The sequence below is a fragment of the Tenrec ecaudatus genome, chromosome 16, assembly GCF_050624435.1.
Source record: "Tenrec ecaudatus isolate mTenEca1 chromosome 16, mTenEca1.hap1, whole genome shotgun sequence".
In the NCBI taxonomy this organism is placed as follows: domain Eukaryota; kingdom Metazoa; phylum Chordata; class Mammalia; order Afrosoricida; family Tenrecidae; genus Tenrec; species Tenrec ecaudatus.
Window position 1 is genome coordinate 72,339,290 of NC_134545.1, and position 144,179 is coordinate 72,483,468.

Below are 144,179 nucleotides of genomic sequence, written 5' to 3' on the forward strand. Positions count from 1 at the left end.
CATATCTTAACATTGTCCTCCGTTGCTCCTCACCCACTTTTCCGTTGTTCATCACCTTGAGAGGGGATTCTAGGTTGATCCTTGTGATTGATTCCCGTTTTCTCCCCACACCTTCCCCTAATCCTCCTGGTATTTTTACCATCCTTGTAGGCCCTGAGGGGTTTTACTATCCTGGATTCCCTGTTTTGGGCTCTTATCTGTAGCAGTGTGCATGCTCTGGTCTAATCTGATTTGTAAGGTAGAATTGAGGTCATGATAGTGGGGAGGGGGGGCCACCAAAGAGCTACAGGAAAAGTGTGTGTTTCATTGGTGCTATACTGCACCCTGATTGGCAAAATTTATATCTTAAGAGTATATACAAACATTAGGTTGTTTGTATATACTTTTTATTAGGTTGTGTGTGTATACATTTTTCTTGATACTCCTACAGATACAAAAAACCTGAATCACAATTTGGGTGCATTTTGAACTTATGCTACTAATTTTAATGTCTTAGGCACAGTTCTCTAGAGAACCAAATCAAGTGAAGCTTATCTATGTACATACACAGAGCGGTCTATATGAAGGAAATAGCACACACAGTTGTAGAGGTGGGCAAATTCCAAGACCATGGGTCGATACCAGGCTAGAGGCTTCTCCTGACTCGTGTAGCTGCAAGAACTGGTAGCCTGAGATGGCAAATCAGATGTCAGGGTTCCAACTGCACAGGTGAATGCATCTCAGGTTAACAAGTAGTATGGCAGGCTGCTGGTCACTCCTAGGGTGAGCAGGCAATAGAGCAGGCCACGGGATTAAATCCAAAGAACTAGGGGTTAGATGATGAGCTACATCAGAGATCCAGACCCAGCAAAAACAAGTCAAGCTTTTCACACTGTGTTCTTACATCAGAAGCAGGCCACACCCTTGAGATCTGCTCACGAGAATGACTAGGTGTTTATTGCAAAACCACTGGGAATGCTAGCCCGGTCTGGTTGACACAAACCTTAACTACCACACCAAAAGTCCTTGTTTTAATATAACTGCTTTATTTTATCATTAAGTGTTATCAAAGAATTTGACAGTATCCTATCATTGGGTCATATTTCAATAATATTAAATCTAAATGAAAGAGAATACATTCATGTGGCTGAAAAGTCAAAAGGCACAAAGTAACAGCACTGCACGGATATGGACTGTATACCCTGGGACGGTGTTACTCGGTGCTCTTGTAAATGTCAAATTCCCACCTGGTCTTTCGGCTTGATCAGTTTTTGCATGTTCATAAGGTGAGTCTTGACACACAGAGATAAATGGGGAGGAAGATGAGGATAGGGAGAGAGGGAAGGAGAAAGGAGCATGAAAAGTTGTATGTAAGAGGGCAAAGACTGAGGATACAGAGCAGCAACTTTACATCAGCCTTCTCTTGCAAAGAGTTCAAGGGAGTGAGGTGGGAAGGAGGCCTTCATCTATGAAGGTGGTGAAGCTCTGGGAGCATTTAATCATGCACATGCATTATGTGAACAAAAACACTTATGTCTATTGCCTTTTCGTCTCCAATATCACTGTCATCTTAATCCTTCCTAATCATGTATATCTTGTCACTCTGAGACTGATGTTATGGGAAAAACTCAGGACTCCTAATTATTCATGGAAGAAAAGGAACCAGGCAAACGGGCCTCAGCCACCTTCCTCCCAGAGACAGACTGACTTTTCTCCAGCACAAGCTGGTCTGCTGACACGCAGAAATAAACTTTCTTCCAGTAGCAATCTGCCCCAAACTTCAAAGCCTTCCACTACCTGCTTTTGAGCCCGGTTAACTCTGTTGTGGTGTGCCTTGGTTAAGGACGCAGGACCCAATTTTCATTGACTCCAGTCCTTCAGCAGGTGGCAGTATTCCCCACAGTTGATGGGTGGTTTGCTGTTTCCGGCACGTTCCACAGGCTTCCAGACCCACCTTTCCCCTCTGCTCTTCCCCAGGCCACATCTAACAATGGACTCCTTTTTGTTCTTGTTTGACAGTTTTTTTAATTGTTGTTTTCTCCCCAGCAATCTTAGGAACAGAGAAGCAAATTTGCATCATTTGGCAATTATTTCAAGGCAGTAAAAGGCAAGGAAAGAAAGAAAAAAAAAAAGGCAAGGAAAGCGCCTCAGCAGAACAGTGTTCACATATATGTCCCCATCTCTATTCCACACCCAATATATCCTATGTTTGCATTTCTCCCCGTTCCCTTCATTCAGCCCCGTTAAAGTCTTAAACATGCATTAAATGTCCTCTCTAGCCCAATTTCTTTCTAGAGAATTTGTTTAAAGCCAAAAACCAAACCCACTGCCTTGGAGCAGATTACGACTAATCAAGACCCAATGTAACGTTTCCAGGGCCATAAAATTAGGGGAGTAGACAGCTCCATCTTTCTCCTGCACCTTGAACCGCACACCGTGCAGTGTACCAGTCCCACATGGAGGGGTCTACGAAAGCCAGGATTTTCTTCCAATTTTTACTCGCTGACTGGATAATAGGAAATTTCCCAGGTTTCAGTCCAGCATTTCTCATTGAGTACAGACATGCTGTTTCACTGTGCTTCTAAAAAGACTTAAAAAAAACACAAATTGAAGGTTGGTAACAATTTTATCTCAAACAAGTCTATCAGTACCATTTTTCTAAAATGATGTGCTCATTTCAAGTCTTTGTAGCATTTTGGTAATTCTCACAATATCTCAAAGTTTTTTTTTTATCAAATTGCTATTGTACACTTTATAGACTGCAGTATACTGTGAACATCATTTATATGCACTGGAAAACAAAATAAACATGTGACCTGCTTCATTGTAACATTAGCTTTGTCTGGATCTGAACTTGAAATAGCTCCTAGGTATGCCTGTAGCTATACAGTGTGTGCTTTGGGCCACAGTTTCTTCTTTTGTAACAGGGGTTTAGTGAATCAGATGGGCTTAGAGAGGCTTCCTCCAGCTTTTACATGCCTGGATCACAAAATAGCCTGCCATTGCCTTGAAAGGAGGACTGGAATTGACTGTGAATCTCTATGTTGCTTGTTTCAGGAAGATTTCTTTTTCTTTCTTTTTGAGCATAGAGTCACTAAAGAGTACAGCGTTGGCTTACTTGAGATGGTTGATTTAGGGAGTGAGTGCAGGCTGGATAAATTCGTTGTTGTGGTGGTTGTGCAGAGGTAATTTTGACTCACAATGACTCTGTAGGACAGAGTAGAATTGTCCCATAGCATTACTAAGGCTGTTAGCTTTATGGAAACAGACTGCTATATCTTTCTGGTGGGTTCAAACTGCCAACATTTTTGTTAGCAGTCAAGTTTTTAACTACTGTCTTAAAATCCAACCCAACCCAACCCACTGCCATTGAGTCAATTCTGACTCATAGGGACCCTGTGAGTAGAACTGTTCCTGTGAGTATCTCAGTCGGTAAATCTTTACTGAAGCCTGCAGCTTCATTTTTCCTCCTAAGGTGGGGGTGAACCACGGACCTCGCTGTTAGCAGTTACCAGAGCTGCTTTTATAACAGACATTACCATCTGTTTCTGGGGTGTCGTCAGATAGCAAATAGATATTTTGAGTTTAAATGCGTAGTGTGCACATGGCTTTAAAAATGAAATTGAAGTTTATCTTGCTTTCTTGTTTATCTGATAGTCTTTGATAATGGGCATTTGTTTATAGTTAGACTAAATTCTTTTGGATGGAATTTAAAAAAAACCTGATAAACATAAGGAATGTCATTGCAAAGAATCTTCAAACCGTAGGAAAAAAATTGGAATTAAAAGAGAACTTCCTCTCCCTCTGAAATACATCCTTTTGCTCTGAGATAACCCATGCTGTTTTGTTATGTGCTTATTCTTCCATAGTCCCCATGTATTCTTGCAAACACATGTGTGTATTCATATATGTATTGTCACTTTGTTTCATTCACTGAATTTTAATGAGCCCTTCTGGGAAATATATTCATCCTAAAATAGAGTTATACATGTAAAATAGATGAGTTAGCAAATGAAAAAATTAAAGAATGTGGGAGCAAAATAGAAAATACACTTAGGGGACAAGAAAGAAAACAACAACAAAAACCCATTTGACTACTAATTGAGTTACCAACTGATAGTGAGGATTTTCTTCCAGGCAGAATTGATCTAAGAGAAAAGCCCTAGTAAAATGACTATTTTAGGGTCTCCTTTTTAGGGCAACAACTAGGATCACTGGGATAGAGGCCCTTCAAGAATTTCTCCAGCCCTCTAGAAGGGTTTCGAAAGTCCGTGGAAAGGGTCTGTTCTTTTTAAATTTTATTTTCCCACAAACTTTTCCAAGCCCCCTCAGACATGCATGCCAATCTTCCCATCAAGAGGTCGCATGTATTTTTTCTCCTTTAAATCTGGGCGAACCTTGTTTGTCCATTTCCAGACCACCATATAAAAGGAATATTGCATTGAAACCAATCAGACAAATGTGTTGGTTTCCCAGCGCACACAGATGCTATGTTTACATGACACCATAGTCGGTTAGAACAGAGCGCTGTTGGGCAAGTGCCCCAGTGCTAACCACTATGTCAGCGGCTCTCTTACCAGCCGCTTCTTGTGACAATGATGAAGCTATTCATTCCTGTAAAGGTTTTCCAGCCTCGTAAATCCTATATAGAGTTGCTATGAGTCAGAATCAACTTGATGGCAGGGTGCTTGGGAGTCTCTTAAGTGCACAAATAGCATTACAAAAGTTTGGGATGTAAGAATTACCAAAATGTGACAGAGACAAAAAGCGAGCACATGATATTGGAAAATGGTGCTGCTAGATTTGCTCCAAGCAGGGTTGTCACAAAGCATCTGAGATAGTTATTTTATTTAAGGTTTATTGTGCCAAGCTGGCTAATAAACACATTTGGGATTAATTGAAGGGTGGAGAGATAAATGGATCGGTGAGCCTCGCCTTTCTAGCTCTCGGGTCTCTTGCTTTCTGATGGTTGGAACAGGGTACAGCTGCCTTAGCCAGTTCCCTGCTTCAGCTGGCAAGGCTCACTTCCTGTAAGACATCCCTGAGGAGAAGCCACATGGACCTACCCTGATGCAGCCCTGGGTGCTGGAGCAGCCATGTGGAGACCCCTGCCAGCATTGAGATGCTTACACGCTCACTGATTCGGTTTTACTCCTGCAGTTGGCGTCATTGCATGTGTTTTGTGAGATTGAGGAGGACTTTGTAGATTGGTGTCGGAAAGAAGTCTGACTGTTCTGCTAAAGTGTAAGGCTCATCAAGGGAGCTTGTAGTGGGAGGTTAAGAGACTATGGAGGGAGTGAGAGGTCTCAGCCCCTCCAGCTGAGGTACGAGATGCCCAATGGTAGGCCCCTTGAAGCCTGCTGAAGTTGAGTCCCCTCAGTTGATACTCCATGAAGCAGACCACCAAGTTCTGCCCATATTGCAGAATGGGGAGCAAGACTCTGGGTGCTGTCACTTTAAGCTATTAAATCTTCAGGTAGTCTATTGTATAGTATGCTGCTGTTGTTGAGTTGGTTGACTTATAGCAGCAAGCCCATGTAAACGGAACGAGACACCGTCTGTTCGTCCCGCGTCATCCTCACTGCTGTTCTTGTGCTTCAGACCCGTGTGGCAGCCAGTGTCCACCCAGCCTGTGGAGGGGCTTCCTCTTCCTCTCAACTCCTCTACTTTACCGAGCATGATGTCCTCTTCTGGGGACTGGGCTCCTTATCACACGTCTAAAGTACGCGAGACAAAGGCTCACCCTCCTTTTAACTCTGTAGGATAGATAAGTTTATGCAGAAAAGAGAAATTGTTGTCTGATAGTTGGATAGTTACAATATAAAAATACAAAATATGTGGTGGCATTGGATTTTATACTAGGTAATGGGAGAAAGTTGGAAAGGTTATGAGGGAAATATATATATATATATATATACATATTTAATTTAAAAAATACATTTTGACCCACTACCACAACCCCAAAAATTATTTTAGACTTACAGAAAATTTCAAAAAGATGTTGTTCCTCATACATCCTTACCAACCTACAGCCCTAATATAAATAATTGACCCAGTCATAGAACGATTAAGGAGAAACCATTTGCCATCAATTTGAGACCAACTCCTGGTGTGTGTGCCAGATTGTGTGTTCTCAATATGGTTCTCATGGGCTGTGCTCTTTTGGTATTAGATTGCCAGGCCTTTTCTCTGAGGCACCTCTGGATGAGATGAATTTGAACTGCCAACTTTTGATTACTAGACAAGTGTTGACCCACCCAAGGATTCCACTGATCATTGGGAAATTAACACGACTCAGACCTTGTATGAAATTCACCAGTTTTCCCACTGGCTCTTTTCCTGTTCTTAGATGAAATGGCCTATCTCATTGGCTTGATGTTTCTCCTCAGTCTGATGAGGAGACTCTTCATGGAGTCAGAAAGAGCAATGAAAAAATTGTGACTGAAGGCTAGAGATGGAAACTGGATCTGATGAACTCCTGGCTTAGTGTCCAAAGTGTTGGCTGTCTTCTTTTAGTGATGGGTGACGGTGGCATCAAAGAAGAAAGAGTTAAAAAGCAGTGGTTTCACTTTCAAGCAGAATTTGGGGGAGAGGCAGTCTCCCAAAGAGGAACAAATCATTAAGTCCTCAGCTGTTGTCAGGCTGGTGGCTTGAACCTACTGGGGACTTGGGTCAACAGGATGGGGGAGGCCTGGTAACTTGCTTGTATCAATATCACAGCCAAGAGAAACCTATGGGGATATTCTCCGCTGTCACCTGGGAGTGCTATCAGTAGGAAATCACCAGACGTGAGCACAGGCGATGGCTAATGTTTTGGGTCCGTTTGGCTGGGCTAATGATTCCCAGTGGTTTGGCAGACACTGTGTAACTACCTCCGTTTTGTGAGCCAAGGTGAGCAGCCAATACATTGGAAAAGGAATTTTCTTGGGGCTGTAGTTTATACCACAGCCATGGTATCAACAGTGGTTCTGAAAACACTCTTTCTGCCTCCATCCTGCACTTGCCTTCTTGTCATCGTCTGACCTGCAGTTCTTGAGACAGGAGAAACTTAATCTTCTACCCGACCTGTAGATTTTGGGCTTGTCAGCCCTTCCCTGATCCATGGATTGGGAACTTGCCGGGCTCCATGACTGAAATAAAATCTCTACAGTTATCTCTGATGCTTCCCTGCTTTGGCTCCTCTGGATAACCCAGCCTAAGACAGCACTTCATAACAGGACCGTCTTTTCAGCTGTAAAAGATTCTCAAGGTAAGAAACGGCTCCAGAGGGCTGCCTGTAAATGTGGCCTCAAATTCAGGACCTTCTTATAAAATGGAGACCCCATGTTAAGACCTCTAAATGATTTATGATATTGCTTCTTAGACCCTCTCAACTAGACAAAGGGCGCCTAAGAATCCTACAAGTTGTCCCATAGCAGCCACTTGGGAGGCCCAACATAGAGATCTGGTATGTTTTTTGTTTTAATTACGAATATTACATTTTGGGTAAGGAATGAATGACAGTATTAGTAATAGGAAATAAAAACAAAACAAACGCACTGCCATTGAGTCAGTTCTGACGCGTAGCGACTCTATGACAGGATAGAACTGTCCCTGTGTTTTGAAACTCTAAATCTTTATGGGAGTAAAAAGCTTCATCTTTTTCCTATGTATCAGCTAGTCGCTTTGAACTGCTGACTTTGTGGTTAGCAGTCCAGTGAGTAACTAACTCATTATGCCACAGGGCTCCTCAGACAATATTTAGGAGAGGTGTACTGTAAACATCACTCATTGTCAGAGAGTTGATTCCAACTCAGAGTGACTTTATATAGGATTTCTGAGGCTGAAAATCTTTACACAAGGGACAGCCTCACCTTTTTTCTGTGGAGCTATTGGCAGGCTTGAACTGCCAACTCAGTTAGCAGCTGCGAGGATGGCTGAAGTGGTTAGCCATCCAACACTTACCCAGCAGTGCAACCAGGGCTGAAACATTACCAGTTTGGACTAAAGCAGAGAAAGTTAAAATGAACAAAGCCTCTGGCCCCTAGATTTCTATTGGCAGGAAGTAGGCCCAGAGTGCTATTCAACTGTAAATGGCAGGCAATTTCTTATGGAAAAGATTGACTCAAAGGACTTATCCAGGAGCCCAGAGGGTGGAACCAAGAGCCACTGAGAACAATGGATTAGGAAACTACTCCCAGGGAGCCAAACCAGGCCCTAACGGAGAAATAAACCCTTTGAGTTAGGGTGACAATGCCTGGATGGATTTCAGAATTGCTATGGTCTGGTGACTGCTATGTGCCTTCCACCCGCCCCACCCCCCCACCCCTCACATCTGGTCCCTGGAGACAACAGCAAACAGAATGGTAATTATGGGGAAGGGAGTGTATTCACAGGGGTTGGGGAGGGGGGTTTATGGTAAAACACTGGTTTATGGTAAAGCATTTCCAAACATGGCTGCCAGCAATTCCTCCCTTTCTAGTACAGGCAAGCCACTCCCTTTACTAAAATCTCTTTTCCCTTCCTTTGAGTGGGGCTGCCTTAGCAACTTGAAACGATCCATTGGAAGGGATATTATGGGCTTTCTGGACCCAGGCTTTAAGAGGTTTTGCAGCTTCAGCTTTCATTCTCTTGGGACTCAACAGCCACGGAAGGAAAACGTGGGCTGAACTACTTAGTGAGGTCCAACTATGTGAAGACAGGGAGGTCCCAGCTCTCTCTGCTGAGGTGCCAGATATGTAGGGGAGCTGGTAGAAAGCAATCGCAAAGCAAAACTATGTCCTGGGAGCACGAGAGCTGTCCAGCTGTGCCCTTGAAAAATCTTGACTGTGAGCAAGTAAATGGTGGTTGTTTTAATCTACTAAACATTAATTGGGGTTTGTTATACAGCAGTTGCTAACTGAATGGGTTATCAAATGTCACCAGGGCATTTTTTTAAACTTTCACTTGATCCCAAAAGCTGTGAAGAGGTTGCAAGTGTGAGCCAAGCCAGTGCTGTTTAAAGGCAGACAATTCTGTAAAGGCTGACCCACTATTTGCTTGAGTCATTACTCTGTCCACAGAGTTTACCACAGAACCTGCACCTAATAGACTCACAAATAAATATGTTGATTGAATCATTAAGTTATTGGAGATAAGATCCTATACCACCAAAGTACAACAGCAAAAGATACTTAGAGTCTATCCCATGCAGTGTTTTGGTTTAAAAAGGTGTCTTTTTAAATGCACCACTTACGAAGCAATGCCTCAGAGTCTAGAAGGAGGTTCCAAAGGAAAACATCCACAGGAGTGAGTCAGTGGTCAACTACATTTCCTTCTCAATAATGTCCTATACTAGGAAAAACACAGACTACTACATGAGGCATCTGGTAGATGATGCCCCAATACCCATTAGGTCAGTTAATCCCCAAATTTGCTTTGTTTGGGTCTTTTCTGTCATTCTCGGGCCCATTCCTTGGACAAAATTTCCGAATGCCCAGTCTGTTCAGTGATCCCTTTGGAAACGGCCAACCCAATGCTCATTTACCTGAGGTGGATAATCTCATGAGCATATAAAATTCCACGAGCTCTTATAACATTCCATACATCAATTGTATCAAGCATATTTGTACATAGGTTGCCATCATTTTCTAAACATTTACTTCCTCTTTGAGCAGCATACATCTTTGTCGAGATGTGGAAGGTAGCCCAGAGCCCCTCGAAATAACACCAGTGTGGTTTAGAACATGAAAAGCTGATAGACAACGATGGGGAAATTTCTTTTAGGATATAGGTGCTTGCAAGACTGGCAGCAGTATGTGCTAAGAGCAATGTCTCAGGCAAAATAATATCTGTACTTGAAAGAACAACAATATTAGGGTAAGTGAAATTAGGGGAAAAAGGCCGTGGGGTCCTTAGAAAACTTGGCTGTTTAAATTTAAACGTATATTTATATAATTTTTACTTGGTATTGCTTAAAAACAGTGGCTAAATAGATAACAAAGAGAGAGGATTGCTTAAAAATTAAAGCCATTGATTTAGATCTATATTTGAAAGGTCAGTGTGTGTGGGAGAGGAGAAAGGCGCAGTAGCCATCAGCGTTCACAAAGACGTTTTAGCTGCAGGACCTACAGAGAGCGCATCAACTATTTATATCATGCACACCAAGTTGCGGGTCATTTTCACTTCCCAAAGAAAGTAAGACAAGCATTTCTTTGGACATTCTTTGGGTGTCTTAACAATAGTTTTGGAACCAGCTGTTAGAAACTATAATTAAAGCTGGTTTATCATGTTCACTAATTACTCCGTATAGCTAGCCTCCCCGAAGTTTTAGATAATTCTCTCTTTGTTACAAGCTCCTGTTTCTCCCTTGGGCATTATTCTGAATCCAGACAGGTAAGGAACTGAAGGGTTTGGAAACCAGTGTATTGTAACATTTGCACAGTCGGGCAGATATTTGCAAATGAATGGAAAATAAATTATTTTTCTGAATTTTGACTTTCTGTACATTAAAGAGGGCCCAGCTTACCACCTGTGTAAGGAGATTCCTTTGATATAATGGAAAAGTGAAGAACAATGAAAAAAATTAAAAAGTGGGGGAAGGAAGGGAGAGGACCTGATGCAAGGGGCTTGGGTGGAGAGCAAATGCCTTGAGAATGATTGGGGCAGGGAATGTACGGATGTGCTTTGTACAATTGATGTATGTATGTGTATGGATGGTGATAAGAGTTGTATGAGTCCCTAGTGAAATGTAAAAAAAGAAAAGAGGAGAAAAAAATGATTGGGGCAGAGACTGTACAGATGTGCTTTATACAATTGATGTATGTATTAGTATGAACTGTGATAAGAATTGTATGAGCCCCAATAAATTGTTTAAAAAATTAAAAAGTGGAAAAAAATAAAAAAGAACGATGAGGGCAATGAATGTACAAATGTGCTTTACACAATGGATTTATGTATGGATTGTGATAAAGAGTTGTATGCGCTCCTAATAAAACGATTAAAAATAAAAAGATACATCAGTATTTCCTCTCCGCATTTCCTTGTCCTTAATTAGTGCTGGGAAGTGGGTGGGGGGTTTGTTCTGAAACTGCTAACCATCAGTCAGGGCTCTCTGCCTGGCGAAATAGCTAGCCGGAAAGAGTGCCTAGCAGAGCCGGTTCCCATTCTCTCCCAACAGCAGGATGGAAGCGCTAGGGCACTGGGCTCGTGTGTGTTCCAGCACTTTTGGGTTGGCACCCCTCTCTGCTCCCGAATAGTTCTGTGCCGTGGGAGTTGAGCACAATCTTCTCAAGCCTAAAATCAACAGGGTCAGGAATGAATCCGTTTTCCTCCAGTGAAGGGGATTTGGGGTGCTTCTCAGATACTCTGATACTAATTCTTACACCAGAGGGCTCCAGGGGAGTGGTGGAGCAGGGCAGTGGGGGAAAAGATCAGCAACTTGAGAAACAAATGTGGGACATTTTACCATTCCCATTCATTCTTCCTTCATTGTTTTCTCCCCCGCCCCCAGCCCCCACCCAGCAGCAGGAGGTAACTGGGCACAGCTCAGGTTACAATGAAATCTACTGGAAACTGAGAATCAGGTTGTTCTTATTCTTTTTGGTTATTTGCAAAATAGAGAAATCTTTAGCTCACAAAGCAGCCCTGATGTCACAAATGGGGAAGCATTCAGGCCATTCTGGGAAGAGGCTGCTGGGAACTAACCTAGAAGCTCTGAAGGAGAAAGACTTGGCGAAGTTTCTGGAAAGACCACAGCCAAGAAAAAAACCAGGAGTGAGTCTACAGTTTGTCACATGGGGTCCCTATGAGTTGAAATTGAGTCAAGCTGTGTGTACAGGTTGTTCATTTTGGAAAGTCAAATGAGGCCTTTCTTCCTACTCTATCCAGGGTGCTTTCCATTTCCTTTTGCACCCAAGTCCTTACCTTGGCTAGGCTGATCAGACCCACCACGCACACACGAGGAGCCTTCAGTATCAACACTAGTTCTAGCACATGGCCGACTCCTGAGTGCTTGCTATCTTAGCAGGATGGTGCATATAAACGCAAAGTTTCATGGAGCCTCCAAGATCTCCAAGGGCACCGTAAACATCTCTGGTTTAATTAGTAATCCTGAAGTTAGGTAATGGCCTGTGGCTTTTAAGCTAGGTCTCTTGGGCTTCTAGTCTTCAGAGGCTGTGTGTATGAGCACACACACAATCTTCTTTCTCACTGCATGAAGCCTTTTAAAGATTGTCTTAGGCACCTCCTCACAATTCTTGCAACATATGCAAAATAATTCTTCTTCTCCCCCAAATTCGAAAAACAACCCAATAACCTCAGCCTGGCCCACCACATTTGTAATTATCAAATGCTTTTTTGAACTTTGTTGCTTTGAGATCCACTTCCCAAAGAAAAGAATAAAAGATTGGTGGTACTCAGAGCCCATTCTCTCCAAGCAGAAGCTGGACCACTTGCTTTGGTGCGAGGATTTGGGTGGGGCAGTGGGGAAACGCACTAGTTCTCTACATTTCTGAACCAGTTCCCTCTCGCGGGGATAGGTCAACCAATCCTGGCTTTAAGCAGACTTGACAGGTTTCTACTGGGCTGTGGGCCACGGACGGACTAGGTTTCCCGACGAGATAAGTCACTTGGCTGAATCTACAGTAGGTGGGGCGCACTCACCTGCTCCGGGGTAGTGACTGGAAGTTTGTTGCAACATCGGCAGATTCAGCAGCATACTAGCCCGCTGCAGGAGATACCCTTTTATCTGCTTTACAGCCAGCCAGATGGGTTCGCCATAAAGGGCAGGGCACCGACGGGAGGGGGGGGGATTATTGGCTGGGGGTGGGGTGAAAGGAGAGGGGATGCGCCCGACCCCCAAGGCCCAGCCCCTTCTCCCTGGGTGGGGAACGCGCAGCATTTGCCCGTCCCGACCTGGATGGCTCAGGTGTCAGCTCTTCAGCTAGCTCTCTGGGTAGCAAGAGAAGGGTGGGACCACCTTGGGAGCTCTCTCTCGCCTCGTGGTTTGCAAAAATCGGCGGCGGCGACCAGCTGTACGGGGAGGCGGGGGCACGTGCTTAGATGCGAGTGCTTGTGTAACCAGCTCCCCAGGCGCAGTCCCGGCCGCGCTCCGGTAGGGCCTGTTTCCTACTTCGCGCTGAGAGGCCGAGGGTCCCGCGGCCAGCACGGGGCGGGAGGCGCTGCGGACGGAGGAGGTGAAGCACTTGCCACTGCCTCGGGAGCTAGCAACGGGGAGTGGGAATTTGGAAAGTTCCCCAACTAGGAACACACGTGACCTCCCCTGAAAGTAGTTCCGACGGCGGCTCCCGTATCCTTCCACCTCCTTTTGAACCCTCCTAGGTCTCCTCGGCTCCGCCCACTCGCAAGGCTGCAGCTTCCTACCGTTCCCGGCCCACCCCGGCCCACAACCCTGGCCTTCAGCGCGCGCCGCCTGGCTCCGGGAGTAGGAGCCAGACCCCAGGGTAGTCCATCCAGCCGGGTTTTCGCAGCGGCCGAAAAGGGGCGGGGCGAGTAGACTAAAAGGAGAGAGCCTGGGTTCCCGGCTTAGGGATTTGACCTGGAGCCCCGAGGGGTGGGTTGGTCGGTTCTCTCGTGGGGTAGTAAAGGGGGCTGCGGGATGCATCCCATCCTCTGGGGATCTGCCTTCGGCCCACCTAGGCGGTTGCTCTGGGTGATTTGAAATTTCTGGGGCGATGCGCTCACCCTCAGGGCACTCGGCTGAGCGCTTTCATTTTTAGGGCAAATAGCCGGGGAAGCGGGAGGTGAAAGAGCCGGCGAAGATAGACGCTGGAGACACAATAGGGGGTTGTTCTTTGTGCTAAGACTGACACCTTGAGGACACCGGGGGTGGAGGCGTGAAGGAGTGGGGACCTCTCGACACAGGCTGTCGCAGCCAAATCCATGCAAAGCTGTGTGATCCGACATCGGGGCCAAAGGAGGGAGACGGCTGGCGGTGCCCGGGAGACCAGTGGGCAGAGGAAGGGGGAGGGGTGTCCTCACTGCAGGGACTGACCTGGCCTGTCCCTAGATACTGTCCAGCGCGGTCACCTGGCCCTTCCACCTGTGCACAGGTAACCTCATATTTGAATCCGTGATACTGCTCAGTGCAGGCGCCTTAGCTTTCATCATGTTTCCCTTCCCTCGGTAGCGGCCCATCCGGGGTCCTGTCGGATTTCAGGGCCGGGCCGCAGCCTGTTCCAGACTCCCCCGCCCCGTTGCTGCAGAAGCAGCGGCGGCAAGTGCAGCTACAGGCGGGCGCCGCCGAACAAGCCCAAGCGAGCCCCGGCAGTCTCACTGGGCATGCTCAGAAGCGCCTGCAGGTTAAGGGTTCTGCGGTCGCACAGGGAGCCGCCGCTTTTACCTCCTCCCAACCGCCTCCGTCTTGCCCAGCCCCCCTTTACACCCCCATCCGCCCACCCCCCAGCCCCGCGCGATCCCGTCCTCCTCCCGTCTCCCTTCGGGCTTCCGAAGCGCCCGGGCTCCCCGCGAGGCGGCGGAGGGGGCGGGCAGACCCGCGGTGATGTGGCGGAACTCTTTGTGCACTGCGGCAGGATACGCGCTTCGGCGCCGCGATACGGCTGCGCTTAGTTCTCTCCTCTCGGAAGCTGCAGCCATGATGGAAGTTTGAGAGTTGAGCCGCTGTGAGGCGAGGCTGGGCTCAGGCGAGGGAGATGAGAGACGGCGGCGGCCGCGGCCCAGAGCCCCTCTCAGCGCCTGTGAGCAGCCGCGGGGGCAGCGCCCTCGGGGAGCCGGCGGGCCGGCCGAGGCGACCGCGGCGGCGTTTCTCGCCTCCTCTCCGTCGCCTCTTCTAACCGTGCAGCCTCTTGCTCGGCTTCTCCCGAAAGGGAAGGTGGAAGCCGTGGGTTCGGGAGGGAGCCGGCTGAGGCGCGGCGGCGGCGGCGGCGGCGGCACCTCCCGCTCCTGGAGCGGGGGGCAGAAGCGGCGGCGGCCGCGGCGGCTGCAGCTCCAGCTCCGGGGAGGGGGTCGGAGTCGCCTGTCACCATTTCCAGGGCTGGGAACGCCGGAGAGTTGGTCTCTCCCCTTCCACTGCCTCCAACACGGCGGCGGCGGCGGCGGCGGCACATCCAGGGACCCGGGCCGGTTTTAAATCTCCCCTCCGCCGCCGCCGCCGCACCCCCTCTGGCCCGGGCTCTGGAGGCCGTCGGGGGAGGCAGCCGATCCGAGGATTATTCGTCTTCTCCCCATTCCGCCGCCGCCGCCGCTGCCAGGCCTCTGGCGACTGAGGAGAAGCAGGCCCAGTCGTTGCAAGCATCCAGCAGCAGCAGCAGCAGCAGCAGCCGCCGCAGCAGCCATTACCCGGCTGCGGTCCAGAGCCAAGCGGCCAGCGAGCGAGGGGCATCCGCGACCGCCAAGTCCAGAGCCATTTCCATCCTGCAGAAGAAGCCCCGGCACCAGCAGCTTCTGCCATCTCTCTCCTCCTTTTTCTTCAGCCACAGGCTCCCAGACATGACAGCCATCATCAAAGAGATCGTTAGCAGAAACAAAAGGAGATACCAAGAGGATGGATTCGACTTAGACTTGACCTGTATCCATTTCTGCGGCTGCTCCTTCTCTGCCTTTCGGGCACTCGCGCTTAGAACGTGGGAGTAGACGGAGGCGAGCGGTTGTCATAGATGGGGCGACCCTCGCGTTGAAGCCCAGTCGGGCTGCTAGAGTGTGTCCCGTGTTTTGTGGCGCTCCTGAAGGTATTCGTCCCTGGGTGTGTGCGGCTAGACGGAACCCTTGCCTGATTGCGAGTGTCAGGACGCCGAGGGGGTTCTAGTCTGTCGGGGCTCTCGTCCTAGGGGGCTATTGTCCTCCCGTTTGCCCAGGAGCCCGTAACGCTGGTCGTGGATTCGTGAGCTCGCGAATCCGGTGCCCCAAATGCACAGAAAAGTCGACGCTTTGAGGTTGAGCACATTTCGATTACATCTTGGCCTAGGCCCCAGATCAAGGGTCTAGATCAGATTAAAATGAAAATTAGGGTTGCACGTACGCATATTGCATCAGAATCTTGCAGTGATTGTTTCTAGCTTCCTGGGTTGCTCGGGTAGATTTCTTTAAAATGTGAATTGTGGGGCTTATTTGCATAACTTAGGAGCGGAATCATGCTCTGGCGATGATCGGGGGCCAGAGTCGGTTTGGACGGGTAAACTAAGTTAATTGCGACTCCCAACCTCATTTAGAAGTTTGAAATCAATGGAGCTGTAATAGACCTTGCGAAGCGCCCTTATAAAATCTTTGTTAAATTTGCCTTCTTCCCTCCCTTCGGGGTGAGATCGGATAGGCCCTGGGATTTGCTGTTGAGTTGCATTTTGTGTTTCCTGTCCCTGTCATTGGTACTAGAATGGAGATGGAGTCGTTTATGATCCCAAATGATAATGCCCTTTGGATTCCAAAGGTATTGTGTGTAGCAAATGGTGATCGTAGAGATTAGACTTCAGTTCTCACATGAAATTTAAGTATCATTGTGGTGCCAGAATTGCTACTTAACCTTATTTAGGTTTCAAGTCCTCTGACACCTATAGGTATCCTTAATTTTGCGGACTTGTATAGAATGTCAAAGTATAATTTACCAGCTACTGTCCAGAACTGCTGTCGAGAGTGCGTTACTTGTTTCAGATTGTAACTAAAATGCTCATGTTTTTTCATCCACCACTACCCTAAATTTACTGAGTCAGCTTGTTGAATAAGACAGAAACCAAGAATTGTAACGGTGTGTAGTTTGCTCCTCTAAAAGTTAGGTCTTTGTACTTCAGAAGATAGTGGTTATCAAACGCCATTAATCTTTGCAGTTTCAGACAAGACAAACTAGTTTTGATTAAGGATGGGGGTAGTTTCCGGCCCCCTCCCAGATGATAAAGTATTCATTTTTCACAGAGATTGAAAGGTAAAGGTAGGCCTTGTGCATAGAGTATGTGAAAATAGATTATTGGCCTGAAATTACTAGTATTTTAGTTTTGTGAAGGCCTCTACTTGGACCAGAAGTTGGATGATGTAAATTGTAGCAGTGAGCAATAGATAAAATGATCTAATTGCATTAGTGTTAATAAGATATTCTTTAAAATTTCTTAGTAAATGTCAGTAATCATTTTGCCTAAAGGAGCAGGAACCTAAGGGGAATAGTTTATTTTTTTGTGAAGAATATGCTTTCTATTTGAAGAGTTTTCTTTCTTTGATTGTTAGCTCTGGACGTAAAGGTGCACAGCGACTTACACGTTTTGTTTTGAAATGAAGATAAATCTCACCCAAGAAGTAACTTTATAACATTAAAAAAGTTTTCTGTTGAGTTAAAAGTAACCTTTTAAAAGAATATTTGGACAGGTTAGAGTATGCATTACTTGAAAAACTTTACTAAGGCTGAATTTGACCACTTACACAAATGGTCATCAATATGGAAAAGTTCTTCTGATTTGTGTCAAAAGGAGTCTACAGTTGGCATGAATTAGTGACATTCATCTAGATTATATGGAACCAAGTTTGTTAAATGCTTTCTTAGTTTTGTGCAAGAAGTTCCCATTCTTAGTCATGAAAATGTATGATAATGACTTAGATTTCTTCCAGAATTGAAAGTGTATTTAGGATGTTTTTACTCTTCCCAGTAGATTTTAATTTGTTAGCAGGGATTTAAGACTTTAAAATGTGAACTTTAAATGTGAACAGTGAGGTGTGATTGGCAAGTTCTCCTTTGATATCAGAGTACGTGACCCTCTACACGTGGAATTTATGCTTAAAGCTTTCTTTAAAATTCTACTTTAGTTAAAGTATACATAGAAAGCAGTATCAAATACTGCATCGAATGACTAATAACACTTAATTTCTAGAGTTGTGGTTTTATTCAGCCAAATGTTAAAATGGAAAAAAAAAAGGCACTAAGGAAAAAGGCAGTGATAGATTTGCTTTTTTGGTAGTTGTAGTCTCAATACTTTAGATATACCAGAGCACTTTGGTTTACTGTAGTGGTGTTCTCGTGTGTGTGTGTGTGTGTGTGTGTGTGTGTGTGTGTGCGCGTGTGAGAGAGAGAATATCAGAATATATGTTTTATGGCCATTGAACATTTTTTCTCTGGTAAATTATAGTATCTAGTTCAACTATCATCCTATTAGCAGTTAAATTTGCTTTATAAAGATCATGATTGTTAGTTTTAGACAACAAAGGTTGGTAATTTTTCATAATCAGCAAGATTAAGGACCATAACTGTTAAATTTTTGTGTGTGCAAAATTGAGTTATTCTGAGGAAATAATTTGTTGGTAGGGCTTTATTCTTAATGTTAGTCTGCAAAGTCTCGCTGAATGCAAGACTGCAGACTATTTAGTGTCTGTAGACTGCCCAAATGTTAGGCTTTTGTTACTTGATAGATGTTTGGTTTTCAGAATGTTATGCTTTGGAGGAATGGTTTGTTACTTGTCAAGAATGCAGTGGTTATTAAAGTTAGCTCTATTGTAGTGTTCTTTTGGGATCAATGATTATTAAATTACCATATTATGAAGTTAAAAAATTTTGAATACTTATATTGTATATTAATTTGCATTTGTTGGGGTATATTTCTTTTCTGAAGAGTATGATTTGGCCACCTAATTGTTATATTGAAATTTACTAACTTTTATTTTCATAAGGCCTACTCAAGAGTAAAGTACATCTGAAAGGAGTAATTTGTAGTTTATATGACTCAATATAAGGAAAAAGGAATTTTATTGCTGTCCATTGTAAAAGTTTGCATAATATAGTCATCAGTGTAGAATTAAAGTATTTACAAAATACTAAATAAATTCTAAATGATTCAGGATCATAAAATATATCAAGAAGTAGCTACCTTAGTTTTAAACTTAATTTTAGAAAGACAGAAAAATGAATTCATGTGTATTAACTATTGAATTTTATCTTAACAACATTGGGAAAAGTAGCTGGAGACATTTATTTTTGTATGCACCAACCAATACATCTACTTTCTTCTAACCGTAATAAATACTCAAACCTCCTAGAGTTAGAAAATTTGGAAGTAGAATTTTCAATTCATATTTTCAGATGGTTTCATTTTGAAATTTATAACCACATGCTGTTTGTTCACTTGATAACTTTCTAATAATTTTAAGTCACTTTATGTGAAGGAATATTCATTATGAAAGATCGATTCTCAAAGTTCGGACATTCATGTTCAATAATCTGTATGTAAATGGTGTTAATCTCAATCTATTTAGGAAGAAAAATGGAGGAGGAAATGCATGTGAAGTCAGTATATAAAGAGAAATTTAGAAATGTGTATGCATATGATAGTTTTTCACTTGTTAGACCTTTTTTAATATTGAAAATATCTCATATTGTCAGAATTTAGCTTCTAGAAGATAATATTCGTAAGAAACTAATTTAATGCCATGTCTGTAGCCATCTTTCTGTTTTATTTCTATCTTTTCTGTAGAGACCATGGGGTTCAAAACTTCTTCTCAGTTGTTTTTTTTTTTTACTCTTACTGCCCCACCTCCCCCATTTTGTTAGATACACTTGATTTTTACAATGGTCATCATTGAAAATTTCATTTTGTAGCTTGAATTCATTAAGAAAAGATGAGCACAGTCAATCATCTGAGACCAAAAGGGCAACATTTGCCCCAAAACAAAAGTTCAGAAATGAGGAAGGACCAGGAAAGAAGCGCAAATGGAAACGGGGAAGTCAGGGAGGAAGTGGAAAGACTGCTGTTACATTGAGGGGATTACAATTAATATCACAAAACAAAATATAGATTTTGAATAGGAAACAAATGTGGACTGTAAACTTTCACCCCAACCACAACAAAATTTTAAAGATAGTGACTTGACATTTGTATCAGTTTGTGAGATTGGGGTCAGTAATAATTCAGTTCTGTTTTACAATTTTTTTCTGTCTGTTACCTTTGAAATGAATGTACTTGTCAGAGATACCAATAATGCTGAGGTTAGAGGAAATAACCTAAATTAATTGCCTTAGTTGAGAAAACTAGTATCCTTAATTCTTGTATGTAGGCCGTACGACTGCCGCAAGTATTCTTTGCTAGATGGTAATACTTTGTTCGATGTTAGATGTTTTGGCCCATGTCTCATTGTTCTCTTTGAGGGCTGAATATATGCATTTGCGAGTGTAAAACATTTTCATTGGTTTGAAAGGGTGACACTAGTATAATTGCTTTACCTTGTCACGTTTCCCCTGGTTTTTCATTTTCTCCCTCTCCCTCCCATTGGTTGCAGAAAGGTTTTAGCAGTGGGTTATTTTAAACTAATTTGCACTAGAATAAGAAATGCTGTTTGCAAGCGATTGTACAACAGGAATAAATAAAAACTAGGGGTAAATTGATTCTGGGTGGGACGTTTTGATTTAGGTCAATATAGGTAAGATAAACGGTCTCCATTTACAGTTTGCCTGAAGAGATGGGTGGTCATTTTCAGGTTTGAGATATATACTTCATTGGAAATGCTGAGACTAGTGACAGATGGGTACTGGTAGCTTTATCCGTGCATGTAGTGTGGAAAAGAAGGCTGTTTGTATTTTACATTGTAGGTGGTTATACATGTAATCTTCTTTAGTCATCACTTCACACATGGACTGTGGATTCTAACTTAGTGTGTGCGTGTACACATACATACATACACATATGCAAATAAATAAAAAGTTAGTCAGCCCTCTACCGTAATGTTTAAAAAAATTTTTTTTTTTACTTTAAGTAAGAGATTACCCTTTTATAACTTTTCAAGTGCGGTTAACTCTATTTAAATTACTTTAAAATGTCAAGTATTGATTTTAGAGCAGCCCTGATGGTATAGTGGTTACTTTGGGCTGCGATCCACAGGGTTGGCAGTTTGAAATCACCAGCAACTCTGGAGGAAGACAGGATTTTCTACTCCCATAAACAGCGACAGTCTCTTGGAAACCCACGGGTTGCTATGAGTCAGCGTTGACTGATAGCAGTGAGTTTAAATGTATATATTGTGTCATTTTGGATTTTAGGGAGGCAGTGTGGCCTCTGGAGCCTGGGTTGGAATCCTGCTTTGGAATTAGTAGTTGGGTGATTTTAAGGAAATTGGGTACCTGCCACATAAAACGGAACTTAAAGAGTAAATGCCATAATATCAGTAAAGCACTCAGCATAGTACCTGATACATGGTAAGCTCCTAATGCCTGCTAGTTGCTGCTTTTGTTAAAATTAAAGCTTGCCCATGAGCGAGAAATTTACTTATAGTTCATTTATGGGAAGAGCAGAGATTGTTGCTGAATTTCCTGTCTTAGGCATGTTAGGAGTTTAGTTGGTTTAAGCTATGAGGGTTTTTAAAAACAGATACACCTTCCAGGACTGCAGAGTGCAACGTGCCTGATTTTGCTGTTTAATTGTAAAGCTCTGCACACTTTCTGTTGCAAGGTTCATGCTCATCAAAAAGTGTTGCTTTGAAATAATGAGGTGAGATGAGAACTTCCTATTTATTAGGACATCATGGAGTGGATTTTTAAAACATCAAATTGTATCAAGGGTATGAAGATCGATCCACTCACATGCCATAGACTCATGTTTTTATTCCGAGTGACCTCACCTTCAGAGGCCATAAAAGCTTTAATGTAAGTTTTGAAAGTTATGTAAACTTTAGCCATGAAGCTATATTTCTGTAGTTAAAGCTCAACGTTTTAGAGGAGTCATACAACTTTGAATGTTAAGTTACATTATTTAATAAAATTCGCACTTAAAATAATCTGGCTGTACATTAATATCGGTGTTCCTCGTGGCACAGTAGTTAAGTGTTTCTGCTGACCAACAAACAGGCTTGCAGTTTGCACTGAGGAAGAAAGATGTGGCAGTCTGCCTTTGCCTCTGTAACGATTACAGTGTGGGAACCCCAGTGGGGCTGTTGCCTCTACTGTGCCCTGTAGGGCCACTGTGAGTTGAAATCGACTAAGGCGATGAGTTAAAATGTTAATATAATACATGTGCTTAATTTAATGTTAAACATCTGTAATACTGAGCCTGGCTTTCACATTTGACCAAGATTTACAATATAATTTTAAGCCATAGAAATGAGAAGATAGAGGTAAAGGATTTTTTCTTCATGTAATTTTTATCAAGTATGGAGAAAGGTAGAATAAGCTTGAGACATGCCCTGTAACAGCCATTAAATGTCCCTAGGGATAACCCTTCCACTGCTTTGGCTGTCCTGGTCTAGCCGAATCCTAGTAGCCTCAACAAGGAATCGTTTGATTTGCAGTGAGTTTGGTGCTTGTTTTTGTGTGTGGCAGAATGATTGACACCTTATCTAACTATATATGACTCCCTGTGATTTTTTAATATAATTTTGTATGCTTTATTAGGTGTAAACTAGTATTAATTCTGGTCCAGAATTAAGTTACAGACTTGAGCTCTGCATTTCCATATCTGGGCAAAGTTGAGTTGTCTAAAACTCATTTTTTTCTTTTCACTTTTAATGCTACACACGTTTTTCCCCCTTTCTTTATATCACAAGCCAAAACTTGCATTTGACTTTTATTTTGCTTGATTTTTGTACATTTTTAGGATAAGCACTATTAGGTTTTCTCCCCTTTTGTAGTAATTGCAAGGACTGTGTTCTGCTAATTTTATATGTGCAGTATTTTGGTATTGTTAGGAATGTGTTATTTGAGTCAGGTATTAAGTCGTATGTATTCTCAAAGTGATTTATAAACATAGCATCTATGCATCTTTAAAATGGCAAATTATTTTTCGAATACTCTAATCCGAATTGATTGGAGATGAAATGATAAAGAATTGAAAACTTTTTACAGTATATGAAAGGAAGTCTGGGAAGATAAAGTTAAGCCTGATTTTAAGTGTTTCTCTTTTTTACTGTTTTATGAATTACTTTATAGAATACCTAGCCTTCCTCTCCCACCAACAAATATGAAAATGATGATTTACCAGGGTTAATTTGGCCATGTTCTAAATATTTTGTTTAAATCATTTTATTGGGGGCTCATACAACTCCCATCACAATCCATACATACAAAGCACATTTGTACCTTCCTTGCCCTCATCATTCTCAAAACATTTGCTCTCCACTTAACCCCCTGGCATCAGCTCTTCATTTCCCCCCCTCCCTCCCTGTGCCCCCCTCCCTCATGAACCCTTGATAATTTATGAATTATTATTTTGTCATGTTCTAAAATTCATTCTACATTTTGTCTTAATTATGTAAGATGTGAGGGCTTGAGTCAAAAGTTATTTTTAAAAAACCTGTCTATTTTGATGAACACAGCCTGTTCTCATGAGATTTTGCAAAGATAAAAAGGGGCAACTATTACTTTGCTCATTTTTATTATTATTTTTTCAATTTCAGTATCAGTAACTTAAAGACTAAAACAAAATTAACTACAAAGTTAGATGCGTGTTTTTTGTTAACCTGATGCAGTATTCTTGTAGCCTTACATAGTGGTTCTCCACCTTTTGGAAGCCGTCAGAATAGCCTGGAAGGTTGGTTAAACCACAGGTCGAATGGCTCACTCCTAACGGTTCTGATTCAGTTTAGATCTGGGTTCGGGCTCTCGAGTTTGTGCTTTCTTTTGTTTTTGGAAGTTGAGAAAGACTGTATTGAGGCCAGGCAAGAACTCCCGGGAGGGAAGGGAGTGCAGAGAAGGATGGGGGTGCATCTTGAGCCCCCGGGTGGGTTTCCAAGACCCAGCGACTTAGGTCAGGGAAATCACTGAGTTTGTGCTTTTTAACAAGTTCTCAAGTGATGCTACCGCTGCTGATCTGGGGACCACACTTTGGGGAACTATTGTATTCTCTCCCATGTAAGCAGATCCTAAATGTTTTTCTGCTTTAGGTTAATCAATCTAAAAACAAAACAACATTCACTGTTAGCAAGTCAATACTGATGCCCTGTGGGTTTCCAAGGTGCTAACTGTTCCTGGGAGTAGAAAGCCCAGTGCTCCTCCCACAGAGCGGCTGGTGGTTTTGAACTGCTGACCATGTGTATCACAGCCCAAAGTGTAATCCCTACACCACCAGGGCTGCTTTAGGTGAATAGCATTCATACATTATCTTTCTTGATCTATAAACACTAAATAGGTCAGCATGGCAAATGTTATCGTAACTGTATAGGTAGGCAATAAGTTTACAAAAAGAATGGCTGTGTGGTGGAATGAATGGAAGGAATATAGGCTTGGGAGTTAGCTAGATCTAAAGTCTGTAGTTTACACCCTTGCATAGCCATTGATTAGCTACGTACTAAAGGATACACTAATTCTTAGTGATTCTCAATTTCCCATCTCTAACACGTGGGTGAAGACCCTTGTATGGTGGTGGCTTAGGTTTGCTAGAGGCATAGTTTGTGTTTTTTGCTTTTAAAGATCATTCTTTGTTAACTGGAGTGATTCTGCTGCACCTTATATCCTCTGGAGACATTTGTATTTGTCTGTACAAATAAAAGGCAAGACAATACTGGCCTCTAGCAGGTAGATTCCAGGGATATTGCTAACATTCAACAATGCACAGGACAGCCCTCCACTTCAAAGAATTACCTGGCCCAATATACCAGTACTTCCATCGTTGAGAAATCTTGGCTTAGAGCATTAAAATATCTAGTACATAATAAAGTAATATAGACTACGATGAAAGTCTTCCCTTTATGGGTTGTGGTGCATACAGATTACTAAAATATGGATGCTGACTTAGAATCCAATTTTACGGATTGCTGCTAGGCCAGTATTTATAAGAATTTTGTCCACAAAAAGTATCAATAGTCGCAAAAAAGTTTCATTTGAAAAGGACTCGGGTTATTTGGCTGATGGTGAAAGTTGCCTTGAACTTTGGTTAGAAAAGGCTGAAAATGTTTTCAGTGAATATTTGTAGGTATAATGCACTGTTAGGTGGTCTTCAGGAGGATGTTACATAGAACTGCACTACGCCTCTTAACAGGATGGACATATGGTTTGCTAAAAGCGCCTTTTTTATTCTTCCCATTTTAATTTTGCCAGTAGTGTTTAAAGTAACCCTTATTTCCTCTAATTATGTAGCTATCTGGCTATGGAGAGTTACTGTGCTCCTAGGGTTGTCTAGTGCATTCTTTAACCTGATACATTTTTATTCTAAATCTGTTTTAGATGTAGTCAGAAATGGTGACATTGAAAGTGGTGGCCTAAAATGGCAAATTTCTGACCAGTTTTAGAAACTTCTAAAATCTTCCCAGGTCAAGGAAGCTTATTCTAGGAATTACCTAATGCTTGTTATCACTGCCCTTTTCCAAACCCTAGATTTTGTGTCAGCCTGTTGAACTAAATGCTGTTTCTCTAAAATCTCATTTTAATGAGTTTTTAGGAAAAAAAATGATATGGAAGTTTAGATTATTAGTCTAGGGATAGGAAGATAGGTAGTTTTAGTGGATTATTGCCTTTTATTATTATTTTTTAAGAGCAAGCATAATTATGAAAGTGTTCTAGGAATAGATTGTTTTGATTTTTTTGTTTGCTTAATTCTACAGCTTACTTTACCTCTCATTTTGCATACAGAATAAAATGCCAAAATCTTATTTTTGAAATTCTTAAGATGCTTAAGCAGTGATTGAGCTTAATGGATTCTTTCTTTTTTTAATCATTTTATTGGGGCTCACACAATTCTTATCACTATCCATACATACATCCATTGTGTCAAACGCATATGTACATTTGTTGCCATTGTCATTCTCAAAATATTTGCCTTGCGCTTAATGGATTCTTTCTGAGATTTATATGGAGGTATTTGGAGATACTGATAAATGTTTTAAAACCAAGAGTAATCAGGTGATAGCTTTAGTTTGTATAAGAAGAACCATTAGTCATTCATTGCTGTAATTTAGTTGAATTAAGACTTATGGTGCCTATTTTAGTATATTAATAGAAAGTTCCATATGCTCACTAGAAGATTTTTATAACAATGTGGCTTATTAAAGAAAGAATTAAAAAAAAATACCCAATTTTCCTATTTCTCAACACCTTTATACTTCCATATTACTAGCTCTCAAATTTGCTCAAAAAGTGTACTTTCAAATCTAGTTGATTGTAGTAAATTCAAACGTGTTCATTTTCCATAGCAGTTAATAGTTGCATTAATTATATCAAATGATGATATCATCAGTAATATTTAATCATTGCCTGTAATTATACGTTAAGCTTGTTTTCTACTTTCTGATTAATATTTTTTCTATTTTCTGATTTTATAAAGAGTATGTAAGATGGCCTATATACTAGAAAAGATTTTGATTCACAAAACCATAATCTGAAATATTGAAGGCTTATATCTCCTCCCATTCACTTGTTAGAAAACTTGTATTTTTTGAAATTATTTATTTAAGTTAGACAAAATAGTTGTAGAAGTTCTTTTGATAATGCCAATGTTACTGTTGTAGGAATGCTATGTTGAAATTGAAGTTGATACAGAGATTACTTGAGTAGGGCGTCACATTTTATAGCAAAGCGGCTATAGTCCTTTCCTTTCTTTAAAAGGAAAGGGCATTGCTGTTCCCTTGAGCATATTTTGAATGACAGATTTGTGTTTGTCTTATTGTCTAGGCAGCTGGCGATATTAACTGATGGTTTGTTGTGTAATTGCATTTATGGCCAATACTAGTTTTTATTAGCAAAATTGCCTTTGCTAGTTTATTTCAGATATTTTTAAGTGTCAGATAGTAAAAGAGGGAAATAGCCTTATTAGCTAAATGATAACTCATTATCAATAAAATGTGTTAATTTTTACTCTTTAGAACAAAATGTATTGCGATAGAAACATTAAACAAAATTGTTTTTCAGAGTAGCATTTTCCCAAATAAAATAAATTTGCTCGAACTCTTAAATTGAAGGAGATTTTAATTTAGGTGTACCTTCTATATTTTGGGTGCTGGTGAAAACTTGATGATGGCAAAAATAGTTTATGAGAGTATGCATGTGTGTTTTTTGAAAACCCAGGAACAATCTAGTATCCGAATAGTGTTCATACTCTAGTTATAGGAAATCTATATACAATAACGTAGTACATTGATAGTATGAAGAGGTTTTACACCCCGAATTCCTGTCAGATGTTTCAAGATTATATGTAGTAGTACTTTAAAGTATGCCACAGTGCAGGTCAGTAAGGTATTTGGATTCTTTTTAATGCTGAAAAGGTCACACAGATTGTGATTACTGTGTAGTGTCCAAGAACTAAGGCCTGCCATCTGTTACTCAAACATAGGAAGAAACTAAGATAAACTAGTCATACAGTGGTTTGACACCACTTCTTTTGGAATCCTCTATTAATTATGCTTTATTGAAATTAATATCCAATTTTATGTTTTATAAAAATGACACCTAATAGTTTATATTGTAATTAATATTTTGTTAAAATATAGACATACATGTTGATAACTAAAGATTATGCAATGAAAACCCTGTCTTGTAGTCATTCTGTTTTTAGTAGATTGTTTGGGTATTGTAATGGAAGCTTCATATTTTAACTTAGGATATTTATATATGATACTGATATTTTCAAATTGTAGTTTCCCTAAATGTTGATAAATCAGAGAATTAATTACTGGAGAATTTTAGGAAACTGATTTACTGTAAATTACTTAAAAATTTACTTTAAGCTTTGTTCAGACTGCCGGCTTTCTTCACTTATACCTTGATTATTTCTTGCCTATATTCTGGAAATTGAACTTCTCCATTTGAAATTCTGTTGGCATTTTGAGCCACTGTAGAATTTTTCTTTAACTTCCTTTTCTTTTCACCCCAAGGTGAATGGTTGGCTTATTGAAGTTCCATGTTGTTTTCCTTAGTTTCTATCTAGTTGATTTAGACTCAGTCGAAGTTTGTAAAAATTGTATGCTGCGCTTAGTAGGATCAGATAATTAAAAAAATTTTTTTATGTTGACATAGTTTTCTCTGTCTCCCCCGCCCCCCTACTTTGTTGCCAAATGATACTTTGCAGTATTAGAGCAAGTAATTATAAATGAATTCTGGTATGTATACTTCCATATTTTAAAATCCACATATATTTCTAGTTCATGTTACCTTTCTTTACAAAAATGCTGAGTTTAAGGAAAACTGGTTGCTAGCTGGAAAATAAAAGTCCTTTTTCAAATGATTCTGTGATTCACAGTATGAACTGGAGTTTTATTGTTTTATATTAGAGCTAAATATAAAAGGACGACTGACATACTCTTGATGTGAAGCTTTTCCTTATGAAAATGGTTTCAAGTCACAAGATTTTCTGTGAAAGTTACATTTTTATTATGTGAAGTAAATTTAAATATTTTTAGTTACAATTGAATTACTAAGGAAAACCCTACTTGATAGACATATTTGTATTAGAACTTTAGTCTTTGTGTACCTTTTGCATAATAGGCTTTGATTATTACTGTATTAGTGCATGGTTGAGTCTAAAAGATTAATAGAGTTGGAAATCTTAGAACCTCTTTTACAAAATAGAGTTTTGCTAATTGTGAGTGAATTGGCACCAAATTTTACGGTTCCTTTATTTTCAAACTCTGATATTTATAGCCCTGAGCTTCTTTGCACGTCACTGGTTTTGTCTTTTTGTGTTAAAAGTAACCTTAGGTTTTTTGCATGTTATAGTGTAGCCACAAATGTGTTTTATCTAATGACTTCTGTTAAAATAAATGATAAAGGTATAACTTTTATACTGGAATGATAATTTACAATTAACTTGCTCTACCATTGAATACAAAGATTAGAATTTTAATGACATTTTCTTACGCATTTAAGCAGTGCTGATTTGATTTAATCTCAATATTAAATTTAACATTCTTTATTGTCCCTTATAATTTTACTGTAGGAAACTGAGCATTCAGTTTAGTTCAGGTATATTTAATGCAGTTCAAGTATATTTAAGACTGAAGTCTTTGAAAGCTGTTATGTAATGATATCCATATTTTGTTTGATTTGTCATTAGTGGTCAATCCTAGATGTATTTTTAAGTGGGAGCAAAACTGTGTGTGTGCGTGTGTGTGTGTGTGTGTGTGTGTCCGTTCACAGCAGCAGAGTTCTGAAACAGGAAACCAGTCTTATCATGTTCATGCAGAAACCTCCGAAGAAGGTAATTGTTTGGTATCTCGTTAAAACCAGTTAGTTGGGTAACTTAAATTTTTAAATGTTCACAGATGTAAGATACCTTATTTCATAATAAACTACTTTGAAGAAAAGTTTATTAGATTATTTCAGGGAGCTAATATTTCCCTCAACTAAGTACACTAAGTAAATTACAATTTGGAGTTTAGATTTTGCTAGCATTACTAGAGACTTGTTAAGCTATTTTTTCCATGTTTTAATTTGCATAAATGAAACAATTAAAATATATATTTAGTTGAGTTTAATTAGTACTTAATATTAACTTCATTATCATGGACAGATATGTTTAAAAAATAAGTATGTTTGGCTTTAAATGCTTTTCCAATAATTCTTAAATTTAAATAGTTTTTTAAAGAAAATTTCTCTTTCACATGTTAGTGGAAGTTATCTTCTATCAGTATACACATATACATATGAGCACATGTCAGTGTACATGTGCATGTAGTTGTGATCAGTGTTTCATTTTGTTCTGTGGTCCAGTTTTTCATATTATTTTTCTGTGTCAATTGGTGCTTGTCCCTTTAAAAACTATCTAGGTAATAGGCTATCAGACTGAATACCATTGTTTGCTTATGGCATCATTGTTAGGGCTTCTATTTTTTTTCTTTTTAAGTAGCAGTATATGAATATCTTTGCATAGTCGTTGTTTATTGGAGTGTATTACTAGAGCAGTGTTACTAGATTCAAAGGTGCAGCAGTTTCACAGCTCCTTGATTAGAGACTAGATTTCTTGCCTAGGTGCTGCTAGGAAGATGAATTGTTAGCAGTTATTAATGTTATCTTTGAAGAGTGAGATGTTCCATTTTAGGAAGTGAGATGTATAATTACATTTTAAGCAGAATTGTGGGTATACTTTTTAGTCACGAAAAGTTCTTACAGCTTCAAAAAGCGATAAAGACGTGGATTTAGAAATATTTAGAGAAGTAAAAAAACAGCGTTCATAGATTATTGGGCAGTTAATTTTTCGTTTTGGTTTAGCACTTTAGTAGATGACTAAAAAATTAAAAGGAACCTTTTATACAAAAAATTACATTAAAGTAAATATGAGTTCATGACTATACTAGAGTTCCATGTATAACTTTTAAAATAAAAATACCACATTGAATTGTCTTATAGCTTAGACATTTAAGCGACATTTCTAATTCATACTGCCATTCACTGAGTTGATTCTGAGTAGTAGTGTCTGTACCTAGCTAAGGCTATAAATCTGGGTTGGTTTGAACTGCCACCCTTGTTAGCAGTCCAATACTTATAAGGCAGTGCCACCGGGGCTCCTGTCTTAGTTTCATACAATCTGTAAAATAATGATGCCTGTCTTATAATGTAGCATGTCCTGCAGTTTTGTAGATTACAAGATCTTTTAAGATACTTGATTCTTGAAACAACCCCTAGAATAGTGACAGCAAGTGGTATTGGCATGATTTTACAGAAAAGAAACTATTTGAGGCTCAGATCAGTTAACGTAGCAGAAGTTATAAGATTTTTAGTTTCAAAACTGGGTGTGGAATATTGGTTTCTGTATTCTATGAGGAAATGCATCAAGTGTTTATAGGGTTTAGTCCATAGTTAGTATTTTTAATTTCCTTTTAATTCTACGGTGCTAGCTTTTCCTTCTTCATCCTTACAGCCACTTGTGTGTGTGTGTGTGTGTGTGTGTGTGTGTATTCTTCCCCTTAATACAGGTGTCCTCAAACTACGGCCTGCGGGCCACATGCGCTCCACCGAGGACATTTATCCGGCCTGCCCGGTGTTTTTGCCCTGTTATGTGCAGTGTGCATAGGAATTTGTTCATAGTTTCTTTTTAAACTAGAGTCCGGCCCTCCAACGGGTCTGAGGGACAGTAAACTGGCCCTCTGTTTATAAAGTTTGATTACCCCTTGCCTTAATATTTCTGTAGTTCAAGATTTTCCACCTCTGTACCCACACCCATTTGCCTCCTTTTTTTTGGGCTGCATCGATTGTGTGTTAATGATTGTATATGTTTTTTATTTTAGGGTAAATTGTTTCTAAATAATGAAAATTAAAGCTTTATGAACTGGACAATTGAAGGAAATTTTGTTTTATATTTTCCTCCAGAGAAAATCAGATTTAGAAATCAGCCCATCATCACTATCCAGTATAATTAAGGAAAGATTAAAATCTAGTAAAAAATAGCAAATCTTTCATTAAATGAGAAACTATGGAAGGCCGTGTAAGTGGCTGGAACTTAAAAACATGCTTTTAGTAGAAAAGTTGACAATATGTATATAACTGTGACATACTTGGAAAGTATATTTTAAATATAAAATTAAATTTTGATGAAAGAAATATAAACTTGGTATAGTTATGAATCAATGGCTGAATTTATTTTTCCCTTCAAATGAGCCTTTGCTTTCCTTTTGGTTTAAAGCACTGCCAGGAAGGAAAAAAAGCTCCAGAAATTCTTGGGAAATAAAGTTAAGTGAAGTCCTGGTATTTGCTAACTTGCTTTCGATTCCTGTTGTCTCTGGGTTGTTAACCGTCTGACTGTAGTCATTCCTTTGTATACTTAACACTGCATTTTTGTGTATGAGTAGTTTAGGGATAAACATACCTGAATGTTTATTGTATTGAACCTTACAAAGATATGCATATTATATAAAGGAGGCTGATTGGCACAGTGGTTAAAATGGTTAAAGTGCTTGCCTACCAACTGAGAAGTTAGTGTTTTGAACTTACCAGCCAAATCCTCGGGAGAAAGATGTGGCATTTTGCTTTTGTAAAAATTTTAGAGCATTGGAAATTTTATTAGGGCAGCTCTGCTCTGCCCAATAGGGGTGCTATGAGTCAGAATAGACTTGCTGGCAATAAGTTTGGGGTTTTGTTGTTTTGTTTATACTGTATTTAAAAATCATGGTCAATAAGCTCCATTAATTTAGGCTAAAATAAAAATTTGAGGTGAGGAAGACATATTGTTTAGTTTTCCAGAAGATGTTTTGTTGAGACTTGGAACATGTTATTTAGTGTTTTAAGTTATGACTGGATGCTTTGATTAAGCAATAAAATTTATTTATCTCATAAAGTAGCCATGTTGTTTTAAAGATCTACCTTATCAGCTGTCTTCTACATTAAATTGGCTTTGCTAGATAGACTATAGAAATTAGTTAACATTGTTTTCTTTTGGATATGATAAGAGTAGTGCTAAGAAATGTGGAATAGGGAACCAGTGGAGAGGCATGAGGCGCCGGCCCCAGTTCCAAGTACTACGTGGATACCTGCCCTTCCCCCCAGGAGAATTTATTCAGAGGATAGCACTGAATCTGCAGCTCCTGGAGAGGGACTTATCTGATTGGAGCACACGGCATATGATGACGGGGGAGGAGGAGAGAGTGGAGCACATCCTGGCCCACCAGGTCTTGAGGACGATGCTCCCGCTCAGAGCAGCCAGCCAGTCCACAGAGAGGACCACATGGCCGGCCCTCTATGAGACACGACATCCCTCACTGACCGATAGCCCTACAGGGGACAACACCGGAGACACAGTGTGGGAATTACTCCCATTTTGATTCCACCACAACGAGGCAAAACAGTAAGGGGTGCAACAGAACAGCAAGGAAACTGAGCTGTGAGGTCCCTAGGGAATGCCAAAATGGACTTTGGGGCCAGGGCTTGGTGCCCCAACAGACTGGACTGGAAAACACTCCTAAAGGCCAACAAACAAACAGTCCTTGAACTAACTACAAAAAAAGAGAAAAGTTTCTTTTAACACCTGGATCAAGATTTGATTGTTTATATATAATGATGAAACTAGTCAGTATCTAATTGTATGTGTAAATTATATCTCAGTTGAAAAATAAAAATCTGAACTCAAATGTGACCCACTCCACCCCACTTTGCTTCCATCACTTTTGAATGGCAGTAACCCTTCAGTGCAGAGTAGAACTGCTCCCTAGAGTCTTGGCACTGTAAGTGTTTCAGGGAACAGAAAACCTGATCTTTTCTTCCTGGGACTAGTTTTTGAGTTCACACTGCTGACTCTGTGGTTGTCAGTCCAACTTGCTAAGAACAAACCACACCCCTGGGCTCCTTGCACAGATGGGCAGATCGTCCACGGGTCTTAGACCTCATGGAGTTGCTGTGACCACCTAGCCCAGGCAAGAAGGAAAAGTGCCTTGTATGCATTTCTTCCACCTCTTTCTCTCTTTTTAATTGTCTTTCCTTATTGCAGCTATAGTTGCCACTAATCTTGGAAAGAAGTGGTGTTTTTTGTTTTGGGGATATTTTACGCTAGGCTGTACGTTAAAATAAATTCTTAAAAGGACAAATTAATATTGTAAATAATGTATAGTTAGAGCTTCTTATACACTGGAGTTCTCTAGAAGGATTGGGTTTATTAGTTCTGGTGGGCTCTGACGGCAGAGGGCTGTACCATTTGTTCAATTATTGAAAAACAACTGTGTTCCAGGCATCAGTCGTACATTAACTAGTTTAATCTTTTTAATAACCCCATGTGAGCGGAGATTTTATTAACCCTAGGAAGCTAAAGCACAAGTAGAATTTGATAGCTTGTCCAAGGTCATCCAGTAAGGGATGCTGGGTAACTTCACTATAGATTGGTACCTAACCATTATGCAGCACTGCCTGTAAAACTCAATACGGGTAGTTGCCAAGTTGGCGCTTGATATCTTTAAATCATTAAATCTCACTTTATTATTAAATGCTTGTTTAGATTAATAGCCGGTTTGTGAAAGTTAAAATTTGTGTGTCTGTGAGAAATCTTTCATCTTTTTTCTTTTTCTTAAGTGCCTCACTTAATCTTACATGCTTTAAATTACCTAAAAATATTTATCAGAAAAAATTATCAGAATTGTAATATGGAAAAACAAATGGTGGATTTGAAAGATTTTGTCTCTTAATATAACTTAAGTTTCTAATAATTTATTTGCTTACATCTCTAACTTCAATAATTAAAGTATGTATTGGTATAATTCTTGGCATAAGAACTGTTTGATTTAAAATTCAGTACTGAGATCACTGACATAGCAGTTTTGGAAGTTCCAGTAGATTTTTGTGTTCATCTCTTGATATTTTAACGCTTGAGTTACTTTTACTTGAGCCTTTTTCTATGGAGAATTTATTATTAATATGGAAATAAATCAGTATTCTCTTGTGAGATAGCATGCTGTGAAAAACTTGGGCTTTGAAATCATACTCGGGAATGAATCATAGCAATGTTTATTGACTTTAGTAGCTTGGTCAAATTACTCAGTCATTTTGACCCTCAGTTTCTTTATAAAATGGCAATTGCCTCATGTGATTGTTAGAATTAAACGAGAAAGAATTTGTTCCAGAGACACTAGCTTTATATACCTTTTAAATATATGATGGTGCCAAGGTGCTGGGTAAAATCTCAAACTGATTGGGAAGGGGAGAATCTGAGGGAAGTGGAGCTTTAAAATGATTGTATTCCTTGGTAGGAACTGAGCCATTGATTGTTGCTATTTATCAGGATCCCATAGGTCCTAATTAAGTTGAAATCTAACATGGCTTTCCTAGAAATGAACCCAATCCCCCACCAGTCCCAGACTCCATATAGGTTTTTATATGAGTAGCATTGACTGCCTCCCCCACCCCCTTCCTTAATGCCTTATGTATGTCTGTAGTAGCCTGTGTCCTGCTTGGAATGTTCTGACTGCTCTTGCTTCTGCCTCTGCTGTTGATGTCTGCTTAACATCTCAAAGAATCATCTATAACATGCTACCACCTCTGAAGTTTTTTCTGTGCCCACATAGAATGTATTACATCTTGAATGTAATAGAGTATTTGGCAGAGTTACAGATCTGTGTTTCTTTCTAGGGAACTTGAAGATTTTTTTTTTTGAAGACAGTGTTCTATACTTTCTTAGCCTTTATGGCTCAGTGTCTCTTGCACAGAATGACCAATATTTAGAATAATTAAGTGAATGAAGGAGTGTGTGTGTAAAAAGCAACCGGTTGTATTGAGTCAAGTTGCAGTGACTCATGTGGGTCAGTAGAATTATGCCCTATATAAATTTTTCCCCCCAGTTCACTCTTATTTTACAAATAATTGTAGGCAGAGAACTTATGGGCCCATGCCCCTTTATAACGTCTATCTTTTATGACAATCACTTCCACAACTTGAAATTATTATTATTTTCTTTACATTCGAAAGTCTTAAAGAATCCACAGCAGTTGTTCCCCTTCTGTTTTCCAGAAAGCACTTTTTGGGAGGTATTTTTATCCTGGATTCTTTTTCCTTTCTTTTCAGAAGCAAACGGTGGTTTTGTATCTTGTGTGTTTTTCTTTTTCTTCAGACAGCTAAGAGGATTGGGACCACTGATTTTTCCCCCCATCCCCCCTTTTTTACGCTTTTTCCTCTTCTGCTCAGGCTCCTTTGGTAGCCCTGTTTGCTAGCCGTGTTTGGGTGCTTTGTCTCTCATGCTGGAGACCAGCTGACCTGCCTTAACTGCTTTAACAAAGGAAACTGTTTTAGGAGAAAGTTTGTCCAGGACCATCGAGTTCTAACAAACAGGAGAGGAATTCTAGGCCTTTTATTGAATTTTCACAAATTCTAATCCTGTGTTGTCACAAAATAATGATGAGGTTTTCCCTCCACCGACCATGGAAAAGTGGGCATTCAGGTCCACTCACTGCATTCTTGAAATGGGAACAATGTCGAACTTGGCATTTTTGTGCAATCAGTTTTGTCCCCTATAATTCCTTTCCCAGCATTTCTAACTCCTTTAACACACCAATTTACTACCTTCACAGTACCTTCTGTACTTTGACCTCTTCTCCAGGCATTTCACAACTCCATTCTTCTGGTTAAGAGTTCCCACCACAGGATTGCCATGTATTTGTCATTAAAAGCAGTCCTTTGTCTCAGGTCTGAATTATTATGACTGGGCGGAAGTGTTGTCTTTACCTTTATCCTTGCGGCTTCCTATTCTTACTAGGTTAGGTTCTTTCTTAATTGTTCCCACACTTAATGAAGTTGGAGTGCATCAAACCTGCCTTCTCTGGGGCAGGGAACTTTGCAACTATCCAATAGTTTTCAGTGGCTGAATTTTTAGAAGTAGATTGTCAGGGTTGTCTTCCAAGGTCTTCTGGTTGGACTGGAAACTCTAACCTTTTGATTAGTATGTTTAGCTGTTTGTTACACTCCATCTATCCATGCATAGTAAGATGTTGAATTTGTATTAATAAGCCCTTGAAATCTTTGCTGATTAGTATTCATATCCTGTAACGATACATATGAATCTTGTGCTGGTTAAAGTGACCACATTTAATGGGGCTCTTATACTTAGGGTATAAAGGTGGTAGGACTAAATGAGAAAGTATTTGGTCCACAGACACTAGCTTTCTATACCTTTTTAACTTACGCTGATGCCAAGGTGCTGGGTAAAATCTCAGACGGTGATCGAGAAGGGAAGAATCTGAGGGAAGTGGAGCCTTTCAGATTCCTAGAATGAAAAATCTGGCATTCTCCGCCATTAATAGTTTTGCTTAAGTTAGTTTGTTAGTAGTCATCACAAGTACTTTAATAAAATGTGATTCGCTGGTGTCCTGCTCAGAAAAACTTGGATGATTTTATTTTACATTTTTGACCAAAACTTGTAACTTCCTTGGCTAGGAATTCCACATCAGTGGTAGCTATTTTGGTTTCTCTGCCTAATGGCAGTGGGTTTGGTTTGGTTTTGGTTACTGCTGTTGGTTGGTGTGCATTAGGTTTTCCTGTTGGTTACTTCCTATTTTCCTTCATTTATGCTTTAAGGTAGGGTTAAAAAAGAATATATCCTCTCAGGAATTGCTCCAGTTATAGACTTGGCTTGAACCTCTACAGTCTCCTGCTCTCCCTCCCCTCTTGACTGGACATAACAACCCTAAATATTTTTAGGCGGAGCTGCTTCCTTAAGTGAAATTGTGTGAACATTAATATTTTTTATTTTTAAAATTATAAATCTAATCATTCCTTTGGTGTCATTTCCACATAAGAACCTTTTGAAGTTGGGAGTGATTTTGTGTGTTCTTAAAATGACAAAAATTGTTCTTGGTTCACCATAAATGCTATTCTAAACCTTAGGTGTTATTAATATTATTATACCTTTTGGGGGGCAGAAGTTAAATCATTTCTTTGAAACTACATACGGAGCTGGTTCTAAGTCATAGGACAAGGCAATATTTTGTCATGACCCTTTGTAAATAGACTTTGAGATAATTATAAAACATGTAATTTTAATAGAAACAGTGTCAAGTGCATTATAACAAAAATAGAAAATTCAAAATAAGCAAAAATGAGTAAAAAGAAGTATTCTTATTTAGGGGTTGTATTATTAGTCATGTAATATGCAGCCTTTTGATCTATATACTTTTAAAATCAAACAGTATAATACTGTACATAATTTTTTGAAACCAGCTTTTTCAGTTAGTAATATCTACTTTTCCATTTTGGTAATTTTTAATTTCTTTCATTATCCAGATCATATTAAGATTTTTGTAGTTACCTCAAAATTATCCTTTATAGCTGGTTTTCTGAAAATAACAAAAGCCAACATTGTATCCTATGCCAACAGGATATTTGGACCTTTTAAGTCTTTTTAAGCATTGGATTCCCTTTTTTCACTTGAGAATACTGTTGTTTTTAAGAGAGAGACGTGCATTGCCTATAGATTGCATAGCACCTTTTGAACTTAACCGGCTTATTGTATTTTTTGTATTGATTAAATTGGAAGTAATATAATGCCTTCTTGACTGACTTGGTGATGCTGACCTTGATCACAGAAATTGGGTGAGGACAGTCTTTTCTGCTCAACTGTATTTTATCCCCTTCACTAGAGAGTATTTTGTGCGGTGTTATTTTGGGCTCATTACGAAAGGATAGTTTCTCATCAACTACTCATCTAATGGCTTAGATACTTTGTTAATCTTTCCTAAAACTGTTACTACACTAGGGTTGATAAAAATGTGATTTTCCCAATTCTACCCTTCCTTTTGTGTTTACTTACTGGTGCTATTCTATAAAACGTTTTTCTGTTTGAAGTGAACCTGTTTGGTTACCCTGAAATAGTTGTAGTTCCTACATGAAAAGCAGGTTAAATCCTCACGCTTTCCTTTCACCATGTTCAAAGTCAAGAATTAGGGCCAGAGTTACAGTACTTAGAAGGTAATAAGTGAAAAGGATTTCTTGTTTTGATTTTGAGTCTTTTTCATTTGAGTATCATAGATTCAGGGAGTTTTTTTGGGGGGGGGGTCAGGGCTTTAAGATATACTTTTTTCTTTGTTTCCTTAGTGCTTGCACAGTCTTAACTTTAGTTATTGGGAGTTACAGAACTCATGGCCACTCCTTTGCCCTTTGGGCGTAGATCATTAATCTCTGGGAGACTCCTTGCTGTTTGGCACACAAAGATATCCCTGGTTCATTTTTACCTTCCCTGCCTAGGATTTCTCTAAGGAGTTTTAGTGTATTGTGTTATTAAGAGATGGAATTCTGGGTTCTAGGAGTGTTTATTTCTGCTACGGTGACATTGCTTGTAAGGTATTTCTGTAAAAGGACTTAGAAAATAGTAGATTTTTTATAGACACAAGTTCACATTTATGTTTTTAATTCATGTTAGAATGAGTGAAATGCTCCTTAATGCTAAAAATACTGAATCCTAAAATCATTAACTAGTAAAAACGACATTTGAGTAGATTCTGACCCATAGCAACCCCATTTGTGCTAGAGTGAAACTGTGCTTCATAGGATTGCCCTCCTTAAGCTAACGTTTTTGTTCTGTGGGTTTTTTGTTTGTAATTGTGGTGAAATTATATATAACAAAATATTCACAGATTCAATAAATTGTGCACATGTAATTCAATGACAGTGATTGTATTTTTAAAGTTGTGCTATCATTCTTGCTATCCTTTACCAAATCATTCCACCACCATTAACATGAATTCGATGTCCCTAATGTACAAGCTTTCCTTTACTCCTTCCTTCCCTCACCTAGTAACAAATCATCTTTGGTTTATTCCATATTTGTAATATCGTAGAGTATTTGCCCTTTTGTCACCGATTTGTTTTATTTAGCATGATGCTTTCGAGATAAATGTGCATCAAGATTCATTTCTGTATATTGTTGTATTCCATTGCATGTTTCTGTGAGTGCGTATCATTTTGTATATCCATTCATCTGTTGATGAGCAATTCTGTTGTGTCCATCTTCTGGCCATTAAGAAAAGTGCTGCAGTATACATTAGTGTACAGGTTTCCAAGGACTGATTTTGGGAAGAAACTATCTGAGATGCTTCTAAGCTAGTACTGAGTGTATTAATTGCAATAAGTACATAATAATCTTGTAGAGGCCCTAGGTGGTACATATGATTAACATATTTGAAAAATCCCACGCGGCATAGCTTTATTAAACTGATGCTGCCCATGGGATTACCATAAAAATCAATTTTATATCAACTAGTTAATTTACAGATTAATATTAACGTAGAGCACATCGTTTTTTGAAAATTGTATATAAAGTCTTTGTTATTAATTAGCTATTTTGGAATTGAAATGTTGAAATCAACTCAATATGAAGAAAGCAAAAAAGTAAAAGTTCTAAGGATAGGCAGGCACTGGATTAGGTGATTATGAATTATGTTGAGGATGAATAGGGAGAATTGTTGGAGCTTAAGGGGAGAAAAGAAATAACAGAAATGTGGATTTTTGGTGTCTTTTTAAATAGTTGGATATTTTGAGTATCAGAAGCTTTTTTTAAAAAAAATCATTTTATTGGGGGCTCATACAACTCTTAACACAATCCATACATACAGCAATTGTGTCAAGCACATTTGTACATTTGTTGCCGTCATCATCCTCAAAATATCTGCTCTCCACTTAAGCCCTTGGTATGAGCTCCTTATTTTCCCCCTCCCTTTTTGCTCCCCCTCATGAACCCTTGATAATTTATAAATTATTATTCTTTTGTCATGTCTTACACTGTCTGACATCTCCCTTCACCCACCTTTCTGTTGTCCATCCCCCAGGGAGGAGGTTATATGTAGATCCTTCTAATTGGTTCTTACTTTCTACCCCACCTTCTCTCCCTACTCCATTATTGTCACTCTCACCACTGGTCCTCAAGGGATCATCTGTCCTGGATTCCCTGTGTTTCTAGTTCCTATCTGTATCAGTGTACATCCTCTGGTCTAGCCGGATTTGTAAGGTAGAATTGGGATCGTGACAGTTGGGGGAGTAGGGGAAGCATTTAGGAACTAGAGGAAAGTTGTATGTTTCATTGTTGCTACACTGCACGCTGACTGGCTCATCTCCTCCCCGTGACCCTTCTGTAAGGGGCTGTCCTGTTACCTACAGATGGGCTTTTTAAAAAATTGTGGTGAAATATATATGCCAAAATATTTGCCATTTCATTCATTTTCACATGTGTAATGTAGTGACATTTACATTCACCCTGTGGAATAACACTGTCCATTCCTCATATTTTCCCCCATCTTGAACAAAAATGGTTACAGACTGTAAGCAACATACCCCTCTTTTGCCCCATTATCCTCGTCTCTCGATCTCAGGTAATCACTTATAGATGTTGTTCTCTCTGCATTTGCCATTTCTGGATATTTCATATAATTTGGATCAGACAGCAATTGTCGTTTTGTGTTTGATGTAAATTTTACTCAGTCTGACATATTTGGAGTTCATGCATGTCAAAGTGTATGCCCGAATTAGGCTGAGCAAAGTGCAGCGTTCCTGGTAGTTGATCATCTAGCAACTCACTCTGTGTTAGTGCACCAGTGGCATCTCTTGGGAAGCTTCTCTCTGGTGACGGAATTTTTTTCATAAAAGCAGTTTTGTTTGAACCTCTTTTTTTTTTTTTGTGATGGCCAAATTTAAGAGAACATGGTGTGGCTGTGAAATTTTGTTTCCTGCTTTAGGGAAAAATGGCAAAGAGACTGTTGTGATGTTGAACACAGTGGAAAAGGACAGTGCTATGGGAAAACCCAAGTGTATTAGTAGTTTTCTCATTAAAAAAAAGATGAAATGTTGGTGGATGACAAACCTCAGTCAGTTTCCCGAATGGATGAAAATGTTGACTCCTAGTACATATTGAAGTTCATTCTACCAGGTCAGACTGTTCATCAAGCTTTCTATTTAGAGGTTCTGAAAAGATTGCATAACAACGTGCAACAAAAAAGGCCTGATTTGTGTCAGATGGGGGACTGATTTTGCCACTACAAAAGTGTACCTGCTGCTTACGACGCAGCGATCTCAGGGCCAATTTTTTGGGGGAAAACCAGCATGCCTCTCTTGCCCCATGCACCTTACTCACCTGACCTTCGCTCCTTGCGACTTCTTTTTGTTTCCACCAATGAAGAGGGACATGAAAGGACAGCAATTTGAGGACGTAGAAGAGGTGAAGAGATAAACTAGGGAAGTGCTGTCAGCCATCCAGATGAGTTTGAAGAAAAAAATATTTCCAAGAATGGAATCGCAGATTTGACAAATGTATTAAGTGCAATGGAGAGTACGTTGAAAGTGATAAGGTTGTTTTGTAAAATCGCTTAAATACACAACTTTGGGGGGTGATGCATAGCTCTAGGACTGACCTTGGGGGTCATAAGGTAGTTCTGTGTTTAATTTACTGTGATGCTGACAAATGGCGCCACATCCTTGCCAGCACTTGCTTTTCTAATAGTCATCCTAGTAGCAATGAAGTGGTTTCCTCGAAGTGGTTTAGATTTGCATTTTCTAGATAACTATAATGTTGACCAGCATTTCATGTGCTTATTGGTCATTTGTTTACTTGTGTGTGTGTGATTTAAAGGCTTGTTATTATGCCATCTATAGTGTGTAATACAGGAACCCTGGTGGCATCGTGGTGATGTGTGTGTTGGGCTACTGCTATGAGGGAGAAAGACAAGGTGTTTACTCCTGTAAACCATTACAGTCTTGGAAACCCACATGGACAGTTCTACCTGTCCTATGGGGTCACTGTGAGCCAGAATTGACTAAATGGCAGTGAGCTTGGTTTTTATGTATTCTATAATGTCAGTGAATGTAATGTAATTTATTGCCTCAGTTTAGTGTCATCAAGTCATGCATGAGGACTGTCCTCATTGCCTTTTTCAAACTTATTTTCTGATGTTGCTAGTTGCCCTCCAGTTGATCTTGTTTGTTTGGTTTACTCGTACTTAACACTGTGGCACTGGCACTGCCCCCAAAGGGTTTTCTAGGCTGTAATCTTTATGGGAGCAGATCGCGATTGTTCCATAAGAGGGCTAGAACCACGAAGCGTTTGGTTAGCAAGCACTTTTCTCCTGGGCTCCTCACTTAGATGAAGACAGAGTTCCAGAAAGCTTAAGTGACTCGTCTTTAAGTTATCTCTTAAATCTGACCCCCTGACTCATTGTACCTGCTTTTTCTACTCAGTCATACCTTTTTTAACCATGACAAATTGAGGTTATAAAATTAAGGCTTTTAAGGCATAAGCGGATTTTTTTGCCCTAAAATATTTAATTCTCTGATTTACAAAGTCTGTGGCTAATTTTTTCTTATATATATTCCTAAATGTTATAACTAAGGCTACCTTTTTTTTTTAACCTTTTGTCCTACATAAATGTTTTAATGCACTAGGGAGAGGAACTTGAAGTATTTTTGATTTATTCATGAGTTTTTCTTAATTACACATGCTGGTCTATAAATAAGTACATTTGATGTTTATTAGGGTAGTGATTGTGTGGCAAACTTGCTTTTTATAACCAAATAATGTTTTAAGATATGTGTATTTCATTTGCATTTTTGCATATCTCAGCTCTTTCCTTAACTCAGCTACTCAGATATTTATCCAAACATTATTGCTATGGGGTTTCCTGCAGAAAGACTTGAAGGCGTATACAGGAACAACATTGATGATGTAGTAAGGTAAGAACTCTTGATTTTCTTTTTCAAATATTGATGTATTTAATACAACTATGCTGTATTTTCACTTATAAATGATTTTTAATGCACATAAGAAGATACATTTTTAGTGTGAATGTAATTTTATCGTGGTGTTCCAGAACTCCCAGTGTTTTGTTTTGATTTTGTACCAGTGGACATCAATGGGTTTCCCATTTGGTCAGAATTGACCTTAGATGCAATCAGAGACTTCCTTGGTATTTTAGAGAGTTCATAAAATGCCTCTCACCAGGGTAATGCCTGGATTTCAGTACAGTACAATTTTCTCCTTCTTTCAGATTGAGGATTAGCATTCAAATCCTTGAGTGGATTTACACATGTAAACAACGGTATAAATGATGTGCTTCTGGTTTCACATTGCATATGAAAGTTGTATTTATACTATACCACAGTCTGTAAAACTATGCAACAAATAGCATTGTGAAAAAAGTTTGGGAAAATTACTAAAATGTGACACAGAGACAAAATGAGCACATACTATTAGAAAAATGTTGCCAATAGACTTGCTCAGTGGAGTTGTACAATCTTCACCACAGTGAATTTCAGAAAATTTTCTTCTTTACTCATTGTTGTTAGCTCTCCATCCCCCGCCCCGCCCCGTCTCCCCTGCCATACCCTAGGTAATTATTAATCTAGTTACTGTCTATAGATTTACCTGCATGGATTTTGAAAGGGATATGAGTGTCCTAAATAGAGGAAAAATGTTCTGATTACTATAAAGGTATCCGAGTGGTAAATTCATTTGGTTTTACTTTGATGTCTTCTGAATGTAAATTACTCTGTGGTGTGAATGACTCACTTGGTTGACTGCTCATTTTTTAGGTTGCTAGTAAAAATCTAGTATGTATGCCTTTATAAATTTAGATGATCAGACCTCTGATAGTAATTTCACCTAGAAAATATGATGCTGGGAATAATTTTGTTAGCTCATCTTTGTATTGTAACCTGCTGCGTGCCTCACACATTCAGTTTGTAATCAGTCACAAGGATGAAATTTATCATGTGTAGTTGATCCTGTCAAGTTTTATTACCTTTCATAGTTACTGTTCTAAAAGATTTTTGTCTGGACTTTTATTCAACCCAATGGCGTTTTATTTTAGACAACTTATCTCAGCATCGCAGTAAGTTCAAAAAGCATATTTGCTAGTAAATGTGTTATTGTATTTGTGATTCATCAGTTGAATATAATGGTTATGATCTATTTATGGTTTTTTTTAATATTAAGTAAGTAGCCAATAAGGTTTTAGCAGCTTTTGTTGTCTTCCTCCTCTTTCATGAGAGGGAGGAAATGCACCTGATTAAAAAGGGGGAAGATAAGTAATTTTCCCCCCTAGGAAAATGAAAATGCTTAATTTCTAAGTAATTTTCCTGTGTAAGACAACTGCTATCACTAATACCTAAATGAGTACTTCCTGTTGATTTATCCACACTACACTGGGCATAGTAGTAATCTTCAGTAGTGATTTCTTATTTGGTTTAAAGGTAACAATATCTCAGTGAAAAATGTGTTTTTTTATATCTTCTCTAAACAAAGCTATTTTCAACTGGATTTTTATCCAGCCTCTCTACTGGTTTCTCCAAAGAGTATTAAAAGAATTATTTTCGCTTAATCCAATCCTATATCTTTTGTGCCTCATCCCCCCAAATGAACAAACACACAGGAAAAACAGGAATTTTTTTTGGCAAAGTTTAGACTTTATTGTTGCACTGCACCATCGATTTGAGTAAAATACACTCAAATTGCAGATAACCTTCATGATTAAATTATTCAGAGTTGGGTATGTGTTTTAGGGATATGGTTTGTTATGGTAACATATAATTTTATAATAGTGGTTCTTGAAGTACTTTGGTGAAAAATAATTAGTTTCTCTTGAGGTTACAGAAATCTGAGGGGTGCAGTGGGTTGAGCCAACGGACTGCTGGTCCACCAGCCAGAATCAGGGTGAAAGATGAGGCACTCTGCTTTTGTTTATATTTACAGCCCCGGAAACCCTACGGAGCAATTATTTTGCTCTGTAGGGTCACTATGCGTCAGAATCAACTCAACAGCCACTGTATTTTCAGTTCAAGAGCTTATCTTCTTTCTTCAAGTGCTATGCATCTTCTTTAAGAAGCTTCTGAAATATTCTTAAATCTTAGTTATATATATGTTGACTCTTTTTTTTCCAACCAACCATAATTGCATATTGGGTTTATCTTCCCAACATCATCATCGGCTAATGCCAAGAAAATAAATTTAAAATGGATCATTTTGAGGCAAGCTTAACATAATTTAGAGGAAAGAATATTAAATAAAATCTTCTCCCTTTTGAATGACTTGTGCCCCCATTCTCCCTTTTCCCTTCAATTCAGGTGAAATTCACCTAATGTAAAATTACCTACCGTATATACTCACATATAAGCCGAGGTGTTTCGGCACATTTTTAATGGAGTTTTTGTGGTAAAATTAGGTGCCTCGGCTGATATTTCGATCAGCTCATACTCGAGTATATATGGTATTTTCAAGTGTGAAACTTAGTGACATTTAGGGCATTGACAGTTTTGCACAGCTATCGTTTCTGTCAACGTCCAGAACATGTTCATCACCCTGGAAGGCCACTGTCTCCCCATTAAGCAAGTGCCTCTTCCATTTTGTTTGTTAGCATATATGATACCCATGATGAATTAGAGAGAGTTTTATTACCTACACTAAACTTTTAAAAATTATTAGTATTGTTGGGTGCCATCAGGTTGATTCTGACTCAGTAACATGTAACACTCTGTGACTGTGTAGCACCTGCCCCATAGGCTTTTCGAGGCAGTATTCTTTATGCGGACAAAATACTCCCTCTTTCTACCACAGAGCCACACAGGCGGGTTGGAAACACTAACCTTTTCATTCGCAGCTGATTTCTTAACCATTCTGCCACCAAGGGCTCCTTTCAATACTCGTGTACATCAGGACTCCTTTCAAAAATCTTGTAAGTCAGAAGACAAAACTGCAAACTCTTGAGCTAACCTAGACCACTGAGGTCTTTGTTTGGCTTAACACTGTGTTGTCTTTAAACAGTATTAAAATTGGGATTTATTGTTTGTGTGAAAATTAGGACCTCACAAAAAAAGCCATTGCTCCTTTTGAGAGGTTGGATTATTTGTCAGCACTGGTTCACAAGTCTGTGTCAGGTGTCTGGAGTTGTGCAGTGCCTAACCTTTGTATGTTGTGTTTTCTGGACTTCCTGACATTGAACAACAGATTATTAGTTGTCATTTCCCATCTTCTCCTACTGCTTTGTATAAGTTACTTGATTGACACTACACCTTACTGTGTACATTGCTGCTTTACTACGTCCCTTAGTTACTCGGCAGAGATCATAGAATGTTATATGTGACTTCTGTTATTTACAATATATTGTAGGATAATTGTGGGGCAAAGACGAGACTTTCTACTCTTGTAGGAGTTAATCTCAGAAACTCAGAGGTAGTCCTACTCTCTTCTGTAGTGCTGTTATGAGTCAGCATCGACTCAATGGAAGTGAGTTTTATAGGATAATTGTAGAGTTCAGTCTTCACCAAGAGTGATCCATGAAGGGAAAACATTTCTAAACTATCTGGTATAAATCTAAGCAGTCCACCAAAATTGGTACTTCTGGGTGAAGAAACCATCAAAAAGTATTGCCAGAAAATTTATTTGGAATTTAATGTCTAGATTGAAAAGACCTAACTAGTGCTAAGTACAATATATACAAACTCATATAAGGAATGCTGTTGTATTTCTCTCAGAGTATCATATACAAAGAAGATTTCATTTATGAAGGGTTAGGAATATGAGTGACATCTAACTTAGAATTGAAGGTAAAAGATGGTGGAACCATTAGAGAACACTTAAGGTAGGGTGCAATTTGAATTGAAATGGTGGTTCACGATGGCAAGTTATACCTCATGGGGTTGAAGGCTGTAGATTAATTTCTTTAGATAGAGCTCTGGTAAGGAATTGAGAGCAAAGAATTTATGCTTGCAAATATACTTATTTATTCTGCCAAATATACGTAGATAGATTTTCATACAGAATGACAATGACACATTTTAGCATGCTTGTATTTCTAAATAAAAATGACCCAGAAACAACCCCTAAAACAAAAAGATGGCTACATTCAACATAAATTTATTTGACTAACAAATAAAATCATCAAGTACAAGAATGGGGGTGGTGGTGTTTCTTTTGGATGCTCAAGAACTGAAAAATAAAAGATGTATTCTTTATACCATTACATAGAAGAAAGTAGAAAATGTTCCAAAGCCAAAGAAAGGAATAAACCAAGAAAACAAAGAAAAGGCCTTCAGTAACTAAAGGAAGTAGATCAAATGAGAGTGCCATGATGACAGCTCTATCATAGATTGAAAAGCAACTGGTTTAATTAGAGCAGGAGAGAGCCTGGGGGTGCGGATGGAGGTGACTGACACGTGGATGTTGAAGTATTGGGGGGTGAGGAGGAGATGCAATATATTTTTAGAGTAGTATACAAATTAAAAAAAATTGACATATTAATACTTAATTGATTTTAACCCATATTTTGACCGTGTTCCATCAGAGGGCTAAGAGAAGTGAAACATATGTCTAGGGGGAGTGGTAGTTTTGCAAGAAACAGGTAAGTAGCTGATAAAGATTCTAGAAACTATTATTTTAAAATTCCAGGGAAAATAGTCACAGAAATTGAGAGATGTTGTCTCTGAAAAGAAGAAGGAATAAGAGTTTAGATATGATTAGGGCTGAGGAATTTTTCATTATATTTGAAATATATAAAATCTTGAGAAAAACAATTTTGAAATCACTTGATGTCAGGTGCAGTTGTATTAGAAAGATTTGTATTCTAGTCTTTCCAAGTTTTTCCTGTTACCCCTGTGATCTTATCTGTATAATTTTTTAGGCTCCGCTTTTCCAAGTATTTCTGCAGGCAAGTTTTCTTTCCCATTTCCTTTTGGAAATGCTGTTCTCTTGCCTTTTCCCGCCTCTCCATTGTATCAGATTAATGAGGCAATGAGCCAACTGGGCACAAAATCTTTGGGAGGGGAGGAGGAAATGGGAGGAATAGCCATGGAGAATGTTTCTTTAAGTAATATCCACATCGAAGAACTTACCCTCCTTACCCACCAAAAAGTACTATAGTATTTTAAATAGATTTTTTTTATTCTCTAACCAGTCTCACTGCTACAGTGCCAGATAAGAAATGTGAAGTTTAAATATTGAAGTGCAGAGCCAGTCTAATTTTAACCCTTACCCCAATTAAAGATATATATGATATATTTATTTAAAGGTTATATCTACTGTGAATATAATTACTGTGAAAGAAAGGAACAAAAGTTGTTTGACTTTTTTGGATTTGACAACAAAAAGATATTCGTAAGCAGAAAGGAACTTCCTAGGCTTGGAAAATGGGCAGTAGCAATCAGCTAAAGGAGGCAACTTATAAGCGTCATCTGTGTTGAAGATTGAGGCTTTTACACTGTGCTGCTCCAGTTACTGCTCTCGGGACTCCCGCCCGGTATGCTGTTTCAGCTTTCACCTCTTTGTGGTCTCGGGCTGGCATGAATGAGGAGAAAAGGATGTCACCTCTTGAAAACCACCCCCAATGGAACATAACAGTAACCACAGCAAATGTTAACATCGCACCAGCCGGCGCGGTGACAGCCCCTTACAGTATAGCACTACACAAGGCAGTGTCCTTTTACCAAAGCACAATTCCACGCTTTGCTGCTACATTGCTGGGGGGGACAGACCACCACCAACCTTTAATAGTTGAGGGCAAACCATTTGTGACACTTACAAATTCTGAAGATGACAAATATCTCCTATAAGTAAATTCTCTGTACGTCAGTCTCTGTAGGCCTTCTTTCCATAGAAAGTTTCATGATAGTTTACCAAAAAAATGTTTTCCTCTTAAGCCTACTTAAAAACAAAATCCTAGAAACTCCAAATGGAACTTAATTCTCTGCATCTTGCTTTTCATCCTTTAATGTATCTGAGGGATCTTCCATGTTGGCATGAGATATACCAGGTTCTTCTACTGATTGCATTGACTTAATAATGAGTTGCATCGACTTGATTGCAGAGGGTATGGCTTGGTTTTGGTATAAAGAACATTTAGATGGCTTACAGGTTTTGTTTTTTCAGAGTGGGGGGTTGCAGGGTATGTACGCGAAACAGTCTTCTAATAAACAACTTCTTACATATATGATGGTTTTTATTTTAAGTATATATTGTTAAGGGAAAAATTTTCACCCCAGCAGTAGAATTGCAGGGTCTTACGGTAAACAATAACCATCATAAAAATTACTGTTTTATATTCTAAGTCTCATAACTTTGGCAAATTGATTATTATCATGTTTTGTCCAAAAATGTGCCATCATGTGATTTGATTGCATTTCTTGAATTGTGAAGCTAAGCACCTTTTTAAATGTTTATTGACCTTATATATTTTTGTCTTGAGCTTACTTGTTTGCTTTTCCTTAATGATTTTTGAAAAGAAAGACAACTAATTAGACTTGTTATTCAGAGGGTTTTTTAATGCTCTGCCTTTCTTGTCATGAATTTTAAAACTAAACTCAAATGAAACCATGTCAGAGGGAGAAAAAAGCTGGAGCGAGTCATCTGTTTTGAGTTATTGATCACGTTTGTATATGCTCTATGATTATATATGATCACTGAATATCAAAAATTATCCTGCTGATAATTTGTTTAATTTACCCTTTGCTAAGAAGTTAACTCTTATTTACATTAACAAAAAGGTTTTTATTCCAGGGAAGATATCAGAAGGACATTCTCTTAGATGGAGAATTTAGAAATGAAAAGAAAATTGGGGCATTCCTGTCTCTTTTGACCCCTCTCCCCTTTTACTCCCCCTGCCTTAGTATATTCAGCTGCCTTTTCTGTGGAGTTCTAACTTCCTATTGGTCTTTTTCCCAAACTCTGACCCCACCCCCGCTAACGGCGGCTACCTTTACCTTTATTGCATTCCTTTTTATACGTTACTCTTTTATATTAATCTGTCATTATTTTCCTGTATATCTGGCTTTTATGCATCTTAATTCTGAACTATATGGATTTACTCTGTACATCTATGTTGGTCTTCTTTTTTTTCCCGTGTTGGTATTCTAAGATAAATTTTGTTTTTCTTCCTTTGTCTTTTTAAAAATTATCATTTGTAATTGTTTATATAGCATTTTTGTTTTTAAAAGCCTTTTTAATAGTCTTTCTTTTTCAAATTTTGAGTTATGAATTCATAGCCTGTTATTTAAATGAAGCTTTTGAAATTCATTTTACTGATCTTTATCATATCTAACTGTGCCAGTATTTCCTTCCTTGTCTGACGTGAACTCTAAAATTATATGAACACTTTCTCCCTGTTTCCTGGCATTTCCAATCAAATTTGTTTCTCATTTTTTGGTTAGAAATATATCTAGCATTGTGCTTCCTGGTTTATTAGTCTGCTAATAAAGTAAAAATAACCTAGCATTTCAGGAATTGGTAAGAAAATGGCATGTAGTTGAAAAAATATATTTTTGTACATGTATTGAGAGTTTTGAAATCTCCAACTATTACTATATATTTCCTCTGTTGTGTTTCTGCATGATGAGTGGGAGGCATGTGTATTGTGTGTTCCCGTGGGCTTTTCTTAAGTACACATCTTCTAGACCTGTGCTATCCAGTATGGAATCTACTAGCTAGCCAAATGTAACTATTTGAGATTAAATTTAAATTAATATAGTAACTTTAAAATAAAATTATTGTTGTACTTCTGAATTTCAGATGCTCAGTAGCCACCACATGTGACTCACTAATGGCTACTGTAGTGGGCAGTAGAAACGAAACATTTTTACCATTGTAGGAAGTTTTAGTGTTTCAATGCTCTTCGAGACAGTTTTTTCAAACAAAAGTTCTAATTCCTGAAGGTGCTGTAATTTTCTTATTGCCGACTTCTGGTATTAATCAAAATTAACTTGAGATTTTTTTTGAGGGAGATTATATTTTGTAAGTTAATATTCATAAGTTAGCAGCAAGTCCTTAAAAATTAACTTTATGATATATTCTTTATGTACAGGACCATATATTCATATTAGGGGTATATTGGAATAATTTTGACAGATGTGCATGACTGTAATCAGGATTTAGGTTTTTTGCATTACCAAAGAATATTTGCTCATGTTTTTTTGTAATCTGCCCCTAATGCTGGTTGGCAAGGATGTAGAAGAGCGGAAACTCTTCTTGCATGTGGGTGAAAGCATAAATTTCTCCTTGGAGAAACAGACAGTTTTTAAAAATCATTTTATTGGGGGCTCATACAACTCTTATCACAATCCATCCATCCATTGTGTCAAGCACACCTGTACATATGTTGTCATCATCATTTTCAAAACATTTGCTTTCTACTTGAGCCCTTGGTATCATTTTTCTCCACTCTCCCCCTTTTCCCATGAACCCTTGATAATTTATAAATTATTATTTTGTCATATCTTACACTACCCTACGTCTCCCTTCACCCACTTCTCTGCTGTCCGCCCTCCAGGTAGGAGGTTATATGTAGATCTTTGTAATCTGTTCCCTCTTTCTCCCTCACCTTCACTCCACCTTCCCGGTATGCCACTCTCACCACTGGTCCTGAGGGGTTCATCTGTCCTGGATATCCTGTGTTTCCAGTTCCTATCTGTGCCAGTGCACATCCTCCGGTCTAGCCATATTTGTAAGGTAGAATTGGGATCATGACAGTGGGGGTAGGAAACATTCAAGAACTAGAGGAAAGTTCCATGTTTCATCATTACTACACTGCACCTTTACTGGCTCGTTTATTCCCTGTAGCCCTTCTGCAAGGGGATGTCCAATTTCCCACAGATGGGTCCTGGTTCCCATTCCGCACACCCCCCTCATTCACAATGCTATGATTCTTTTTTGGTCTTTGATTCCTGATACCCGATCCCTTCGACGCCTTGTGACCTCACAGGCTGGCGTGCTTCTTCCATGTTTGTTTGTTGTTTCTGAGCTAGATGACCACCTGTTTATCTTCAAGCCTTTAAGACCCCAGATGCTATATCTTTTGATAGCCCGGCATCATCAGCTTTCTTCACCACATTTGCTTGTGCAACTTTTTGTCTTCAGTGATCGTGCCAGGAAGGTGAGCATCTCAGGCTGCCGAATTGTTAGAACAAAGTGTTCTTGTTTTGAGGGAGTACTTGAACAGGGGCCCATTGTCCATCTGTTTCCTTAATACGAAAACCTCTGAATATATGTACATAAATCTATTTCCCCCTCATCGTATATAAATATTTTTACATCTATATATGCCTGTAATTTAGATCTCTATAAGTGCCCTTTGCCTCCTAGTCCTTTCCTCTATTTGTTTGTACTTTGCTCTTGTCCTACTATCATGTTCAGCCTTCATTTGGGTTTTAGGAATTCCTCTCAGTTACATTGCGCTTGATCCAGCCTTGCCAGACCTCTTATACCCTCCTGTCCACTGATTTTTGGATCACTTTTTGTTCCCTTGTCCTTGGGTTTGTTAACACCAACTTCCTTTCCCCTGAATCCCCCTCTCCCATGTCCTCCTGGAACTGTCATCCCGTTGTTCTCTCATCTGGCTTGTTTATCCTGCCTATTCCTTCCAGGTAGACATGCTATGTATGTACCATCACTAGACTGGGTACAATGAAGCAACAACAAAATAAAACAATAGCTACAACAACAACAAGACCAAAAAAACCCCCCTATAAATAGTTCAGGGTCTATTTGTTGTCCTTCATGAGTGCTTTCCAGTCGAGTCTGATGGTGCATCATGCCCTGGCCCCACATCTATCCCTGGGGACTTCATTGCTCTGCTTCCCCCACTGCTCTGCTGCGTTTCCCCAGAGGCTGGCGTCGGCATAGTGAGCTCAGGGCAGGCACAATTTCTGCCATGTGTCTCTAGTGTTGTTCCCAATGGTGCTATGGGTCAATGAGGAATGCTGTGTCCCGTGGTGAGGCTGGCCTTTTGGTCGTCTATATCACTGCTCTGAGCAGAAACATTGTCCTTGGGCTTGGTGAGCCAGGATGTGCTTCACTCCCCCCCCCCCTTCCCTCCCTCATTGGCTCCTGTGTGCTGTGATCAGAGAAGTCCCTTTTCTTGAGCTGTAGCTTCAGTGCTGTCATCTGAAGTGAATTTTTCTGGGGAGAGGCTGGTGCTGTCCACTTAGTTGATAATGGGGCCAGCCCCTCGGGCTTCTGTAGGTTCCCTACTTCTTGCGTTCTTGTTTTGGAATTCTGGGTTGAAGTCTGGCCCCTCTTTCCCTTTGGAGACACAATCAACACCGCCCCCATGTGGGTTAGTGCCCTGTTCCCCCAGCTACACATATCTCCCCCTCCCCCCTTTAGTGGGCTACCATATGTGTCCCATATGTATCCCTGAGTTTAGTCTGGCCCCTGTCATATTACCTGGACCTCACCCCATGGACATATGTATACAGTAGCTTCTTTCCTATGCCCCTTTTGGATTTTTTGAGCTTAACCTCAGTGGACTCAAGTAGTACTTCTCCTTTTGTGCTTGGCTTACTTCACTTAGCATAATTTCCTCAAGTTCTTCCCATGAGGCGATGTGCTTCATGCATACATCACTGCTTTTTAGGGATGTGTAATACTCCATCGTATGTTGTACCAGAGTGTTTTAATCCATTCGTCTGTTGATGGAAATTTGGGCAGACAGACAAATTTTATTCATCTTATTTTTTATAGTCTTATGTTTCAGTGAGTTATGTAAGCCACTTATTTTTTCTGTTTACTTTCTTTTTCTTCCAGTTTGATACCACTTTAGGGAAAATAAGTTTTCTTTAATATTGGCGATCACTGTCTTTGAGCAGGGTTATTGTATAAAACTGTAAGTTTTGTCTAACAAATGTGTTTGAAAGCAATATTGTGCAGGCAAGAAGTAAAATTTTTTTGTCAAGTCCATATTCAGTAAGGTAATTGATTTCTTTATATTGGATATATGACAGCGTGAAGGTGCCTAGAAAATAATAGTTAAGTACTAAAGTATTTGAGCATGAAATGTTGTTAATGAAATTAAGTTGACATGATTTGTAACCAAATTTCCCAAACCCATTGCCATCAGAGTCGATTCTGACTCATAGTGATCTTGTAGGACATAAGAACTATCCCTGTTGGTTTTACAGACAGTAAGACTATTTTTTGTGCTTTGGTTTAATATTCCAGTGGAATCTTTTTTTCTTTAAAAATTATTTTATTGGGGGCTTGTACAACTCTCTTATCACAATCCATACATACATCCACTGTGTCAAGTACATTTGTATATTTGTTGCCATCATCATTCTCAAAACATTTTCTTTCTACTTCAGCCATTGGTATCAGCTCCTCATTTTTTCTCCTCCTTCACCGCCCTCCCTCCATTACAAACCCTTGATAATTTATCAGTTATTATTATTTTGTCATGTCTTACACTGTCCGATGTCTCCCTTCACCCTCTTTTCTGTTGTCCGTCCCACAGGAGAGGGCATTATATGTAGATCCTTGTGAATGGTTCCCCCTTTCTATCCTGACAGTAAATCTCTACAGGAGTAGACAACCACATTTTTCTCCCACAGAGTGGCTGGTGGCTTTGAACTGCCGACCTTCTGATTAGCTCATTGTGTAACCTACTAAGCGACTAGAGCTGAAATAATTTATATGTATATTAAAAAAAAGAGACCCAATTCTATGTGGTAATAACAGCAATAGGAATAACTTTGCTGTAATAGGTTCTGAGAGAAAATAATGAATGAACCTGACCATTATTAAGTAATAGATTCACTACAGAAAATTGTAGCAAACCAATAATGATTTTCCTTTTATAGATGTTGATTCCCCCCCCCCCTCACCACCACCAATTTTAGGTCTAGTAGTAGCTGTCCAGTGTCCTCAAGCTGTTTTCTGAATGTGATACTTAAAGGAGGGTTTGTCATTCCAATTCCTCTCAAGCTACTATAGGAATATTCATCATCATAGTTGTCAGTAATCTGAGTTTAGTTACCTCTGTATCGTCAATGTTGTTTGTCACATCCCACTACCATTGAATTAATTCCAACTTGGTAAGATTATCTAGGGTTTGTGATTCTTTACAGGAACAGAATGCCTAATGTTTTTCCTTTGGAGTGGCTGCTGGGCTTAAACCTACTTAATCAATACGCCACCAGAGCACCATTGTTTGTCATATAGCAATTGCTTAATTATTTGATAAGTGAATGTTTATCAGTTTCTCAAGAACTTAATGAGATGACCTTGAAATAACAGACATTAGAATGGATATACACTACTGCCAAGCAGAGATATAGTTTATATGCCTCACAGGAACAGAGTGACATCCAGATCTTCCAATGGGATTGAATTTAACCTGGTAGAGTAAGTTGAGTTTCTTTCCATAGAGCTGCGGTTCTCTTTAATGCTGTGACCCTTTAATACAGTTCCTTATGTTGTGGTGACCCCCAACCATAAAATTATCCTTTTAGCTGTAATTTTGCTATTGTTATGAATTGGGCGACCCCTGTGAAAGAGTCCTTCAACCCCAAAGGGGTCGTGACCCACAGGTTGAGTACTGCTGCAATACTGTTTGAGTGGATAGGAGGATTGTTGAGCTGCTGAAACAGGAAAACACACGCTTCAAGGAAAAGAAGCCTTAGCCAGTGAGCTTCAGATGTTTTTGGAAAGAACATTCCAGCTGTGGAGACAGAAACTTCAGAATGTGTTGGTTAGTTAGGAAAAATGCTTCATTCGAATGACAGCTCTTGCTTGACACCACATTTATGCCCAACAGCATTCTGATGCCACGCCATAGCAGGGATGCCTGTGGTGTGACGTGACCTAGCCACGCAAACAAGGATATTTTAGTCCCTGTGACATTTAAAATTTTCAAATAATTTAATAAATTGCCATTATGGTGATTATAGTAGCGCTTCAATTTGAATCTGTTCTTGAGAAGTAGCACCACTGTGTGCTCATAGTCTGGTCTGACTTGGCAAGGTAGAGGATCAAACCCTGGACCACCAACTTAGAGTGACCCTTTGTACAACAGAATGGAACACTCCTCCCCGTGTGCCATCCTCACAGTTGTTGTGTTTGAGCCATTGCTATAGCCATTGTGTCAATTCGTCTGGTCAAGGGCCTTTCTTGTTTTTGCTGCCCCTCTACTTCTAAGCGTAATGTCCTTTTCTAGTGATGGGTTTTTGGACCCACCACATTAGCTTCACTAAAATAATATCTGAATTGCTGAAGCCTTGTAAGACTTAGTATAAGGTTCACCTCGTGTCCAGCTTTTCCTCCCATTTATTATCTCCCTTTTTCATCTTCCCACCTCCCACAAAAGCATTGCTTTAAGCCCAACTTAATGGTTCAGAGAATGAGTTCCAATGAGTTCAGTAGCATGGTTTCATATTACAGCAGCCAGTTCTACTATTGACATATGTAATCTTTATAATTAATAGTTGAACACTGCATACCAGATTGATTTGTGGGTTAAAGTATAGCTTTATATCTTGGGTTTTCAGTAGCTTGATTGTGATAATGCCTAGTGGTGATAACTTCAAGCTTTATTTTGCTTGGTGGTCTTTGAGTTGCTAGTAATTGCTGATTTATACCATGTTTGGGAAATTCTGCCTGTGATATCTTAAAAAATGTGAGGTTTTTTTCCTATTTTACTTTTCCTTCTGGAATTCCAATTATGTAAATTATAAACTGATTAGTACTGTCACAGTCATTGAAGAACTTCTCCCCCCCCCAATTTTTTACCACTCTTCTTTAGATAAATGAATTTGTTTATCTGTTCTCAAGTTCATAGTCTTTATCTTCCAGTCATGATTTCTGCTTAACAAATCACCTTTATGGAAATATGGCATAGAACAACTATTTTATTGTACTTTCATAGATTCAGTGGGTCAGTATTTAGTGGAGATAGCTTGGCTCTGCTCCCTGAATGAGACCTCACTTGGAGAGACTTGGTGGCATTAGCAGTTGGGAGATGAATCATCTGAAGGCATTTTCACTTATCTGTGTGGTAAATGCTGCCTTTTTCCAGTAACCAGTAGCTATTGAGTTGAGCTATTGGCTGGACTTTTTTGTGCCGCATACCTTTTTGGCAGTCTGGTGAAACTTTTTTAGGCACCTTTTTTAGAGTGTTTTGAGATGCATATGATCTTAATAATATGAGAAATACTAATTTTAATTAGAATAGCGATAAAATATTGAAATCACAAATTTCTGATATAATATTAATATAGTAAATAACAAATTCCAGCGACAGATCTATTGACTGCCTTAATTTTGTAAAGTGTTAGTTACTATTGAGTTGACCGCCGAACTTTTGGTGACCTCATATATAACACTATGGATTGTTGTGATATACAAGATTTTGGCTGATTTGGGGAGGTAGATTGCCAGCTTTTATCCTAGTTTTGTTAGGCTGCTTTGACAAATCCAGAGAAGAGACACTACGCTCTTAAGTGTATAAGATTCAGCTTTATATCAAAGAGTAATTGTATATTAAGATAACATTCTAGCCCAGTCCAGATCAAGTCCATATGTCTGATATTAGCTCCTAAGTCCAATACTACATGAATCTTTCTTCAGACTCATGTAATCACATGGCAATGATGCAAAATGTAGGAAGATCACAGGCCAGTGCAAAGTCTTGTGGATCCTGTGGCGGTGGGAACATCTCAGTGCTGGTTCTTGTCCCCTGTGGCACCTCCAGCTCTCTTGAGTGTGCTCTTCAACAGAAAGGTGAACAGAGAGAGGGAGGCTCTCGCAGGTCTCTATTTGCCTTGTCAAGAGGAAGACCAGGAAGCTGAAGGCAAAGAGAGGGGAAGTTTCCCAAATCCTCATGAGAAGGCCACGCCCACAAGGAGGCATCATCAGGCTGTCACCTGATTGACAGGCCAGACTCCACCTCTACACTTATTTATCAAGTGGACATGAAATTATGACATTACCACACTAGTTTATCCTAATCTGGAAGCTCTGTTGAAACCAATTGAGAATCATAGCAACAAGCAGATTTCCACTGGCAGGTAGTGGTGGTGACTGAGAATGAGATGCATAAACCAAACTCTAGTCTCCCTCAGGGGTAGTGAAAAATTCTATTACTGAACCATCATTACCCCAGTAACAACTGCAATGTGACAGAATAATAGTGACAAATGTCATAGGAACTGATTATGTTACTGTTTAACATAATTTTTCACATCCAATTTTATGGGCTCTTGTTTTTCATCTGTCACCACATACGTTTGCAAAGTTCCTCTCCTTTACGCTTAGTTATAATTTTGCATATTCACAGTTAAGTGATAGGTAATATATTATGATTGTTTTTCCTATATTTTATTCCTATATATATTGTTTTTCATGGGGTAAAACCATCTTCTCACTTCCTGGTTTTACATGTTTGTAAACCTTACTCACCCTCCAAATTCCCCTCAGTTAAATAAATCTCTTTCAAATGTTTATATTTGGTATTAATTCAGTTTTACATTCTCTTGGATCCTTCGGATTTTTCCTAATCTGCATTAGCTGTTCTCCTTGGCTTCATGGATAGTTGTGTGCTTGAGGCTCTCCTTCCATCATTTTGGGAATTCTTTTTCATTCGCTTGAGATGGATTTTCTCAGTTCCTGAGACCTATCATTTTTCTTCATGATTTTCACCTCCCATATTAGTTGACCATACTTTATTCTATTTCCCATAAGAGAGTATATAGGAGATAGGTGTGTCTAAAACTTTACTTATCTGGAAATTCTTTTTATTATACATTTTTACTTTACAGTATTGTTTGGTACATAATTCCTGGGTGGGAATAATTTTACCTCAAATTCAAGTCAGATTGTTTTGCTCTCATTATTTTCTAGTGCTAGTATTGCCAATTAAAAGAGATGATTTCTGCAGGGGGAAAACAGGGAACTGATCACAATGATTTACTTGTAAAACCTTTCTTCCTCTCCACCCCCCCCCCCGGGGGGGGGGGAGACGGACAACAGAAAAATGGGCAAAGGGAGACATCAGTCAGTGTAAGAGCGGTTCTCAACCTGGTGGGGGCATCAAAGGACCCTTTCACAAGGATTTCCCAATTCATAACAGTAGCAAAATTAAAGTTATAAAGTGGCAATGAAAATAATTTTATGATTGGGGAGTCACAGCATGAGGAACTGTATTAAAGGGTTGCGTCATTAGGAAGGTTGACAACCCTTGGTGTAAGACATGAAAAAATAGCAATTTATAAATTATCAAGTGTTTTGTGGGGAGGGAGCAAAAAAAGGAGCTGCCATGAAGGACTCAAGTAGAAAGAAATTGTTTTGAAAATGATGGTAGAAACAAATGTACAAATGTGCTTGACACATGGATGGATTGATTGATTTGTGGTAAGAGCTTTATGAGCGCCCAATCAAATGTTTTTTAAAAAAAGATGTCATTTTGATTCCAAGTGAAAAAATATATTAAAAAGCATTCTGCTGTTTCAACATTTTTTTATATTTAAAGTTCAGTGACATTATGTATCACAACAACTGTTATTACTACCCATTTCCAAATTTTCCATCAACTGTCACATTAACTTAGGGTCCCCTAAGCAAGAAGTCTTCCTTTCTTCCTCTTTTCTGGTTATTCCTAATGAACTTTTATTTGTGTATATTTGCCTACCCTAGATACTTCATAGAAATAGGATCATACAGTAGTGTCCATTGTAATTCACTTTACTTGGCATATTTGCAAGAAGGATTATGTTATATAAATACCAATATATGTTGTATTACGTATATCAGAACTTCATCTGTTTTAATTGTTTAATAGTATTCCATTTATTTACCAATGTTTGTTCGTCTATTGATGGGCCTTTTAGGTGGTGAATACTTTGGGACTATTGTGAATAAGGCTGTCATGAACACTACCATGAAATTCATTTCCACCATGGTTATACCCTAAGTTCTTTTTGTGAAAGTTATTTTCTGCCAGGCATGCGAGCATCTTCTGTTTGTCTTTTCAGTGATTAGAAATTTCACAGAGATTTTCAGTTTTGCTGTCCATGTGAAAGTATTTTTCAGTTTGGAAATACATGTTCACCAGTTTGGGGTGTGTTTTTCTTTTTTAATTATAACTTTGACTTTTTGTTCTTCAGTGTTCATTCCTTTCTCTGGATATTTTACTCATATTTGAAACATGATTTAGACGCTAATTTGTACAAACTCTTCCATTTTCTAACTTTCTCTTGATGTTTAGTTTGCTATTTCCTCAGTGTTTATAATCTTCTAACTCTATCATCTACTGACTGGGTGGAGAATTACACACACACACAAGTAAAAGGTTAAAAGGTATTGCTAGGAGGGTTCTCTACACACATACATATATTTCAAAGAAAATGTGTTATTTGCAATCCGTGTATTGTATGGCTGCAGACAAGTTCTACTAATACCTTGTCTTAGCCATGTTAGGGTGCCTTCAGCAAGTGGTTCAATCAAAACTGGCTTCCAAAGAGATTGCTGGGCTAGTTAAATTCAAGGCAAGAGAGATCAGCTCAGAAGTTTATAGGGACTTTTTTAAAATCTCAAATGTTGATGGGTTTTCTTGAAAGACACAGAATGATCACGAGAGTTTATAAGAAGACGAGTTTAGAGAACTGCTTTGATAGACGTAGCTTAGGCATGTTAGGCAAAGAAGTGTTTCGCATCGGACAGTGCGCTTGCTCATGCTTTGAGGAAAGCAGGGCTGTTGGACGCACACTGCAGTAGAATACCTGATCCTTTCCACCCTGATCTTGCCCTCCTGCAGGCTGATTTCTGTTCCCAAAACTCTAGAAAGAAAAGAAGGAATACTATTGGAGTTTCCCAAGATGCCGGGACTTTTTTGATGGAATGTAAATTGAGCACAGAATTCTCTGTGGGCGGGGGTGGGGGTGGGGCTAGAGAGATGCAAATACTTTTTGCAGCTGGAGGTTATTTTGAGAAACAATAGCTTGACGTTTTGATATTTTTCTTTAATAAAAGTTTCTATAATTTTGTAGCAATACTTTTTGATTTACCCTTTAATGAACTAAGAACTGGAAACTAGAATCAATACTTTATGACTTATCCATGTATACGTGGTACAAATGTAAAGTACTTAAAATATTAGGAGCTTTCGTGGTACAATTGTAAGTTAAGTGCTTGGCTGCTAACCAAAAGGTTGACAATTTGAACCCACCCAGTATCTACATGGGAGAACGATCTTGCTGTCTGCTCTCATGAAGATTAAACCTTGAAAATCTATGTTGCAGTTCTACTTCGTCACATTGGTTTTCTATGAGTCAAAATCGCCTCCATTGCACCCAATAACACAACATATATCTGTTACCCACCTCATGGGGGGGATTAAATAAAATTTATGTGAAGTCCTGAGAGGCATGCCTGGAGTAGCTTATGAAGCAAGTGGCAATTGTTGTTTAGTGTATCAAATAATTATTTTGAGGGGGACGTTTTTGATTTCTTTTTCTTTTTTTTCTTTACTAGCTGTATGACTTTGGGAAAGTTGCCTAATAATCTCTTTGTAATCCATTTCTGTCTGTAAGAAGTAAATAAGCTCTATCAGATATTTGTGAGTGTCAAACGAGAATATAAATGTAAATTTTGTACAGAGTTGACGGTTTATCTTTCAAATATCGATATTTTTAGTTTGAGAGATCTGATGGCTGAATTCCAGGATTACTTTTAAGAGCACTTGATTACATGAGACTGTTTCTTGTTAATCTGTAGGAACCAGGTAAACTTGAGCTAAATTGTAATGCTGCCTCTTTTAAAGACATGATTACTGAAGATTCAGCCTGATTCTGTTAGGTGGAAGACAGAAGATTATGAACATATTTGTTCTACAAAAAGCCCTTGCTTTATTTCAGATTGTATAAATCTGTGTAATGTAATTAGTATTTCAGAATAATGTAATTGCTAGTTTAAACCCAGAGAGAGACTGTTTATTGGGATTTATTTAATGCTATCTGAAATTAGGAGAAATAGAATCTGTCTCTTTTTTCTCAGTAATGTAAATTTCAAATGTTAGCTTAATTTGTTAATGGTGGCTTTTGTTTGTTTGTTTTTATTTTAAGGTTTTTGGATTCAAAGCATAAAAACCATTACAAGATATACAATCTGTAAGTATGTTTTTTATTTGTGTGCTTGCAAATATCTAATAAAATAACTATTAAGTAAAAGCCACCTTCTTATTAAAATGAGGTAGAGATAGAGATGCATTGTCACAGCAAAGTCGTCCAAGAAGTCTGAGGATATTGTTAGAAAGTGCAGCGATGAAGTAACACAATGTTGGCATAGATTGATTCATGTAACTTGATCTGCTTTAAACGACTTGGCACACAGGCGATCTGAGCCTATAGCCACGTATAATTGGAAGTGTAATTCACAGCAGGATTTCTATTAAATCATTAATAGCATCTTCCTTGGAGGTAGGCTGCAGGGTGGATCTAATTTTGTTTATTTTGTGTCTCTTAACGTCGATTGATTGAGCTCTTAGGATGTTCTCTAATGCTGTATAAATTAAGTAAGCTACCTAACAGTGTTGAGTTGGTTGTTTCTCTTGCATGTGACCGGGTTGTAGATTACTCCCTTGATTCAGCTAAGTGACTTACCTTTAATTTCTTCTTTTGACTTTGAGAGTAGACATATGAAAAGGAAAGAAAGAAAAATGCCATTTTTGCCCTCAAAGACTATTTTTCCTACATCAAACATGGACCCTTTTCCTAACCTCTTGCTGTTGTTAAAGAATGTCACTTTTTTTTAACTTGGCTTTTATTTTAATGTAGTTATATATACTAATTTACTGCTATAATTTCTGTAGCGTTCATTTAACAAATGTAAGAATAAGATTCTTTTCTGCCTTCCATGGGCATTTAAATCTTAAAGAAAAAGGAGTAAAGATTAGCTTTTTTATCTTTAGTTGCCTTTCTGTTGTAAGACTTCAGAAGTCCTGAGAGTGGATAGATAGCAATATTGTTATGGCTGAGCTTTCAAGAGCTCTGGTGGTACGATAGCTGAGCATCTAGCTGCTAACTGAAGGTCTGCAGTTTGAAAAGGCTTGGTTGGCATCAACTCCCGTAGATTTCTGTCTACAGGAAGAACCTACCGCTTTAAGGTCAAATGTTAATCTGAATAAATTCTATGGCCTCCAACAACATCTGTGTTTACAGGAGTCTATGGTTGGTGCAAATGGTCAGTCACTGGGCTACTAACCAAAAAATTAACCAATTATTTGCACCTACTCAGAGGACTTTGTTCTCTGGATCATAAGGGATCCTGGTTGGGTAGAGGTTATGTGTTGGGCTCCTAAGTGCAAGGTCAGCAGTTGAGAACATCTAGCCACTCCATGAGGAAAGAGGGGTCTTTATATTTCTGTCAAGCGTTACAGTCTCAGAAACTCACAGGGATAATTCTACTCTGTCCTCTAGGGTCACTATGAATCAGCATCGACTCAGTGACAGGAAGCTTTTGGTTTAGAAGACCCTCATAAAAAAATGCCTACTGGAGTATAGTTCTATACTGCACACATGGGGTTGCTATGAGTCAAAATTGACTTGACGGCAATTGATTTCAGTGTTTTGCTTTAACAAAATGATTTTTCACCAGTTTACTCTGATGCATAAAGGAGCAAACCTGCCTGCTATACATTGTAAAGCATCCTGGGGTGCAGAAGTGACTTTAGACATCGTTTTTGTCCTCAAGGAGCTTGTAGTCTAAGGAATGACAAAGTATTAAAGAGCTATAACTCTTATATTGAAGAACATAATGAAATATTAATTGTACCCAGGGGACTAGAGAAGTTTTGGTAAAGGAATGAGATATTTGACAGGGTCAAAAAGAACCTGTAGGGTTGACCCCAAGACCAACGATGTCGAGAAAAGGAGAGGATGCAAGAAGCTTGTGACTCGGTGGACTCCCGTTTGTAAAAACGGATGAGACAAGAGCTGTTACAAGCTCTGTAAAGGAGTCTGTTAGCCTAGACATTTCAGGATTGGAGTTTTTTATAGTCTCAAGTAGGAAAAGAAAAATATTAAACACAAACTTTGCCTTTTAAAGATTTTTATTTAAGTTCAGCATTATAGCCAAAGATATGGAAGGACATTATTTTCATTTTTGTAGGTTGCGGTTTCTTGCTTACATATGTAGTACTTAGACTCAGTATTGTAATCTCAGGTCAGTGTTGTAGTTCACTTTGATCATGATTTTGACTCTTAAGTTAGCACTGTGTGGCTAGCCTGGTAACTTGACTACCCCTTTATTTTTGTATTTCCAAACATTGAATGTCCAAGTTAATGAGTTTTCTCATTACTAGTTGAGAGTAGCTTTTAGTGTGGTTTTTCAGAACTAGAAGAAAGTACCCGAAAGAGATCATTTAGTTCAACCTTCTCATTTTTCAGATGGGGGAATCTGAGGCCTAGAGAAGTTGAGTTGAACAAGGTCACACAGGTACACGTAGGAGCAGACCATACACTGTTTATTCCCTTCTGTTGTCTGTTTTTTTAGCCTTCCAAATTTACTCCCCTCGGGAGTTTCTAGAACTACCAGGTTGCAGCATGTTTCTGACACGAGTAAGTTTGTTAGGCTGCAGGTATTTCTGTTTTGTGTGTATTTTTTTGGCGGGGGGGTTGGGGGGGTGGGTGGGTTAATTTCATGCTGCTTATATGTCGTAGCTATAAATGGAAAGACTTGAAAGTTTAACCAGCCTTATTCATATTTAATTGTATGTTACATATTTTATGGTAGTTAATATAAGCATGGGTGAAGAATTCTTAATGTGGAACTTCTGATAATTGCCAGAATTTGTTGTTTTTAGTCATATTTTCCTTAAGCATTTAAGAAATTATTTTAAGGAAGGGGAAAATTAGCCTCAGATCATTCAAAATCAGGTATACTTAAACTTAGTTAAGTTAACCAGTTGTTTGTTTGCCCTTTTTTTTTGTGAGTGTCTGTATTTTATTTTTGTATGTTCCTCTGTATAATCTATACTCTGAGGGTTGGGAGGAGAGAGAAGAAATAGAGAATAAAGTTATATAGAGAGAATAAAGGCATATGTGTTTTGAAGAAACATAAGTCGTCTTGAGTACTAATTTTTAAACTTTCAAGTATTTTGTCATATATTTGGTTTGACTTTAACTCCATAATTCTGTGATAAACCTTTCACTCAACTCACTCACTCACTCACTCACTGCCATATTCCCTGTGGGTTTCTGACCCTGTAAACTTCTATGGGAGTAGAAAGCCTCAACTTTTTCCCTTTCTGTGGTTGTGGTTTCAAACTGGTGACCTTGTAGTTAGCAGCCCAATGTGTAACCTGCTAGGCCACCAGGATTCCTATCATACACCTTTAGCCTCTTTTTTAGTAATTGGTTTATATTTTTTGTTTTTATCTTTTTAATAAGATAGGAATTACTTCAAGCAGAAAGTAAAGAAGTAAGCTGCCTGCCTAGCTGAGTCTACGGAAGGCTCTCTTTTCTGGAAACCTTTCCACAATTGTTCTTGACTTTTAAAATTTTAAAAGCATAGTTTTATGTGAACATATAAGGCAGTAGTGGGAGAACGTGAACTGCAGTCAAACACTGGGCTTCAGCCTCAGCACTACCACTTGTTTAAAAAATGGTGGTTTGGGCAACTTGGTTAATGACTTTCAAAACCCTAGCTTTCTCAACTATAAAATGAAGGTGATAGTAACTGTTGCCAGATGCCTGTACGATGAAAGAAAACACATAAGATCTCGTTAATAAGCTGTGTGACATGTCTAGTAGACATTTCAAACAAAAAACCAAACTTAATTGCCATCAAATTGATTTCAACTCATAGCAGCCCTATAGGACAGGATAGAACTGCCTCTGGGTTTCTGAGAGTTTACATTTTAATTTATCTTCATGTTCTGTTATTCTGTCTTTTACCAGTAATCTAGAAATAAGTTCATGAAGGAGCTTTTAAGGAGTTCTTGCCAAATTGACCACTTGGACTTCCTGAGAACGCTTGGGAACTTTAGAGAACTGAAACTCAGAATGCTTATTTTCTGTTGCTTGTTTTAGTCCCATGCTCCCCTTACATCTTGTGCTTTATCTTTGTTTGATTTCTTCTAAAATACTTCATTGTGGACTCATTGCTAATAACCACATCTCCTCTGTGACATACACCAGTGAAAGTGTAGGATGTGACTGTCTTCTTGGTCAGTCCTAGCTTTCTTAGCAGTAAACACGAAGTCTTTAACAAGCCTATAGAAATGTCTATGTCATTCATTATTAAGTACATTTTCTCTCTAGTAAAACTCAATAAGCTATAAAGGCAAAGCTTTGTTTGGAGTGCTTACCTGAGTTTATTTCAGTGGCTGGCAACTTGTAATAAATAGTTTAACTTTCATGTGAATTTGGTTTGAAACTCTTTAAAGTAGAGAAACTACCTAGGTGTTTTCAGGATTTCTGCATTGTATTTCAGGCCATAGTCTCTTATTCGAAACTCTTCAGGTCTGTTGTGTTTCAACATTGAGAATATTTTAGTTTACAGAAAGAGAATGTGGAAGTGTACACCATGTAAGACATTTACCACCATAGAGAGAGTTGAGACAATACCTAGAAAGAAGTATAACTTTTCATGCTTGTGTCTTATGTACAGGTTGCATACAGTCTCATCAGCTTCAATTCAATTGCAGTTGAATTTGCCATAATCTAGGGGAAATGGTTAGACATTTGGAACCATTTGGGTCTTTAGAGTTGTGGCTAAGGGGCTATGTACCCATGTTTGTTTTAAAATGCTGATTTTTTGTTTTTTAATCTTAAAAACATTTTTATAAATCTGGTTTGGTTAGTAGTTAGAATCCCCAGGATGCTACTAAGGCAATAATGTGTGTAAACATAGCTTATTAAATAATCATGAGCATGTTCCTGCATAATTGTAGGCATATTACTGCTACTAAAATGACAAATTTTAGAATGATCTAGTTATGCTAGGTCAGCATGTTACTTACTAGTTCTGTGTTGATTTTACTTATTATTCTTTGTCTTCAGCATTGTATCCTGGTGCATTAATATTACTCAGTATTTTCTGCATTCTTCCTTTCTCCTTGCTCTTTTACTCCTAACACTCTGCTTTTTAAGGCATAGTTTGAGAACTGTGTTTATTTGACTCTTAGGTGAAAACCATTCTGATCATTTGTTTATACTTGTGAAATAAATTGCAAATAAATGGAAAGCACTTAACACAATGCCTGACACATTGTAAAGGTCCAGGAAATGTATGCTACTATTATATATATTTATATATATATTTTTTTGAAGTGGGAAAACTAACTTTATGTCAACATTTTAACTTTTCTTTTAGATGTGCTGAAAGACATTATGACACCGCCAAATTTAACTGCAGAGGTGGGTATGAGTATGTTGCATTATGTTGTATAGTTTAGAATCAAACGTCTTTAAAAAAATCTTACTGTCATAATTGTAATAAACAGTCTAGAGTATTAAGCAAGGTAAAGATATATCTTGAGGATGATTGTTTTTTAGTGAGAAAAATAAGTTTTAATTTTAATTTGAAACTGTGCTGTGCTCTATCTAGCTAACAAGTAGTAAATAAACCTACCAGTAATGTCAGGAAGATCACAGTGAAGAATATGCTCAATCTAGAATAAGACAAGAATAAAGAAGCAGGTGACTGTATGGCTGTTTGAGGCAGTTACTATAAAGCTAATGGATTATAAGGAGAAAGCAGAGCTACTCGATTCTCCTTCATCAAAGAGAATGACCTAAAAGGAAAAAGAGTATAAAAAACATGGGTGAAAAGGCGTGATAAAGAGCCACTCTCCAGACATGGATAATCTCTTTCTAAGTGTCCACACAAACTGTGAGTTATATTTGTGGAATCACGTGAGCCATGACACAATCAGAAAGTTGCATGACAGGTGGTCAAAAAGGGGAAAATCAGAGTGGATTTTATGAGCTACAAATTAATTGTTCTTAAAAATTTAGAATAGACGTTTGAGAATTCAGAAACACTAATGATGGAAAGTCATTGTGGGTTAACTGGAATGTGTATTTTGGTGGATTTAGGTGACTGTTGAACAGGCAAAAATAGAAGTTTATTTAGCTTTTTAAGGGGGCACTTAGCAGATTTGTGTGCCACTGGGGAAATGAAGACAGGCTAGTAGAGTTAGTTACGCAGATGGAGGAGGTAGTCATTGTCTTCTGGGGGAGCTCCTGTTACACCGAAGGACTTAATTGTCTTGCACCATTTTATGAGTGACTTGGTTGTAAGACCTACTTTTTAACATGGTTAGATGGGAGAGAAAATTTAGTACATTGGAAATATATCACAGTTTTAAATTTTCTTAATAGAATAGAACCAAGGTAGAAACCAAATAAGATGAAATTAATGGTGATATCTATCAAATCCTATTTCTAGGCAAAAACAAACAAACAACAAGAAACAACTGAGCTCTGACTAGAGGACAGAGAGGTCTTAGTTTTTAATAATTCTCTTGAAAGGACCAGCAACTTTATTTATGTAATTAGTTATAATTGCCCTTTCTTAAGTTCTGGACAACACCAATATCTGCAAGACTACCTTTAAATATTAGATTGAACTTTCATTTTTATGAAGTGTGAAATGTAGTCCTTTTCACTATGGAGTCTGTTTATGCTATTTGGGAAATATGTTTTGTTACCAAGGCAGATGCAGTATTACTAGTATTAATGCTCCTTTTAATTAGAAAATGCCAAATCTTGTAACATTTATTTTGGGGTCCATTTCAGCCTTTCAGATGTTGTAACCTGATTTGTTCTACTTTAGCACTGCACAGTTTCCTCAGCAAAATGTTGGTAAAATAATATATTTGGCCTCCCTTTTTGCTGGATACATATAAAACTTGAGATCTATTTTTAACTTACAACACTAGAAAGCTGTCAGGTAATAAATTGTTTCATAGCTCTGGAATTCTATTTAAGTCAGTCATTTATATGCAACTTTTCTGAAGTTAACCTACTTTCAATGACCTCAGAGCCATTATTGTTTCTCACTGTGTGGTTTGTTTTTACCACAGTTGCACAGTACCCCTTTGAAGACCACAACCCACCACAGCTAGAGCTTATCAAACCCTTTTGCGAAGATCTTGACCAATGGCTGAGTGAAGATGACAATCATGTTGCAGCAATTCACTGTAAAGCTGGAAAGGGACGAACTGGTGTAATGATTTGTGCATATTTGTTACATCGGGGCAAATTTTTCAAGGCACAAGAGGCCCTAGATTTTTATGGGGAAGTAAGGACCAGAGACAAAAAGGTAAGATGCACGGGTGGGTGTTTGTTCTCCTCTTCAGAGAACCTACATGTTACTGGACAAATTGCAAGGGGGTTGCCAACTCATATTTTTATCTTGTAAGTTTTCAAATATGCCACTACCGTTTACTGCTGTATGAGCATATGACTTGAGTCATTCAATTTTTCAGTTAATTCTAGCATTTTCATATTAACACATCTTGCCCATGTTGCCCATATTGCAGACTTTTCCTCATAAAATCCATACAAAGTATTTGAAAAAGCAGCAATTCAATCAACTTAAGTTTGGTATTTCAGAGTAAGCCGAGAGTTACTTTGTATAACTACTTAGTAAAGTGTGATGTCTCATAATGTATCAAGATTATTTTGTAGTGTGAATATGTATATAGTTATGATTAAGTTTAATTAAAAGTTCAACTTATTCTGAGAATGAATGATTTTTTTAGTACATTGAAAACAGCAGGCAAATTCTTGGGAGTACTTTTTAGTGGTTTTTATGGAATATTGCTTTGAATGGTGAGTATGGTAGAACATATTGATTAACATTTAATACAAGGAGATTTTGTTCATTTCTCTGTCTCCCGATCCATGCCAGACAGATGGAAAGACTTCGAAAACCCCGGGAAAGGAGACTTCACAACTTTATGAGAATAATGTGTCGTAATTTTAATAATTAAGATAATCAGGAGCTGCTTTTCTCTTTTAACTTGCAAACGGTTCTAAAGATGATCATTTCCATGTGTTTGAACTCTATAGTTGCATTGGTTCCTGGATCCTTTACTCCTGCTACATCTCTTCTTTTCTAACTCTATAAATTGGTCTCTATGAATTTAAAAAATCCTTCCTAAGGATACCAAAATGCTGTTTGCTGATGATAGTTTACAAAATTGAGATTTTTTTATTAGTGCATAGTTTTGGTGAATTTTGAAAATTATGAGCTCACCTTACATTTCTGGGATAATGAATTAAAACACAATGCTAGAAGATGCACCTTGGGCCTCAACTCAAGTACTCCTTTAACACAAGAACACTTTGCTCGAACAATCCAGCATTCTGTGATGCTCACCTTCCCTATATAGTCTCTGAAGACAAAATGGGTGCATAAGCAAATGTGGTGAAGAAAGCTGATGGTGCCTGGCTATCAAAAGATAGATCGTTTAAGGTCTTAAAGGCTTAAAGATAAACAAGCAGCCATCTAGCTCAGAAGCAACAAGTCCACATGGAAGAAGCACATCAGCCTGTGTGATCATGAGGTGTTGATGGGATCAGGTATCAGGCATCTAAGACCCAGAATAAAACCATACCCAAGATGAATAGGTGGGGGGTCATGGAGTGGAGACCCAATGCCCATCTGTAGACAATTGGACATCCCCTCACAGAGGGGTCACAGGGAATAGATGAGCCAGTCAGAGTGCAGTATAGCACCAATTAAACACACAAGTTTACTCTAGCTCTTTCGTGCTTTCTTCACCCCATCATCGTTACCTCAATTCTGCTTTACAAATCAGATTAGACCAGACCATGCACACTGCTACAGATAAGAGCCTAGAACACAGGGAATCCAGGATAGATAAACCCCTCAGGGCCAACAAGGAGAGTAGAGATACCAGGAGGATTAGTGGGAAGGTGAGGTAGAAGGGGAATCGATCACAAAGATCAACCTAGAACCTCCTCCCAGGGGAACAAATAACAGAAAAGTGGGTGAGGGGTGATGGAGGCCAATGTAAGGTGTGGAAAAAATAATCTATAACTTATCAAGGGTTCATGAGCGGGCGAGGGAAGGACGAAGAAATGGGGAGCTGGTATCGGCCTCAAGTGAGAAGAGAATGCTTTGTGAAAATGATGATGGCGGCATATGTGCAAATGTGCTTGACACATTGGAGGAATGTATGGACAGTGATAAGAGATGTAAGAGCCCCCAATAAAAGTTTTTTTTTTTAAATACCTATAAAACCACAGTGCTAGAAGCTGTGGTAGAAATTAAAACAGGATTAATGAGAAGCAGACAGTTTGATAGTGGAAAATGAATCTGGTAATATATATTTTAAAATAGAAGAGTTTAGCAATGTGGAGCCTGAAAATTAGATTTGTGTTATATACCATTAAAAAATTCATTGAAAGGTATAAATGCTCCCCCACCAAAAAAGCCAAAGCAAACAAAAGTCGTGCATGGTGCACATGAACATTTAATTTTGCAAATAGTTCTTTTAATTATTATTGAGAATTAATACTTTATTTCAATATAAAAGCAGCCTTCCCAAGAATTATATTTCATATTTTCTTCCTGCACATATCTGTGGCCACTACCTGAAAACTTAAGTGGTACAAATTAATCACAATTAAACTTTAGTTTTGAATCATAGTAAGTTTTAGTGAAAAGGCTTGTATTGTATTACATGAAAAACAGCAAGTTGAAAGTATTTGTTATCTTTGACTTGGCAACTTTTGTGTCCTCTTTGATACTCAAATCAATTTCAGCTTTGTTTTTGGTAAAAGTAAGTGCTAAAAACCCTATGTCATAAAAGAATGAAGTACAAATGGAATCCTTAATACTTGAGATAAAATTTTGTTACACAATTTTCTTAGCTTTCAAGTTAATGAGATCATTTATTTGGCAAGATGTGTATGATTAGTGTTAGGATTATGAAACCCACATTTTAGCTTAAAAGTTGAAGAGTTAAAGTCTTTACAAAGTTTTGTATATTTTGTAGTTAATGGTATTACCTGTCTGTAGAATTTATCTTCTGAACCAGTGAATTTTGTGTAACCACGAACCTCATATTTGCTCCAGTTTCTTGACAAAATTTCTTGGGAAGACTGACTGAAAGTCTCGGCTATCAGGAATTTGGCAACTTTCGCATGACTTCATGACAAATCCTCTTGCACAGGTTATTCTTCAATGCTTGGCAATCATGAAGTTGAATATTTTCACAACTTTAGATAAGATTTCTTTTTGAATTGGTGGTAGAATCATGGATCCTGTTGAAGAGAGCAGTGCGTCACAGTGCCACGTAGAGCTTCAGTCTTTACTAAAGAAGCAAAACCATGGTGGTGTCAGCCCATAAGGCTGCACTGTCTACAGAATAATTAGGTCTATGCAAGTACCGTTTTTTGGCAAGGAAACTTCACCATTTCTAAAATGCTGATTGCCCATGATGTTTTCGAAAAGGACCTATTCATTGATTGTGTCACCGTGCAAGTAATTGATGACAACCAGTAGTTGGCTACACCAAGAACTCTTATCTGAAGGGAGGTTGTGTTTCCAATCTTTTCGGATATCACAGTTCTCAAATGCCAGTTACTTTTGGAATGAGTTATGTTTGATATAGATACCCTGTGCCATTCTTTCTCTGCTCCAAGTCCCACTGTTTGACCTTTTCTGTTCAGTAGTGAGACTCTGCGCCGGGCACTGTAATCAGTAGCCTGTAGAGTGCTTTAGTAGTGGAACAATTAAAAATTTATAATAGTCTAGTCTTTAAAACTAAACTGTGCTCTGATAGGTGCTCTCTCTTTTCCACTCCACTTGACACACACACACACACACACACACACACACGAGTGCGTGCATATCCTACCTAGTGTAGATACTTATTTAGTTATTTCTGATGGTAAGAACTTGTCACAGAAGAAGCACTTGAGTTGTTACCTCCTTCCATATGTTCATGGATGGAAACAACCCAAGGATGGTGATGTGAGTTGCCTGCCAGTGAGTCAGTTCTGACTCATATTGCCCATGTACAACTGCCCCGTTTCGAACCATCCATAAAACCATTGCTCTAATATTTCAGTCCACTGTTGTAGCCACCATTATGTCAGTCCATCTCATTGAGGGTCTTCCTCTTTTTTTGCTGACCCTCAACTTTACCACGCACGGTGTTCATCTCCAGGGACTGGTCCCTCCTGATCACATGTCCAAAGTATGTGAGACGAAGTCTCGCCATCCTCGCTTCCAAGGAGCATTCTGGCTGTACTTCCAAGACAGATTTGTTGGTTCTTCTGAAAGTTCATGGTATGTTCAATATTCTTTGCCGACACCTGCACAGACTAGAATTGGTAAACATCGGATACTTTATTATAGTTTGTTTGTTTTTTTTTGTTTCCAGTTTGTTATATCCAAAAGAAGTCTTCATAAAAAAAGTGAAGACCTATCTTAATTTCCGCCAGTGGGAAGATAACTGCACTAGTCATCACAGTATGATAATTCTGTTACTTGCATACCCACTCCTCTCTTAACAACTCTACTTACCTGACACATTACATCTATGACAATAATAAAGTAATCTATCTGATTGTTTTACGCGTTTGTCACGTACATCTGACAATAAAGAAAGCCAAAATGCTAAGTTAGAGTAATGCTGACTGTGATGTTGAAGGTCATTTATCAGCTTAGATGGCCCTGATTCTCAGTGCTTTAGCAGTTATGGATTGTTGCTGTTCGGAAGTTAGGCCACGATGTAGTCATCCTCCTTTTTGGGGCCAATGTGGTCATCCTTATTTTGCATAACACTGGTTTTTGCATAATGACCTGTTTTTTGGAGCCTAACAAAGACATTAAATGAGGAATGGATGCATGTTTTGCTACTTGTGTATTTCCTGTGTAGAGCCATTAATTGTTACTGAACAGGAATTAAAGGTATTATGATACTTCAGTCATAAAAGAATTTTTAAATTGAAGCAGCTTTTAATATTTATAATAGGAAAAAAGAATTAATATTAGCTAAATTAAAAGACATATTTGGTATTTATTGTGCGTGTTCAATTTATGGCACATCCATTGTCCTACACCATTCTATTAGTGAACCTCAGGTTATAGTAAACCCCCGACTCCTAGTAGCTACAATAGACGTAAGGAGAGGATATGCATGAGAAATGCTATAGGATGTTATTGTATGAAGTGAAGTAAAAGACAGCGGGGCATGTATTTATGGAAATAAAATGTAAAGCATCTAGGGTCATGTGATAGAGTATAATAGTACCTACCTCCTCAATAGCCCTGTTTTATGCATAGCATAATCTCCCTCTCTGAATAGGTTGAATCTCTTAAGGGAGAGGTGATTTTCTGATAAATAGAAAATGGAGAATTTTATGTTAAGTTATTACATGTTATCAAGACTAAGTAAAGTGAGTAATTTAGCTAATTTCTTTCATTATCGTGGAGGCAAAAGAAAACATTGAGATCTGTTGTACGTATCTCACGCTTAATTAATATTATCAAGACCATGTTTTCAATGAATTATGTAGAGTCTAAAGGTGTATCCTAATGTGCCCCTACCCTTATCCTCATGTTTACTTTAAAAGGCCCAAGGACTCTGAGCAGATACTGTTGATTATGCCATGTGAATTCCACAGGCATCTGGTTTTAGGTTAAGGAAGAAGAGCATCTAGAAAGCTCAGTATTACAGATAGAAATCAAAAGATCTTGAATTTTGTTTTGCAAGAATGATTCTTATTTTACCGGTGATAAAACTGAGTCCCAGAGAAGTGAATTACCTTACTCCGAATTGAGATTCTAACGCTTAGCAACTTTTTTCGTGTAACGTGAAGTTCACAATATTTGGAATTGCAAGAAACTGTGATGAATTTTCAAAATAATTAATCTCTGAACAGGACCTATCTCCTGAAGTTAGAATTATGTATTCATGAAATTGGTCAGTGTTTAATGCAACCTGTCAGTTTTTATCTCAGATCTTAGGGCATTTGCAGTACAATACTAACAGTTACAGCTTGTTTGTCCTATAAATATGACGCACTCCCTTAAAATGTATGAAAATTTAATGATCTTAACACTTTCAAAGGTTTCAATTGGCTAATGGTTAGCATAGCAGCAAAATAATGCATTTTTAGTCACCAGTGACTAACTAATTTCATAACAAGTAAACCCAGCTGAACAGGGAAAGGCCATTCATTGCACAACTGTGAAATGCATGAATAGTAAAGAATTTATAAATATAGTCGTTTTAGTCTGGAAACACCTGATCAAAGGATTTCCTTGCACTTGCTAGTATGTCAGGTTAGGTGGAGCCTGCAGCTCTGCTTTCTTGAAACTGAACCATCATTACAGCGAGTATGTGTAGTCTGTCCACTGCGCATGCGTTGCCTAGGGTTTTATTTGAACCGTGTTTAACATTTTACTTTATCCTAGTCAGAATTATAGAGGAACATTAAGAAAGTGAAGAAGATTGGTGACGTTTCTAGACCAGGGGTGTCAAGCTCAATTAAAAAGAGGGGCATTTGGTGCAACAGACAAGATTCACGCGGGCCACATCACATTGACAAATTTTGTTAAACTTGTATTTTGAAGTGAGGATTAGGGAATATGGATAGGATAATTAAAACACTATAATTGCTTTTATTTAAACATTTATTTAATTGATTTATCAAGCTAAAATTATTATTTTTTTACCCGAAACTTATCAGCGCAAACTAGTTTTCCCTTACCTCTTATGTTTTGACTGGAAAATATAACAAAGTAACTAATAAAAAACACACAATGTTGGGCAGCTGACAAACGTGATGCACAATCATAATGACTTCCCTCTAAAAATGTGAACTAGCGCTGCCGCTAGATATGATTCACAATAGCACAACCCAGAGTGTTCTTTTTGTCCTTTTTCACTATTGGGATCTTTTTCCACTACGTGACACTGAGAGTGGCAGACATATCGCTTCCAACGTCGCCGGAACTGAGCCTGCACGTTCATACACGTCTACAGGCCCCCAGGAAAGGCACTGGCCACATACCCACTCGTTTTCAGTAATTAAAGGGTTAACGAGGGAATTCTGTAGACGACATTGCCTCGATCTCCCCTAAGCGCTATTTTCTTCATAACAACTATTTCTATTTTCATTTTATTTCAGAGCATCGCGGGCCACTTAACCCAATTAAGTGCCCAAAGACAACCCCACTCCACAAGCCAGCCTTGTGAACAACTGCACTCATCTTAATTTGCTCCATCAGCTGGGTAGTCCATCACTGTTGGTTCTGCTGCTACTCCTAGAGTTGCACTAGCTGACCCACAGAAGTGGAGTGGCAGTTCAGAGCCCCCTCACAAGTAAAGCCTGGTGATTTGCTTACAGAAGTCTTCACAGGCTCGCACACTGTGCAGCAGGCCTGCGCTGCACACGCGGGGCTGCCATGAGTCAGAGCGACTTGACAGCAATGGACAGCAGCAAGCTTATAATTAGGATCTTTTTCTAGTCTGTTTACCAAATTTTTCCGTGTAATGAAAATTTCTTATTTTCTCTTCATTTAAAACAAAGCAACCCATAATTACTTTTGCAGTTTCTTTTTTTTTAAACACCTTATATAATTTTCTTATTTTAAAAAAACATTTATACTCCCGTGCTAAACTGTGTTACTCTAATACTTGTATTTCATAGATCTGGAGATTCATAAATTTAAAGAATATTGCTTCATTAAAGGTCCTTCAAGATTATTTAAATCAGGCTTGTTTTCACTTGAATGATTAACACTGAATCAACAAAGAGCAATCTTCCCTAGGCCATCAACTTTTATGTGAAACTCAATACTTTTTAATCTCAAATCCATTTTTCTTCTGTACTTTGTTCTCTTGTCCAAATTATTTTCTTTATTCATTAACTCCATAGAATTTCCCTCTCAATTCTTTCCTCAGCATACACTTTTAGGCAGGTGTTCCACAAGTAATGGCAAGATGTGGGTGGCTACTAGTGGCTCGAGGCCTATATTACACCTATGTTAGCCACTGTCGGGTTGGGAATTTCCTGGATTGGGTCATGGTCCCAGCCCTTTACCAAACTTGCTGGTCAGAGACCAGGATGCTCTGATTAGTCACACTTTCATCATATATCTGAAGCTGACAAGTAGGGTGTGCCCCACCCCAACCACAGGGAGAATGATGGCTTCCCAAAGATAAATCATGGATGCCAGTTTATGCTTGTGTATTTCCAGGTACTCTGTGGACCATGCCCCAATATTTAATAGATTACTTATAACTAACTTTATAGTGCTAAAACATGGTAATACTTTATACTTTACAGATCTTGTAAATCAGCAAAATGAGAGCTCAAGAGGTTTGGGCATCCTTCAAATCACATAGTTAATATGTATGTTTTTAATAAAATCAGGATATCAGAATAAGAATTTTAACACCAGAACCATATTTAGGCTCAGACCCTTGTTTTTAGCAACTTAATTTCATTAACTGGAACTATTTCTTTATCCTTAAAATGGAGGTGTATTATGAAGTTGCAGTTTGTAAAATGCCTGTCACGGAGCTAATATAGAATAAACCACATCAAACCACGCTGCCATTGAGTGGATTTCCACTTCACGCTGCTGTAGACAGTTTCTGAGGCTATCCATTTTTACGGGAGCAGGTAGCCTCATCATTGTCCTGTGGAACATGTGTTAGATGTGAGCCTCTTAACCTTGCAGATGTTTGTGATAGATTCACCAGGACTTCTTTAAAATGAAACTAGTGCTATATGTGCCTCCACAGTCCAGTGGGTTAAGCATTCTACTAACCAAAAGATCAGAATTTTGAGCCCATCAGATGCTCCCGATGAGGAAGCTGAGACATTCACACAGGCTTGCAGTGAGTCAGAATTGACTGAGCAGCAGTGGGCTAGTTTGCTTTAGATTATTCTTTTCATAGTTGCCATTCCTAGGACTTATATCTCTCCTCCCTTTGTTAAGTCTATTGTGGTCATTCAGAAATGCAGATTTCCAGACTTCAAGCAAATACTAAATGTTAAAACACCTATTTTTTTTTTGATTTTAGAACTGTGCTTGAAAGTTTTTCTGAAGTAGAAATGTATTTTTAACTCTAAGGTCTACATTATGACTTTATTTTAGGGAGAAGTTAGAGTACTGATGCACAAAATGTCAATAAAATGTTACATATATGATTATATGAGAATATGAGATTATCCTAAAATATTTAGGTGGTATTCTGGCAGTGTTCTAGGCCTAAAGAATATATACAAGGGAGCTTCAACAATTTTGCTGAAAAAAATGAATGAAAAGATAATGGAAAATTTCCACCAACTTTTTGAAGTCCCTGACTAATATGACATTAGTTTTTCTTTTTTCTCTCAAAAGATTAATCATTTATAGGAGATATAGACATGAATCAACTTAGGCTAAAAACAGAATTGGTTGATTAAAGCCAAAATTTAAAAGATGGACAAGATGTTAGTAATCAAAGTAGCATTTAAAGCAAATTGTATCAAACAAAATAAAAAATACCATGCTCCCCATAGTGTATACTCCACAGTGAAAGTTTAGTAATTAGGAATTTGTGTGTGTTATCTCTAACATCAGATTATTTCACAAATCTAGAAGATGTGGAGAAAACACAAAAGCATTGGTAGTAATAATCTTTTAGCATTCTTCATATGTTGCTAGATCAGGAAGGCACAAATAAAAAAGGATATATAAGTGATTTGAATAAGGTAATATAAAATAGCCTATAAAACGGATTCCTCCTTTTTTGTCATCCACAAAACACCAAGATTAATAATTCATTAGGCCACAAAGAAACTCCCATTTCCAAGTAGAAACATGTAGATACATATCTTGATTACAATTCATAACAGTTTAATTAGATTAAACAATTTAGAAATTTAAAACCACTTTCCTAAATAATTTTTGGGTCAATAGCGAAATACAGATTTATATTAGAGAATATTAAATTAATGAGAGAGGAATTATTACAGAGAAAAAGTTAAATTAATGAGCTAGAAAACAGTAATGTAAACATTATTATTTAAAAATGCCAATAAAATATATCTTAAGCCAATCAAGGGGGATAAGACAGAAAGCAAAAACAGGACATCAAATAGGTGAAAGGATGCACAATTACAGTGTTGAGGAGACATTTAAGATCATATTTAATCCTTGTGCCAAAACATTAGAAAATTTTATTGGAAGATAGTTTTTTTGTGACGTTACTATAAATGGTTCAAGATGAGATACAAAATCCAAACATCTTGCAAGTATGAAACTGTCTATGAACCCCTATGAAGTGTGCCTCATCTGACTTGCGTTTTAGATGATGTCTATGACTCTGGAAACCTGTCCAAGTGTTAGAAAATATGTAGAGCTTCCAGGTGGTTGGTCGCATAATCCTTGTGCTTTAATCTGACAAATACAGCATAATACAAAGAGAAAGCACACAGTTTGGGGAAAATTAAACATTAGGTGGGAGATAAGACTGAGAAAAGAGGTGAGAACTGTGTTTTTATATTGTGATTGAGTTAGTGGGTGATGAACTTATTTGCGTAGATACTAGGAAACCATTTAACATTTTAAATTAATTTTGGCAGTTGAGTAGCATTGGAATCAAAGACCCTCAAATGAGCTTCCAGTTTGTTTTGTCTTGAATTGTGTGTGCGTGCCAGAGAGTGTACTTTCTAATATTCTTATCTTGCATGTGCACTCTGCTGCCTTTCTCGTGTTACAGTACAAGTGGGCTCCTTTATTTATCCTCTTTGTCCCCCAATTTCTGTCACTGCTGCGGCTCTGGTTTCGGTTTCCTTCCCTCTAGCCGGAAGAAGATGGCAGGCTGGGATAGTGGCCCCCATGGAAGCACTGGATTTTGAGTGTTAGCATGAAACCAAGTTTCATTATTTATCAGCTATGTGACCTAATTGTTAGTCCAGGTGGACTAGAGAAACAAATCCAGGGAGGCTCATACTTGTATAAGAGAGAGCTTTATATACAAGAGCAGTTGGATATTGAGAAAATACCGCAGCCCAGTCCAGATGAAGTCCATAAGTCCAATATTAACACATATGTCCGATAACAAATCTATAAAGTCCTCTCTGACTCAACAAAACGCATGCAATGACCCTGAATGCAGGAAGATCACAGGCCAGTGTGTTGGAAGTCTTGTGGATCCAGGGGTGTTGTAAGCATCTCAGCGCTGGCAGCTGGCAGAGGTCTCTACTCTGTTCCTTCACTTCTGAAACTCTGCCTCAGGGTTGCTTCATGTGGCTTCTCAGTAATGTCTCGCAGGGAGTGAGCTGTGAGAGTGTCTCCTGCCTCCAAGGAGGAATCCAGGAGTTCCCAGAATCCTCAGGAGAAGGCCATATCCACACTGATGATGCCTCTTTGGCTGTCACTTGATTGTCAGGCCAGATTCCACCCCTTCACTCATAATCCTAGCAAATTGTCAAATTATTATATAACTGCCACTCCATATACCACCTGTAAGGTGGGGACACCAGAAATGCCCATTTTATATGATTTTGTAAGTGTTAGATTATATTTTTCCTAATAGTGCAAAGAACTTGGAAGGGTTTAGTAAGAGGTGGTTGTGGATGTTATTAGGAAAGGCTTTGGTCCCAGGTAAATTGCTTACTTGTTTTGGATAAAGTATAAAGATTGACTGAACTGTGTTCTTAAAAGACAGGTGGTAGAGAATAAAGGTGAATGCCATAGAGGAGAGAAGGGTGAATGAGAAGCTGGCCATTTAAAAATATGACAGCTTCTGGTTTGGTTTGGGATATGTTGTTCATTAAGTACTACTGGGATTCTAGGAAGAAACGCTCAGCCAATTGTTGGAAATTCTAGTTCACGAGTTGAGAATAAAGTCGAATTTAGGGTTGTGAAGTTTATGAGATTGAAGTATTGAAATAGCTGAGATTGTAACATCAATTTTTATTTTTTTGGGTGATAAACCTACATTTAGGAGCAAGAAGAGAAAGCCAACAAGGGTAGGGGGAAACGGTTTAAAATGCTGCAAAAAGATCAGAGAGGAGGGATCAGGAAAACTAGTAAATTTGGTTGATAGTTAATGGCTAAAACTAGCTTCATATGGTTTAAGGAGTAGAGACTCCCTGGAGCTTTTCTGTTACATAGAAAGAATGATGGTTTGAAAGATTCACAAAATGTATAGGCTTTTGTTCTTTGAATTGTTTGCTTGTTTTTGGATAGGAGATAAGAGTTGACTGAGCTCTGTTCTTAAAAGAAGACAAGTGGTAGAGAATAAAGGTGAATGCTGCAGAAGATAATGAAAAGAGCACTTGCCAAAATGGACCTTTATTGGACAGGAAGAGAAACCTTCGCAAGATAACAAGGGTAGAAGTGTAAGTGGGGAGAAGGCACTTTTAAAGGCTGTTAATATTGGATAGCCTCAGAGTTCTCATTTAGGGGCGGAGTTCATTGAGGATGTTGTCTGGCATGGTACAAAAATATAGTAGGAATAAAGCAAATGTTGGTATTTTTGCGGTCAAGAACTGTGTAGGTATGTACCAGAAGAGAGGGTTGTTGAGTGATGTGGGTTTCACATGGGTCAAATGTAAAGGAGAGCTAGAAGGAGTAGTGGGAAGAACAGTGAATATACACCAAGGGTGACTCCCACCGCCCGCCTGGTTTTGATCATCAGTCAAGTGGAGAGTTGTTTTTCACTTGATGGCCAGGAATATGGTGCTAAATGAAGAATGATAAATTATTTTAAATTACAATGTTTTGAAAGTTGTATTGAGAAAAATGTTTCACAATTAGAGTGGAAAAGGAGAGTTAGAGAATTAATAGAGTTTAGCTGAACCTTTCTGAGATATAGAGCAGTATAACTTACATGTAAGTGAAAAATGGAAATTTTGCAAGCGTGTAATATTTTTATTTTCAAAAAGTTTTGAGGTTCTATCTTTTCATATGTATAAAGATTTGAAGTAAAGTGAAGGTTCTTAAATTTTTAGAAGCTACATATTCACATTACATTGTTACTAAAACACAAATATATAAAGAATGTGGATTATGTATTCTCATTGTCTTCATACAAGGACTATGTGATATGATGGTATTATTAATTCTATTGCTAATTTAATGTGGAACATTTATTCATTTTTAAGTTTCACTCATTTCAAATTCTTGCTGAATCATTGCACTGTGAAACCTGTGCGAGCTGGACTCGATGGAATTGCCCTGTGTGTCTGGGTCTCCCGGGGTTTCTGTCTCTGGCAGGGTGCCATTTTAGCCGTCTTCTTACCACTTGTTTGAGTTTTTCTTCTCTGTCAGGTTTCTGCCTTACGCACAGGTTCCAGCTTCCGCAGGATACTTTTAAGGCTAGTTGCACATGGGACGTTTTCAACCGTTTGCTTTTTCTGTTAGACTAGCATGCTGCATTTAAGGTTCTTGCAAGTACATAGCTGGATCAGATCATTATAAAGATACAGAAGTGTCAATTAGCATAATATGACAAAATCATAGATGTAATTAAGCTATATCTATGCATTTTCATACTTCTTTGAATTTTATCAGTACTTTGGGTTAGTACTTTTATCTTGGACATGTGGCTCACCTGGTATTTTCACATGTAATTTGCCCGCTGTTGATAACTAGTAGATTCATATACTCTTTTGCTACATAATTGCTTAGCCCCTTTGGAAGGATTAACTAAATGAATAACATACATTAGAGTTGTACTATTAACTACATTGCGTTTGAGAAAAGTTAAAGCTTTGAAGTCTTTTGATTATTGAACACCAACTTAAACCAAGATTGAAAAGGAAGATCAAATTTTAAGAGTTTTTCCACTAACCCCTGACAGCCTGGTCACCTGATAGACTTAAAGTTGAATTCACAGTATTTTGCCCGGATGATAGATTCTTGTGCTTCAAAATTAACATGGTTTAAAAGTATCCTTTCTCTGCTGTCTTTGATCTGTTTCTTTTGAATTTTTCCCGTTAATAAATATGAATGAAAAGTTGTTTGCTGAGGTAGTACTGAATAATAATAAACTACGCAAGTTAACTATTTTAAACTTGAGTTAGGAATTGTTTAACTTAATGATAATGTCTGTGACAGCTCCTTAAAGTAGTCTATTACCTTAAGAAAAAAACATAGAAATAAAATCCAAGCTATTCCAAAGTTGTTAACCTTGAATATAAGAACTCTAAAACTGTTCATTAGTATTTGTGTGCCAGTTTGTTCTTGTATAATAGTTTTGTGTAGCTGCATTTGATGTTTGGTCTCCCTGAGATCCCTGTGAGGCAAGTAGGGTATGTACTGTTGTCCTCATTTTCCTGAAGGCAGAAGTTTGAATATGTTTTGACCAACAGTAATTGGTTGTTGCACTACAGCCGAACTTAAATTGTTCGTCATGATTTGAAATAATGTGTGTAAAAAGAAAATAATCATTAAAAAAGAAAAATAATGTACATGCATCTTCTGGTATAGTTATATTTTTATTTTGTTTGTAATGAAATCATTCTAACCTGTGTGTATATATGTATACTAAGGCTAGGACCGTGAATATCTGTAGACCTGCCAACCAGTATACCTTTAAAGCTACATAAATGTGCCACATACTTTTCATTACGGTGACAATGGGGACTTAGGGCCAGAATTTTTGACACACTGGGAGAATTGGATACTAGCACTAAACTAAAGAGAAAGATTTGCAGATTTTTTCCTCTTAAGTATAATTTCACTTACTGTAGTTTCATGTAAATGGCTTTTGAATGCTCGGTTCTTAGTGTATTATTTGCTTGAGTGTTTCTGAAGTTGAACTGTACAACAGTACAGGAAGCCTTACTGAATACCCTGATAACTCATTTATGGAGCATCATCAGTGAATGCAGTATTGTGCACAATAGATTGTTCTTTAGATAACTAGCTCTGCTTTTGAATATTAACTTTACTTTAATTTTCAGCATTTATAATACTTAACTGTTCTTTAAAATATGTGTATTTCCTTGATTTTTAAAAATAAATGCAGCTTTTGAATATTATTTTAAATAAGAAAGGGATGCAGATTTTGAATATTTAGTATATTTTCAGCATTTATAATACTTAAATGTTCTTTAAAATATGTGTATTGCCTTGATTTTTTTTTTTTTAATAAGAAAGAAATGCAGCTCAGAGACACCCATCAGATTGTTTTGTTGGGCTTGAAGGCAAATAGCACTTTTATGCTGCTGCTATTTTTGTCTCTTAAAGGCAATGACTCTTCTTTCCAGGCAATGCCTGGAAAATTTAGGCAACTAAGCGTGTGAGGATTTCTGTATAAAATACAAGGCCATAAATCCAGATGGGAGCCCAGGATGAAGAGCACAGCTTTAGTGCAGAGGCCTCTGGCTGTACAGTCAGCGGCCTTTGCTTACTGGGTTCTTGGCTCAGAGCAATGAACAAATGGAGTGTGAGGAAATTGCATTTTAAGGGAGAAAAGTTAATTATTCTGTTCCTTTGTATAGATATTGCTATGTTTTACTCGTTTTGAGCTACATGTAAGTATTAATCATATAAAATCAAATTGCAAATGTATATATGTTCTTTAGTGGGCCTAACCCAATAAAAACAATCTAATAAATCACTCTAATGAAATGCTTCTTTTGAATTTGGCTTCTGTCTCTTTTTCTGTCCACCAGGGAGTAACTATTCCCAGTCAGAGGCGCTATGTGTATTATTACAGCTACCTGTTGAAGAATCATCTGGACTATAGACCAGTGGCGCTGTTGTTTCACAAGATGATGTTTGAAACTATTCCAATGTTCAGTGGTGGAACTTGCAGTGAGTACTCTGTTCTTCTCCTTCTAGGTGTTGGATTTTCTTCACAATCTACGTGTTTAACATGTACTTTAAACTTGTGCCACTTTTTACATTTGTAAGCGAGTACATTTCTGGGCTAAGAGTCAACACACTGGGCTAAGAGTCTTACTCATTCACTGTCATCAAGTTGATTCCATCTTATGTCTTTGAAATGTTGTCTGCTACCAATACTGAATGCAGTCTAAAATTCAATGAGATAACTCAAAACTTGATTTGATCAGCAGTCTAGTGTAAAAGTAGCCGTTCTGGTATTAGGGCAGGGAAGACTTGATGTTGGTAGTAATGGTGACAATGACAATAAGGAAAGGAAGAAATAATGAGACACTGTGGCAAATGGAAATGTCTTGAGTGAAGATGAGCCTGGATTTAGGTGCGAGCTTGAGTCCTCCATCTATCAGCATATACATCTATCATCATATACTGGGTGCCCATGCACTGGGCCTGTCTATTTGCTTATCAGTAAGATGAAGATATTTTAAAATATGAAACTTTCTGGGAAAGTACCCACTAGGACTTACACTAGTGGTCATGTTATTGATGACTGCCTCTAGTTGTTTCTCTCGCAACCTGTTAGCCCACTCTGTCATCTTGATCATTCAGTTTCTCTACTATTCTGTGCTAGAGCGGCTGGCTAGACTGATAGGAAGCCTAACTTGAACCTGAAGTATAGTTAGTGAAGGGAGAATTTTAAAAAGAACTATTATTTAGTTTTGTAAAACACCATTTTCTTCTTTAACAGTTTTATAATGTTGATTGCAAATGATCATATTTTGAAGTTTAAGAAATGTTTTATTAGCATTTAGAGTACAATTTTTGTAATGTTCAGGTAACTTTTTTCCAATGGCTCATAATATTTTAGTGATATTTTGCAAGTTTGTAGTTAAATTTGCTTCTTAAAGGTATTTTATGTAATAGAAATTTTTTAACATGAAATTAATGTATACCTAGAAAACTAATTTCTTGATATTGTTTATCTTTATCAGATAGGTATGACCTGCTTCAGTATTGCTTTCCTGTATTCCTTGAGCAATACTATCAGAGACCACAGATACATGAATATAGTGTGTCAAAGGCTTTTAAGTAGCCATATGCTTTTGTCATATTAGTACCATTTAAAAACTGTTGTGGGCAATTCACAGGTCTTTTAGAGATGATTGAACAGAGTTGAGCGAGATAAGGAAGGGGAAAAACTCCTATGATTTGTCTGTGGTATAAATGTCATTGTGTCAAAGGAAAGCTATTTAGGGGAGATAATAAGTAAGGGAATTGTCAATTAATCACTTTTGTCTCTCTAGCCTAAGTCTAGATGACTTCTACCTTACTTGCTTACCTTTAAAGCTTTTTAAAATTGTTCTCTCAGCAATAGATTTAAATTTTTAGTCTTAACATTACTGACTGCTTACATCTTTAAAAGCTGTAATAATTTTCCAGTTTATACACTGATTTAATACATCTACTGAAACTGCGTCATAAAACAAATAACTTGCAGTAAGTGAGATCTTGTATGTATAAATTATAAACATTATATTCAGAAAAACTAAAAGGTTGTCAAATGATCATGAAGGAAGTCCAGGCCTTTGTTGAAAATTGGAGAAAGCATACAATTTAGATTGGCATTAAACCTGGAGGAAGTGTTAGCGACAATAGGAAATAGCTTGAATTGAAGCACAGCAGAAGGAAAGTAGTTACAGACAGTAGACTAAGAGTGGACTGTGCCTGACTGTTAGAGTCTGTGTGATCGGGTTGTTGAACTTTGTTTTGAGAGGCACTCTAATGTCAGTGTCCTAGCACCGTAGGCCGTGTTTGAAGGACTGTTGTGCACAAAGTGGTGCAGGAAGTGGGAGAAAATCGTGAAAGGAAACCAGTTACATGCCGTGGATGAAGCTAAAGGTGGTAGGGAAGTCGCCAGGGGATTTGGATGGTTTTTCTTTTGACATTCATACTTAAAATATTTTGTCAAAATTTGGGCTCTGGTCTCGTGAAATATTAGCAGAAATAGGAAGAAAAAAGTGGATGTAACAGAAACGTGGGGAAATGGGTTCTTTTGGTTTTAAATCAAGTAAAGGTCATCTGTTCAGATGAGACTCTTCAATTAATACTTGGAAGAGTAGATTTGAATCTTTACGTGAGAGAAACAAAGGAAAACTCAGTAACGTTGAGTTGATGTCAATTTATACTCACCTTAAAGGACAGGGTAGAACTGCCCTGTGATTTACTGAGACGGTAACTTATCCCCGGAGGTGAAAGATGTGTCTTTCTCCCGCAGAGTGGCTGCTGGTTTTGAACTTCTTAATTTACAGCCCCAAATCAGCCTGATGCATAACCACTACACCACCTGGTATTTCAGGAAGCATCAGGATAGAGACAGGGCCTCACAGGTTCATGGCGGGGGGTGGGGGTGGGGGGGCAGACGGACTCCTATTACCTTTTTTATTCTTTTTTCCGCTAACTTTCTAAAGCCCATGTAGTTTCAACTGAAGTTTAACTTATATTGTTAATTTGCTTGTTAAGTTTCTAAAAGCAGTATTGTCAGATTCTGAGTTAATAGAATTTGAATTAATAAGATTACAAGATATTTTCATTTTGGTTAATTGTATTTCAGCTTTAAAATCATGCTCTTTTTTTTTTTTTGGCTTCAAACTACACTTCCCAGTAAAAGTTTCAGTATCACATAAAGCTTTATGAAATGACTCATTAAACTTTAATCAAGGATGTGAAATTTATTGACAGATTGCTGGTTTAACGTTTCCCCTTTGGGATATGATGCTTTCTCATGATGTCTCAAATCCATGTTAGAATAACCACATGTTTAATAATCAAATATGCTATTGGTGATACAGCTTTAGATATTCTATAAATATACCAGTAAGTATTTACTGAAAATACCATGAATTCTGTTAAAATTGAAGTAAGACCAAACATCAAATTCATGGTGAAAACTGGGTAGAAGAATGGTGAAATCATTTATGCTTTCCAAAGAGTTTCATGGGGACAGTGACCCAAAGGAATAATTAGTTTTAAGAAAAAAACTAGATGTTGGTGCAGGGACAGACTAATCTCATCAATTTTCGGGGAAACAATTTTCTAGTTGAAGAAAACCCAGGAACCAACAGCCAACACCATAGACATCTCAAGAGTGTTCGGCTTACACAATTCCTATGAAAAATTAAAGTTGGGCAAGCACTTTACCCCATGGGTACCAAAATTATTGTGCCCTGATCAGCTGCAGATAAGAGAGGTACTTTTGATGGAAATCTTAAATAAGTGGGGTCAAGATATTTATTAATTTCTTGGAAAATTGTAGCAGGAGCCAAAGCATGGTTTCACCAGTGTGAACCTTTAGAGCAGTAGTTCTCAACCTTGCTAATGCCTTCACCCTTTAATACAGTTCTTCATGTTGTGGTGATACCCCAGCCATAAAATTTATTTGTGTTGCTATTTTATCACTGTAATTTTGCTACTGTTATGAATCAGGCGTCCCCTGTGAAAGGATTGTTCAACCCTCCAAAGGAGTTGCGACCCACAGGTTGAGAACCAAACCACTGATTTAGATAAAGCACAACCAAAACATTGGCTACCAAAAGGTAGATGTCGTTTAGCAAAAGCAAAGACCAATAAAGACCAAAGGTTATGGCATCTGTATTTTCTTTTATGGAATGCTCAAGGCATTTTGCTTATTGTTTTTACTTGAGGTCCAAAGAATGGTAGCATCTCCCTATTATAAGAGTGTTTTGAGAAAGTTAGCCAAAGTTTTAGCATAAAATTGCCCAGGACAGTTGCCAGAAAGACCCGATAGTCTTCTACCAGAGCAGTGCTCCTGTTCATTCCCTTCATCAAACGGGCAATTTTGCAGGATGTCCAATGGGAAATGATTCCATATCCACTTGACAACCCAATTTTAGCAACTTCTGATTTCCTTTTGTTTCCTAAACCTAAAACATTTTCTTAAAGGATACCCATTTTTCTTTGGTTAATGTAAGAACGACTGCATTGGTGTGATTAAATTCTCAGGACCTGTAGTTCTTCTGGGATAGTCTAATGGCAGGCTTCATTACTTAGAAAAGTATTTTAAATTTGTTTGAGCTTATATTGAGAGGTGAAGTTCATATTTTTTTGCCTTCGACTCCATTTTTTCCAAGACCTTTTGGAAGTTCCCTCCTCTATCCCCTTTTAGTTGAATTTCTAGCACTAATAATACTAAAAGTATGGTGAAATATTTTTGTAGGAAATTAAACAGGAAAGTATATTTTTATGTGTGTAAATATTGATATGTAAATATGTGTTATCTATTAGGCATAAAATATTTATATGTTTTTGTGTGTATATTGGTTTAAAATTAGATAAGAGATACATGGACAAAGTCTAAATTTAAAATATAAACATTAACAAATGAGCAATTTCTTCATGCTTTCAGAAATTCAAATGAAAATTGCATGAAGCCCTAGACATTATATTCTCTGATTTAATTATCCTTTTTTGAAAAGATATATTTTCACTGGAGATCCCCTCATAGAGGGGTTCAGGAGAGGAGATGGGTCAATTAGGGGGCAAGGTAGTACCGATGAAGAACACAGCTTTCCCCCAGATCCTGGATGCTTCCTCCCCACAACTACCATGATCTGAATTCTACCTTGCAGGACTGGATAGGACAGAGGTTGTACACTGGTGCATATGGGAGCTGGAGGCACAGGGAATCCAGGGTGGACGATACCTTCAGGACCAAGGGTGTGAGGGGCGATGCTGGGAGAGTGGAGGGCGAGTGGGTTGGAAAGGGGGAACTGATTACTAGGATCCACATGTGACCTCCTCCCTGGGAGATGGACGGCAGAGAAGGGGGGGAAGGGAGACTCCGGATAGGGCAAGATATGACAAAATAACAATCTATAAATTATCAAGGGCTCATGAGGGAGTGGGGATAGGGGAGGGAGGGAAAAAAAAAAGAGGACCTGATGCAAAGGGCTTAAGTGGAGAGCAAATGCTTTGAGAATGATTGGGGCAGGGAATGTATGGATGTGCTTTATACAATTGATATATGTATCTGTATGGATGGTGATAAGAGTTGTATGAGCCCCTAATAAACTGTTTAAAAAAGAACCAAAACAACAACAACAAAAAAAGAAAAGGATATATTTTGTAATATTAACATCAGAGTACTAGTTAAATACACTTAACATATTGAACAGCAGCCTCTAGAAAAGGTCATCTCTAGACAAACATGTCATTTATTCAAGTATGAGTTTTTAGAGGTGTCATAGCTTATAAATTATTTTAATGAAGACATGGTCTATAGGCAGCATAGCTGTTAACAGAGTAGCATTTGTCTGCCCAGAGGTGCATTCATAGAAAGATCCTCTTAGTCATTTCGCCTTTGAAAAGCTTATGGGGCACAGTTCTACTCTGACACACATAGGTACCTGATTCCATAGCAGTTGGCTTGATTTTGGTTTACTGTTTTATAAATATTTAGATTTGGTTTTATGGAATTTATTTAGAGTTACTAAAGGTTATTGTGGACATATATGAACTATTATGATTTTTGTTACATGGTAGAAATTTTAAGTTACTGTAACAAGTATCTATATAAAGTTTTAGTATAAATCTTAAAAGAATGTATATCTGTATACCTTTTATATAGTTCATAAGAGATTTAGCATTTTAATACTTTGTTTATATTAGGGATTTAAGTATCATTTTTATGTTAATGTATTGTCATCATACCGCTAGAAGTCTAATCTTGGGAATTGCCTTTATTTATAAAATAGGAAGCAACTTTCCTCCCAATAGCAGAGCTCAAGCTAGCGAAAATGCTGAATTGATAAATATCCACTTATTTGTATGAGTTGGTCTCGACTTCACTAGCAGTCTGTGTTGTTTTGGTATACCGTATATACCTGAGTATAAACTGACCCGGATATCAGCCAAGGCACCTAATTTTACCACAGAAACTGCATTAAAAATGTGCTGAAAAACTCAGCTTCTACATGAGTAGAATACGGTATGTTTTAAATCAAGTATAGGCTTCAAAAGCAAATTATTTAGTATATGTTCCCAATATTGGTCAGTAGTTTGGCACCTAGTGGCATTTCCTGTGAAATGATATTACTATGTATTTCACCATGCAGATCCGCAGTTTGTGGTCTGCCAGCTAAAGGTGAAGATATACTCCTCCACTTCAGGACCCACTCGGCGAGAAGACAAGTTCATGTACTTTGAATTCCCTCAGCCATTGCCTGTGTGTGGTGACATCAAAGTAGAGTTCTTCCACAAGCAGAACAAGATGCTAAAAAAGGTTTGCATTTTACTTTTCTTAAAAAAAAAAAAAATCTGTAACTACCATACTTCTCAGAGCCCCTTAGAGTTTTTACTTAGAAGTCTTAGGTAGGAAGATATTAAAAGATTTATTTTTTGACTGGTATTTAATGAATTACAGTTAAAATGATTATTTCTGCAGATATCTTGCTTACTGTGACAAGGTTGAAACATTCTAATAGTAAATAATTCTGATTGATGTAAAAAGCCATATGGCTTTGTAATTCGAAATGAGTTTTCTTTAACTTGTCTTATACAGATTTTATAGAAACATTAAAGCGAGCATACAAACGCCCTTCAATTAGTTGCAGTCCTCTTAGGAAGTATAATTAATTAACTGAGAAGCAGCAAGTATGGAACCATGTGTTTATTTTAAAGAAAATCTACAGGTTAAAATAAAATCTGTTCCATGATCTTATGTAATGCTATAAACTATTTCCCCCCCCCCATTTTGACTCATTGTTTCTTGAGACTAGGCTATTTTAAATTTCAAACCAAATTCAACTGCTATGGAATGAATGCTGACTCATGCTGCCCCCCCCCCCCTTGTATTTCTGAGACTAACTGTTTACAGAATTAAATAGCCCTGCTGGTAGTTTCAAACTGCTGAGCATGGGGATTGCAGCACAGCATGAGCACTGGACCACCAGGGTTCCTATTTTATGTTTAGCTTCCCCTTGTAGGGCAAAGTAGAATTGCCCCTGTGGGTTTCTGAGAGCATATGCAGAATACTTAATGTTTCTCCCTCTGAGTGGCTGTTGACTTTGAACTGTGGACCATGTGGTTAGCAGCCCAACAAATAATCACTGTGCCATAGCACGGCCCCAGTATTCCTTGAGTTAAAATTGACTCAATGGCAATGAGTTTGACTTTGGGGTTTTTTCCAAATTTCCTAAGCTTTAGGTTCTTTGGTTTAAGAGAGAATTATATATCAAGAGGAAGTAAAGAATGGAAAAATGTGGCCTACAAGTAGCCTCAGAGTTATGAATGTCTGACTTATGGACAACTCTTCCTTGCCTTTTTAATATTATTAAATTTGCGTTCACTAAAAAAAAATAAATAAAAATAAAAAGATTAGCCAACTCCTATTCACAACCGATTCTTCACCACAACCACCTTCGCTTGCTACATACACACACACTCTTAAGGCATTGTGTACACCAAAGTAAGGTTAACTCAGAGCTGTGTGGACTTGCTCTGGTGCCTGCTCTGGTTTACTTAGGAATTCTTTAAGATCCCGGAACACTTGGAGGCTGCCTTTATTTAAATATGCAGGTTTAGGAAATTAATGAAGTTTGCATATTACTGAGTTATATTTAGAGGATAGAAGAGCTCCTTTTAAAACAAACTACTTTGGCTTAAAATTTTTAATATGAACATTTAAGATGAGCCTGGGGTAGAATTCTTAGATCGGAATGAAAACAGAACATTTGTATACTTTTTACCGTCTTATACATACTAGATAGCTTCATACTATCAATCTTAGTTTAGATATTCCTCATAATAGAGCTGATTTAGCTTTCCTAGCCTTTTCATTTTCTTTTGTAAGAAAATAAGGTGCACTTACTGCAGATTTTAATGTCTACTTTTTATTAATTGGAAGAATTGACATTTCTTTTACTCAAAATAAAAGGAATCAAAATCATGAAAATCTTTTCACCGAAACTCAATACCTATTTCCTAAGTACCAATAAAAATTAAAGTTATATGTCAGTAACCTTAAAAACAATTCTTGAGGATCCAGGAGGTACTAGTAAGTATTAAAATTAAATAAGGAATATATTTTCCCCCTTGACTTGTCAGAAGGCTCCGCCTTGCAAAAATTTATATTCATTGCTAATAAAATAAGCATTTGTATTAATATTTTAACATTAGAGGTTTATTTTTTCTGCCATCATTACTTTTTAGTATACGTGTGTATATATGCATACATTTATAGAGAGAGTTCTTGTGGCACACAGTATTGTGCTGCTAACCCTCAGATTGATGATTTAAACTTACCAGCTGTCCCATGGACAAAGATGAGGTTGGTTTTTCCCAGAAAGATTTACAGTTTTTGAAACTCAAAGGAGCATTTCTACTCTATCCTACCCAGAGTCACTGTAGTTGGAATTGACCTAGTGCCCGTGGGGATCATCTGTACTTTACATTAACACAAATAGAATGGACTAAAACAGAAAACCAAAATACTGAGCCACTCACTGCCATTGGGTTAGTTCCAACTGATAGCAACTCTGGAAGACAGGGGAGCACTCCCAGGGGAGAACTGCCCCCTGTGGGTTTTCTGTGGCTGTAACTCATTACAGGAGCTTTCAAGTTAAATATTTCTGATATTTTTGAATACCTCATTTAAGTTGAGAATTTATGGGAAATTATGCCTTTGAACATGTTTGCTTTGGTTTATACAACCAAGAATTTTGGTATAATTATTAGACTCAATGAATAGACATTTTTAGGGATTAGTAAATTAGCTTCTTTTCTTCTGACTCTTAGTAAGAGAGAGCTTCAAAAGTTTAGGAAAAGTGGATTAAAAGATAATATAAATTTTGAAGCGCCTGTGTGTGATTACTAAATGCATGATTTAGCTAATGTATTTTAAAGAAAGGCCTGAAGTAATGAGCTATTGCAGTTCTTGATTAATAAGGCCTTCTATTGGTAAGAAGCGATTTATTAATGTATTTCATAACATAACCCTGTACCAATATTTTATAAGTTTTCATACATATAGAGTCATGTCAAAAACTGTAGCCCTTTGTGTTGTATTGCTGTAGAAGTTAAAAAATTGGTGGTGCTTCAATTATTTATCAGAAAGTTACATTCACCTTCCAGGAACTTCTAGTGTCATCTAGCTTGTTGAACACACATAAACTTAAACACCTTTAAAGCTAATAAAGAGATATTTTATTTAAGGTTTGAGACAAAAGTTACCTTAGAACCTTTGGAATTATTATTTTGTCTAAAATTAGAATTAAAAATTATAAACGAACTGAGATACAACAGGTAGCGTAACAAATGGACAAGTACTAGTCTGTGTTTACCTTTCTTAATAATATCAGATAGGAATTTGTTTCTTTTCTTGACCTATTAGGTATTCATTTCTCTTCATTTTTTTTCCTTCTAGGACAAAATGTTTCACTTTTGGGTAAATACATTTTTCATACCAGGACCAGAGGAAACCTCAGAAAAAGTAGAAAATGGAAGTGTATGTGATCAAGAAATTGATAGTATTTGCAGTATAGAGCGTGCGGATAATGACAAGGAATATCTAGTACTTACTTTAACAAAAAATGATCTTGACAAGGCAAATAAAGACAAGGCCAACCGATACTTTTCTCCAAATTTTAAGGTCAGTTAACATTTTGGGGGAATGGTAACTGTATATGTGTATGTATGTTTTATTATAGGTCTGTAGCTATGGTCTGACCTAATTAATTTGCAAGAACATATTCCAGAGGACCTACCTAGAACAAATAACAATGTACTATTTATAGTAATGCTGATGTACTATTTAGAAGCAAAGTATACAATAGTAACTTTAAAATTTCTAATTAAATATCAAACTGTGTGTGGAGAGAAGAAAAACTGACTATGGTAGGAGGACGATCAATCCGTGAGTGAAATCTGAAACGGGAATGGAGACAGTGTTGAAAGGTACACTATCTTTGGGAAATTATTCATGTGGAATGTTTTCCCTTCTCCACTCATGTCTCCCTCTCCAGTTCATTCTCAATTCCCTAGAGTAATCACCTTCTTCCCTGCTCCCCATTTAAAAATATATGCAAACCCCCAAACCAAACTCCCTGCCATTGTGTCAATTATGACCATAAAACAGACATTCTGATTGCTTCCGTAAGGTGGAGGTGGGTTTGAACTACTTATCTTGCACTTAACAGCCCAGAGCCTAACTCACAGTGCCACCAGTAATTCCTGTGGTTTCAGTCGTTAATTGGTTAAGAAAGTCCCCATCCCTAATTTGTTGAGTCTTCTGCCATGACTTGACATTGATTAGATTTTGCCTAGTCCATCCAGTGAGTGATACGATCAACTGTGTTTTTTTCACTCCGACAGTTTCGTAAATAACATTTATTAATATCTATACCTATATATAATGTGTTATTGGTAAAAGTTTACACAATAGTTTAGGCTCCCATTCAACAATTTCTGCAATATTATTCAGTGTACAGTGATTGATTTTTGAATGTTGAACCAGCCTGGAATTTCTGAGCTGGGGGCCGTATCAGTTTTGTTGACCTCTTCAGGTGACTGGGTGCTATGGTGGCAAGTGTCAGGGTCTGTATTTGACTAGGTCATTCATTCAGATCTCAGGAGGACACGCCTGTAAGCATTTACAGCCTTGAAACCCTATACGGTTGACAGGAGTCAAAAGTGACTCCTTGTCATTGACATTTGGTGTTTTTAGTCAAGTAACCAGATTTTTATTTTCTTGGCTTTTTTTCTCCCCCTTTATGTGTTAAATTTGAGTAATTTCTCTTCTTAGGATATTCTCTTTTTTCTCTAGCTTCCCATTATGGTAGCTTATAGTGCACTGAGTTTTATGTCTTGATTTTTAGTGTAAGAATTTATATCTATAGTTCAGTGGTACTGGTCTCTGATGGTTCTGATGCTGTTAGTTATCCCTGCCCTCTCCCTTATCTTCACTTAATCTTTTTGTTTTTTTTTCTAGTTTTATTGGCACTTAATCCACCTATCATATAATTCAATAGTTCAGCCATATCAGGGAAAATTATATAATCATTACCACAGTCAATTTTAGAACATTTTCTTTTTTCTCCACCATAGTTAAATCTTTTTAAAAAATAATAAATCATTTTATTGGGGCTCATACAACTCTTATCATAATCCATACATACATCAATTGAGTAAAGCCCCCTTATACATTCGTTGCCCTCGTCATTCTCAAAATTTGCCTTCCACTTGGGTTCCTGGAATCAGCTCATTTTCCCTTTTTTCCTCCCCCTCCCTCCCTCATGAACCCTTAATAATTTATAAATTATTATTTTATCTTATCTTACACTGCCCGGCTTCTCCCCTCACCCACTTTCCTGTTGCCCATTCCCCAGACTTGAATCTTTTTAATGAGTTGTGTAATCACAGTCAGTTCTAGTGCTCCCTTCCCGTTCCTGCACGCATTGTTTGCTCCCCTAACTCCTACAAGGGGTTAGGACTGTCGGAGTATTTGTTTAAGTCTCTCTTTTGGTTCATGGCTATCTTGGTGCATGCGCCCTGTACACTTGATAAGTCTTTCCTTTTAAAAAATGTAAACATTATTTCATTGTGTCTAGGGGGAAATTTACACAAATTAGGTCCTCATTTAACAGTTTTCTACAGAAACGATTCAGTGCTCTGGGTCACAGTTTTCACAATAGATCATCAGTCTCGTTCCGTCTGATTGTTCTATTTTCAGTACCGTAGTTTCCTTCCCCCTTCTCCCAACTTTTCAGTTTGGCTTTAGAGCAATTTTTTACTATTTGATCTCTTTTCTCTTGTTCTATCTGGATCCATCTGTTGAGGCCCTGATCAGTTGGGGTCAGTAGTGTTAAGTGGATTCTTGTCTCGTTCTTCTGGTCTGAGGATAGAAGTTGTGGTTCCTATGAGTCCTATAGACTTGTTTCATCATTGGTCATGGGTTTCTCGCGCTCTCTTTTGCTCCAGATGAGTTGAATCTTAGATGGCCACTCTAACGTTTTTAAGACTCCAGACACTACTCCCAACATTGCCCTCGAGTAGAGTTGATTGTGTGTCACACTTGCGTAAAGTTAATAAAGTCCTTGTGGTTTTTTGTCTCGACCTACAAGGATATGTATAATTGAGCACAGCTGATCTCCTATGTCAACTCCACCACATTCTTTGCTTGCTTTGCCACCTATCTCTCTACCCCCCAGCCTTTCCCTTGGCCTTCATATGCCTCACTTCCTGTTTCAGTCTTCAGTTTCATCTTCTCTAAAATACCTTTCCTACCTTTTAATTTCTTTTGAAAGTTCTATTTCTTCTTTTGATGTCTCAGAGTTAATTTAGTTTGTTTCATTTTTTGGTCTGTGTGTGACGATGGCATGGGGGTTCTGCTTTGTGCTGCGATCCTAAAAGGGCAGCAGTTCGCATTCACCAGCCCCTCCTCAGAAGAAGCACAGTTTAAAGTCTTAACAGTTAAAGTCTCGGGAACTCATGGGGCAGTTCTACCCTAGTCCGATGGAGTCACTGTGAGTCGGCATTGATTGAATGGCAGTTTGGTTTTGGGGGTGAAGTATCTATACATTTTAATTGTACACAAGATATCTATAGGATAAAAGCATTTGGTGGATAAACATATCCAAATGGTTGTTGGCCACTCCTCTCATTCCATCCCCGTTTGTCCTCCTCCTTATTTTGCTTGACTTACCAGCCCTTCTCTCACAAAATCTTTTCATGCTGACCTCTTTCTGCCAATTTTCTTGCTTCATTTCATTTTTATAGCTATAGCTTATAGTTAAAAGAACAGAGTCTGTGTGTGGTGCAGAGTTAGTGTTAACCAAGAGGTTAGAGGTGAAATCTATCCATAGGTACCTTGGAACGTAGAAGACCTGGCGGTCTAAATTAAATATTGAGAAATTAACCATTGTATACCCTATCACAGTTCCTCTCTGGCACATGTCGGAGTATCCGGAACTGGAATAAAATTGATGGCAGCTGGTAACAATATTGAAATAATGAAGCAGAGACTATTTCATTGGCTAGATGTGCATTTAGAACTTAAAGTTCTTTTAAGTTATTATAAATTAACGTAGAATTCAAGAGTTTTATTACCTTTGTCTACATCTGTGTTTGCATGAGCCACAGAATCTTCATTCTAACACTACTTTCTACTGTTATTAAAATGGCCTATGAAAATATTTGTATACCTATGAGAAAATGTGTATGTAAATACAAGAAGCATTTCTATGGAAATATTTGCAAAAATAGTTAAATAGTTTTTATGTAATTCAGAGACATTGATTATGCTGTATAACCATACCAGTATTCTTTTCCAAACTGTTTTCCTACAAATGACATTCAGTACCTCCTAAGCAATGATTCTCCATCTCCCGTTTCTTCCCTGATAACTATTACTAAGCATTGGCCTATAGATATTTGCCTACTTCATATAAGTGAAATTATATCATATTTGTCCTCTGTGATGGACTGATTTCACTGTTTTCCAAGGTTCACCCATGTTATAGCATGTATTAGGACTGTTTTCCTTGTGTTTGAATAATATCTTACTGTATTTCATTTCTTCTTATGATGGATATTTACCTTGCTTTTAGCTCTTAGCTGTGTAGAACAGTGCTGCAGTGAACACTGGTGTGCAGATAGCCATTTGCCTTTCGTTCTGTAGGTTATGTGCCTAGCTTTGGAATTGCTGGGTCACATAGTGTGTTGCTTTCTGTTTTTTTTTGCTAAGAAACAACCAACGCCTCCTGCAGCAGCTTACCGTTTTTGCATTCTTACCAACAGTGAATAAGGCATCTAGTTTGAATGAGGTGGGGTCTAATTGTGCTTCTGACTTGCATCTCCTTATTGACCGGCTGAATTTGATCAAACATATGATAAAAATGCATTGATAAGTACTAGGGATTCGAATATGAAAGTTGGAAACAGGTTAAGTAGATGGCAACTCTGATTGAGATGACATACACGAAGGTGGATAGCACCTGATAGAATTTTACAAGACCAATGGCTTTTTCATTTCAAATAAATGCCAGCTATACCCTTGGGCCTTATGTCATGCAGTATACATAAGAATCAAATTAATATTGATTTAATATTAATCTTTGCAACAAGAAGATGGAGAAAGCTCCATTCCCAGTCAAAATAAGCCCAGGGCCAACTGTGGAACAGTTGTGGTTACAAGCCCACGATAGCAGTGTTCTACCTTGCATATATCCCACCTGAATTTAGAGGTTATCTCACGAATAGATTTGATGCATCAGCTAATGATGAAAGAGCAGGCAGGTCTTCATACACGAAGATGGAGTGACACAGTGGTTGCAACAAGGGGCTAAAACGGAACTATTATGTGGATGGCACTGGACTGGGCAGTATTTTATTTTTTATTTCTGCTCACATTGAGTTTGGAACCAACTTGAGGACACCCAACAACAGCACCAGCCACCACCAAACAGGTGCTTATTAAAGAACCTTGAGCTACTGTTGACCACTGTGTGTCAACAACGTTCCTCTCTTCCTTTCAGTGAAGTTTTTAATGGGATCCTCAAAGTCATTGTTGATAAGTATTTTGTGTATAATACTGTGCAGTATTTGTATAGAATCATTTGATTCAGGAAGCATATTCAGTTTCTGGTGAAACAATCCTAGATCTTAACCTTTTGTAAATTGAATTGTTTTACTGAACAATTGTATTATGTGAACTACTAATAATCTTCAGTCCCTGTTTACTTTTATCGAATTATTTAGACAGTGGTTGCAGCTTGTTTATTTAAAAAGCAATACATTAAAATGTCAGTTATTGACTCAGTATACAGCAAGGAAGAAAATGTCGGGTTTTCATTTAAAGAGGGTCACTTCAAATGCAGTTGCCTTTTAAAGTCATGTTTGCTTTAGTCCTTAAGAAGGAATCTGGGTTAAAATGTGTTTACTTTTCTAAGAAATTCAAGATTTGGCAGAGTTTTCATTTTACCTTTTCTGTTTGTTGTTGTTGTTGTTCAAGGTGAAGCTGTATTTCACAAAAACCGTGGAGGAGCCATCAAATCCGGAGGCTAGCAGTTCAACTTCTGTAACGCCAGATGTCAGTGACAATGAACCTGATCATTATAGATATTCTGACACCACTGACTCGGATCCAGAGAATGAACCTTTTGATGAGGATCAGCATACACAAATTACAAAAGTCTGATTTGTTTTTTAATCAGGAGGGATAAAACACCATAAAAAACAAACTTGAATAAACTGAAAATGGACTTTTTTTTTAATGGCAATAGGACATGTAACAGATTACCAGTTTATAGGAACAATTCTCTTTTCCTGACCAATCTTGTTTTACCCTATACATCCACAGGGTTTTGACACTTGTTGTCCAGTTGAAAAAAAGATTGTGTAGCTGTGTCATGTATATACCTTTTTGTGTCAAAAAGACATTTAAAATTCAATTAGGATAAATAAAGATGGCACTTTCCCATTTGTTCCAATTTTATAAAAAATGGAGACAGACTGATGTGTATACGTAGGAATTATTCCTTGTGTGTTCTGTCACCAACTAAAGTAGCTAAAGAGCTCTTTGTGATACACAGGTTCACATCCTACCCCTTTGCACTTGTGGCAACAGATAAGTTTGCAGTTGGCTAGGAGACGTTTTAAAGGGTTTTGCTACATTCTAATGCATGTATTTGGGTTAGGGGGATGGAGGGAATGCTCAGAAAGGAATATATTTTATGCTGGATTCTGGACCATATACCATCTCCAGCTATTTACATGCACCTTTCTTTAGCATGCTACAGTTATTAATCTGGACGTTTGAGGAATTGGCCGCTGTCACTGCTTGTTGTTTGTGCATTTTATTATTATTTTTTTAAAGCATATTGGTGCTAGAAAAGGCAGCTAGAGGGAGTGAATTTGTATTGGGGTACAGGAATGAACCTTTTACAACATCTTAAGAATCCACAAATGAAGGGATATAAAAATAATGTTGTCCTAAATAAGAAACAAAGCAACAATGACTTAACCATATAAATGTGGAGGCTATCAACCAAGAATGGGCTTGAAACATTATAAAAATTGACAATGATTTATTAAATATATTTTCTCAATTGTAATGACTGCTCCATCTCCTGTGTAACCAAGGCCAGTGCTAAAAGTCAGATGCTATTAGTGTGCCTACATCAGTCAACAACTTAACACTTATTTTACTAGTTGCCAATCATATTCCTGCTCTGGATGCTTCATGTGCTGCCTGCTAGCTTCTTTGTTCTCATTAAATATAAAATAGTTTATAATGCTGCACAGGAAATTTCAATTTGACATTCTACAGTAAGCGTTTTTTTTTTTTGTTTTGTTTTCTTAAAAGATTTATGATGCACTTATTCAATCCAGTAGCTGTCAGCTGTTTCACCCTTTGACCTTACACATTCTATTACAATGAGTTTTGCAGTTTTGCACATTTTTTTTAAATGTCATTAACTGTTAGGGAATTTTACTTGAATACTGAATGCTTAATACTTACGATGTTTATGTTTAAAAAAGGACATTATTTGTCTTAAAAAGGAAATTACAGCTGCAGTAAATTTTCAACATTGCACAAATATAAGGCATTTATTCTTTCAGTAGAAATTTCCCCAGATACGCTTTATCAATTTGCTGTTGAAATAATAGATTTTTTTTTAATACCACAGTGTTGGATCATTTCTTCATAGTGCTAGCATTGGGACTAGGGCTTTAATTTCACTGTTTAAATATCATCACTTATTTGATATGCCCGGACTGCTTATGATTTTAAGCAGAGTACAACTACTTTTGTAAAGCTAATGTGAAGATACTCTTAAAAAGGATTCCTCCCCACCCCCCTCCCCGCACCTTTACCCATCCCTTCCCTTCAAATTTGGTGTCTTTCAAATTATACCATGGCACATTTGGATATTCAGCCAATATGTCTCAATGGTGTAAAATCCCAATAGTTTATTGGTGCTGAAATTGTTCACGAGCTGTGGTCTGACTGAGTTAATTTACAAATCCATGTTGCATAGGACTTAACTAGAGCAGCACCTATCAAGTTCAATGGTAAATAGATTAGGCAGAATTTCGTCTGAAATATTCTTAGTGCGTAATGTTGACATGTTTACCATACCTCATCATTTCTCTTGAGAAATAAAATTTTTAAATTTTTAACAAAATTCTTAGGATTTACACATTTGTATTTCAACATTGATATATAGAGTATTGGTTGACTGCTCTTTAGCTGGTAAAGTTAAAAGCTACTCCTAAGACCTAACCATTGAAATTTTTATGCCACCTTATATAAAAATGGAAAATCGTTGACTAAAATGAAAATCATTTATTCTGTTTTGAAAATAGTCATTAATACTGTTCTTTGTTCCAGTTTTGGGCACAGCATATTAAAACATGTATTGTTCAGATATGTCACATTGAGGGCCAGGTCATAAACAATGACATTATAACGGGCTTTTGCACTGTTATTATTTTTCCTTTGGAATGTGAAGGTCTGAATGAGGGTTTTGATTTTGAATGTTTCAATGTTTTTGAGAAGCCTTGCTTACATTTTATGGTGTAGTCATTGGAAATGGAAAAATGGCATTATATATATTATATATATATAAATATATATTATACATACTCTCCTATACTTTATTTCAGTTACCATCCCCATAGAATCTGACAAGAATTGCTATGACTGAAAGGTTTTTGAGTCCTAATTAAAATTTATTTATGACAGTATTCATAATTAGCCTGAATTGCATTCTGTAGGTGTTCTCTGAGTTCCTGGAATGTTTTCTTAGCCTTTTTGGAGGTGCAGCAGCTTACCTGTCGGAAGTCACTTGAAGGCATCGCATTTTAAAAGCTTCCTCTTGGGCCCTGTACCATCCTAAGTCCTCTGTAACTCCCCTTGAACATTTTTGCCGTGATTTTAAAGGGTAGTCGAGTGAAAGCATCACCGTTCTTTGCTGCGGCACAGGTTATAAACTTAAGTGGAGTTTACCGGCAGCATCCAATGTGTCAGCTTTAAAAAAATTCAAGTAGGGTTCCAGTTACATGTTTAGTTCTAGAAAATTTGTGCAATATGTTCATAACGATGGCTGTGGGTGCCACAAAGTGCCTCGTTTACCTTGAAATACTGTTAACGTGTCATGCATGCAGACGGAAGGGGTGAAACTGTGCACTAAAGTGGGGGCTTTCACGGTAGTGTGTGGCAGAGCTGCCTTCTACCCTGCCAGTTCAAAGTTTCCATCTGTTTTCATATAGACGATATATACGAAAACATTTCAGTCTGTAAAACAGCCTTACTCTGATCCAGCCTCTTCAGACAACCTTGTGCTGTGCAGCGGTGGCGCTGTGTGTAAATGCTATGCACTGAGGATACCCCCCCAGAAAACAACAAAAACTCCCCAACAACATGATGTGTACAGGATAATGCCTCCTACCAATCAGATGTCCATTTGTTACTGTGTTTGTTAACAGCCCTTTATCTCTTAGTGTTATAAACTCCACTTAAAACTGATTAAAGTCTCATTCTTGTCATTGTGTGGGTGTTTTATTAAATGAGAGTATTTATAATTGCTTAAATGCATTGAAGTTTTAAACAATGGCCTCTGAACGTGACTAAGGTTTATTGTAAGTTGTTTTGTTCTGTTTTGTCTCTCCCTGCTGTCCTCCAAAGCCTACCATTAGAGACCAGCACGGGCGTTTGTCAGCTTGGGGGCAGCATGTCAGTCTGCTCACTCCTGGCAGGCGAGCATGGTTCGGGCCTTAGTCATCACTTCATAAATTGATTTTAGCACATTGAATAACATTCGAATGTCCCCCAAGGTTAAAGATTCTTGGGTAAATTGCACATATTTTCCTCTCAAGCTATATATCTGAAGATAATCCCCTCCGAATAGATACGATATCTAAGATTTCAATTTTGTTGCCCTCCCCTTTTATAAATTCCGAGTCCTGCCATCAACACGTGAGAAGCTTGCTTCAGCTGCTCATTTTAACTTGTGCCACTATCAAAGTCGACACTACAGAATAGTCTAAAGGATTTTGTGTGCTGGAATTTAACTTCTTTTTAACAATTCTTAAAGGTTATTTAACAACTATAGATAGTGAAAGTGTAGCTTATACAAATGTTTTGAAAATAAATAGACCATTTACATAACATTTAATGTTTTAAGTTCAAATTTTTTCTGTGACTTTAAAACTAAATGTGAATAATGTGTAAGATACAGACATGAAATATCTGTGTGTTTGTGTGTGTGTGTATACACACTTTTTAAGCATCTTAAGTGTAACTATGGAAAGCTTTACTGGGGTCCAAAATGTTTTGAGTTGGAAGAAGACAGTATGGGCATACCTGAAAAATAGGGGATTTACTGCTAATTTTGCTTTTATCTGCTGTTATCACTGCACTGTAATTTAAACTGGCCAAGTTCATTGAATGCCATCACCATTTCCTTTGAGAATTTACAAATCACCAGTCTCTAACCTGCAGGCTTCCAAAGGCTTTCGAAAAATCAAGACCCTTAAATCTAGTTAACTTCATTGTTGCAGACAATGAAACTGTTGGTTTTGTTAAAGATTTTGTTAGATGAGTAGCCTCTCATCTCAAACAGTCTCAAGTGGCCTCACTGTAATGTAGGATTAGTGGTGCTGTTGCTAGTTTGGAGAGAAATGTTTGGGAATGGGAACAGAAATAACTTGTTCACACTGGTGTAGTGCTAAGTGCGTATCTAGAAACTGGAAAGCCAAATAGTGGAGAAAAAACTATTTTTTAGAGATAACAGAATTTTGTAACTCCAAGAAATTAATGACTAAGTTGCTGTCAGTTTTTTCTGTTTTAGAGGAAACACTTTATGATTTGATGTTTCTCCAACCTTCACTAGTTTGCATTTGTAACTATGAGAATATAGGTAACCACTTGGATAATTCATGTCCGTTGGGGGTTTTAGACGTTTGTGGATAGGAAAGGACTAAGTAGCTTTGTAGTAGAGCCTGTATGTTCTTAAAAGTTAGCTCTTTTGAAAGAACTTTCCCTTAATGAGTGACACACAACTCATCCTCCCACCTCGGAACAGCCATCATTGCTTTAACGACTGCAATCGTTTTTCCTCTGTATATTCATGCATATGCTCTGCCTTAAAAATGGAATTTATAGTGTACATACAAGGCCACTTAGTATTTCCTTTTATGAATTTGTAGAATGATCAGTTACATCAGATAATGCAACGTGATTCGGTTATTTTTTTAACTACAGAGATGCAGGTGTGTGAGAGCCCAATTCATTGGGTTCATTAAATACTGTCATCAGGATGGCATGTCTGAAGGAATAAAGTAGTTTAATAAGGAAAGAGCATTGTAGATACTTTAGATAGACCTTTGTGTTGTGAAGTTGTGTTGCATAGGGAAATAGTACATAGCAATTTGACTTCGTTACCTTTTCTTACGTTGGAGAAGAGGATGAGTTTTCTGTTTTTGTAGTTCCCAACAGTTGCTCAACTGAGAGTGACTTTACTGGATGAAAATAGCCTAACTCTTGAAAACTTCCCCCCTCCCCTTTCTAAAAAGCTACTACTGTTTTATTCTTCATCTGTCGTCAAGCCTGGGTGCTCATGTGACTCCCATCACACTAGGGACTTGATGTTTCATTAAAATTGTTTGTAGTTCATCTTCAGCTCTGACACTAAGGACGCTTGGTCTTGGGAATATACAAGGAAACCAGGTGGTGTGGTGTCTGCATGTTGGGTTGCTGGCTGTAAGGTTAGCAGTTTGCAGCCACCAGCCACCGGAGGAAGAAAGGCAATGCTTTTCGGTCTCAGGAGCCCCGCGGGCAGTTAGTTCTGCCCTGGTCTCTAGTTTATCTAGGAAGTGGAATCAACTAGATGGCACTGTTTTGAGTTTTATAATGCAATGTGCAACACTTTTTGACAGTTTGAAATTTTTGATGAAAAATCTAAAGGTAGTATATATCTTATAACCCAATATATTGGTATTTTAAAAACATTTTTACATGTATGTGTGAAGTTAACTGCCATCTTGAACATTTAAAATAACAATTTTAAAATAAAGCTACGTATTTTTTAATGAAGTGTTTATCAAGGATTTATACTTCAGGTCTTTTAAAATTGCACATTTCTTATTTGCACATCTGTTCTCACTTGACCTTGAAATGGTTAGAGATTCTTCTTTATGTGGAATGGAGCAAAGCTTACAGTCATGGCTGCATTTCAGTTTGCTAAATGTTGCCTGCAGTGAATTTCTTAGACTTTAGATGTGTGCAGTCTGCAGTCGCCCATTGCTAATAGGCTGCTGTTTATGAGCGCCTTTCGGATTTTCTGCTTTGTACAGTTGTTAAAAAAAAGTTTACAAGTGTTTCCCTCTCCCCTCACATCTGTCAGTTTCCGTTGTCTCTAGTGAGCTGCCCTCATGCCCCAAATCATAGTGAGTGAGTGTGTGTGTGTGTATGTGTATGCCTATGATAGTGGTTGTGAGAGGAGTGAATTTGATTTTGGAAATGCTATCTTCCAGTTCCAGAGGTTAAGTAGTTTGATTTAGGTAAATTTATTTCTCACTGGAATTTAATAGTTCATTTTAATGGAAATAATGTTGGCTCTGGATGATCTTTGTCATATGGTCATGAGCCTTAGATACTAAAGAATTTTTTAGTAGTATCTTGATGTGTACATTAATACGTGATATTGAAAGTTTGCATTCAGCCCAAGGTGGGGTAACAGAAATGTTTATATCAAGTTCCATTTGGCCACTGTTGGACACAGAAATGCCTTCTTATGGAGAGTATTTTTTTTCTTTAAAAAATTAAAAAGCTTAATTATTTTGAATATTTTGTTTTAAATTGTTTGTTCACTCAACAAATACGTGTCTAGTGCTTGCTTATAAAACAAGTGTTTGGAATACAGGCAGTCCCCAGGTTACACGCAAAATCTGTTTCAAAGTAATGTCTGTAAGTAGAATTTTTAGGAAAGTTGGAACAGGTGCTTGTGGCTCTTATTTAAAATACCTTTGATGCAAGAAAAGGCTTGAGCAGGCCTTGTCAAGGACTTCCAGGCCGCACAGGCAGTGAGTGATGGTGACTGATGAAGAATTTGGGTGGAGTAAGGATTGGTTCAGTTGTTTTCAAAGTGAGGGCAAATTTACAAAACAGTACAGGACAAATGCGTTATCCCTAAGTTCGATGTTAATAACCCAGGACACTGTCCATTATTGATCAAACACAGTCCCTACCCTTGCCTTTAAGGAGTTTGGCAGAATAAACAGACTTTACTGGAAGAATTCCTAATTGGTTCATACTGTGAAATACACGATGCCTGTGATGCAGTATCACCAACCGTTCCATATGCTTCCCTAAATTTTCATCCTGTTGGGATTCGTTAGAGCCAGGTGATGAGTTCATTTCAATGGAAATAAAATGACACTTCCGAGTAAGGAAAATGAAAAATTTGGAGATCATTTTGTTTCTCCCTCTGCCACAGAAACCAAGATGTGAAATGTTGCAGCTAGTGCACCTCTGTCAGCCTCGATCATGAATGACTATTGGAGCAAAGTTTCTTAAAGCCTACCTGCCACGCCTCCCCCCACGCTGAAGGCCCTATTTCTCACATTAGCACGAGCAAGAAATAGCTTTCCATTATGTTATTTGCACTCAGATTGCTGTATGCAGGCTAATGGAGCCTTGAAAGCATCGGGATCTATAGAAGGAAGAACGGGAAGTTAAAAACAAAGCAAGCTAGAGAAAGCATCTTCAATTAAACAATGCAAACAGCTAGTGAGCACCTGGATGGCGGTAGGCTTCGTTCTAGGTGTTTGGCATACAAGCGAGTGAAGGGCAGAGCCTTTGGGGAGCTTCCATTAATGCTTTGCAATAAGTGGGCATAAGGTAAAACGTCCCAGTGCAGGCCTAAGTGAACATCATTTAATGTATTTAAACTGTCTTTGAAGAAGACCCAAACCATTTTTTTCCCTAATGAAATAAGATCACTGCGAGAACTCTGTCTAACACAATCACTGAACTGATATACTGAGATGAAGTCTTGGCTAGTAGGCGCCTGGACCCCATAAGCAATTCCAGTCTTCAGAGAATTTAAACATTGTTCTATCTCAGAAAACTTATAGCCACTTACTTGCTCCTCAGAGAAGTTCTATGGCATAGCTCACCTACTATGAAACCAGAGTAAGCACAGGAAGAAAAGCAAAGGGCAAGCTCAAACTTTCATTACTGCAAGAGTGGTAGGAAGAGAGTAGATATTTTGAGCATGTAATGTGCCATCTACTGTAGTAAGCATTTTACAAGGCTTACTCATCGTTCAAGGTACGTAGATATTTTATACACGCAGACTGAAGATCAGAGTGTTTAAATTACACAGGTTTTAAACGGAATTAGGGAACTCAATTCAAACCCAGATCTGTGGGCCAGAAAGCAGTGAGGATGGGGGTGGGGAGATTCTAAATAGGAGAGAGATGGAAAAGGGGTTCCTCTATTGAGAAATGAACTCCATAAATTTAGGGTTGATCACTAAGCAGTGTGTACAAGGCAGACCTAAAGAAGATTCAAAAGCTTTGATGACTTAAATGATTTAGACTATGCGTCATGTCTCAGGCTAAGTCCAGGATTGCGCATAGACAGAACAAACAACCGGGAACATTTAAAAACAAAGCAAATGTGTATTAGATCTACACACATGTGAGCCGAGGTTATATTGATCGCTGTTGCAGCAACAAGTATAAATGTACACAAGGGTACTTCAAACCCCTTTTTGTGAAGAAAGAGGGAGTTAATTAAAAAAAAAATCTGAACATAAGCTCCAACAATTTAAATAGTGACGATCCAGTTGCCATTTGTGATCAGAGCAGATTGATCTGCTATAGAGTCAGTGCTGACTCACAGTAACGCTATAGGACAGAACTGCCCTTTGAGTTTCCTGAGACTAATTGCAAGGGAGTAGAAGAAAGTCAGTCTGTCTTTCTCAGAGGAGCAGGTGGTCTCAAACTGCTGACCTTCCACATAGAAGCCCAACTCATAACCACTATGCCACCAAGGATCCATAGGTTCTTAGGCCCCTGAGAACTTGTCAGTGCAGTTTTGCTTTATTGTTCTTACATTTTTAACTAAAGAAAGGTGGGCCTCTTTAAAAATTGCTTAAGCTTAAGAAACAAGTCAGAAGGGGACAAACCAGCTGTTTAAGGTGGATGCGTAATGATTTTCTAGCCAACCTCTCACAGAATTGCCCTTGTTTGATGAGAGGAATGAGCAGGAGCATTGTGTGGTGGAGAAGGACTGGTGAATCTTTCCTGGCTTTTTTTTTTTTTTTGGATAAAGCTTTGGCTAACTTTCTCAAAATACTGTAAAATTAGCAGATCTGACTATTTGGTCCTGCAGAGAGCTAACCAGGAAAAGGTCTTGAACATTAAATAAAAACTTGCTATGATCTTTGCTCTTGCCTGGTTGGCTTTTGCTTTTGCTACTGGAAGCCAGCTTTGTCTTTAGGATCATCTTGATAAAGCCTTATTTTATTTTTGGTTAGACTTTTTCCTGTTATAATTATTCCAAGATATGCTTCAGGATTTGGACCCCTCTTGTTCAAAATTTCCTTTGAAAGCCCTGCTCTTGTCTGCAGCCGATCTGAGTATGAGTTTGGGACCCATGGAAAGTTCACTTAACTCTAATTTTCCAGTCAGAAGTGTGAACTGAACCCATTGAGGTGTCCATGGTGTTGATTTTTGTTCCTGCTACTCGTTCTTAGTTCTTTTTCTTGTAGAGGATGAACAAGATGAACTATTTCCTTGAAAATCTGTGTGCTTGCTGTCTGCCACTGCAGGCTTTGTCTTCAACGTTGCCTGTTTCCTTAAAACAACTTAGCCATTTGTAAACCTCGGATTTCTTCGGTCGTTGTCCCCATGGCCTTTCATAAAGCATCATTGATTTTACCATTCTCCCACCTAAACAAAGCCATAAAATTGATGTTTGTCCCTACTGCAATTTTAGCAGTTTATTTTGTGCTGATCCCCATCAAACTTTTCAAACTGATGTCTCATCCTGCACAGTCCCTCAAATCATACTCTGTTCGGATATGTTATAATATGTTCAAGTATTTTATAATATGTTCAAGTTTACCTTGGTGCAAAAAAATTGAAATCCATTTTTTTCAAAATATGTATTTTTTCACAAACTTTCAAAAGACCCCTTTCCTTGTGTCTATATATAAACTTTAAAAATTTGTATTTTCCAAATCATGATAACAGGACCCACAGTCTATATAACACAACATCCACACTTACTTAAGAAGGGCCAGGAAAATACGGCCAATTCCTAAGACATTCTAGCAGTACTGGTCCTGGAATTCACAGCTGTGGAGCAGCTCTAACTAGTCCGTAAGCTAAAGGCGAACAGACTGGAAATGAGTGGGAAGATGGAAGTTCTCAGCGGAGAAATAGATAAAAATCAGCGTGTGAAATTTTAGAGCTAGGCAATATCTGAAGTGAAAACAAACCACTGAATGGGCAGTAGAGGAATGGAAATGAGAGTAGAGAGAGTGAGCCTGGTGAATCGTATGTACGACCAAACTGGCAGAAGCTGGGATCCGTGTGAGGCAGACGCTGGTCAGCCAGGAAACGCAAATGTTTTTCTACGAAAAAGAATGATAGGAAAAAGGGAGGACTGCACCCTGGCAAAGGTGGAACGTTTAGGAGCCCAGCAAAGCCATGGCACTCACTGCCACGGAATCAGCGCTGACTCACAGGGACCCCCTGAGTGTCTGAGGCTGGTGGTTGTGGTTTCGAACTGCTGACCATGGGGGATCGCAGCCCAACAAGTAAACACTACCCCACCTCAACTCCTGCAAAAGCATGGCAATCCCATAGAAGTCCAGCACACAAGCTTCACTGGAGATCCAGTTCAAAAGATGGGTTCAGACTCTCAAAGTGGATGAGATTTTGAAGCACAAAACGTATCTTTGTTATAGCTTCGGGGAGGCCTAGCCTTTATTTAAAATAAAGCCTTCACATGACTAACACACGCACACACATTCACATCAGTTAGATTTAGTCTATTTTTATGGTTTGCCAAATCATTCTTCAATAAGTATTTGAATTAAGTGATTTTGGCTTTAAATAAGCATGATGTATTTCTTAAGAGAATATCCTAGATACACAATTTTTAAAAAGTACTAATAGCATTCATGGTCGTCTTAATCCTTTGACTCCCAAATGCTCCTTTTCATTTCTCTCTAATGGTAGTATGGTAGCCTCATATGATAGTAATTGAGGTACATTTTTTTTACCCCTTCACGTGCCTATGAAGAAGGTCGTGCTGATGATCAATTACCTCGAGTAAGGAATGAGCACTATCCTAGGTCCAATGATCATAATTATGAGAATTTTCTATTATGACACTATACAGGCTTCATACATTCAAAACAAAAGACCACATCACGAGTGCTCTGTCTTTGACTTACAGTACCAAGGTGATGTATGCCTGGCCAAAGCACCAAAAAACATTTCCTGACTGACTCCATTCAGTTATATGCACTACCACCACCCTTTAAAAAAATCAGCATTTTCGGAAGCCTGGCAGAAGCATCGCTAGATAAGTGCCAAGCTCACCCTCAGAGTCAGTGTCTATCGTGGCTTTGCTCTCTCTTCTTGCCCTTTAATTCAGCCTTTGCAATAAGGTCTTTTTTCCAAATAAAGAGCTTAATTCAAAATGTCTTGTAAAAGTTAGCCTGCACATGCTTTTTATCATTTTTATTCTAGAAAAAAAGTACACTGTTTAACACTGCTAATATCCATGTGTCTGTTGTGTGCTTGAAAAGTGTTGTGGTAGGTTTGGAGGAAAACATAGCTGGTATGACATTTGGAGAAGCTACTTCCTGATAAATAGAAATTTCAGGCTTTGGAAGATCTTAGATTGCTATATTAGTCACAGACTACTCTCAAATGACCGTATACATTCTCATAATGATAATTCTGGATGTAAGAGCTGAACAAGCATTGCCATTTAATTCTTGTTGCTATTGTTTATTATTCTCAGTCCACTTTAACCCATAGCAACCCGTGTATTGTTATTACAAAGTAGGCCTTCACAGGGTTTCACAGTTGGGAACTACCCTATAGAGTGATTATCAGGCCTGTTTTTTTAAGTGGTCATAGGGTGACTTGGAACTGCCAACCTTTTGTGCTACCCAGGGCCCAGGATCCAGCCTCCTAAAGGTCGGAAGCACTATCATTATCCACCTTATGAACAATAAACTGATACAGAAAGGTTCAATAACTTGTGGAAAGCCAAAAAACTAGTAAGTTGTAGATCCAGAATTTAAATCTAGCGCAATCTGATGACTGATTCTGCATCATTGACTACTGTGCAATCAATTCTAGTTCCTATTTAAAAAGCAAACCAACCAACAATGAACCTTGGTGGTGCACTTGGCTCCATGCTCTGCTGCTGACTGAATGGTTGACAGAACTCACCAGTCGGCTTCTGAAAACAGGGCAGCTTTGATGCGCTGTCCAGTGGGTCACTGTGAGACAGAATCAACCTGACAGCAATGGGTTGCTATTTTAAAAACTTAATGAGATCTTTCATTTTTATGAAAGCATAGGCTTCCAACAGCAATGCCTAAACCAATGGTGTCTACAGCAGTTTTCAAGGGTTTGTTTGGTTTTTTTTGTTTTATTTCAGAACTCTAGTATACTCTTAAAAGTTAAGTGCCTCAAAGAACTTTTACATGTGTGGATTATAGCTATCTATACTTACCATATTAGGAAGTAAAAATGAGAAATAATGTTAACGTGAAAAACATTTATAATGTGAGCGTATTTTCTTTTTTTTGTTTTTTTGTGAATGTATTTTCCAAAGCAAAAAGTTGTGAGTGACTTTTCGTTTATTAATTTACTTACATCCTCCCCCCACCCTCCAAATCTCTTCATCGCTTGGATTAATAGGAAACAGCTAGATTTTTTATATTTGGTTCAGCATTAGATCTGTTGGGCTATGCTGCCTCCATTTTAGAATATAAAGCAAATATCAACAAACTACTTCCATCAAGTCCAATCCAACTCCCTTTGAGTGACCTGTAGGATTTCTGAGCCTGGAAATCTTTACAGGAGCAGACATTCCTTTTGCCCTCAGAGGTGACTGGTGACCTTGACTTGCTGACCTGTGGGAAGCAGCCCACCCCACCACGACCAGGCTCCTTGAAGAAAATATGGTCTCACACAAATTGTAGCTTGAGTGAAAAGCATTGCACCTAGGTTCTAGTTCACACAAGCATGGATTTATCCCAAACAAAATGTGTTTAAACACGACTCTTCGATAATGAGGGAGTCCAGACAAGTTCGCTCCGTAGTATGCTTGTCTTCGTTTTATTGGGTGCCCCTAACAAGAACGGGTCCCATCAAGACCCTGAATTCTGTGAGCATCTGCCGGGCCAGTTAAATTCAAGGGAGAGCGGTCAGCTCAGAAGGGTATGGGGACTGTTTATAGGATTCTCAGAGAATCATGTGGGTTGGTTTTCACAAAAGACACAGGATGATCATGAGGGCTTATTCAGAAGAAGTTTTTCAAGAGTTAAAAATTGCATCTGTAAGAAAACGCTGGTAAATTAGCACTAAGGAAGGTTTTCCTGATCACAATTCATCTGCTTATTCTTTGAGCACAGTACAGTGTCCTACGGGAATTTCTTTTTGTTGTTGTTTTCTTTCTAAAGAAAAGGGAAATGAGGGTGTGATTTGACTCCTTACTAGAGGCTCTCACTGCTGTCTTGAGGCAGTGTTCTTCAGGGTCGGGTTAGAGATGGAAGTACCACCTTCACAAGTCCCTAGACCCATATGGAAGTTATCTTGATAAACAATAGTTACACATTTTGGCATTTTTAAAAGTAAAAGTTATAATCGCTTTATAACAATACATATTTTCAATTACCTTCCTTCATAGGTAGTTAGAAAAGGGAAAATTATTTCTGAATATTTAAATATATATATTTATATATACTACTAAACTCATTAAATATTACTTCCTGAAGATTAATTGAAATATGGAATAGGAAATCTTTCATGATTTTTAAAATATTGTTTCATTCCAATCCCTTGGTCAATCTTGTTCTTTGGATGAATCTTTTACCCCTGTATGGTTTTGTAACATCATGTGGTGCTTATTAGGAAACTTATGGTTCACTAAGTTATACAGATTTCCAAGACTGACACATTTAATTATACAATCTCTAATTTGAAAAATCACATTTGTTCATATCACCATTGATTTCAGCAGGGAAGTCTCAATATTGGGAAACTGTCTAGTTCATGGTGGTTGATTAAGGTTTGAAAGTTTTGTGTTGCTGAAAAGTTCGGTTGTATTGCTGACAGCCACAATTGCCTGCTGTTTTCTGGAAAGGATCTTGGGATAATCACTGCTTTAAGAAGAACTTTGCAGCCTCAGCTAGGAGAAAAAGTTGTGATTTCAACTCCTAGCCACCCTATATGACAGAGTAGAACTGCCTAGTAAGCAAGGTTGTCTATGCCATAAATCTTCATGGGAGCAGAGCCCCCAATCTTTTTTCCCAGGGAGCCAGTAGTGATTGCAGACTAGCTCCATGGGAGAAAAGACCAGAATTTTCTACTTCCTTAATGAGCTTTAGTCTCAAACTCACAGGATCAGTTCGACCCTGTCTAGAGGCTCCCTGTGGGTTAGCGTCTACCTGATGGCAGTTGGCTTGGTGATTTGGGTTTTTCATTCACCTAGAAGGCTCAGATGAATTAATCCTCTCAGTGCTAAAGGCTTGAAAATGGAATCTCCAAATTCATTTAGTAAACTATGGTAAATGAGAAGAGATGGCGGAGCATTTAGACACACAGGAACGGGAAGAGATTGCTTTAACTCTGTAGAGGCATGGCTTCTAGGGAAAGATGGTCAGTGGTGAACTATGATTCCTAGAGAGTTACTCTAACATTCTGCAGCAGGTAGTTTAAGAATCGTCGAAGGTAGGTCAGTGATTACCCAGTGTTGATGAGGGTTAGGCAGGTCATCCTAAATTTCATTTTTCATTTGTGATCACCCAGCACAACACTTTGTACACTGTATTTAAGAAAATGCTTGAATAATGACGACAGTAGAATAATCATTAATTTCTGTACTGCGGTGTACAGACGGCGCCTCGTCTGTAACCCCAACACAATCTGGCAATCCCACTGCACAACTTTGGCTCTCCCCCCACTCTAGAGACCGGTGGTCGGCAAATCACGACTCAAGCCACAGTCAGCTCTTTCGGTATGCACATGTAGCTCTGAAGTAAAATGAAAAACAAAACAGTTTAAAGGATAATATCCAGATAATGGCAACTTCATGTGTGTGTAAACTCTTGACTCTTGAGTAGGCTTTAACTTGTTATCAGGGGCAGAATGGCTCTGGTTTCGCTCTGCCCGCACCCTTTGGAATTACTCCGGAAGGGAGAAAAGTGAGTCTGTCAAGCTGCCCGAGTGTGGAAACTTCCTGTCCTTCTAACCTGTCATCAACCAACCGATCCAACCCCTCCGATTTTCAAAGGAACACATCTACACATCTTCTTGTTTATGGCTAATTGTTCTACCGTGCTTCTATTCCGTTCCCTGCCCCCACCCCATGTTCTATTGCATTATCATTTCTCTTTTTCATGATTCTATGTTCTTCAGGTCACTCCTTAGAGTCTATAAATATTCTCAAGTCCCTCCATCTTTTTACCTTTCTTTTTAATAATAGGAGAAAAGGGACGTCAGATAGTAAGCCTTTTCCACCTTGCATCCTATTTGGAGACTGTTTGTCCTCTCTGTTTGCAAGTTCAAAAATAAACCTTATTTCTACTTTTTATCTCATTCATTTATTTAAAAATTCATGTTTCATTACAAATGTACATTAAACAAATCCTATGTCAAGTAGCATGTCAATTTGGAAATATCTGTACCTTGTTAAGGAAACTCAGGTGGCAAAGTGGTTACATGTTGGGTGTTAACTGCAAGGTCAGCAGTTCAAGACCACTAGTTGCTCCGCAGGAGAAAGGTAAGGCTCTGTACTGCCGTAAAGAGCTACAGACCCATAAACGCACCAGGGCAAGAGCAGTTCTACTCTGTCCTGGAAGGTCGCTCTCAGTTGCAATCGACCCGGTGGCAGTGGGTTTGAGTTTGGTTGTACCTCATTAAACGATAAGCCACGTGTAAAAGCAGAATAACGGTTAGGTTTGCAGGACTTCAGGACCTTTCTCTTCCATGCAGCTTTTCTTGGCAAGATATAAGAGAATTTGTTGCACAAAAGTCAAAGAGGAAACCAGGAAGGGGGACGCAGGGGACCTGGGAAAGGAGCTAGAGGGCAGAGTCCCATCGAGAAAGAGGAGGAGAGTCCTAAAAATGCAAGCCAGGGAACAGACCGAGAAAAGCGCAGTCCCCATCGCATCCTTACCACGGACACTCTGGGACGTCGCCAAGGGGAAATGGAACACACACGGAGAGACTAAGCAAACGATTGATAGGTCGATATCGAAAAGGTAAAAGGTAGATAAGACAAAGATATCGAAGCATTTGTGCGGAGGGAATTGTCATAGGTACATTGAATGTTCCCAACGTATACTTACTCTGTAGTTCTTTCAAGTAAAAACGGATTTTACCTTTTCATTTCATGTAACTAAAATTTTGTTTGAGGTAGGGTAGTGAGATAGGTAAACAGAGAGGGTACATGGGGCATTGGAGAAAGCCTTCAGGCTTCAAAATACATGAAAAATTTAATAAAACTGAGGGAACAAGAAGACAAATCCAAAATTGTAGTTGGAGACTGAAATTGTAAATATGTAATGAACAATAGTAGATGAAACTCATTTGAATTTGCATTCTATTCAAAATGACTTAAAATAAAAAGGATAAATATATATAAAGTCTCACCATATTGTCACTCATTCTCTTTTCTCAGACTCAATAAGTTATCAATTTTTATGTATAACCAAAATGATTACAGGCAATCAAATATTTATGTGTTCTCTTTTTTCATTTGTATTATGGTAGCATCTGATATACATTTCAGAATTTCATTTTTGTTTATAAATCAAATAATATATCTTGATGATCCTTTGATTGTCTGTACATAGAACTCCAAGTATATTTTACAGCTTGGCACTTTCTATATATCTGTGAGGATTCTTCTCATTTGTTTGTATTTAATTTTATCTGCTATCGCCTGAAAATTTTCAATAGGTCTCAGTACCACAAGAGATTGGATTAAATTTTTTTATTGAGATGTATTTCACATACCACAAACCCAAACTTCTAAAAGTGTAAACTTACAATGATTTTTAGTATATTTAGAATGTTGTACAATCATGACACTATTTAATTCCCAAACGTTTTCATCATCTCTAAGAAACCTCTTACCCATTAACAGTTAAGCCCTTACTGTCTGCCTTGGTCTCTACCAATGCCTGTCCTGAACATTGTATATAAGTGTGTTTGTGGTCTTCACTTAATGTTTTAATATTTCATCCATTTTGTATCGCGTACCAATAGTTCATTACCTTTATGGCAATAACATTCCATTGTATGACTATACAAGTCTTTGCTTTAGTAATTTCTATACTAGAAAGTTACGTAGCCTACTTGACAATTCTGTATGGTTGCATTGCTGTGGTCCAGGTTGTGCTATGGTGTATACAGGAGCATGCGCCTTTTTAGATGCAAGTTTAGACTGGTATATTTTAAGTACACGGCACTTTAATACTTTCAAGATGGCTATTTAGATATGTGGAACTATCCTTAGGAGAATCAAGAGACCTTGCCAGTTGCCACAGACTCTCAGGAAAGGTGGCATCTTATGTAAACTTCTGAAACTTTTCTCAGGGAATGAAATGACCAAGAGACATTACAGAAACAGAACTCAAAATGCCACCAACTAATTTGTTTTCTATCGAGAGAATGGTGCCAACTATGCGCCCCCAAATGAAAGGAATTTCTACGAGGTGTGGTGCAATGGGACCAGGCTGAGGGAACAAATAAGTCTATCCTGGCAAACCCGACGGACACGGTTCACGATTGAGAGTGCAGTGGGGAGACGTGATGATCTAGGAGGACGAAGCACAGCTCTTGGAACAGAAAGCAAGCCGAGCATCTTCCCCGTCCCCTCAGACGTTTTGCCTCAAGGGAAGGACGTTTCTGAACAGAAGTGGCGCCCATGCTCGCTCTCTTTTCAAGAGGATGGGAGACTTTCCCAAATGGATGGATGCACCAAGAGTAACCACAGGCCACACAACAGATGAGACACGGAAAAGTGCTTCCCTCTGACAAGGGAGTCAAACAACAAGAAAAACGTGCCCATGCCATCCTGGCAAACCGTACCACAGGCCTCTCCAGGTTTTCTCTGGCATTCTTTGGGAAAAACAATTTTAACCCACTATCAGCTCTTGGATGAATCTAAGTAAAAACCAAACATCAATTAGACTCCGGCTTGTAGCAACCTTCCAGGTTGGAGTAGAACTGTCCCTTTAGGTTCCTGGAAGCTGTAAAATTTATGGGAAGCAACAAGTCTTATCTTTCTCTCTCAGAGCAGCTGGTGGCTTTGAGCCATTGATCTTACATGTGAGTAGTCCAATTGAGAGCCCACTTCACCAACAGCCTTCAAAGAGGTTCTAAGTGATCCTCCATAGCTGTGAGATGACCCGAAGAAAAATTCTATTTGTAGCTAAATATCCAGACTGGTTATACCTTAACCCATTAGCCACAAGGTCAGTGGTTCCAAACAACCAGTGGCTCTCAAGAGAAAAACGAGGCTTTCTACTCCCATAAAGAGCTCCGTGCTCAGAAACCCACAGGCATAGATCTGCACAGTCCTATAGGGACATTGTTCTCTACTTTTCCAAGCCGGGTACCTATGATTTATTATACTTCTGTTCCTGCAGTTATTAATTGCCTTATTTATTTTCATTTTTTAATTTCCTTGGACCTTTCTCCCTCCTTTCAATATAATTGCCCACATGGTTCAACCTAACAGTAACAAGCCCGCTGCATTCATTTTGCTGCAGAGATTCCGTTGAGCTCCAGTTCCCCTGTAGGCTGACGCACTGATGATACCTTGGGCCTTTCCTTGACTTTCTCTTGGGTTAGAGTCTGTATTCTCATTTTTATTCCTCACCCCCCCGCCCCTCCTGGATAAATAAATCTCTTTACGTGCTGCTTATAACGTGCAAGTGACGTATGTAAATCTTATTCTGAGTGTTTAATAGTCTGAATGTTAAATATGCTAAAATATTAAAAAATATATACTTATACTTACGCATTTTGGCTAAGGATTGACTTCCACCCTCTGACTTTTTCAGCCTGGTCCCATTTATCTTCTATTTTTAAAAAGAAGATTGAGATTGTCTGGGTACATTAGAGAAATAAATCCACAGAAACATGTATAAGAGAGAGTTTTATATGAAGGGTAAGTGCACATCAAGAAAACATCCCAACCCAGTGCTGCCCAAGCCCACAAGTCCAACATTAACCCATATGTCCGACACCAATCCACAAAGTCCTCCTCAATCTCACAAAACACATGCAATGATGCCGACTGCAGAAGGAAAGCCGAGTCAGTGAACGTGTAAGCATCTGAGTACTGGCAGAGGTCTCCACACGGCTGCTCCAGCACCCAGGGCTGCATCGGGGTAGGTCCATGTGGCTTCTCCTAGAGGATGTCCTTCAGGAAGTGAGCCTTGCAAGCTGAAGCAGGGAACTGCTAAGGCAGCTGCACCCTGGTGCGACCCTCAGAAAGCAAGAGACCTGAGAACTCGAAAGGTGAGGCTCACTGAGCCATTTATCCCTCCTCCCTTCAATTAACCCCACATGTGTTTTTCGGCCAGGCTGACACAATAAACTAACTCAAAGATACTTAAATAGCACTTATTAGCTTCCAGTCACAATTTTGAATACTCACAAACATAAACTCATCGACTTCTCCACAACCCTCTAAGGAGTATGCTGCCGCCATTTCGTAGGGGAAGAACTGGAGGCAGAGAGGGTGATGGACTGGGCAATGCCATCGTATTAGGAAAGAAGCGGGCCAGCAGGTTCCTGACCTTCACTCTGTGATGTGCCTCTGAAGTCACAATGGAGAAACTCATTGGCATTGGGATGTCTGTTTCTTTGATGGAACCTATTCTTTTTCGCTATGGAAGCTTTTCAGACCTTATTTTCCGTTTTAGTGTTCTAAAATTTTATGACCGTGTTCCTTAGAAAAATCCCTTTCTATTCCTTTTGTGGAACAGTAAATCCTTTAAATTTAGTTTCATGTCCTTTAATCCTGTGAAAACACACACACACACACGAAGGGCTTCAACAAGTTCATGGAAAAAATGAAATTGAAAGACAGTAAAACTTCTGTATAAACATTTTGAAGCCCCTCTGTGTGTGTAACACACACACACACACACACACACACACACACACACACACACACCTATTTCTTTGATAGTGTCCATCACACTAGTTCCTCTAGTCTCAGTTCCTGAAGCTCTTCTCATTGGTATATGAACTTCTGGATTGACACTTAACTTTAATTTTGTTTCTCTGTCTCCACCCCATCCCCACCCCCCTGTATTTAACTTTCTGGAGGTGTCTGATTCTCCTTCGCTCTGCCTTATTTTCCAATCTTTCTGCTGGTTTTAAAACAAGCCTTTTGTTCTGTTTGCACCCCCGGATCGCTTTCTTGTTCCCCGCCCTTTGTTGACTTTTGTCTTTGGTGAGGCTCCTGTCGTCAGATGATAGACACCAGATGTCCTCACCATTCTGCGGAGAGGAATCCACCGATTTTCAAGTTTCCAGGTTTCCTCTACTCTTTGCAGTATTTTTTTCCCTTTCATTTCCAGTCCGCTTGCTTCTCTTTTTTCCATTCGTGGAAAATCCGAAATCGTGGAAGATCCAAAATCCGAAAGCCTGTTTGCAGACTTTCTCCCTTCTTCACCCCTGTCTGCCACCTACAGTCCCGAACAACTCTCCTTTCACCTTATTTTCAGGGTTTTCCAGAAAAAGTTGGCTCCGGCCCCCATCAATGTTATTCAATGCTTAGTTTCACTGTTCCACTAAGGAATGGCTTTTTTGAATTTCAAATTTTATAAAATTCATTACGTAGACTTTGTCTCAAAAGCTTTTTCTTGCTACTGCTTTATGAAAACAAGGCGTGTGCCTTGATTGCTTCCTCCTGTCTCCTTCGTGCTTGGAGCACGTATGCACCCCCTACATACAAACTGAATTAAATCAATCCTGCAAGATCTAACTTAGTTTTGCTCAAAAGCTTTTCCTGACTCCCTCATGTTTAATCATACCAGATTACACATGTCCCCCACCCCCACATACACACACACACACACACACACACACACGAGAGGGAAAACTTTTCAAAAACGTTAATGGGAAAATTTGGTGATCTTTAATTCCATTTCTCCATGAACTTTTTGAGGTACCCATACTCTCTTTGAATAACTGTTGAATTGGGTTGAACTTATATTTTCTCAACTTGATTCCAAAAAGAGAGAGAAGAAATTTTTTTAATACTTGTGACTGAAAAATTCTACATCCACAGTTTATTGCACAAAACAATAGAAAAATATCTTCAGACATCCAAGGATGTAAAATGTATACTGCACCATTTACCAATTGTAACTGAATATAAGAATGGGGGAGGGGAGAGTTAGCCTACTTGGCCTAAACTGAATATTAACCCTTAATATTTAAAAAGATGAACCACATGTGAGAGAGGTGATCAGTACGGTAAAGAAGGGTGTATAGAAGAAAAAGCCTTCACTGCTGCTGGGAGTCTTATTAAAGTCTTATACAAGACTTATACAAGAATGAGGACCAGCCAAGAAGAAGACATTACTCGTCCATGTATGAACAAGAAGGCCGAATGCAGCATCAAACCGCAACGAAAGCTCTCGTCAGAGGCAGGACGCGTTCCCGGGCAGAGAGCAAGATGAAGCAAACTGCAGAGAGGGACACAGGCCTCACAGGGATGTGGACATTGAAAGGAGTGCTGGCCCAGGGAGGATGATGTTACTATGCTGTTGATTTTGGAAAGTGAGGAAAATTTCAAGCCTTTTGAAATGTTAAGAGACATTATGGTACAGTAAAAAGTACCCTGTGGAATGAGCCAGACTTGAATTAGAATTCAAAGGCTGTCACTCAACCTGCTTCTACTGGTCACTCGATGAATTTGAGGTCTCTGCCCCTTAGTTTTCTCATCTGTACAATGGAGGCCATGCTGTTGTGTTTGGATGCGTGCTCTAAGAAAACAATCAGCCAAAGAAAGAAAGCAGGTACCGAATGACACTCACTCAGTTGCTGGTGAATCAATTCTCTCTCTCTCTCTCTCTCTCTCTCTCTCTCTCTCTCTCTCTCTCTCTCTCTCTCTCTCTCTCTCTCTCACACACACACACACACACACACACACTCATGTGCATATAGATAGGGGTCCCTGGGTGTTACTGTGTTACTGTAGGTGGGGAAGCACTCCACCTACCTATCTACCACCAAGACCACTCAATTAACTAACTCAACTGACGGCTGGCAATTCACACTCAGCCAGAGTTGCCTCAGGAGCCAGGTGCAGGTGTTTGCATCGAGAAGGTCGTAACCCGGCAAACTCAATGGCGCAGCTCTACTCTGCACACACCAGACCACCTGGGGTCACAATCAAGCCATGGGAACTCATAGCTACAAGAAGTGCACGTATGTGCGCATGTACGTATCCCTTCATGTCCGCCCTAAGTTCTGTGAAATACTAGGATGCTATATGATTTCATGAAGGTTACGTGGCTTAAATATGCCAAACCTTACAGTACCACCTTAAGGGAGCCCACTTTGGGTCTTCTCATCCCCAGTGCTACTGATGAGGGGGCAAGGATGGGGGTAAATGAGTCAGTCCGCCATCAGTCAAATCCTGGAGATGTAGCATAGCTTGGGATTTCATTTGCTAAAACCCAACTGGAGCAGTCGTGCCAGTTTTTCAGTAAAATTCTATTTAAATTTAACCAGCAAATTTGAACAAACAAAACCATCTGGGCAAGCAAGGCCATTGATGAGCCACGGAGCCTGAGAGCTCCTGTCCCCTGGGAACCATGCCTTCTTTGTCCCATTGCCTGAAGTCTTTTGTCCTTGGTAATGAACCTGTTAAACCTTCCCTGGACTTGCCCCATAGTTTAGGGTGTATACCTTGCTTGCTGTACACTCAGTCTTTGAAGTAGCTTTAGAGTAGCAAACGGCACTCTTTCCTTCTGTCGCGCGCTTGCAGAAATAAGCGTAGAACTCCTCGAATCAGCCTAGTGTGTGTTTGGCTAAAATGATGACAGGCATCTCCGACCTTTCCTGCCAACAACACTACCACAGCGGCTGGAGCTGCTGGAGATGATGGCCGCAAGGGTGGACGAGCTGGCAGTGGAGGAGGAGGGGAGGAAACAGAGAGGGAGGGATGGATCGTGCACCCGGTCATGCCCACCATTGAAGCTGCAAGAGCAGCAGGAGCAGCCCAGGCCCTGCAGTGGCTGCCACCCCTGACCTCCTGGTGACAGGACAAAGCCGGGGCCCAGGGCCAGTGCCTTGTCATTTGCTTCATCTGCCTCGATCTCATCCATGTTTCATTGCTACAGTAGTCTGCAGTTGGGGCTTTGAAACCTTTAGGGCAGCTGTTCTCAACCTGTGGGTCGCGACCCCTTTGGGGGGGGGAGGGGGTCAAACCATCCTTTCATAGGGGTCACCCAATTCTTAGCAGTAGCAAAATGACAGTGATGACGTAGTAACGAAAATCAATTTATGGTTGAGGAACTAAAAGGATCTCGGCCTCAGGAAGGTTGAGAACCATTGCCTTAGGGGGAAATAACAGGAAAAGGAGAACTGCTTTCCCTTAAAGCAAACAAACAAACCCAAAACATACACAAACAAACAGGGACATACAGGTGGTTGTACAATATCCAAGTGGGCATTAAGTGAGGGATGCGGGTATATCTATGAGAGGACTTCCAACTGAACACACACACACACACACACACACACACGGTCATGCGTGTGAAGTCCCGGTGGTACTCAGTGCTATAAGGTAAGCGCTGGACTGCTAGCTTCAAAGTTGGAGATTCAAACCCATTAGTTGTTCAGCGGTAGAAAAATAAGACTGTCTGGTCATCTATCTGTGAAAAAGCGTTTGGGAGAAATTGAACTGGTTGTTGAAGGATTCAATGGACGAAAATTGTATCAGTGCTTACTGTGCCCCGGGGACAGGGCACATAGATGGTCCCTATCCTGATGTGACTTACTTCTAGTAATTAGGACACATTTTCTTGGCGAAGCAGTTATATCTCAGAGCTAGTAGATAGGGGAACCTGAATTACAAACATATATCAAATTCTATTTACATAATTATAAAACCCAACTCTGTCTTAAGTAGTCACTAAAATCTTTTAAGCAACCATTTAATTAGGATGGCAAATTATATCCAAGAAAAGTATTTCTAGTTACTGAGCATGTTTTTGTAGATCCACAGCATCCAGAAGAGCAGGCTTATCTCCTGGAGGAAGGGACAGTGTGGGCGCAGGCCGACACTAATGTGTACAGTGCGATACGAGAACTTAGAACACGGAGTCTGTTGGGGACAGAGTGATTATGTTCCGCAGGGGCATGCTGGACATGTCAGAAAGGAATTCTTGGCACCCAAACTTAACCTTGCAGGGAAGCTAGAGATTGGACATACTAATATGTGGTTAGGAGGAAGTATGACAAAGCATAATCTTGGATTATGAAAAACAAGAAAGGCCAAAAGAAGACAAAGAATAAGTTATCAACTGCTAGTCATTGATGTGAATAAGTGAGCAATGATCGCAGGCTCGTTTTATTTTCTTTCGCCTCATTTCAAACATTTTTACTTTGGATGATGATGCAGGCATGTACTATGAAACGGGTGATGAGGAGAAATTGGTAAAAATTTCATTCTCGAGTATTGACTTCTGCCTTTGGCCAGCATCTCTCCCGGTAAGTGGGAAATCAGTACCTGAGTGCAGAGTCTTAAGCTGTTCATGACACTGAGGGGAGCCTGCTGTTCAATTGTCATTGGCAACTGGTGTTTGCAAAGACACGGGCGTAACGCCTGTGACTGAATGGGAAGGCCGTGCTACCTGAGGTTAGAGGAGCTAGGACCAAGATGAGCAAAGGCTGGTAGAATCGAGAAATATGGACAAAATAATCCCCTTTCTCTTTCGGGAAAATTTATGCTCCGGGGATTGTTGGCAAATATTTTCCTTGAAAGTGACTTCATAGCACAAGTTTCTGGGAAGTTGGAGGCTTCTGGGTAATGGGAATCAGAAGGAAAGAATGCTCCATGTTGTGGATGAAACTTAAAATATATACATACTAATTGATCTGAGTGAACAAGGCCATGGACCAGGCTTACTTCGGAAGAATATTCTGTCTGTTTCTTTAGAGGGCCCTACGTAAGTCCTTGCTTTGGCTTGTGTCTGTCTTGGTCTCTTTCCCTGGAACGGTTCCTGTGATCACATGCAGGTGGGAGCCACTAACAAATTTAGGAGCACAGGCCTTTCCCCGCATTATCCACAACTATCAGTGCATGAAGGCCACTTACGCCCAGGAAGCTTAACAGGGTGTTTTTCATTCTTTTAAATAAGCATTTATTAAGCACTGACTGAATACTTCACGCTGCCTTTAATTATGTTGAGGAGCAAACCAAGGCAGGAAGTCACTGCCCTCGAGGCAGTTCTGGCTCATGGGGACCTCAGCGGGCAGGGACAACGTGCTTCTTTGATTTGCTCCCCCCTACCTAGATTTTAAAAGTCCCTAAGATGTTATTATTTTATTTATAAATATGTCAGTAGATATACCTAAAAACTGAAGATGGGTTAGAAATATAGTCACAATGCTACTTTAACACCGAAAAAAAAAATATATAAAAGCCAATGTTTAGTCAGCATTTGAATTTCCTTGACATTAATATCAGAAGTATGAACAAAACAAATTTAGAAATAAAACCAAAGTGCTTCTTCGAAGCGAAGGTGATAACTTTCCATCATGCTTATTTCCAATGTCCCCAGGAGGATCAGTCCTAGAAAGGGCCACCATAATCGGTCACGTAGAGAGCCAGCCAAAAAGAGAGCCGCCCTCAATGAGAAGGACGGACCCGATAGCAACGGCAGCGGGCTCTGAACAACTTTGAAGGTGCCACAGGATTGGGCACATGGTTTGGGCTGTTATACGAAACAATGTTGCCATGAACAGGCACCAATCTGATGCCCACGAATGACAGCAGTATTGAACTTACAATGCACTGCTCAAAGGACAAAGCGGTCTGTCTTACAAAAAGTATGGCCGGAGTGCTCCTTAGGCGCAAACAAGGATGGTGAGACCTGGTCTGACAGACTTTGGACACGTGACCAGCTGAGACCAGTCCCTGGAGAAGGACACGGTGTTTGGTAAAGTGGAGGAGCAGCTCCAAAGAGGAAGGCCATCAAGGAGATGGATTGTCAGCATGGCTGCGACCATGGGCTGGAGCACAGGAACACTGGTGAGGGTGGCCCAGGACCAGGCACTGTTCTTGTCTGTTCTGCATAAAGTCACTCTTGGTCCGAGCTGAGTCGATGGCACCTAACAACAACAACAGCAACGACAACAACATATCCACATATATATCTATTTTAATTTTCTTATTTGAGACGACTATGCACTCTTTTCATCTATGGGCTTACTCTTTATCCTATTTTACTTCATAATTTCATTTATTTGCGGAAAATAGGATACCCGCTTGTCAGGTAGTGCAGTTGGGTGATTGTGATGGTCTGTCACTTGTCTTTCTCATGTGTTGCTAACGGAGGCTTCGTTACTGAAGGAGGCGTCAGAGAAAGAGGGCCTACAAGTGAACAACTTTGCTGAATGGCCTAGTGTTGAAACTCATAGCCAGTACTATAAGTACTATATAAGTACTATATGGTAGATAAGATTACATAAGTACATATAAGTACTATATGGTAGATAACATTAAAATAGAAATCTTCATTGTAAATGTAATTGTTATTGCTATTCTTTATGATTCAAAATTTCAGTTGTCAAGTTTTAAGACTTTGACCATCTACCAGAGGAACAGCCATCCCTGGGTGCTGTTACTCGCTGGCTTCCTCTGGCCCCCAGGCCGCACATGTACACTATGGAATGGTGGCTTACTTTCAGTTGAGACTGGTACTTTTCTCTTTATTTTCATTTCTACCTGTTTTTCTTTTCTTTATTGTGCTTGCACCAAAGATAACTTATGCCTTTTCAATCCAGGTTTTGGAGGGCATCCCGCTTGTGAAATTTGGACGTGGCAACACTGATATTCTGCTTTGAATGTATACTCCCAAGACAGGAAAGGATTCCCAAATAGGACTCTTCTTGAAAGATTCGTGGCCTTGTGCAATTAAATAGCCTTGTGCAATTAAAGGGACGTATAGTTATTAAATTATGAGAATTTGTTTATTTTTGTGAGCACTAGTGTGCCTACAAAGACTGGAATGATGATATCTGTACTACTTTGACTGGCATTGCTTTTATTTACATTTAATTTTAAAACTTTATAACTGTTTTATTCAAAGGATATCATATACTTGCCAATAGTGTGTTATGAACATACCATATACTAATATTTATTGGGTAAAAGTGTTGGTTGGCTGACCATAAAGTTGATGGTGCAAATCTACCCGCTGGTTCAAGGGAGAAAGATGAGGCTACCCGCTCCCTTAGAAGCCCTCAGCAGGATGGGCTGACACGGGGGCAACAAGAATGGGCTCAGACATAGGAACAATTGTGAGGATGGTGCAGGACGGGGTGGTGTTTCATTCTGTTCTACATTGGAATCAACGTGCTGGGAGTGGACATACTAATGTTTATGTGAACAGAAGTAAATATTTTTATTTAACTATTTGGAAACCTTTACTAATTGTTTTTGCACATTAAATAGATAAATTTTACAATTCACATTATTATTGCAGACTTCTATTCTTGCAGTTGTGATAAGTAGATTTTCTTCAACTAATGGATAGAGTTGCCATATGTGACGCAGTAAGATTTTCCATGCTGGGGAAATAGCTCTATGGACATATATTTATAGGTTTAGTATTAAGGAAGCAGATGGACATTGGGCCTCGACTCAAGTACTCCCTCCACACAAGAACACTTGTTCTATTAACCTGGCATTCCATGATGCTCACCTTCCCGACACGATCGCTGAAGACAAAGCAGGTGCATAAGCAAATGTGGTGAAGAAAGCTGTTGGTGCCTGGCTATCAACATATATAGCATCTGGGGTCTTAAAGTCATGAAGATAAACAAGCAACTACCTAGCTGAGAGGAACAAAGTCCACATGGAAGAAGCACACCAGCCTGTGTGATCATGAGGTGTTGATGGGATCAGGTATCAGGCATCAAAGACCCAGGACAAAAAAAATCATGTCATTGTGAATAGGGGTGGAGTGGGGGTGGGAGAAGGAGTGTGGAGTGGAGACCCAAAGGCAATTGGACATCCCATTAAAGAAAGGTCACAGGGAGGATATGGGCCAGCCAGGGTGCAGTATAGCACCAATGAAACATACAGTTTTCCTCTAGTTCTTTAATGTCTCCCCCACCCCCCAACTATCATGACCCCAATTCTACCTTACAAATCTGGCTAAATCAGAGCACATGCACGGGCACCGGTAATAGCTGGAAACACAGGGAATCCAGGACAGATACACCCCTTGGGACCAGTATTGAAAGTAGCCATATCATGAAGATCAGGGGAGAAAAGGGGAACTGATCACAATGATCTACCTATAACCCTCCCTGGAGGACGGAAAACAGAAAAGTGGGTAAAGGGAGACATCGGTCAGTGTTAAGACATGAAATAATAATAATTTATAAATTATCAAGGGGTCATGAGAGAGGGAGGGGGGAACAAGAGGAGCTGATACCAAGGGCTCAAGTAGAAAGGAAATGTTTTGAAAATGATGGTGGCAACGAATATACAGATGTGCTTGATACAATGGATATTTGTATGGATTGTGATAAGAGTTGTACGAGCCCCCAATAAGATTTATTAAAAAAAATTTCCACTCTGATTACATCTAGGACCTTTGTTTAGATTTGAAAGTAAATATTTGCATACTGACAACAAATCTGAGTAACATGGTTTTTGTTCTTACTTTGGCATGTTCACCTATGACAGCATCCTATGCTCAAGTTACCATTGTGTCTAGTCCTGACAGGAACCAGGCATGCTAGACTTAACAAGGAAACTGGTGTTGGCTATTGGGCCTTTCCAAGCTGAAGCTGAAGTGAAAGGATGCTGAGAGAGAATGTTCAAGTGAGTAGCAGGAGAACCGTGAAAGAATAATTGATAGTTTGAAAAATATTTATGGGCCACCCATTATTTCCGGCATTTGCAAGTCAAGTGTGTAAAACATGTCTCACTGTTTGTTGTTTGTGTAGTTTCAACAGGACATTTATTCTACACCCCAAACAAGGTCTTGAAAAATACTTGAGAAGTACAGTGGAAAGAGTATATGCGTTAAATCTAAATATCCATTCAGTGGCCCTTCTGTATACGTGACTTCTCCGAGCCTATTTCCTTATGTGTAAAATGTGAGTAGCAATAGATCACAGGATAGTCATGTGGATCAAATGAGGTAGTACATGCCTGGCACCGCCCCTGGCACATATCAAAACCCAAGGCAAACTTGCCACCACCCAGTTGGCAACCCTCTGCAGAGCTTCAGAGACTGTATGTTGATATAGGAGCAGACAGCCTCCTCTGCCTCTTGGGGTGGAGCTAGTAGCTTGGAACTGCCAACCAATTCGCAACCCAATGCCTAACCCACACGTCAGCTCACAATAAATTGTTGTTGTTAGGGAGCCCTGGTGGCATAGTGGTTACAAGTTGGGCTGCTCATCACAAAGTCAGCAGTTCAAACCCACCAGTCAGTTCTGCTAGTGTCTCACTGTTTTATAATCAAATACCATTTATACGTTAGCCAAATGTTTTCTTTGTATTCAAAAGCGATCTTAACCAAAATGTTTATCGTAGGAAAATAGTGTAGTTCTTGCTTAATATTTAGTATAGATTAGTGGTTCTCAAGCTTTAATGTCCATTAGAATCAACTGGAGGATCCTGCCCCTAGAGATTCTGAGTTGACAGCTTTTGTGGGATATGCGGACTAGCACTTCCAACAGTTCCAGGGAGATGCTGATGGTACTAGTTCCAGGACCTCACATTGAAAACCACTTTTTGTTTTTAATCATATTATTGGGGGCTCTTACAACTCTTGATACAGCCATACATCAATTTTATCTGACATATTCGTACATTTATTCCATTGTTCTTTTCTAGACATTTACTTTCCATTGAGCCCTTGGGGTCAGCTCCTCTTTTTGTCCCTCCCTCCACCCCCACCCCAACCCTCATGGCCCCTTGTTTGTAGCTTGTTAATTATTTTCAAATCTCACACTGCTGTCTCCCTTCCCCTCTGGGTTCTGTTGTTCTTCTCCCTGACTGGGTGTGTGTGTGTGTGTGTGTGTGTGTGTGTGTGTGTGTGTGTGTGTGTGTGTGTGTGTGGTCATGTGCCATTCATTGCAATCCCTCCCCACCTCTCCCTCCCTCCCCACTGCCTTTTTGGTATCGCTATCCCCATTCCTGTTCCTGGGTTCCATGTGTCCTGGGTTTTATCTCTTGCCTATATCTATGTACATGCTCCCATCTAGTCTAGATTGGGAGGGGGCACTGAGGTTGTGATAGGGGGGGGGGGTGAGGAGGCCTCCAGGAAACAGAGGTATATTGCGTGACCCATTTGTGCTCTATTGCACCCTGATTGACTCACCCCCTCCCTGCAACCCCTCTGTGGGGGGATGTTCCACTGTCCATAGATGGGCTTTGAGTCTCCACTTCAACCCCCCTCCATTCTCATCAATGCATTTTGTTTGTTTACTGTTTGTTGTGAATCTTCTGATGCCCGTTATCCAGTCTCGATGACACCTCATGAGCACACTGGCTGGTGAGCTTCTTCCATGTGGGCTTGTTGCTTCACTGTTGGATGGCTGCCTGTTTAACTTCAAGCCTTTAAGACCCTAGGCTCTATATCTTTTAATAGCTAGGCACCATCCTCTGTCTTCACCTCATCTGCTTATGCACCCATTTTGTCTTCAGCGATTGTGTTTAGGGTGTGTATGTGCATGTGTGTGTGAGCATCACAGAAAGCCAATTTGTTAGAACAAAGTGTCCTTGTATTGAGGGAAGGTGTGAGCTGAGGCCCAAGGCCCGTCTGCAGCTTCAGTGTATTGCCTTTTAAATATACGAACATAGGCCAATACCATTATTGTATGGATTAATGTATTTGCCTAAGTGCATGTCTCTGTTAAACTCCCTCTCTATGCCTTTGCTTCCCAGAACTTGCTTTGTTTCCTTTTGCCTCCTCCTGCCCCACCATCACTTTCCCCTTCTTCTACCTCTTAATGCTTCCTCTCCACTAGCTTGCTGCTGCTCTAATACTCACAGGATCTCTACCCTCTCCTAGATGTTGGTTCCACTTCCCTAGTTGTTCCCCTGTCCATGATGCCATCCGCTCACCACCCCCTTCTGCCCACCTCCTTCTTCATCCTCTACCTTCCAGAGCCATTGGCCCCATTGCCTTCTCCCCATGCTTCCCTACCATGATCCAATCCTTATAATTAGGCAAACCGTCCATGCCTTAGTTCGAACAAACATACGGTTCAAGAAAGAAAGGGAAAGAGAAAAAGATGAGAGAAAAGAAAAAAAATAAAAGAAAAAAAATCCCAACTCAACCCTACATAGGTCCAGGTCTTTTTGCTGGTTCCCATGAGACCCTCCCCTCTGGTCCTGAGGGAGATCCACCCGAAGTCCATTCTTGGGACTCCTCAGGAACTGTGTGGCTTGGCTTTACTCCAATTGCTGATCTGTTATGCTCCATTCTCCAACTGTCTCCCCACTGTGTGTCCCCATTGTTGTCCCCTGTCTCCATATGCTCCAGTTAGGGGACAACATGTCTTGGGCTATTGGCAGTCCCACAGTCTGTGCCTTAGCAGCTCCATGCAGGGACCTCATCCTCTGGGCTTGGTGTGCCCATATGGAGTCTAGGCCGACTGCCCCTTTCTTCACCACATTTGCTTACGCACCCATATTATCTTCAGCAATTGTGTCGGGAGGGTGAACATCTCAGATGGCTGATTTGTTAGAACAAAGTGTCCTTGCATTGAGGGAGAATATCTACTTTCAAAACAATCCTTTTTAAAGTATAGATTATCCATTTTAAAACAATACTGTGTAAAATACATTCTTCTTAGACCATTTAAAACTCCACCTTTATTTATATTTAAAATATCACATAATATTTTTGAATTCCCTGTTTTTAGTGAGCTCTTTATTCATTAACTAAATTACATGATTTTACTGTCACATTTTTGGTAGCTTACTGTCTTTTTAAAAAAGCCTTGATTTCTCTAAGATATTCAGTTTGTCAAGTTCCAAAAAAGTTTTTGTTGGGATTTTGATAACTTAAAAATATTTTATGTTTTCATTTAAAATAATGATATGTCTCTATTTAGCAGGCTTTCTTTCTATATTATTCAAGTTAACCTTGACTATTTATTTTGGGGCTTATACAAATCGCTGCTAGTATGAGTAGTATCTTTAGTCTTTTAACTTTAAGGTGATTATTTCAGATATTTAAAGATTCTGTTAAAATTTGTCTGTTGACAAAGGGCTCAAGAAGAAGGATATTGTTTTGAAATGGTCGATGGCAGTATTTGTACATGTCTGCTTGATATTGTGGATGCAGGGATCATGATAATATGTGCAAGAGCACCAACGAAATGATTTACTAATGAAAAAAATAGAAAGGATCGGAAAAATTTTTTGTCTGCTGATCCTGTACTAGGCACTTTACTCTTTATGAATTCCAGAACCATTGCAGCCGAGTCCTCTGGGTTTTATGCAGACAATCATATTTCCAATGGTGCTCATAACTCCTTTCCTTTCCTGCGTTGTTGCTGCGCGGTGCCATTGGGTCGGCTCCACCCACAGTGATCCTGTGTGCAGCAGAAGGAAACGTGACCTGTCCGGGGCCTCTCCCTGACAGTGCTTCTTGTTTGCACTTACTGTCGCAGCCACTGTGTCAATCCATCATGAGCGCCTTACTCATTGTCACAGGCCCTCCACTTTACTAACATGATGTTCTTCTCCAGCGACTGATCTCCCCTTCTATCCACAGTATGTAAGACAGTCTCAGGAGCACTCTGGCCTTCCTTCTTCCAATAGAGATTCGTTTGTCCTTTTTAACAGCCCACGGCACTTTCACTATTCTTCCCCAGCATCACAATTCACATGCATCAAGTCTTCTAAGGTCTTCCTGGTTCAATATCCAACTTTCACAGGCATACGAGGCAATAGAGAATACCACGGCTTGGGTCAGGCACACCTCAGTCCTCAAAGTAACAGCTTTGCTCTTCATTACTCTACAGAGGTCTTGTGCAGTAGATTGACCTAATGTAATATGGCTTTTGCAATCTTGATGGTTGCTTCCATGAGCATTGATTGTGGATCCAAGTAAGACAAAATCCTTGACAACTTTAACCTTTTCTCCATTTATCATGCATGATGTTACCTATTGGTTCAGTTGCGAGGATTTAGGTCTTCCTTAAATTGAGTTGTAATCCATACCGAAGGCTATAATTCTTGATTTTCATCAGCAAATGCTTCAATTCCTCCTTACTTTCTGCAAGTAAGATCGTGTCCTCTGCACACTGCAGGTTGTTAATAAGCCTTCCTCCAATCCTGATGCCACATTCATCTTCATATATTTCAGTTTATGTGATGGTTTGCTCAGCATATATACTGAACAGGATGGTGAGAGCATACAACCCTGACTCAAACTTTTTCCCGATGTTAATTCATTCGCTAGTTCTGTTAGAACAACTGCCTCTTGATCCACAAGTTCTGCATGAACACAATGAAGTGCTCCAGAATTCCCATTCTTCTCAAGGTGATCCACAGTTCTTGCCTCTCTGGATCTTTCTTTTTAAAGGTTCCGATGTTATTTAATTTGTCACTACCTTTAACACAGTAGTTAATGACTGTAGTGACAGCGGGTTTCCTGGTCTTTTTTACTTAATGAGAATGCTTCTACATATTAAAATGATGCTGTAGGTTTCATACACTAACTAACCTTTATTAAGTTAAAGAAATTTCCTTTTATTCTTTTTCTAAGAACTGCTACCCTTTTTGGTTCTCTCTTCTCAAGACCTTTGCACAGGATGCTCCACTTGACCACAGAGAAGATGCTTCCCCTACCCCTTGGCTGGCATTAGACAGGAGTCAAGTAGGCTGTTCCAAGGATTTCCCCTGATGTTCTACCCTGACATTGTCAGGTTAAATGTCTGAGACATATGAAAACTGTTCGTGGAAAAGAATGCATTGTCTTCTAGTTCCATTTTCTCTTAAAGCATCCCCTGGCATATGAGACATGGTGTTCTTTACATATGATTCCAGAAAGTATTTTGTATCATCAGTACCATGTCACTGGGGAGAGACTGTGCTGTGCTTGTTTGTTGGGGTTGTTTTCAGTTGCTGTGGAATCATTTCCCACTCCTAGCAACCTTAGACAGACAGCACAAAATGTATCATAGGACTATATCATCATTAATCTTAAATTAAAACAAGAATTCATACCTTCCTCTTCTCCTCAACCTCTGGTAACCACTAAGCTTCTCTTCTCTCCAGAGAAGCGTTCCTTCTGCTGTCTTGTGCCCTGGAGCCCAGAGGCCCCTCCAGGACGAAAGAGAGCTGCCTCCCAGGGGTTTGTAGACTGGAGTCTCTATGGGGACAGATGGCCAGCTGTTTAACCGATGAGGTCTGCTTAGTAATGGAGCACTTAACCAATGTGGAGGGAGCCTTCTTTCCTGTGCTGGATGTTTCACAGAAGTGGGATTGTATCGTATTTGCTCGGTTGGGTCTGACTTATTTCACTGAGCAGGATGAGTTCCAGATCCATCTATGTGGTGGCATGTATCGGCACCTCATTCCTTTTCACAGCAGAGTAACACAGCATGGCATGTCTTCCTGGCTGTTGGTCCATGCAGTCATCGACTGCTTCACACTTGGGTTGTTTCTACCTTTTGGTTATTGTGGAAAAACGCAGCAATAAACATTGGGGCACACTATTGATGTTTTCCTTTTAAAATTGGCTTGTGTATTGGCTTTTGCCAAAATAGTTTTTCAGTTCAATTAAAACTCATACTGTTCTTACTGTTTGTGTTTCCCCTTTGATCTGTCATTGTGGTGCATTACACTAGTGCTTTCTAGATATGATCTCTCCTGGGTCACAACAGCGTGTTCTCCTGGCATTCTGCAGGACTCAAGCTCCGAATACTGTCCTTGTATCATTTAATAATTAAAATGAGCTTATGGACTTCTCCCGGGAGGACTGATCTGTTGGTCTTTGCGTTCGACCAATCCGAGTTGGTGTTGTTACTGCATCCGGTCCCCTCTGAAATACTTTCCTCTAGTGGATGCATTGATTTTCAAAGAGTTAATTATTTGTGATTTACAGGTGCGTATGCGATTTTCTTCTATTTTCTAGGGCCTCTATTTGTAGGTTTACCCCTTTAAAATGTAATTTTCTGTTGTAATGAAAGATTTTGAGTGAGAGGGTCAGCAATCATTTGTGTTTAGTGGATCATCTGGATCCAAGTCCAAGATAGCTGCTGTTTTTACATGTCGGGGAGAAAGCATGCTTATTTTGTAACTTTGTCTTACTGAGTTATCTTTTTCAGACTGGTTGACGTTGCCAGGTGCCATTGAGTCGCTTCTGACTCACAGTGACCCACGAACCACAGAGAGAAACACTTCTGGTCCTGCGCCATCCTTGCTTGTGTCCTTCTTGGAACACGTCACTGCAGCTACTGTGTTCGTGCATCTTGTTGACGGTCCTCTTCTTTTTTGCTACCAAGCTGCTTTACCAGACATGATGTCTTTCTCCGAGGACTGGTCGCTCCTGACATGCCCAAAGTACGTGTCACCAAGTCTCTCCATCCTTGGCTCTAAGGAGCATTCTGATTGCACTTCTTCCGAGACAGATCTGTCTGTTCTCTGGACAGTCCATGGTACTTTCAACATTCTTTGCTACATGTCACTCACATGTATGGCTTCTTCTTCAGTCTTCCTTATTCAGTGTCCAACTTTCACATGCGTATGAGACGCTTGAAAATACCAAGGCTTGGGTCAGGCACGCCTTAGTCCTTAAAGAGACATCCTTAGTTTTTCAACACTTCAAAAAGGTCTTGTGCAGCTGAATGTTGTTCAGACTAATCATGATTTATTCATGGGTTTGAAATTTCGAGGTAGACGATTGTATTATATATAAACAACAACGTTTTGGTTTATACAAAACCAAAAATTCCCTATTTCTTTTCTTTTTACTGTCTTATTTTATCAGATCCCAATTCTAGATGATATCACTTCTGGAGAGAGATGAGATCCCTATCTTATTTCTGATGTTCATAGGACTCATCTTTCACCAGGTATAATAATGGTCACTGTTAGATTTTTAGAAATAGGCCTTATGCTGTTTGGATTATAATCCTCTGTTCTATTTCTCAGGAGACCGGCTAACCAAAAGGTTGATGGTTTGAACTCCCTCCGTGACTCCACAGGAGAAAGACCCAGTGGTGCGTGTCTGTAAAGATAATGGACAAGAAAACTCCATGGGGCAGTTCTACTCTGTCGTGTGGGCTCACTAGACTTGAAAATAACTAACGGCCGCAACATTCTATTTCTAGATTACTAAGCAATTAAGAAAAGATGAGCTATTGGTGTCAGCTTTTCATCAAATTTCTTTTTGGCCTTTATCCAGAAGACCACTCCCTCCCATTTCACTCAATGAAATAAATAAATTTCCTAATTGATAAGGTCACTGCCACCCTTTTCTACTTACCTTTCTTTGATCATCCTATTATCCTAGCAGGACATCATCCTCACAAGACCCTAACCAAAAAAAAAAGATGGGATGTCTCCTGCTAGTGAAATGGCAAGATAAATACACTGAAATGTGTCTTTTGAGCTGATTTTTCAGTCATGAGAATATATTCTCACCAATTGTCAAGGACTTAACTCCTCCCCAAAGAGAACCAGGGCCTGCAGAGAGGCATATGCCTGCCTGGAGCCCAAGGTAATGCTGTAGCAATAGGAGAACAGGATAGAAACCAAGACTCTGGCTCTTTATCAACAACCTAACCAGACACAGACTTCACTGCTCTCCCCCTGCTTTTTCATGTCGTTTCAGCAGACCAAAAGTGGATGTAGGGGCTGGCTACATTAATTTCCTTCAATGTAGCTTCTGTACCCTCTCCCTATTTTTTTTTGTGAGTGGGGGAATTTTATTCAACTTTGGCAAATTCCCTTTATGCTTTAGAACCCAGTCTTAAGATTTCCAATGTCTGTGGGAGAATATCTTTCTTGTGATCACTGTTTGACAAATGTATTCAATTATCTTCTATGATCCCAGTTATTTCTACAAGGTACATCCTGGACTTTTTGACTGAATTTGAGGCTAATGAATTAAGTGTGTGGGAACTCTTTTGTTTCTTTCTTTGTTTAAAAAAAATTTTTTTAGCATCTTTTCAGCAGAATCACGGACATTGAGTCATTTCCCCATGAGTGTGTGATTGGAAAGCCCTTTCTTAGTATTTGACTACAAGATTAGATACCAGTTGAATACTATTTAAGGCCCTCGTAATGGGCCCTGTCGACTGGGTTGCTATGTTGGGGAAGAGTATTCAGGAAGGGTGCTACTGAAAAATGTGCTCTGATATGACTCCCAGGCTCTCAGGCCTCCAGTACCTTGACCGATTGAGCGGGATTCACAGTTCCTGGCCTGGGCTAGCCACAAAGTTCTTCTAAGGGAATGTACCTGTCACAGTTCTGTTGAGTGTGGTTTATGCCATTTGTCTCCGTTCCCACAGCTCCACTGCACACACACCTACCTGAGGGGTGACCCAACCAGAGGCCTGTCAGCGACTGTTCAACATGGGATTGGACCAATTAGATTGCTCTCTCAGGAAGAGAGTTGGAGGCACTGACCAAGCCAGCTCAGGGATGGGCATGTAAAGCATAGATTATGTTGGGGTCAGAGCCATCTTAACAGGGCAAACGGAAGTAAAAATGGTGAGGGCAGGAAGATATTGAAAAAAATAGATGACCACGAGTGGCCAGAAAGAGAACAGGTTTGTTGGGAAAAGTAGAAAAGCCAAGAGTAAGAGAGTAATCTTCTTTCCCAATGGTCACCTGATTCTAGTTCTTATCAGGAGCCAGGGTGTGTTGCAGATTCCTGTCCTTGTGTTTTGTGGGATCCTGTTGTACTCTCATATCATAGGTGCTCTGGTAGTGTAGTGGCTATGCTTTGGGCTGAGATTCCCATGGCCAGCAGTTTGAAACCAGCCACAACTCCATGGGAGAAAGATGGGACTTTGTACTCCTATAAAGGGTTACAGTGTCTGAACGCCCCCCCCCCAGGGCAGTTCTACTCTGTTCCATAGGATCACATAGGGTAGGCATCGGCTCCATGGCAGTGGGTTTGTTTGCTTGTTTTGTTGTTGTTGTTTTTAATCTAGCCTACTCTGTTCTTGCAATCAGAAGACTCAGATTGAAAAACAGGGGAATTCACATTTATGCAGTTAATGGAAACTAAAAAAACTACCATTACCTCCACCCGGTTGTCTCTAATTAAATCTCCTTATTGTTGAAAGCCTTGTAGGATTGGAGTGTAGATTTGTTGGTGCCGGCAGGGAAAATCCAGAGCTGTAGGATTCTGAGCTCACTACCAGGATGGAGATTTCCTCACTTTCTTCTTCCCTTGGAAGCTGGAAGAGGTTTCGTTTAATTCTTTCAAGTCATGAGTGACAAACAAGTCACAAGTGAGGCTGGGTAGCCTGTCCCACAGGCCCCCTGAAGTTCTGGAAGTGTTCTTCATGAGTGTGACATTCATCCTGCGCTCCAGTCCTTTGGCCAACAGAAGGACAAAGGTAAAGACTAGTGGGAGGGTGGGAACATACTAGGAAAATGATCCTGTGATCCCCAGAGTCGAGGAAGAGATGTCTGACAATAGGAGTTTGCCCTGGAATTTTCTGAAGATTCCAGGATTCTCCTGGGCCTTGCAACCATCCTCTCAGGTTTCCTGATTTGGGACTTGGAGCGGTGCATTAGCCATGGTTTCCCACAGAAACAGTGCCGATAAGGGCACTGTGTGTGTGTAGATATGTATGTCCCCACATCTATCCATAGACGGAGATTGCGTAAGAACATATCTATCTATCTGTCTCTCTATCTAAGGTTGGTAGGTGCCACTGAGTCACTTCCACCCCCTCGTGACACCTAGTGGTCTGTGCACCACAGAGCCAACCCTGCTGCCCAGTCCCATACAAGCTCCTCAAGCGTTCTGACGTTTGAGGCCCCAGCTGCGGCCACTGTGCCAATCCATGTTTGTTGAGGATTGCTTCCTCTTTTTCATTGCTCTTCTACTTTACCACATATATATGCATAACATATATATGTATATATATATATAATTAAAAAAATAAAAATTTTAAAAGCAATTGGCTCACACAAATGTGGGATTTGGCAAGTACAAAATTCCTGGAAACCTCAGCAACTTTGAATATAAAATTAGTAGATCCGGGGTAGGATGGGGTGAAAATTCCAGAGGGATATTTATTTTACAGAATTGAGCCAGAATTCCTTTTCCCTTGGGAAACTTTGGTTTTTAAAAGCCTTTGACTAATTGGATGAGGCCCACTCACATTCTGGAGGATAATTAAGTTTTCTGTCAACTTTTGTAAATTAATGTTACTCATATATACACATATATGTCTTTATAGCCACATCTAGACTAATTGTTGACCGAATAATTGAGCGTCAGGGCCATTATGGATTGAATTGTGACATCTCAAAATATGTAGTAGAAGTCTAGCCTGTATTCCTGTAGATCTAATCCTGTTTAGAAAAAGGATTTTCTTTGTTATAATAATTATATTTTACCAGAGAAGGGTGAGTTCTATGTATAATAACTACTGAAAAAAAGTAGATTAGACACAGAGGCACATACACTGAAAAAAAGTAGATTAGACACAGAGGCAAATACACACACTGGGAAAGACAGATGCAATGGGAAGATAGCCAGAGACCCAAGGAGAATCTGAGGTTACTGACACAGGAAAGGAATTGCCAGGACCAAGACCCCGATATGAACGTCTAGCCTCGTATATACCCAAAACGACAACATATAGAAATATGGATATAGATATCCCTCTTATGTCTACTGTCTTCTCATCTTTATAATTTGTTCATTGATTTGAAAATCAGCACAATATATAAACAAGCATATACAGCAGTGTTCACTATAGTACTATTTATAATATACATAATTAGAAACAATCTACTTGTAGGATTTTGAGTGAGAGGGTCAGCAATACAGTAGGAAAGCAGTTAAACATATATTTATAAACAACACACACATCTATATCTGCTGTTGAAATATATATCTATATCTCCCCCTTATTGGTATTATTTCTGTGGAAAACCATGACTAATCCACCACTCTGACAAGTTTAAGAAGAGTTACTTCATGAGTCAGGTCCAGGAGGATGTTTGCACATTTCATGAGAATCATCATGAATTTCATGAGAAAATTCCTGGACAAATTTCTATTGCTCAGAGTTGTGAGAAAATAAATTCCTATTATTTAAAGCAAAGTTACTGGTGTTAATAGAAATACTAGGAAGCTAAGATAAATAACAGTCTATTTAACACATAAAATTAACTTTCACAGATGGCTAGGATTGGGATGTTCAGACACAGAGGAATGGCAATTCTCTTGAAGAAAATCCAAAGACTGAAGGTGTGGAGAAGGTTGCTCATGGATTGAATTGTGTCTCCTCAAAATCTGAGGAGGCTTCAAAAAGCCTGTGGGAAAATTCCACTACCTTTTGATCCCATTTTTCCACAAACTTTTTGAATCCCCATTGTCTATAACAATGTAGTTAGGCCATGATTCTCATTGTTTTTTACAGTTATGTAATGATATAATTTGGCCGTTATATAATGATGTAATACTCTCAGAGGGTGTGATCTCATATAGTTATCCTTCATTTATAATGGGTTGCAAATTCTGGTCTCTCTGTGTGAATGAGACAAGATTAGGTTATGTTGATCAGGATTAGGCTATTTTGTTATGTTAATCAGGCACGATTCAAAGGGGCTGCCTCTCTCTTACCCAGGTCACACCTCTGATTATTTTGGGGGTTTTCCCTGGGGTTTGGTTTGCATTACTTTGTCTTAGAAGATCGCCACTTCTCGGTCAGGTTGTGCTGTATGGCTTGTGTGTTGCTGTGATGCGGAAAGCTACGTCACTGGTATTTCAAATACCTGCAGAATCACTCAAAGTGAACACCTTTCAGCAGGGCTCCAGTCTAAGAGGCTGTCCACGTACAGAGAGCATCAAAATGTCACATACTGAATGCCTACAAAAATCTACTAAGAATCGCAACTCGGACTATAAAAAGAATGAGTATAGGAAAATTGGAAGTCGTCAAAATGAAATGGAATGCATAAAGATCTATCTCCTAGGCATTAATGATTGAAATGGACTGGTATTGACCAGGAAACATCAAAATAAGATGGAACGAGTACACAGAGTCACTGTAGCAAAAAGAACTAGTGGGCATTCTGCCACTTCAGGAGGAGCAAGGACCAATGGCACTGAAGGAAGAAGTTCAAGCTGCAGTGAAAGCATTAGCGAAAAACAATGCTCCAGGAAGTGATGGAATATCAATTGAAATATTCCAACAAGCTGATAGCACTGGAGCATTCACTCCTCTGTGCCAGGAAACTTTCAAGACAGCTACTTATTTGTCCCCATTCCAAAGAATTCACAGCCTATAGAACAATATTAATACCGCAGGCAAGTGAAATCTTGCTGATGATCACCCAACTAGGGTTTAGCCTTCCCTTGACAAAGAGCTGCCAGAGATCCAGGCCAGATTCAGAAGAGGATGTGGAGCAAGGAATATCATTGCTGATGTCAGGTGGATCTTGGCTGAAAGCAGAGACTTGCAGAAAGATGTTTACTTGTGTTTCACTGCCTATGCAATGGCATTAGACTCCTTGTATCCCAACAAACTATGGGTAACCTTGAGACTAATGGGAATTCCAGAACACCTAATTGTGCTCATGAAGAATCTAGACATAGATCAGGAGACAATTGTGTGATCAGAACGAGGGGATATTGAATGGTTTAAAATTAGGAAAGATGTGGGCCATGGTTGCATCCCTTTACCATATTTATGCTGAGCAAATCATCAGAAAAGTTGGAATATATGAATAAGAATGTGGGAACAGGATTGGAGGAAGGTGTATTAACCATCTGAGATATGCAGATGACACAACCTTGCTTACTGAAAGTGAGGAGAACTTGAAGCACTTGTTGATGAAAATCAAGGACTGCATCCCTCAGCATGGATGACAACTCAGTGTACAGAAGACTGAAATCCTCATAATTGGACCAATAGGTAACATCATGATAAATGGAGAAAAGAAGGCGGCAAGGATTTCACCTTGCTTGGATCCACAATTGATGCTCATGGAAGTAGCAGTGAGGAGATCAAAAGACATATTTCACTAGGTAGATCTGCTGCATAAGACCTCTTTAAAGGGTTGAAAAGCAAGGAGTAACTTTGAGGACTAAGGTGGACTGAGGTGCGCCTGATCCAAGCCAGAGTATTTTCAATTGCTTCATATACATGTTAAAGTTGGACATTGAATAAGGAAGACCAAAGAATCAATATAGTTTTGCCATTGTTGGCAAGGTATATCGAAAGTACCATGGACTGCCAAAAGAACAAACAAAGCTGAACAAGACGTATGGCCAGCATCTAGCTGAGAAGCAACAAAGCCCACATGGAAGAAACACACCAGCCTGTGTGATCGCAAGTGTTGATAGGACCATGTACCAGGCATCAAAGAATAAAAAATCATATCGTGAATGAGGGGGAGTGCAGAGTGGAGACCCAAAGCCCATCTGTAGGCAGCTGGACATCCCCTTAGGTCGTGGGGAGGAGACGAGCCAGTCAGGGTTTGGTGTATTACCGATGAAACAGACAACTCTCCTCTAGTTCTTTAATGCTTACTACACCCCACTATCAGGATCACAATTCTACCTTACAAATCTGGCTAGACTGGAGGATTTAAACTGGTACAGATAAGAGCTGGAAACACAGAAAATCCAGGACAGATAAACCCCTCAGGATCAATAGTGAGAGTAGTGATACCAGAATGGTAAAGGGAATGTAAGGGGAGAAAGGGGGAAGTGATCACAATGATCTACATATAACCCCATCCCTGCGGGATGGACAACAGAAAAGTGAGTGAAGGGAAACACAGGACAGTGCAAGACATGAAAAAATAATAATAATTTATAAATTATCAAGGGTTTGTGAGGGAGGGAAGGTGGGTGAGGGGCAGGAAAAAATGAGGAGCTGATACCAAGTGCTCAGTAGAAAGAAAATATTTTGAAAATGATGATGGTAACAAATGTGCTTCACACAATGGATGTATGTATGGATTGTATAAGAGTTGTATGAGCCCCCCAAAAATAATTTAAAACAAAACAAATAGATCTTCTGGCCTATATACCATTTAATTGTATATATACAATTTAATTGTTCCCTCATACTAAGATTTGTGCAATCATCACTACAGTTAACCTCAGATTATTTTCTTTGCAAAAAAATAAAAAAGAAGTATGGCCAGAATGCTCTTTAGAGGCAACAATGGTGAGACCTTGTGTCACATGCTTTGGACATGTCAAGAGAGACAAGTCCCTAAAGAAGGATGCCATGTGTTGTGAAGCAGATGGAAGTTAAAAATTGGAAGACTCTCGACAAGATGAATTAACAGTGGCTGCAACAATAAGCACAATGTAAGAACAGTTGTGAACAAAACACAACAGGGCAGTGTTTTGTACATAGGGTCCCTTTGAGTCATAACCCACTCACTAACAACAACAACAACAACAACAACATCTTAGGAGAGAGAAAAGGGAACAGAAAGGGAGGGAAAGAAAAACCCGAGTGGAACACATCTTTTAGACGAGAATTCCTGTGCTGAAAACTTCCTAGGCCTAAGAAAAGATTGGTGCCAGAACATCCGGGGATCTCTAAGAGACACTGGGCCCACAGATGTTGAAAAGTAACAAGGGCCTTCTAGGAGCTGACAGAAAGCCTTCCTTCTGAGCTGGTTCCCTGGATTCATAACTTCTGGCCTCCTAAACTCAGCAA

At 38.9% G+C, this 144,179-nt stretch overlaps 1 protein-coding gene and 1 pseudogene across 1 annotated transcript; one reads left to right on the forward strand and one right to left on the reverse strand.

Moving 5' to 3' along the window:
• Positions 1-14,658: 14,658 nt before the first annotated feature.
• On the forward strand, positions 14,659-103,334 carry PTEN (phosphatase and tensin homolog; the record flags this gene model as incomplete). The annotated part of the gene is made up of 9 exons (XM_075534638.1): positions 14,659-15,484; positions 42,826-42,910; positions 62,048-62,092; positions 67,299-67,342; positions 69,013-69,251; positions 84,602-84,743; positions 90,905-91,071; positions 94,213-94,437; positions 99,796-103,334. Coding segments are annotated over 9 exons (1,959 nt in total), but the record flags the coding sequence as incomplete, so codon positions are not given.
• Positions 35,127-35,748, reverse strand: LOC142429548 (rRNA-processing protein UTP23 homolog pseudogene; annotated as a pseudogene).
• Positions 103,335-144,179: the final 40,845 nt, after the last annotated feature.